Source organism: Camelus ferus, chromosome 2, assembly GCF_009834535.1.
Source record: "Camelus ferus isolate YT-003-E chromosome 2, BCGSAC_Cfer_1.0, whole genome shotgun sequence".
NCBI lineage: Eukaryota > Metazoa > Chordata > Mammalia > Artiodactyla > Camelidae > Camelus > Camelus ferus.
This window is the reverse complement of record NC_045697.1, coordinates 38,995,909-39,118,679: the sequence shown is the minus strand read 5'-3', so window position 1 is coordinate 39,118,679 and position 122,771 is coordinate 38,995,909. Positions and strand designations below refer to the sequence as shown.

At 39.4% G+C, this 122,771-nt stretch overlaps 3 protein-coding genes and 1 long non-coding RNA gene across 7 annotated transcripts; 2 read left to right on the top strand and 2 right to left on the bottom strand.

The window, feature by feature from the left end:
- Positions 1-1,723: 1,723 nt before the first annotated feature.
- LOC116669160 lies at positions 1,724-8,709 on the bottom strand. Its single transcript, XR_004326530.1, has 2 exons — positions 8,315-8,709; positions 1,724-2,832 (listed from the first exon to the last, which is right to left on the bottom strand). It is a non-coding gene; the product is annotated as an uncharacterized LOC116669160 (long non-coding RNA).
- A 234-nt stretch (positions 8,710-8,943) lies between these two features.
- Positions 8,944-20,156, top strand: NOA1 (nitric oxide associated 1). The gene is given in 5 exon segments (XM_032498107.1): positions 8,944-9,598; positions 9,601-10,013; positions 10,015-10,243; positions 16,142-16,220; positions 19,432-20,156. Coding segments are annotated over 4 exon segments (927 nt in total). The 5' UTR covers positions 8,944-9,369; the 3' UTR covers positions 16,198-16,220; positions 19,432-20,156.
- Positions 20,157-29,809: 9,653 nt separating this feature from the next.
- REST (RE1 silencing transcription factor) lies at positions 29,810-52,581 on the bottom strand. Of its 4 annotated transcripts, none has more exons than XM_032498064.1 (5): positions 52,219-52,356; positions 51,158-51,294; positions 45,788-46,691; positions 41,236-41,319; positions 29,810-35,391 (listed from the first exon to the last, which is right to left on the bottom strand). In XM_032498064.1, exons 3-5 carry the CDS (start codon positions 46,680-46,682, stop codon positions 33,458-33,460), a joined length of 2,913 nt encoding a protein of 970 aa, XP_032353955.1. In that variant the 5' UTR covers positions 46,683-46,691; positions 51,158-51,294; positions 52,219-52,356; the 3' UTR covers positions 29,810-33,457. The 4 variants fall into 4 exon arrangements, with proteins under 4 accessions (XP_032353955.1, XP_032353964.1, XP_032353984.1 ...); XM_032498073.1 differs by lacking the exon at positions 52,219-52,356 and adding an exon at positions 51,413-51,549; XM_032498093.1 differs by lacking the exon at positions 51,158-51,294 and having other exon boundaries at positions 52,219-52,581.
- A 52,055-nt stretch (positions 52,582-104,636) lies between these two features.
- On the top strand, positions 104,637-112,950 carry SPINK2 (serine peptidase inhibitor Kazal type 2). The gene is made up of 4 exons (XM_032491372.1): positions 104,637-104,874; positions 105,716-105,759; positions 111,767-111,876; positions 112,635-112,950. The coding sequence occupies exons 1-4, from the start codon at positions 104,796-104,798 to the stop codon at positions 112,678-112,680; spliced, it is 279 nt and encodes a 92-aa protein (XP_032347263.1). The 5' UTR covers positions 104,637-104,795; the 3' UTR covers positions 112,681-112,950.
- The last annotated feature ends 9,821 nt before the right edge of the window (positions 112,951-122,771 follow it).

The following is a 122,771-nucleotide window of genomic DNA, read 5'->3' as shown; positions in this document are numbered from 1 at the left end:
GGGTTGAGAAGTAGGCCAAACGAGTGAAGGTGGCCAATTGTATGGTGATGGATAGTAACTAGACTGTGGTGGTGATCACTCTGTTGTATATGCAGATATTAAACTGTATATGATGCTGTATTCCTGAAACATATCATTTTAAAAAGGGATTTTAAAAAAAAATAAAAATAAGAACTCTAACTCGAATGAGAGGGAGGATAATGACATCAATGACTAAAATAAGGAATGTATAAGAATTTCAATTTTAGGTTAAAATTATTCTATTCTGAGTATGTTAAAGGTAAGATGTGAATAAGTCATTCAAGTGAAAGTATTCAGCAAATGACTGATGACAACAAATGGAGCAAGGGTGAGCGATCAGAGCTAGTAGCGTGGATAAAGAAATCACATAGTGAAGCCCTAAGGAAGGATGGAGAATCTAAAAGAGTGTAGATGCATTGTTTATAAGGAATAGACACTTGTTCATGTGAGGGATGGGTAAGGAAATATATAATAAAGATACAAGTAGATATAAGTGCAAAAGGCATCTCTCCCCACACCATCACCCAGGAACAGCTGCATGGCTGGACTTGGTTTTTACTCTTATCTCCCTAGTAACTGACTCCCCCAACCTCACATCAATTTTCTGAGACAACGTGCATAGCCCAAATAATCATCAGCCTCCCAATTTGGCATCATCAGATCACCTCATAGGTTACTGGCCTGTCTATAGAGTGGCTAGCTTTGGGTCAAGGTCCACCCTGATTCAATCAACCATGGCCACCAATATTAGAAATTAGGTCCTATGGTGGAGAATACAAAACACAATCATCCCTGGAAAAGGTACAGCCTCAAGAATGATGGGGGCAATTTCCTTCAGTAGAGACTGTGAGCTAACAAGAAAGAAATTTCTCAAACCATTTAAGTCACCCACTGATATGTAAGAAGAATATGGAAGGCACTGTCTGTAAGATAAACTAGCAATGGTTTTTATGGACCATTTATAATGAAAAATCTTTACAAAACTATGGACAAGTTTCATTCTCCCAGGAAGATGAACCATAGCTACTTGCCCTAAAATCAGTAGAAAGGTAGTACTTCATTAGAATGCTATCCTTTAAACAACTGACTATATGAATAGCTCATATTTATAGTATCTTCTATTGTGCCTGTTGTACAAGAAGTCATTTTACTGAAGTCACTGGTGATATTAAATGGTATCACATTCATATTGTTTGGGAAAGATCACTTGATGTTAATAGTGAAAAAACAAAATGTCACATCACAATAGCCAAAGCAACTATAGTCAATTAAAGTATAAACATCTAGTCATTTATTCTGTAACAAATATTAAGTGCAATGATTGTTCAAATAGAGTATTCTATCCTCAAGCAACCTGTGACATATGTTGAAAATAATTCTCTTTTGGCACAGATCAAATATTCTCTCTCCCTGAATATCACAGAATATAGGGATACCCCACAGAACATCTACTTGGCTATTGTTTCCTAATAAAACTCCTCTTGGTGTTTAATACTGAAACACCATAGAAGATAAAAATGTGTTTAATAGGGAAAATAGATAGGTACTCACATCCCCAAAACTCAACACTTTAACAAAACAGTGTTCAAGAAAGATTCACTTATACTCCAAGTACAATTGGTAGAGAATCTCAGAAGCATGTGTTGTTTGAAAAGGGAGAGAGGGTCATCCAAGAGAATGTGCATCCTGGAGATGGTGGGGCTCAAGGCATCATGTTAATATAAACAAAGCAACTGTCAGTTTCGTAAGAGGGGAAGTTATAGCATTTTATTCCTAACATAGTGGGATGTTAACTTTATTACTCAAAAGTTACTTTTCTTACCTATATGTAAAGCTTCTTATCGAGTTTTATTACAGTTTAATTAACTTCAAATTGGATGGGAATTTGGGTTGAAATACTATAACTTATTGTAACTTAACCTATTGAAAATCATGAGAAGACTAAGGAATCAAATTAACAGCACCATTAATGCAACAAATAACCATCATGTGCTTCCTGATAAAATGCACTGAGAGCAGAAAATTTACTGTTGCCAAAAGCAATCATTTGAATCTAACTATGAGGAAACATCAGACTAACCCAAACTGAGAAGCATTCTAAAAAAGTAACTGGCCTGTATTATTCAAAAACATCAAAGTAAAAAAAAACCAAAAAAAAGAAAAAAAAAACAGAAAAAGACTGAGAAACTGTTGTAGACTATAACTATGTAGATTATAAGAGATAAAAAAATGACATGAAAACTAAATGCAATATGTGATCTCATGGTGGATCCAGGAACAAAGAAATTTTTTTAAATTTTGCTATAAAAAATATCAGTAGGACAATCGGAAGAATTTGGATAAGGTCTTCAAATTAAATAAGATCATTGCATTAATATTAATTTCCTGATTTTGATGACTTAATGATTACATAAAAGAATGTTCTTCTATAAGCAACTTACCCTCAAATGTTTCAGAAAAAAAATATGTAGAGAAAGAAAAAGACAAAACATAGTATAAAGTTAACATTCAGGGAATCTAAGTGAAATGTATACATGAACTCTTTGTGTAACTTTTCCATAGGTCCAAAATACTTCAAATGTTAAAGTTAAATATTTAAATAATTAAGTGAGAAACCAGCTCTCATAGTAGCATACTTATATAGAACTTCTAATTTTCAAGAACAGAATAAGCAGGAAATCCTTGTACATGTTGCAGTGACTTTTAAAGCTTATTCAGTTTGGTCTAAAAAGCTACCTGACTACAATCCAACATGCCTCTTGCCACAAATCTTGGGGATTTCATCATCATCATCCTCATCATACTGCGTATCTGTAAAAACCACAAGTATTATTCTCACTTGCAGTAAAATGCTACTAGTTAACATCTTGTTTCTATGATAGGAAATACCAGAAACAAACTGGCATCTGCTAAATAAAACACAAACATTTTACTCCACTTCTCTAAAATTTCAATTACATTAACTGAATTGTAATGCAATAATATACATAGGTCTATGTCTACATCATATAGGTATTCTCTTAATACACAAAGGGGCCTCATGCCAAGTTCAGTTTAAGTTGTGTGAATTTTAAATATTCCATCTTCTCTAGAATGCTCATTAATAGCTAACTATAATGATAACTAGTAGCAAGCTCATAGTCCTCTGATCAACAGGTTCCTCAGGGACTAGAGTCAGAGATTAGAGTAAGAGGGAAGAGTCACCAAAGTATTCCAATTGCTGGGCAATACATTAAGGAGGGGTGTCTATTACAGGCAACTTTTCATACATGGACAGAGATGACAGTCTGTATTTTCCAAAGATGGCCAGAACCATCTCTTCCAGTTCACATGCTTCCTTATAAGAAAAGTGATCTTGACACTCCTGCTACCAAGATATAGGAGTCTGTTTCCTCCCCTTAAGTCTGGGTGGGTTTTTTCTCGCTTCTGTAATTAAGTGAATACAGCTGAAGCAACACTTCATGACTTTAGAAGCTAGGCCAGGAAATTTAATGCAGTTAGTTCCCCCTTGTTTGCTAAAACACTTACTTCTGGAGCCCTGAGCTACCATTAGGAAGTTCTACTACTGTGAAGGCTACTACTTAGGTGAGGAAGCCCAAACCATACGGAGAGACTGTTTATAGCTGCTCCAGTCAGCAATCCTAGTACTTGAGTCCATCCAGGTCAGGTGCCAGACATGTTAGTAAACACTCCAGATCACCTAGCCCCCAGCTGGCAACACCCAGCCTTTGAGTCTTCCCAGTTCAACCACTGACATCAGGCAGCAGACCAGCCATTCCTACTATGCTGTCCAAATTCCTGACCCACTGAATCCATGAATATATTACATTAACTTTTAAGCAGCCACACTTTGAGGTAGTTACGCAGCAATAGTATCTTAAATAACAGGTCATTTGAAAAATCGGTTTCCACTGGTCTTAAAATTAGTCTCATCTTCTTATAGAAAAGATTAAGTGTGGGGGGTTGGATATAGCTGCGTGGTAGAGTTCTTAGCATGCATGGCATCCTGGGTTCAATTCCCAGTACCTCCACTAAGAAACAAATAAATAAGTAAGCCTAAGCACCGCCCCCAAGAAAAATTTAAAAGTAATTTATTTAAAAATATTAAGTGTGCTGCATTTTTGTCTTTCTATTCTGACCTATATAGTCTATAAAATGTAAGATTTTGATTCAAAATTTTATATCCAAAATAAATTATTCAATAAATACTTCTTGAATGGACTGAAATTACCAATCCCTACACACGAGGGGAGGGGTAAGAAAGACAAAGGTATCTAAAATAGCTCAGTGATTTCTAACTCTGATGACAGACTAGAGGTTAATAACACAGCCACACAGCAGAAGGTGGGAAAAGGAGAGGAAATGATGAAGTCAGCTTTCAATAAAACTGTAGATTATTTATCCCTTTAAATACTTGCAAATGGATACAAATATGAAGGTCAAATAAGGAGTCTAAATTACCAAGAGTTCAGAATTATTAAGTAGTTGGTACAATAAGGAGAGTTAACATAAAGAATGAAGACTGAAGACAGGATATTAGGGAAAACCACTGTTAGTCATGTGCAGGAAAATGAATCTGCGGAGGCTCATTTATTCATTCATCCACTTATCAAATATTTATAGAATGTGATCATTTACTATGTCCCAGGCATTGGAGATGTTACCTTCAACAAGATTAAAAATGGCTGTATCCTCAGGTAGATTATCACCTACTGAGGAGATATGGACAAGATGAAGCCAATTAAAGGAAGAATAAAGTGAATGGACACTTCTAACCAGGACCTAAGGAGGTTGGGAAGACTTCCCAAAAGCTGAGTTATGCAGAGTAAGCCAGGCAAAAGGAGGGAGTGAGTGTGGGAGGGGGAGAGAAAGTATTCCAAACAGAAAACAAATAGTGCAAAACGCTCCACAATGAAAGATATACAAGGAACAAAAGAAAACCAGTCTAGCCAAAGCACAGAGTGTGAAGTTGGAGTGGTAAAAGATTGGGCTTTACCAATAGAGCTTCGAGCAACCATTCTAAGGTTTTAGCAGAATGGTCAGATTTTCATTTCTGAAAGATCACTATTGCCCCAGTGTGGAGAGGGGATCAGAAAGACAAGGAAACTGAAAGCACACAAACCAGTTAAGAGTCTGAGGACGTAATCCAGGCAAGAGATGGTGAACCAGAATTGCGGCAGAGGGGATGGAGAAGTGAATAGATTTTATATTTATGAGACAGAACCCTCAGTGCTTGCTGAGTCATTAGGCATAAGGCAAGAAAAGAGGAATCAAGAATGATGCCCAAGCTTCTGGCTTCAATAAAAGAGGGTGATACCATTCACCAAGATGGAGAACACAGGAGGAAGCAGCTTTGGAAGGGGCAGTGAGTTAAGGAAAATAGTCAACTGTTTGGGCAGTACAATGCTGAGGCACCCAGGAAGACATCTAAGTGAAGTTATCTAGTGGCATTTAGCTATGCAAGACGTCTAGATTGGAAATAAAGCTGTCCCTCGGTATTCATATGGAACTGGTGCGAGGATGCCCAATGGATACCCAAATTGGAGGTCGCTCAAATTCTTACGTAATATAGCATAGTATTTCCATATAACCAACATACATTCTCCCTTATATATTTTTTTTAATTTAAAAAAATTCTTTTCTCCCTTATAGTTTAAGTCATTTCTAGATCACTTACGATAACTAATGCAATGTAAATGCTACATCAGTAGTCGTAAATACAACGTAAATGCTTTTGTACAGGCGTACCTCGGAGATACAGGTTTAGTTCCAGACCACCCTGAGTTACGTGAATTTTTTGGCTTCCCAGAGCACATAAAAGTTATATTTCCACTACACTATAGTCTATTGAGTGTGCACTACACTGTATCTTAAAAAATGTACATACCTTAATTTAAAAATACTTTATTGCTAAAAAATGCTAACCATCATCTGAGCCTTCAGTGACTCACAGTAAAATCAAAGATCACTGATCACAGATCACCATAACAAATAATGAAAAAAGTTTGAAATACTGTGAGAATTACCAAAATGTGAGAGAGACATGAAGTAAACAAATGTTGTTAATAAAATGACATCAGTAGACCTGCTCAACACAGAATTGCCATAAATCTAAACTTGTAAAAAAAAAAAAAAAAAGGCAATACTGTGAAGTACAAAAAAGGGGAGCAAAAAAAAAAAAAAAAAAAAAAACAAGGCATGAACAGTTGTCAGCACAAGGCACATTCAAGTTGTCCTTTCTGGAACTTTCTGGAAATTTTTTCCAAATATTTTCCACCCAAGATTAGTTGAATCTCCACATGCAAAGCCCACAGATACGGAGGGCCAACTGTACTCAGAAGTCATCCACATACAGACTGTAACTGAAGCCATGGAGAATGGATGAAATCAACCCGAGTTAATGTAAACAGCAGAAAAGAATGATAAAGTCATAAAGATAAAAAGAATCAAATGAGACTGATGTGGCAGATGGAACCTGTGAGTTTCCCCAAGGAAGTCATCAACAATGTTGCCTACTACAGGGTTTAGAGAAGGTTTAAAAAAGGTCCATCTGATTTATCAATCGAGAAGTCTCTGATTTCCTAAAATATTGGGGGGGGGGGGGAAACAAAGCATTCAACTTATTTTCTTGAGGAAAAGAGAAATCTATTTCACAGAGAAAGAATCCAGCTGAAAAGGAGTGTTTAAAAACGAATGAGAGGCTATCTAATAATGATATCAAAGGACACAAGCAGGAGTAGAATGGAGACTCAATGCTGGAGCAGACTTGATAAATGAGGTAACATTAACTCCTTTCCCACAGGATTATTATATAGTTAATGATAATATCAATTAGCACAATCACTATGGTGGTCAATTGGCACCATCGAGCAAAATATTAATATTTTCTGTAACATTTGCATATCATTTGACCTGACAATTTTATACCTAGGAACTTATCCTACAGATATACTTGTATTAGACAAAATAACATGTACAAAATTACTCACTACAGCATTGTTTGAATCAGAAAAAGACTGGAAGTAACCCAAATATCAACCAAGAAGATACACTCTAAGTTATGGTATATCCACACAAACTAGCAGCTGTGAAAAAAAATTTACATGCTCTCCATATACTGATATGAAAATCTCCTGGATAGATACAAATATGTAACGCAAAAAATAAAAGTGCAACAAAGTATAAATGTTACTTTTTGTCTGTAAAAAGAGGGAAAACAGAATGCTATTTATACTTGCTTGAAAATGCTTAAAGCACCTGGAAAGATAAGAATCTAAGAACAGTGGTTACCTTCTGTGGAGAGGGCTCACACAGGACAGACGGTGGACAAGAATAAGACCTTACACTTAACATTTTTACATTTTCTAGCTTGTGAGCCATGAGAACCTATTACCTTCTCAGAAACATGAAGCTAAAATTTTTTCAACTTTCTTTCCGAGATAGGAGTTAAGAAAAAGAGAATGTAATGATGCCAGAACATTTCCAGACTCAAGATTAAAATGGGACGGAATTTTACGCAGTGGAGTTTAAGCTTTTGCTTCTATTATCTCCATGAAACAGCTGAGGGAATAAGAAGAAATGTGAGGGGTGGCCACGAGATTGGGAGCTAGAAGAAAACGAAGTCTGAAATAGCTGCGAAGAATGGAAGAGGGAGCATTAAAACATATAAAGAAAATACACTATACATGACTAGGATTCTGTATGTAAAAAGAAAAACAAGATACACTGGCTCTGTTCAGTAAAATACATACTATCTGAGAACTGTGTCACCTTGTGTAAAGAGGAAATGTAAAGGTCATCTTTTAAAACAATTTACTTAGGAATGCCAAACTAGACCAACCCTCTCCCCCGCCTCAACAACTTTATATTATTTGTCCCTGGTTTATTTCCAGAGCCTAGCACAATGCCTTGTACAGGTTGACGCTCAAAAATTCAACAAATCCACTAATTCTGGTTTAAAGGAAAATCGAGGAGTCCTTTGTTTCAGACAAAGTCAAAACAACACAATTTGTCGTACGGTTCTGCACGCTATTTCAGTACGCGGAGTGTCACATTTATCCAGCAGCGAACAGTGGAATAGAGTCACCGTGACGAGAAACATAAATGCTACGATCCCTGTACCCTCCACCCCTCAAAATCCTAGCTTCGTTCCCGGTCTGGAGGATGGGGGACACACGACTGCGGACACTTGTGCGACGGGCTCGGGGAAAGGCCGCAAATCCTCAATTCGTCCAGCTCCTCACGTCTCCCTCCTTAGATGGGTCGCTGCGGAGAGTTCTGAGTGGTCACCTACCCTCGTCCGCGTCATACAGGTTAGAAAACAGTTGACCAGCTCCGAACTCTAGAAATCACAAACAGACAAGCGCTCAAGCGAGTCCGACGACCAGTGTGGCGAAGTAATTTCCGTCTCCGGCGTTCCCAGAATACGCTGCGTCCCACGCGAAGCTCCGCCCTCAAAGACGCCCATATATCGTGTGCGCCTGCGCCAAGGGTGGGCTAAATTCGCGAAGGGTGAGTCGGCACATGCGCAGTTTGTGGGTTGAAGCCTCGTGGGGTTAACCGCGAGGACCACGCCTACACTCTGTGACTCAGATCTAGCCAATGAGTTCTGCCTTTTAATATTGTTGGGGAAATATTAACACCTGAAAAAAAAAAAAGCCAAGAAGATGTATTAATTATAGATTTTAATTGTGGCCATGAAAAAAAGCCAAATAAATATATTAATGGTCATGGTTTTAACCATGGCCATGTGTCTGGGATATTCGATGTTCAATTTTTTTCCAGCTCCAAAAACTAAAAAACGCAAAGCTTTTAAAAGTGTGATTTCTTAACGGCAGGTAGGGTAAGCTGCGGCGCGTTAAAGAAGCCTGAAAGTAAACACACTCTCATTAACTAGTCTAATTGTCTAACCCAGCTCAGTCTCTAAGTCCCTAGTACTTTTACCTCCATGTTAAGTGGATTTCCAGGCCACGGAGCTCTCATCGCGAGAACTCACGACATTAGCTTTAGGAGGAGGAGCGCTAGTGAGCCAACTGACAAATGACTGCTCTCAGGTTGTCCCGAGCTTTCCTCCAGTAATTAACGCGACTCTGGGGCCTCAGTGCGCGTGCGAACAGGTGGCTCCACCCCTTTGCCCGCTTTCGCGTTTCTCATGCTTCCCGAGCATCTCACTCCTAGGCTGTTCTGCAGGGTCCTGCGGCGATCCGCTCTCATAGTAAAGCCCCATGAACTCCCGGAGAAGCTCACGAGAGAAGATGCGCGGACGGCTGCTCCCAGCACCCATCGGATCTGGGTCGTGGGCCTCCCCGTGGCCCGACAGCGACTGGGGGTTACGAAGGAAGGGCTGACATGGAGAAGCATTTTCTGTTCCCCGAGTACGTCCCGGAGCCGGCTCCCGCACTGAGCCTCCAAGACCAGCTGCGGAAGCTGCAGCAGCAGCAGGAGGAGAAGGAGCGACAGATGCAACAGGGCAGGAGGAGCAGGGACAGCAGACGTTAAGTGCACCTGGTCGTGGGGCATCCGGACTCGACGGTGCAGCTCAGCCTCCTGAACTGTTCAGGTTTCGTGGAGGAGCTGCACAGGCAGACCGCGGACTGGAGCGGAAGGTGTGCCAGCGCTGCTGGCGGCTGATTCATCACCGGCGCGCCCTGCGTCTGCAGATGAGCCGCGAGCGGTACCTGGAGCTGGTGAGCGCCGCGCTGCGGCGGGCCGAGCCCTCCCTGGTACTCTACATGGTGGACCTCCTCGATCTGCCGGACAACCTGCTGCCTCACCTGCCCGCGTTGGTGGGCCCCAAGCAGCTGATCGTGCTAGGAAACAAGGTGGACCTCCTGCCCCAGGATACTGCTGGTTACCGGCAACGGCTCCAGGAGCGACTGTGGGACGACTGTGCCCGCGCCGGGATCCTGCCGCCCCCTGGCTACCGAGGGCCACAACACCCGAGCAGGGACCGGCCTCGGGACGCGGCGAATAATGTGAATCCTTCGACCAAAGTCCCGCACAGTGCTCAGGGACATGCGGCTCATCAGCGCCAAGACTGGCTATGGAGTCGAAGAATTGATCTCCGTGCTCCAGCGCTCCTGGCGCTACCGCGGCGCCGCCTGCTTGGTTGGCGCCAACAACGCTAGCAAGACCACTCTCTTCAACACGCTCCTGGAGTCCGATTACTGCATCGCCAAGGGTGCTGAGGCTATCGACAGGGCTACCGATTCCCCTTGGCCTGGTGAGTTTTAGGACTCTCATCCCCTTTGTTTTCTGAGGTGGAAGTCTCATTATGGTTCAGGCACGTAGTACTGTATCCTTCCTTAATGTCCACTAGAGGCTAGCAGAAGTCTTTCCTTTTAAAGGAAAAACTACTTTGGTCACATCTCTCTTTCGTGGCAGTTTAGTGCTTGGAAATTCAGTATTTGTTGTGGTAACTTTCCAATAGAAATAATTGAGTCCTTCTACGTTCCAGTCACTGTTCTGGCTGTATAGATGAACCAGGGGACACAGGAAGTTCCTGCTCTCTTGGAGGTTTCCCTTGTAGCTTTAGTTCTTTGCATGTTTCTCCAGAAAGTCCTTCATTTACTTTCTAAGCCTCTGTCCACCCCTCAGTCTTACCCCTTATGGCTTCAGTTTACTCATAAGAATACTAAACAGATTTAACATTGGAATAATTCACTAAGGCAATGTGATGTGTGGCTTTGTTGAGAAGAAATGTCAACTTTGTGACTTTAAGACACATCTATAGTAATTGTAAAATGGGTTCTTCTATAACCCTGTTTGTCTTTAACAGCTGGCAAAACTAACTACTTCGTTTGTTCCTTTGAAACCAGTCCTTAACTTTGAAAAGCTGTTTTTCCTGTAGCGGACTTTGGTTGAATTATACGCAGAAGTGCTTTAATACCAGTTAGTAGTACGGGGAAAATAGAAAGAAATCAGGCCTACAGATTTGGGATTCAACTCCTAGTTAATTAAGCCTGTGAGCCAGTCTCTGATCCTGTTTCCTAGTCTGTAAAGTAGGAATAATTTTGTAGAGAGCTGTCATGAAAGCTGAGTGAAATAACCACAGTACCCAAGATAGTGTAGCTCCTCCTAAATGTTAAGTTTCCTCTCCTTATTCTCTTTTCTTATACAATGTTTATAACAACGTATTTATTCTTTGCTGCTTCAAGTGCTATATTAAAACCTTCTCAAGTTTCCTATTTGTAATCCAACTCCTTACAGAATGTTTCAAAGGCAAAGAAGGCTTTAACAAGATGCAACTGAAGCGGTAGAATGGCAGGAACAAAATCAACTTACTCTCTTGAAAAAACATGGTTATGTAGTAGGTAAGCGCCTTCTATAGGAAACCTCTTGTTGGGTCTCTGCTAATATTCTGGGCTAGCCAGTTTTGGAGGAAGAAATTACTTAGTCATTTGGGAACATAGAGGTCCTTTAGAGGCAAGGCTGTTTGGAAACCCAGAGTTCATTGTGATGAGAAAATTGATACAGTAGATGCATGGAGAAATTAGGAAAGGAAACATGAATAACTGCTCATCTGGCCACTGTCAGCAGTAGAAATATTTTCACTAAGATACTAGCCATCTCCTTGCAAACCAGTATAGGTCTTTGATCTATTGCAGCTTTAAAGTAGATTGCCCTCCTTTCCTTGGTACCTCTTTTCATCTTCCTTTACTAAAAACAGTTTGATTTCCAACACTACCCACCCCTACATCCCCAACCTGAGCAATGTGCACAGCCAGCCACACACTTAATCATTAAAAGAGTCTGACTCCCACTGCCTTTGGAAATAAAGTATCATTGTAGTCTCATTCCATACTCCATACTTAGTAATTTGTTTGAGGCAAACATAAGAATTATATATCTTGAGTCAAAAGCTTTAAAGGAGAGACTACTAGCTTCAATATAAATTATTCTAGGAAGAATTAAAAGAACATTCTTGTATTCAGAAGGATGAAGCTTCTTTGAGTTTGATACTGATTCACTTGCCTCTGACATGGGAAACCAACTTGTTATGGTTGGAGATAAATCCACCAAACGAGTAGAATTAACCCCACAAGATGGGAAAGATGCCTACTGGTTTTACGACACCCCTGGAATTACAAAAGAAAATTGTGTATGTTTTTGATGTCTTTTAGAAACAATAACTTTCAGTTGCAAGTCTGTCTTAATTGGCAGAAAAGGAGGTATACTTTCATTTTAAACTAAATTCTGATTTCACTAATTAAAACAGCTCAGGGTTCAAGGAAAACCTATATGCCATCAAGTTCTATATGCCATTTGGTAGGCTTTACTGCTGATAACCTACTTATATCTTTGTGGTTTCCTTAGTGAGGGAGACATTTACAGAATCCTAGATTTTGGAGGTTGAAAGAAATCGTATCACTGCATCCAGTCACCTGTTTCATGCTTGAATTCCCTCTGTAACATATCCATCAAGAGGTGCACCCAGCTTGAACTGAAGTAAGGCATGACACATTCAGCTGAAGCAGTGTCACCACACCTTCCAAGGTCACCCCTTTGGTCTCTGACCTGCTCTTTGTGTTGAGCTGAGCAGTCTCCCTGTCACTTGTCTTGTTCCCCAAAGCTGTACAGAACAAATGTAATGCCTCTTTCCTTTGGCAGACTTTGAAGTATTTTAAAGTATAATGTCCTCTCTCTCCTTCATTCTACTCTTTTCTTCTCTTTCACTGGTTCATCCAGCAAAGATGGAATACTTACTGTGCTGATGTAATCCAGACAATTTGTCTTCGTTTCCTGTAGCTCTTCTCTCTGAAAGGCTAGTGATGAACACAGGCCCCTTGTCACAATGATTTCTAATTTGTTTTTGTTCTTAAAGTATGACATAAACAACTAAATTTCTTGTATAAGTGCCTCAGATGAGCCTAATTTGGAATAGGATTAGTTCTACCTATCTTGTTTTTACACATCTTTTTAATCCAATTGCAGAATCTCCTGGGAAACTTTGATTTTATCTTCAATTCAGCCTATATCCTACATGCTCATTAAATCTCACAACCTTTTATTCATTTGCAGTTTGGATCATCATCCAAGTCATCAGTTGAGTCAAGTGTGCATTTAGGACGCAGCCTTACAACAGATCCATTAATCAGCTTCCTCTGAATCTGGTTACTGACCAGGTTCTAATGTACCTAATCGTCTGTGTATGGCTCTGTGAAACAACATTAGATTCTTAAGAATTTTTCCTCCCTTTGCCATCAGAATCACTTATAGTTTCATTCTTCGAATTGTATCCCATCTGGTGTCCCCATATAGGTCTTTTAACCTTCTTTGCCCTCTACAACAATTGTTTGTGTCCAGTCTTTTCTTCTTTAGCAATACAGAACTTCAGAGCAACTGCACTGCTTCCTAGTAATGTTCTATCACTTTAACTTCACCAATTCATTCTTTCCTTTAGACTCAGGTCAGGGATAGCAGTTACTTGGTCATGTGTACTCTCTTGTCAATTAGTCAGAAAGGCAAGAACCCAGCAGTGAGACCTGCAAGGTTTTAGATATAAAAGTTCTTTCAGGCAGTAGGATTCAGTGCCAGTTTATTGATCTATTTATTTGATGCCTTCAACCAGTGTTTCCCAAACTGAACCAAATTATTAGGGTCTCTGGTATAAAAGACTTAAAAGGTTTCTTTACTGCAGGTGGCTTTTAATATGCTTTGTCAAACATAAATACTGAGAAAAACTACTTGCAGCCCCCTTATGTATTTTTTGTGAGCCTCACTGAATATCACACATTTTTTAATCTTTAATTTTAATTAATAAAATAATTTTATTTTCTCGCGAGAAGCAAGTGCTCAAAAGTTTATCTGTTTGTTTGCTTTTACTGTCTCTATTTTTTAATCAGATTTTTATTCCTTAAATCTTAGCAGAATCTTGTACTGCCTAGCTTTCCTTTCTATTTTCTCTAGTCTCTTTAGGAGCTCTTTATCCTTAGAAGCCGCAGGATTCATAACTTTCTCTCTCTCTCTCTCTCTTTTGTGCTGAGTATTTGGGAGAAATAAGGAAACCAAAGACTGGAATTTAGAAAAGGTTCTTCAAGCTCTTTACTTGCTCATAGAAGGGGGTGATCATTTTGCACCTAATGCATGCATACTTGCCACTAGAATAGAATGTAGGACATTGCCTGACTGTTAGCTGAAAACTGCTGCTCCCCAGAAGCCTTTGATGGAGACAACATGTTTTCTAGCTTGCAACTGAATCGTCAGTACTTTCAGTTCACACAAAATTTGACAGAATTTGGGGGATGCTGCTGTCTCACACTCCTATAAAGTTATATTGCCATTATTCAAGATTAAGTTGTAAAACAGAGTAGAGCCATTTGTAAAATGATTCATTTAAGCAGAAAGAATATATGAATTTCATGTGCAGCAAAATCTGAATTATATACTTTGCTTTATTGTGAAATCTGGAATATTTTATCATCACTTTTTATCTTAAAGGTAAATCACAATATATCATATGTTCATTGAAAGTAATTCTTTTAAAAATTTGCCCTTTGCTTTACAGATTTTAAATCATAACAGAAAAAGAAGTAAATATTGTTTTGCCAACACACTCCATTGTTCCAAGAACTTTTGTGCTTAAACCAGGAATGGTTCTATATTTGGGTACCACAGGCCATATAGATTTTCTGCAGGTGAGGAAAGTCTGTACCACTAAAAAATGACTTAGTATTGGGATTTACTTTAAGGAAGCAGATAGATGAACAAAACTGGCAAGATGTTGATAACTAGGTCTTCCCTTTGTAGGGCTGATATACTGTTCTTTTGTGTGTGTGTGTGTGTGTGTGTGTTTGAAAACATCTGTAATAAAAACTTAGGAAAAGGAAATGGGAAAAAAAAGTACTAGGTATTAAAACCTATATTTTCAATAGGAGGTTGAGTGCCCCATACACCTTGGCATTAAGAAAAGATACTTTCTGTCTCCTGTGGTATTGTTTTACATGGAAGTCAGAGGTCACAAGTTTAGGTACAGAGCTTATATGCATTAATTCAATTCTACACTTTTTATATCCCATGCTATGTATACTTTTATGTATTTTTTTTGTTTGGTATTCATTTACATAGCATCATTCAGGGATTTTAGAATATCTGTAGAATTGATTCCTGTTTTGCCAAAGTGAGGAGAAAAAGGAAAATGAAACATGGATATGTCCAACAGCACTGAATGTAATTTGCAGGCCATTGCCTAGAACAACTTCTTGGGTTTGTGTGGGTTTATAATTTGTTGGAAATTTGGCCTTACACACTTAAATCCTGTATGTATTCCCTTAGAGCTCATAGAATGTTAATATTATAAACCTAACTTTATACAGGGACAGTTAAAGTAGACAATATTTCCTTTTCCTTTTTATAACAGAAGCTGTTGTGGTTGTTTTTGTTTTTGTGTTTTTATTAAGTATCAGGAAGCCTATTAAAGGAATCATAGTTCGATGGACAGATGAAATGCACTGCTTCTGCCATATTTTGCCCCCCCCCCCTTTTTTTAGGCATTACTTTTATTACAGCTGCCATATCAGTATTTTTTTAAACACTTTTTTATTGAGTTATAGTCATTTTACAATGCCATATCAGTATTTTAAAAGGGAGTTTGATTTTTTTCAAATTGTACCTTGTAATGTACTAATTTTACAAGTTTTCCATTGTTTAAAATAAGTTCTTTCTTCCTTTCTTAAGGGAAATCAGTCAGCTTGGTTTATAGCTGTGGCTTCAGACTTCCTTCCCGTGCACATTACTTCCTTGGACAAGGCAGATACTCTGTATCAGAAGCGGGCGGGTCATACATTACTCAAGGTGAGAGGACAGGCTTTGACAGTTGCACAGTTAGGTTAACGTCCCCTGTGATAGTCCCACAGCCCTGTTAAGAAAGCCTTTGTTGGACAGAACCAACTTTGTTATACCATCAGCTAGCTCTCCCCTGACCTTGTTCACCTTGAGGATTTTGGCTATAAAGTGAGGTGGACTCTTACAAGAAAAGGGATGTTGGATTGGACTGATCCTGGAATAGTGACAGAGCTGGATTTTCTCTAGGTGACACTATCCAGTATGGTATCCATATGTGGCTATTTAAATAAACTGATTAAAAGTAAATAAAATTTAAAATTCAATTCTTCTGTTGTAGTGGCCACTTTTCAACTGCCCAGCAGCCACGTCATTGGAGAAAGTTGTATTGGATAGTGCTGAGTGAAGAGAAGTTACAGGTATTCTCACAACTTGGGGTGCTGCTGGCATCTAGAGGGGGAAGCCAGAGAGGATGCTGACCATCCTGCAGTGCACAGGACAGCCCCCACAGCCAAGACTTACCAGGTGCAAGACGTCAGAAGTGCCAAAATTGAGCAGCCATCGTTGGGGTGGAAAAGCTCTCCGCCCAGGTTCTTAATCCCAGACACAGAGTTTCGCACCTCTTCTCTCCTGCTCTGCTTGTTCCTAACTTCAGCCCATGAGTAGTGCGTTAAAATTTCTCCAGTCTTAGAAAGACAAGCATCGTATGATTGCATTATATGTATTTTAAAAAAAAAAGATACAAATGAGCTCATTTAGAAACCACAAATAGACTCATAGACAGAGAAAACAAACTATGGTTACCAAAGGGGAAAAGGGCTGGGGGGAGGGACAAATTAGGAATTTGGGATTAACAGATACACACTTACTATATATTAAAATGGATAAACAACAAGGACCTACTGTATAGCACAGGAAACTATATTCAATATCTTGTAATAATCTATAATGGAAAAGAATCCAAAAAGTATATATATATATGTATAACTGAATCACTTTGCTGTACACCTGAAACTGACATATCATAAATAAATAGTTTGTCTGCATAATACTGTAATTGATCTAAAATACAGTTATCTGTTAAATGAAATGTTAACTATTAGTCTCTCTGGTTACTAGGATTTGAGATAGTTTTTATTTTCGTGTATATGAATATTTTCCAAATTTTCCTCAAGAAACATACTGATTATATAATTGGTAGCAATAAACGTTATTTCACATGATTAAAAAAAATCTTCTGTGACCTTTAAAAAAACAAAACAAAACTCAGTGTTCTGCTCATTCCTTCTCTTCACAATCTAGCTTATTCCTGCTCCTCACATCCCATCCTCTGCAGTCTGTGTTTGGCCCTTTCTGTGCCACTGAAATTGTTCTTACTAAGTTCTCCATAGACTGAGTGGGGACTGTTCAGCTCTAACCAGACATGCTGTAGACACTGTTGGCTAGTGTATAACAGTTAAGATCATTGGAACCACTGGGTTCAAATCCCGCTCTGCTCCACCACTTAACAAAGCTGTGTGACTTTAGGCAAGTTTCCTTCACCTCTGTCCCTTGTACCTATGTCACAAGGTTGTGGAGAAGATTAAGTTCCAGGGCACTGTTGTAACTGCTATGTAAGTATCTCGGATGATGATGATGGGACGTATTTACTGCAAAAATAGCAGGTGCATCCAGTGCAGAGGTGATTTACCATTAACTAATGCTCATGCAACCAAAAATAAGTCAACATGCAAAATATACACACACCCTTCAATGAGGATAAAATCAACCTGACTTGAGGAGTAAATGCTGCTTTCTCTCTGGATTTCCTAAGGAAGCCAGAGTGAAATTAAAACTCTTTTGAAATAACTGCCCTAAAGTTAATACTCCAGAGACATGCAGGAGTTGCAGAGTAGTGAGCATATAAATGTAAGGAGCAATAAAGGATCTGTCCATTTTTCTACACTAAAAGACCTTAGTTCTGTTAGATTTGTTTTCTTTTTGGGTAAAACAATAACATACAAGTTGAAATGCAGATTGAGATTTCTAGGAAAGGAAACAGCCTTAATTTGTTTGGCTCTCATAAAAATGAACACTGTGGTGGTCTACCCTCATGCATCTATGTAGTTTTCAAAATGGACATCCCTGATACTTCTCAAAACAAGAATCCCAGGCTTCTCTCCCTCCCAGTGTAAGCACAAATGGTTTCTTGGGCTGCTCTGAAACTCATTCTTGCCTCCTAGTTTTCTTACCCATCTCCTAAGTCCAAGTCTGTCCTGCCTCCTAATATCCCTGAATCCAGCCTTGCACTTTAAGCAAGCTGCTTACACTAGGCTGTTTTTGATCCTTATTTTCTCAGCTTCCAGTTTTTACTGCCCTCCTCCTACCCTACCCCACTAGAGCTGTGGTTCTCAACCAGGGTTGACTCTTAGCCCAAGGGGCCATCTGGCAAAGCCTGGAGACACTTTTGGTTTCATAATTTAAGGGATGCTGAGCAGAAGCTCCTAAAATTTGTGCAATGCACAGGACAGCCTCCCCCTGACAAAGAATTATTCAGCCAAAAATGTCAACAGTATTGAGGTTGAGAAGCCCTGAACTAGGGAGATTTTTCCAAAATACGAAACAAGTCACAGTATTCTTTTTTTATCCTTACTTCTTTCCTACTTAAAATTCCTTGGTAGCTCCACAGTACTGAGAGAAGTCTCATAACTAATACACGTGTGCACACACACCCCCACAAATTAAACTACAGTTCCCTGAACTCATCTTCTTTTCAGTCTTGGTGTCTGTACATGATTCTAACCCAGAATACCTTTCCACTGAGTAACTTCAACCTGTTTTTCAAAATACTGCTCTTCATCAATGTTTTCCTTGACTGAAACACTTATTACTTCTTCCTCCACAACCATAGTATTTAATAGATGTCTCATTGCATTTTGTACCTTGTAATTTGTTTACATGTTATTTCCAGCTTCTGATCTACTTGGGAGCAGAAGCCATATTGTAACATCTGTCTTGGTGTCCTTACTGTAAAACAGAGAGATCTGTTAATAAATAGGTAAATTATTATCCAGTTACTTCCAATCCATGGAAACACCTGTAAATAGAAACTGAATCTTATCCATTATACATGGACCCTTGACTTGTAATGAGGTGGGGATTAATCTCAGTCCAGCCAGGCCCTTAAGAGCTAAGGTATTTGAAAGGGTGTTGCCTTAATTGCCCAATATTATGTCTGTAGAGCTGTAAAAATAGCTAATAAAGGAAGATTCTGTTATCTGGAAGTTACCACCAGATGGATGCCCACATGGGGGGGCCTTGACACTGGGAGTGTTTGGGGTTTTTTGTTTTTTGATTTTGATTTTGAGAGGGGAGGAGGTAATTAGGTTTCTTTTCTTTCTTTTTTTTTTTTAACTATAGGTACTGGGGATTGAACCCAGGACCTCATGCATGCATGCTAAGCACACGTATTACCACTGAGCTGTATCCTCCCACTGGGAGTGTTTGAAATGTTTAAATGTTAAACAGTTTAATGTTTAAAAAGATTTTATTCTTGGTACCTTCCCAGAATTATCTTATCAGTGCTTTACTTAGAGTTATGAGGTGTTTAATGTGAACTTCCAAATATCTTCATTTTCTCCTCATGGAAAGAATGGCAGGATTTCCTCCTCTTGTTGCTGAAGACATTACATTAGACGAAGGACCTGGGGAATCTGAAGCAGTGGCTGATACCAAGTTCTCCTCTGCAGGTAATTTTACACCAAGCACTTTTTAAAAGGAAAATAAAGTAGCCTTACTAACTTATAGTACATTTTTATACAAATGTACCTTAAATGACATAGCAGAGTATTTTAAGAAATACATAGTAGTTTATTCATAAGATGCAAGCTACTCTGAAAATAAATTTGTACCTTTTCACAAATGCATTGTATGTTTTAAAAAAAAAAATGAGTGAAAGACAACAGCAGCCTCCTTTGGGTCTCCATTCTGAGCTGTGTTTGGTGTTTTTGGTAAGGTGGTTGCAAACAGCATTTGTGCTCTGCCCTGTGCCTGCATAGGCTGGGTCACAGTAACGCCTCAGTTTAAAGACAGACTGCACCTCTGAGGCTATACACCTCAAGGAACAGTACTGACGGTCCGGCCCCCGCTCTTACCACATATCGTCAACATCACAGGAGAGTGCATCCCAAGAAGCACGGCCTATAAAACCAAGAAGCCTCCTTCCCTTGTGTACAATCTGCAGAAAAAGAAAAGAAGATAAATATACGAAGCTGACCTTGTTCACATTGAAGATTAACCATATAGAACATACTACGTACGTTGAATTTTGTTAAATATCACCGTAATAAAGCAACCCCCACCTTCCCCTTTTTAAACTACTCTGGATGATGCCTCTCTTTAAAGTACTGAATTTCTAAACACAAGCTGCTTTTTTGTATAGTGCATATATGTGTTTGTCTGTGACCCAAATACACCTAGCAGAACTCTAAAAAGGAGTTCTGCTACATTCGGATTTCTCCCGCTACTTTTTTTTTTTTTTTTTACTATTATTATTTTTTAATAGACTTTATTCTTTTAGATCAGTTTCAGGTTCACAACAAAATTGAGCAGAAAATACAGAGTTTGCACATAGCGAACCCCATCCACACATATATACTCCCCTACCCTCAACATCCCTCATCAGTGTGGCATACTTGGTACAATTGATGAACCAACATGGGCACGTTATTATCAACCGAAGTCCATAGTTTACATTAGGGTTCACTCTTGATGTACTTCTGCTACTATTTTTAACTGAGACCAGATGGCATTTCTTATTTGGAGTCTAGTTGAGAGAGCAACTTAGCAGTTAGCATATGAAAGAATTGGCAGAAAAGCAGTTTTTCCAAAATACATTGGCTTAAATGAGATAGAATTAAGTGGCTTTGCTTCATGAAGTCACCTCAGGACCCAACAGGGGGAGCACTCCATGGCTTCCATCTCTGGCTCCACGGTGGTTGCTCAAGTTGTCATCTTTTGCAGCAAGTGGAAAGAGGAGAAGAGAATGAAGAGCACACAGCTCCCCTGTTTAAAAGAAGGGGGAAGCTGGAAGTTGCAGACATGACATCATCCATTGGTCAAGAGTTACATGGCCACAAGCCCCACAGGGAAGCTAGGGGAGTGGAGGGAAATGAGGATTTCAGATTTTTATTAAGAAGGGGCGAATAGATGATGGAGAACAATTAGAAGTTTACCTTACATAATCTAAAAGTACCTGAAAATCTTAAGACAAAAAAGGATTCAAGTTACATCTTCCTGAAATCTGAAGTCTATTCTCCAAGTATCAGAACACTAACCATTTTATCAACATTTGCCTGTAAACATGGCATAACGTTACGTCAGTCAGAAAATTGTGCTCTACACTGGAATTTGACACAACATTGTAAAATGATTATAAATCAATAAAAATTGTTAAAAAAAAGTTACATCAGTCACAAATCTTTTCATTTAGATACTCCTAGTTGAGTCAGTGGCACTATACCGTGGTACAATGAACAATTAATGAGTCAAGTCCCAGATCTCATTGTTGAGATAAATGCTTATAAAGTAAACTGGCCTGAAATGCAGATCCAGAAGCAACCTGTAGACTCAGGTTTAGCATGAACTGCTTGACAGTCCCTTGTTCTCTGTCACTGTGTACACTCTGGCCTCACTCAGTCACTCATCTTAGAATAAAGGGTTAATATTTTCATATGCAACTTGTGAAAACTTTGTAGATCTCACTTCCATCATGTTTCAAGGTGAAGACTATTGGTATCTTGGGGAAGGTAGTTCTTTGTGTATAAATTACATGTAAGTTTCTAGTATTCTTCATCCCTAGACACTAAATGCCAGTAGCAACTCTCCTGCCCCATCCCTCATTGCGACAATTGAGACATATCCCTGAAGTTTCCATACCCACCCTCTACAATCGGTGGCCTCCTAAGTAGGGAAAATTCACTGGTAGTTGATATATAGTTGTTTATTTTGGACAGAAATACCATTATTTTTACAAATTAAAATTGTGGCCATTATATTTCTATCTTCTGTTTACTGGAGCTTAGACCTAAATCTTTAGATTAAAATGAAGAAAATAAGGTAAACTTGGCATTTATGGAGAAATTCAGAACCCAAAAACGAATGTTGTCTCTACTCTGATAACTTATTAATATGTATATTAGAAGGCAAATCAGTTCTCCTTCCTTATCTTATCCTTAGGCTTTTTGGCCTCTTGACTAGCAAAAATTCAGTTTTTAAACATTCATAATTTATATTCTTAAAACTCTTTTACCTCTAAAATTTAATGGCTTTGTTTTATAAAGCTTGACTGAAGCATATCTAAAAATGTTCCAAGGTATATTGCTAGGAGTTTCAAATAGTGCAATTTACTAAGTAAGTTTTAGTTTTCCTGGTTATATTAATGTCTTTGGGTTTTAATTTTCTCATCTATAAAATGAGGGAATAACACTAGATATTTCTCAATCCTAATGTTTCATGATTCTCAGCAAAAACAGGCAAGAAAGCCAGGTAAATGGTGGTTACAGTACCTCAGACCGAAGAAGACTCTCTGTGCATAGACAGTGGAGAACCACCACTAGGATCTGCTATTAATTTACTCCACATTGGGCCAACCTAATGCAGCCCAGGATCGGGGCTGGTCTATCCAACTGGTCAACAGTGGATTTTGCAGTAAGAAAGTTTTTTTTTTACTGTGTTGGTTTCTAACCTTAAGTAAGTTTATGGATACTTCTTAATCCATTAATCTTAGTTTGAAGACTGCGCTTGATCCCTATCATTTACACTATGGCAGCAGGAATTACTAAAGTGGAGAAATTAATGGCAATGTGTCAGCACAGCCCCCTCACTGCCACAAAACAGAGGTTGTTTTGAGGGGCTAGAAAACCATTAAGCAAGTTTATAATAGTTTGTTTACTTGGATCTGCACCCTTGTGGTGTTCAGAATGTCACTGCTTTTGTATTCGTGATACATAAAGTAAGATTCATCAAAGGGCTTTTTGACTTCTGTGACATTAAATGCAGTTTTATTCATAAAAGTTCCATCATATCTCTTTCCCTCTCTTTAAAACAGCATTTTCTTCAACATTAGAGACAAAGTGAAGTTTAACATAGATCTTGTATTTTTTATCACTACAAAAGGCGAGCCCTACCAATCATTAGGCCTTATCTGCGTAGTTCCCCAGAGTCTAAATTTGTTTATGTTACTTGTGACACTTCCCATGATAACCAAGAAGTGGAGTACAGATGCAATCATGTGTGCTTGTGTTTCCTGATCATTCAGACACTTCTTGCAAAATGGAGATCAAGGTGAGTTTCCTACAGATGACTAACTTGGAGCTCCAGCTGTGCCAGACATGGCAGAGTGGTTACTGCTCCACTGCATAGGCACCCAGCACTCAAGCTAAGGTGAGCTGTTTTGTAGACCAGCCTCTGATCATTTACCCTGGCTTCCCTCCCACTTGGCTCTGTCTCGTGGAACAATACAATCATTTCCACTCCTTCTCAGACTGTTCCATTTTCTCTTGGCTGCTCTCCTCTTCCCAGGGGGATTGTTTTCTCACAACTGTCAAAGAGTAATGTTTAAACAATAAAAAACAAGACTTCAGACTCATGTGAATTGAACAGATAGCACCTCTACTTGCTCTTAATGTCTCTGTCACGTTGTCTGCCCATTGATATCCTGTAGTGGCTGGGAAACAGCTGAAGATTAATATTCCAACACCATGTAGGAATGATGCCTCACTTTTTCCCTTCATGTCAAAGACCATCAATAGTCTCTCATTTAGTACCAGAGTTTCATGATCTAAACACTCCTAAGTCTAGAGCATACTTAATATACCCATCACTTGGATCTCAGGTTCCTGTTTTTCAGAAGCTTCCTTTCAGTTATTGGATAATTCTCAGAATTTACCTTCTGAGTAATCACCTAGTGGATGAGTTTCTTTGGTCTCAATAGTCTCACTGGTAGGTGCAATAGGTATGATATTAATCACAGACACTGTCAGTATCTCTGATCAGTAGTGTTGGTAAATTTGAGAAAACTGAGGCCACACACTCAAAAAAGACACGCATGTACTAGAGACCACATCATCAGGTGATTTTGAAAGTGAGTGACTGCCAAGATCTCTTCTATGTTTTCAGTAAGCGCCTGGAAAATAGCAGGTAATCATTGCATGAGTGAATGAATTAGAACAAGGGAGGTTTTTGTTTGGTTGGTTTTTACCTTCCCTGAAAAACAGCAGACTTAATTTGCTTAGTAACACTGACACCTTTCTCAAGTTTTTTCCTTTCCTGCCTAAAGGAAAGTATCTCAGGATAATTGTATTTCAGAATATTCATGGCTGCTGTAATCATACGGTAGACCATATACCTTCTTTTTATTCCTTTACTTTCTTATAATAGTAGCTAGCCCTATTTGGCAGGTACAAGGGGCTGGGCACTGTTTTAAGCACTTTACATGTGTTACCTGAATCCTTAGAACAACCCCATGCAGGAGGTACATATGTTACTACTTCTATTTAGAGATGAGGAAGCCAAGGCACAAGTAACTTGCCCAGCATCACGCAACTAATGAGCAACAGAGCTTGATTCAAACAGACACAAGCCCCAGCACCCTGTGGGGCTGTTTAATTATACAGTAAAACTGACCGTTTTTTCTTTTCAATGTACAGTTTTATGAGTTTTAACATACGTATAGGTTCATTGAATAACAACCACAATCACAATGCAAAACGGTTCCACCAACACCCAGGTTTTCAACCACCGCACAATACTTCCTCTGTACACCAGAGCCCCTCCCAAGTCTAAAGGAAGGAACTTTTCAGCCTTACGAGGGAAACGTGTTATTTCAGAAAAGAAAGGCAACCTACTTTGAAGACCTGCAGAGGTAATGACACAATGTCCTTGGAGACACTGTCACTGCCTCTTAGTTCCCTTTCTAGCTTCCTTTGAATCCCCTCATATACAATTCCAGCCTGAGAAGAATATTTCTCAAAGCCAGTATGTACGTGTGTGTGCATGTGTGCGTGTGTCTGATGTGCTACATCCTTGCTGTCTTACTCCAGCAATGCTGCCCAAACCTAAACTAGGGTCCCAGGGTAATTTCCATGCTGTCTTACCATCTTAGGTAGTTTTAAATCAAATAAACCTGCTTTCATGGCCAGCTGGGAGTCTTTTCACATTGCTGGTGAGCTTTGCCAAGTACCACGGACAGATCACAGCATGGGTGGAGATCCTGACCCACAAAATTCTGATTAAGAAAATAGGAAATTACATACACAGTAAATTTGAAATGCAAACATCCAAAGAATTACACCATTAAACTATCTGAAAAAAGCTGTGATTCAAAATCCTGGCCCTATTAAGCGACAGAAAAACTGGAGGTCCCTATTTATTCACAAATCAAATAGCTTCAAAAACCAAATTTGAGACTCGCAGACATAGTAAACAATCTTATGGTTACCAGGGGGAAAAGGGGGTGGGAAGGGATAAATTTGGGGGTTAAATAAAGATTTGCAAATATTAACTACTATATATAGAAATAGATTTTAAAAAAACCAAGTTTCTTCTGTATAGCACAGGGAACTATACTCAGTATCTTATAATAACATTTAGTGAAAAAGTATATAAAAATGAATTGAATATATGTGTATGTATGACTGGGACATTATGCTGTACACCAGAGATTGACACATTGTACCTGACTATACTTCAATTAAAAATATATAAATAAATAAAATAGGGGGAAGAAATTTGGCGTGGACTTGTTTAAATGACTTGCCTTTTCTACTTGTATAGGAGTCCTCTTGTTTCCCGTTCCTTTTTGTATCTTACTTTCACTAAAATGGGATCCTGTTTGCCCAGTTAAAATCTTTTTAGTTATCTCTGTTTTCCTCAGCAATTAACGTCAGGCCTAAAATGATTCCTTAGAAACTCTGGTTAAATATTCAACAGGAAGGAAAATTAGAAAAATGGGTACTACTTTCCCTAAAATATCAGACAGAAGATGTATTTTATTGAAACACTAGCTAAAGAAAGTTATCTTTTTCTGTGCACAAGTAAGGCTATTAGGGAGAGGGAATTCTGAGGAATGTGTTGAAGATTTGTAACATGGGAATGTGGATGAGACTGGTCAACAAAGGAAAACAATGCTTAATGGTCCCATGCACCCACAAACTCCCCTGTTCAGCATGGCTTCAGTCTCTTCTACGTGTAGTTGCTCATTTGTCAATTGGAAATGCTTTTTTTAACTAGATTGAGGGCATAATTAGGTTTGTAGCCACATCTACTGCTGAGTAATTAACCACCCCAAAACTTAGTGGCTTGAGCTTACATTTGCTCCCACCCTTTAGTTTGGCAGTTTGATCTGGGGGTTCTTCTGCTCTATGGGGACATGCATTTGCATACCTCACTCCATGTCAGGAACTTCAGCTGGGATGTTCTTAGAGCTGGGAAACCTGGGTCTGTTTCCCTGGGTCACTCTCACCTATGATCTCCTCCTAAAGTGGGCCAGTTCAGGCTTGTGCACAAGGTGATCGCGCTCAGAAAGAGCATGAGAGTAGACACTGCAAGGCCTCTGGAGAGTGGAGCTCAGAAATCACGCAGTGTCACTCTGCTGCACTGTATTGGTCAAAGAAAGTCGCAACAGCAGCACACATTCAAGCTGACTGCAAAGAATCTGTGGCCACTTTTGTCCACCACAAGGTCTCAGCATGTTCATCACCTTGAGGAAGATGCAGAATAACATGCTATGTGTTCTGACCCATATGAAGAGACTCCACTGTCTATTTATCAAATGAGAAAATTGATGCCGACTTCAATTTATTTCAAGAGTCAAGATACATAGAGCAGCTACATGACTGCAGAAACAAGGGAGCATCAAGCTGTTGAATTTTGATTTTATCATACATCTTTTAGGAATGGTTTGTTCTTAACTGTGTATGTCTTACGCTCACAGATTTAAAATGAGAAAAAACCCATTCAGATGCAAATCTAGGCTATCTCCTCTCCCATCCAAACAACCCTCAAGGAGTACTCAGACTAGCAGAAAGCTACCTCGGGAAGTCAGTTACCTGCATGGTCTTGTTAGAGGAGGTAGTGTGAACACAGGTATGAAGGACCTTAACATCTCTAAATAGCATCCTATCACTCTCCAAGGAGAAAGGAGGTTTTAGACAGAATCCAAACTGACAACACTGAGGCCCTACAAACCCTTCCTTTTCCTGATTCTACAACCAAGGGGAGGGGCGGAGTGACCTGGGATGGAAAAGTCCCTCTCCTCACATTGGCCACCTATCAGCATTTCTCCATCTCTGATGCCAAACAAGCAGACAGAAACCCACATGGGCACGTTTGTTGCTCTTACCACTTCCTGCTGTCTAGAGTGGACAGCCTGTTGCTGTGTGTCTCCACCACTCCTAGTGGATTCTGGGAGACCGGGAGACAGGTACCTGCTGCCAAGGGTCTGCAACTTGAGTGACATTCTAATAAACAGATTAGATGGGATAAATATCAGGGTGTACAATACAGCAGGCTCACAGGGCCCAAGAACCAAGGATGTTTTAAAGTAAATCCAGTTCTTACCTTTACATGATGATACGTTCTGACGTTTTTAAATAGCTACCCACATAATGAATATCACGGTGTATCTAAAAATGCCAGCTTATGCTTTATGTCAGAACCAGGCATCAATGGAATCAGGGAACAACTGTTTTACACTAGTTTTCTTTCACCTCAAAAAGGTAAAATTAATCTGACTACTGGTGGTAAGCTTCTTATGGTCTTCAGTAAATATAAACTAGCTAGATGTTACAATATAGAGGGGGGCCTGTTTAAAGAGTGCCCTCTATATCATGTTAATGTAATTAATACATTAACTTAGGCTGAAATCCCTTTGACCACCATCCTAATTGCTTCTTGTATTTATTACAGCACACATTTCCCCACATAACATTCTTCACTTACTCTGAAAGGCACTGTGATGCAGACCTGCCACTTCCTACTTGTGTGACATCAGGCAATTTGTCTGTAGGAAGCAAAGTGGGAATAACAATCTACTTCTTCGGGATGTTGACAGGATTAAGCGTTAATGTGATGTGCTTAGAAGAGTGCCTGGTACTTACAAAAGGATTACTAACTGAAGGTCCTATGCTTGTTACTGGGCAAACTTGCCTGTCAGTATCTTTAAGCTGTGCTATATTTCATCAGAAAAGTCTCTGTTATTCCATGCAAGTAAAACTCCTGCTGGATTCTCCACACTGGTCCACCAGACATGGCTAATTCCAGCAACCATTACAGCTTATGCTCTAGCAGGGACTTCTGTCTCATTAAATTGTAATCCCCTAATATACCAACATGTGGATAATTAATTCCCCTCAGTAATGTTAGCTGAGTGCCATGGGGCTAATCCCTACCCTATCAATGCTGAATGTTAAATGAACATGTTGTTCATCATTTAAGCAACACTAAATTAAACATCTTGAATATATACATCTTCTATGTCAAAAAAAAAAAAAAAAAAAACCTTCAACATAAAGAGTACAAGACCTGATTACTACAGCAAATCTGAAACAACTTCTATCTTAAGAACACAAGCATAAACATAACTGTAAGGTTATCAGGTATTATGGGTCCCCTGAACCACTCACTTCACATGGTGTCCACTCTCAAAGTAATTCCAGAATGTTAACCAATTTTGGCAATAATTAAAGTGATTAAATCATATATATCCATACAATGAAACATTATGCAATAGTTATAAAGAATGGGAAAGGTCCTAAATACTGACAAAGATCTCCAAATTCTACTCATTGCAGAATGTCAATAATTCCAGTTATGTAAAAAGCATAGAAATCAAGCATTAATACCATACACATAAGGAGGTAAAGAGTTAGTATCAAGCAATTAACAGTAGTTAATTCTCTAGCCATCATTCAAGAGTCCATAAATAACAAATGCTGGAGAGGCTGTGGAGAAAAGGGAACCCTACTACACTGCTGGTGGGAAAGCAGTTTAGTGCAGCCACTGTGGAAAACAGTATGGAGATTCCTCAAAAGACTAGGAATAGACTTACCGTATGACCCAGGAATCCCGCTCCTGGGCATTTATCCAGAAGGAACCCTACTTCAAAAAGACACCTGCACTCCAATGTTCATAGCAGCACTATTTGCAATAGCCAAGAAATGGAAACAGCCTAAATGTCCATTGACAGATGACTGGATAAAGAAGAGGTGGTATATTTATACAATAGAATACAATTCAGCCATAAAAAATGACAACATTACGCCAATTGCAGCAACATGGATGTGACTGAAGAATGTCATTCTAAGTGAAGTAAGCCAGAAAGAGAAAGAAAAATACCGTATCATATGAGATCGCTCATATGTGGAATCTAAAAAAAAAAGAACATGAATACAAGAGAAACAGACTCACAGACATAGAATACAAACTTGTGTTGCCAAGGGGGTGGGGGGTGGGAAGGGATAGATTGGGATTTCAAAATTTGTAGACTGACAGGCATATGTAGAATAGATAAACAAGATTATATTGTATAGCACAGGGAAATATATACAAGATCTTGTGGTAGCTCACAGTGAAAAAAAAATGTGACAATGAATATATGTATGTTCATGTATAACTGAAAAATTGTGCTCTACACTGGAATTTGGCACAACATTGTAAAATGACTATGACTATAACTCAATAAAAAAAAAAAGTTTTAAAAAAATGTTAAAGGGAACTGTGATTGGGAAGGAATTACTATAGGTTGCTTCTTCCCTACCTCCACCCTCACCTTCCAGGAAGATTATAGGAAGACAGGTTTTGGACTACTACCTACTGGATTGCTACCCCAAACAAGGATTACCACAACCTTTCTATCTACTGTGGGTTATCTAGGGTAAAAGACTTCAAAAATTAACACACCTGAAATTCCAGCCAAATAAACTTGATGTCCTGGATACGTGATGTACCAATAATAAACAAAGGCATAAAATGCTTTTTAACACTTTATTTCAACATAACTATACTTATAATACACTCATACTGGTTAATAGAATGCAATTTAACTTATCCTACACAATTTGGACCAAAAACTTGGTACATGGTTTGCTTTAAAAAAAAAAAAAACCGATCTGCAATCTGGTTTATTTTTCATCTATTATAAATGTATAACTCCATCAAATGCTGCTAAAGCAAACAGCAAGAACCTTGAGAAATTAACCTTTGGTTTGTCTCTGAAACATAACATGTATTGCACTGTAGAAGCTTATAAAACTGGTGCAACAAAACATTATAACGTTTCAATGCCAGCTTACAAAGTTCAATAAACTAATGGATGCTGAGGAGTGGGAAGAGCCTATGTATATATACGAAAATGTAAAATCTATCCAATCTAGTTAATATTGCATGTAGATCACAAATCTACACAAACCAAGATTCAGATAATTTCTTAAATCTGAATAACACTATCAGTCCAGTTTATCTGCTGAGGTCAACAAGGTAACTGCACAATAGCTGTTTTCCTGATATGTGCAAAAAAAGAAAATGAAGTTCCTTCCAGCTTTTCAGTCAAGAACTGAAACTACAGGAAAGGTATTACTTCCATTGTCAACATTCATGGGGTGATACGTGATGACTTAAGCTTAAATCTGAATTAGCATTCATATGCAAAATAGTCCCCAGAGTTAAAGACCACTTGACTTTAGAAGTGACTCTATAAAGTAAAATGGCCCTTCTTGGAAGACTAGAGTAAAACACTGAACCATAGTTGTAAAAAAACCGTAACAAAAAATGCAGCCCTATGTGAATTACACCTCAATTTACCAAAAAAAAAAAAGAAAAGAAAAAGAAAAAAAAAAAGCAGTCCCATAGAAGCAGCCCTGAAAAGAGGAAAAATATAACTTAAAATATCTTGAAAAACCAATGTGAATACAGGTTCAGAAGACAGTTAAAATTGATATTTTTATATGGCTACCTAGGATGAGGCTTATAATGTATTCTAAGTATTTCAACTTTCTCTCTAGTACTAATCATTAATTTACAAATAACGTGTTTAGTTTTTATTCCTTTATCAAAAGGGAAAATTCTAGCTTCAATCCTATCCAGAAGGGGAAACTGAAAAAACAAAAAGATTCAAACAGTCCCATGCAAATACCACATTTTTCAAATGAACTCCCAACTAGACCAGAAGTTCGTATTACTAACATAATTTTCACTGAAACAATTTTTAATAAGTACAAATACATGGCATTAAGGTTCAGAACCTAATATAGGCCTGACAATCAAATCCTTATTTTCTGGAATCAAGGACTCAAGTCCACTCAATTTCCAGTAACAATATTTTCACGGATCACTTTAATAAAGGGTTGTAATTTCCTTCATACTTCTGCTTTGGGCATTCTAGTCTTAAAATCTAGATAAGAAAATTGGTCCAATTCCTCAGAAATCAAATCTTTTTCTTTTAAAGTATCAACAAATCCACAAAAACCTATTCCCCAAACTGATCTCCAATCTATAATTTGTACTTAGCATGAATCTTTTCATATATACTGTAAAAAGTAACTTACACAAAATGTACCCATGAACATTAAAACTAGTTGTTAGAAAGATTTAACTAGACTTATAATTTAAGATTTAAAACATAAATATTTGCAGCTTGATTTTATGTTGACAATGATTGTCGGAGCTGAGAATTCACCCAGAGTTCAACATCATTTACAAATCTCCATCATGCACACAAAACACACAAGCAAAATACAACTTACTCCTCATGTCTTGAGGGAATCTTCCGCTTCTTTAAATCTTTGGCCTCCCAATTCCAAATTCAAATGCCTTTTAGCTTAAACTTCAAACTTTCAGATTTTTAACAAGTTTTCCACCCACACTTCAATACTTTTCCTACTTTCATGTTGCATTGCCAAACTCTGAATCCTGCCTCAGAGATCACCAGACAAAAGAAAATAAATGAAATACAGAGTGGTTATTTCAGAATACAACATGGGAGGATCTAAACTGTTCAAGGTTCCCTACTGGGATCATACTTTATTGGATTACAATGAATAACTGCTATCAACAAGAAAAATTCTTTGTTAGACTCCTTCATAGTCTTTGATGACTGGCTAAAGAACCTACCAACAAAGCCTGGGAGTACATATTCCTCCATACAAAGTGTCCCCATAGGAACACCAGAACAGCTGCAATTCACTGAGGCCTCACCTGGAAAAAAGGCGGTCACAGGAACAGCCAGGACACCCACAAGTAGGTGGAGATCCCTGAGAAGTGTGATTTTTAATCTGGACTGTACTTAAGTTTCACCAGCCTTTTTCATTGTATTCATAGGAAGTTGCAGCTGGTCTACCAGCACTCACACTACCTTTCTTATCCTAGGTTTTCCATATAATTGCTATGGCTTTGGAATCTCACAAACATATTCTGTATAACCTGAAAGAGTAATTACGTCTCCTAATTCCAGGTTTGTATTTCCAAATATCATTTACAGTTCTTTATTCAGCTGAGTAGACAAATAAACACCAACCATCTGTGAAAAAAGATTTTCCTCAAGGATATAACCTAACAACTGTACATGTAGGAAGCAGCTATACTAAAACAGGCCAAAATTTTTTACTGATGGTTGGTATTTGGGATAAAAATCCATTCCACATAGAGCCTAGTGGTTCATTTATTGTAAAGTTCAAACAGCTGTGAATTCACAACATCCACTTAAAATAAATAACTTACATGAAATGCAGATTCTGGCATAGATGTGAATATCAGAATCAATGAATTGAACCTGCATGTTTCATTTGCTCACAAATTTGCACACACTAATAATCTGGAAAAAAAGAAAGTTGCAGCAAAGAAAAACAAAACAAAACATAACAAAAAACCTGCCCTTTTGCAAACAAGATTAAAAGCATCCCTCCAAAGAGGAAAAAAAATACAGGCAAATACATGTATAAAGTACTACTGTTCAACACAAATGCTATTTCTACAAAAAATGTAACTGCATAGATTTTTTAAATGTGCAACGTATTAAGCCATTAAAGCACCAAAATTAAAAAACACACCAAAATCAATGTTTTTTATGATGATTAACATATACACAAATAAGTACATTTGATCAAAACTCAAGAAGTAAATACCTGGACTGATACAATGTCCATTGTTGGGAGAATTTCTCTTCAATTTAAATGTCTCTTCTCATCACTAAAACAATTTTAAAGTGCTAACTTTATATAAAGCAGGCAAATACTCAAATTGCTTGAGTATGCCAATTTTTATAGAGCTAAACAAGGAACTAAGAATAAACAAAGTGAAAGAGGAAGACAGACATGGGAAAAAAACTGAGAAGTTGTATCTGGGCAAAGCAATAGAATATGTAGTATCACCTGGGCCTTACTGGTTCAATTAAATGCATAAGCTAACAGATTTAGGTATCTGCTGGTTTAGCACACTAACTCCCTTGGATTTACTAAAATTTACATATCAGTAGGTATACGGAGTCCTAAGAGTGCCATTTAAAACTCAAGACTGAACACTTATTAAAGCAATTTTAAAAACAAAAAGTTGTCTGCAACTACAAATGAAGATAAAATGTCATAGACCTTACAAATTAAGAACTGAAGCTTTCTCCAAAGTTTAACTACTCCTGCCCTTGAGCTGCCTTTTCAAGGAAGTACACATTAACCAAATGACGATTGAGGTGTTTGCTGTAATCTTTCTCCTTTCTAAAAGACCGATCACAGAAGATACAAACAAAATCTCCCTCAGTCACCTTGACTGCGGAGGCTTCCTTTGCATTCTTTCTACTAGCTTCTTGTGGAAGTTGCCGAGCCCCATTCAATCCAGAATCATCACTATCCTCTGACAAGTTGTCACTTAGGTCACTTCCGTCGTGACTGTGGATGCCTTCGTCTTCATCCATTTCCTGAGACTCATTTACTGCCATGGTGACAGGAGGTGATGCCACAGCAGTTTTGGACACTGCTTCATGTTTCTCCAGTGGAATAGGAAGAAGCGGTGGTGGAACTGGCTCTTCAACTGCCAAGTCTCTGCCAGAGGGATTCTCTGTTTTGTTCTCCTCAGTATCCACTTCCATTTCACAAAGCACAGTGTCAGCTTGATGTCCACCATCTAAAGTTTCACCCTCTGGCAAATTCAAGTTTTGTTCAGAGGATGAAATAGGGGCAGATTCCTTGGTAACAGCAGCAAGACCAACTAGACTCTTATCTGCCTCTTCTGCTTCCACTTTTTGAAGAGGGGCTTCTTTATCTCCTTCGTCTGCAGTGAATAATTTTTGGTCTTTTGTCTCCTCTTCCTTTACGTTTTCCTTTGGCAGAGGTGGTGACGGTGCTAAGAGATCCTGTGTACCGGCGCTTTCCTTTAGAAGCGGCCTATCTGCAACAGGCACTAAGCCAACTTCAATAAGGACCTGCTCTTTCTGTGCTACTTCACCCTGCATGTTGGACTTTTCCTTATTATCTTTTCGAGGAGACCTTTTGGGGATCAGCTCCGTGGGAGGAGGCGGCTCCATCTCAACAAGCCCCTTCTGAACAACCTCGACCTCAGCAGGCCCCATGGTTAGAGGAGGCTCCATGTGCACAGGCCCCTTCTGAACAAACTCGACCTCAGCAGGCCCCACGGGGGGAGTTGCTTCCGTCTGAACAGGCCGCCCCTGAGCAGATGCCGTGGGAGGCAGAGGCTCTGTCTGCGCAGGCCCCACCTGTGCAGGCTCCACCTGAGAAGGCCTCCTCTGAACAGTCTCCCTCTGAGCAGGCTTGCTGCTTTTTTTACATGGTTTATTTTTCAGAGTCTTCTTCTTCGTACCTTTTTTCATGTAAATATTTTGTTTTTTATTCTCATCTACTTTGCTGTCACCCTTTGGCACTTCCTGACTATTTTTGGATTTGCTTTCTGCCTTCTTTTTCTTTTTTGTCACAGGTTCCTCATCATTAACAGGATCTTGCAAGGAATGGGCTTCAGCTTCCATCTTCCTTTTGCTTTTCTTGGTTTTAAAGGTTTTTTCTGAGTTATTTCCTGTATGCACATCTACTTCTTTAGTTTCCGCGGCTGATTTGCGAGTTCTGGTAGCCACTTGGGTTGAGGCACTACTGCAAGGCTTTTTCTCTTTTGAAACATTATCTTTTTTCTCCACTTTTACAGACCTCTCATTTTTCTTCCCAGACACATCCCCCTTTACTTTCGTCTGCTCTGTTTCTGTTTTCTCATCAGTAATTTTGTTATCAGGCAAGTCAGCCTCTCGCTTTTTGGTTTTCTTCAGTTTCACTTTTGAGACATCCATTGTTTTATCAGGGCAAGTAGGATGCTTAGATTTGAAGTGATACTGCAGATTGCACTTCTTGGAAGCTGCATAGTCGCATACAGGGCAATTGAACTGCCGTGGATTCACATGTAGCTCTACGTGTTTTTTGAAATTACTTCTATCTGCTGTTTTGTAGTCACAGTGTGGGCAGTTAAGAGGTTTAGGCCCATTGTGAACCTGTCTTGCATGGCGGGTTACTTCGTGTTGATTAGAGGCCACATAACTGCACTGGTCACACTTAAATGGCTTCTCACCTGAAAGTAAACAAGAGATGTCACAGAAGACATACATGAAGAAATGAATTCAAGATCTAGTCAATTATACTTACAAGGAATTGGATACATGTTAAAAAAACAAACAAAAAACATAAAAACTATTTCTTGAAGACTTTGTCATGCAATTTACATTCACCATATTTATTTGTATATCTTTTCCCTATCCCTTGACATTGATTCTCACACCAAATGGAGGAATAATTATCTCAGTTAATCCTCATCTTCTAAAAAGGTCATCAAGCTAGGGCTCTTGAGTACTAGTAAAGAACACAGATTCATCAAGAAGTACACAACAATTATTGCCAAAGTTACTTGGGCTCCCCATATTAATTTTGGGGCAAGGACATTCAAAGAGAGAAGATAATTTTTAATTTTTTATGTTTAGCTAAAACAAATGTATAATGGAATAAAATATAAAATTTCCATACATTTAAGATAAACCTTGAGACTACAAAAGAAGTATCTTACATTCTAGGCTACACTCCCTTAGCTTCCATGTCAGAATTTTAAAACAATCCTTTGACCTCAAGGAGCAAATGGGAGCAAATGACTTTCTCTCTAAATTTAACTCTTTTGTCCATTGTGGCAAGAGCTGAGTCAAGTTTCACTCAGCAGACTTTTCCAGTGACAGAGTCGCTATTTTACAACAAACATAGACAAATCAGAAATCTGCTCTTGATTTTTTCCCCACCTTCTTCTAAAGAATGGGCAAAGAAACTAGGTAAATGAAAAGGGGCACACAAATAGATATGGTATGTAAAATAAGCAAAGAAAGTCATAATCACAGGTACATACAAGACCAGAAGCCCCCCACCCCCAAATTAAAGGCATAAAATTAACTCATTCTACCTGAATACATACCCATCTAGATCATACTCTAGTAAATATTACCAAAAGGTATCCATACCCCACTGGTCCAACGGAATGCATAGCAGAAAAATGGAAATTGACATTTATGAAAAAGTCATCTCTCAAACATTCTCATATTCATATCAAATCTTATTTTTTTCATAAAGCAATAATACTCAGACATTAAGTAAAACCATGTAGATAGTAAGCTTTACATGATTAGAAGATATCTGATAATAAAATACTCAATCACAGAAACAAAAATTTACCCAGGTATGACAGACTGAATATGAAGCTAACCGGACAACTCTTCTGCATTTGTCCACTAACAGATTCACAGAGGTTTCTAACAACATGCTATTATTACTCTATACTTGGCCCTACCTTGTCCTCTCCATTGAATGATTTCAGTGGAGACAAACATTTGCTTAACATAGACACAGAATGGGGAAAATATATGTGGAACAGATGTTAAGAACTTGTTCTACAGTAAGGATTTCTGGGGCGGCGGGGGGCAAATATGGGCTCTGCAACTTACTATGAGATCTTCAGCAAACTACTGAAAACTCCTTTATAAGGCTCGATTTCCTCATCTGTGAAACAATGTTAGGTGTTGTGGGCTATAATCTAATCCACATACAGCACTTAGCACAGAGTGGATAGCCAAGCAGTCACTATGCATTACCTGTAAATCATCACTTTTGGAATGAGCTGGTAATTTTCAATATGAGTAAACAAAATGGAAGATTTCATGTGTTTATCCTGCTTTACCAAATAAACCCTACCTCCGAGTAAGTAAATAGCTAGTGAATGGATTTTACATCTTTAGGAAAACATTTGCTCTCATAAAAAAAAAATTATAATGAAAATGTTGCCATTTTAAAAGCCCCAATGAATAATGGTATTTATAGAGCCCGCATCAAGCAAGGTACAAGCCTCCACCTATGAAATGCTCAGGGAATCGGAATTTGCAGGACTCTTTTAAACTATGATGGCATCATTTACTTGCTCCATTCATCCTGCCTCCATTTTTGTTTTATTGCCATTAAATCTTTCTTGTATTAAAAGATCTAGTCATCAAAAGTTTAGTTTATTAGTATCTAGCTGATTATAAATTTTTTTGCCCTGTACCAATAGTTTTAACTTAATTCTCTTTTCCAATTCTAGTAATATTTACCTGTTTTTCATCTTTATAAATGTGTCGGATGTCTATTTTATTCTTTCCAAATTAATGTATAGATGTCAGGCAAATTCAAAAGGAAAAATATTTTTACAAGCTTTACACATTCTTATTAAGAATAGCTCAGAAAAAATAGCAAGGGAACGTTTTAATTAAAGAGTAAGAGGGGCATATAATTGATTACTACTCAGCACTAAACACAAAGTTCTGATAATGCAGCATGGGATGAATCTCAAAAATATTTTACAGAAGAACATAATGTTTTTTGATGGAAGTCAGAGTATCAGGTGAGGGGAGCCTGGCAGTACTGTCAAGGAAGGGTAAGGAGGGAACTTTTTGAGGGTGGTAGAAACGTTTCATGTCTTCACCTAGGCAGTAGTCAAACAGGAAAAAAAACACATAAAAGTCACCGACCTATATACTTAATGTGTGCATTTTCATGTGTGTAGATTAAGCCACAATAAAATACTGCTTAAAAATTATTTCAAAATTCACAAGAAGATTCTCAAACCATGTTTCAAGTGGCCCAGCTTTTAAAATAGTGTCTCCATAATAATCATCAAATATTTGGTGACAGGAAAATAAATTTTTTTTGCTGAAAAAAAAAATCTTTTCTTTCCTTCTTAAAAAGAACAGTCAATGGAGGTGGAACTTGGCAAGCTGTTAATTCCCCTTAACGAATATCCATTTTGCTCATAATGGGAAAATATCCAAAATGAACTCCTATGCTACCTAATCGGGGGAATTATCCACACCCAGTGTGTTATCTACAAAAATATCAGAATGGCAAGTACAAACTGCATGTATTTCATCCAGGATGAAATGGTAGCATATCCTGAGAATATGAAAGGAAGAGCTGTGGATTACGTCAGGATCTCTAGACTATCCAAGTAAGATACCTTAAAACCATTATGTACGAACACCAATAAAATGCAGAGTAAGACTGGGACATTGCGCTGTACACCAGAAACTGACATGTTGTAACTAACTACTTCAATTAAAAAAAAAAATAAGTAAAATAAAACGCAGAGTAACACCTACTTTGGTGGGAGAAGACCTACTCTAACGGAAGTGCTCCAAGGAAATAACCAATGTAGTTTTGATTCATAAACCAATTTCTTTGTCATTTTAGCTAATCTCTTCCAGAAATAAGAGACTAACCACACACTTCTCTCCCCTAAAATACATTCACATGAACAGGAAACTCAATTCCTAATGTGACCTGTAAAGATCACAGGGAAGGCACCCAAGATATTCACTCCATGCAACCCAGTCAGAAAGATTACTTACCCAATTTGACCTCACTTAGCCTCAGTTGACTTGTACATGTCATCAGCAACTTATACTAAAATTATTAAAACACAATATTGGCTAGAAATAATTCGGCACACTCACACACAAAACAGACTGGCCGTGCTTGCTTCCTCTTTGTGACTCACAAATTACTAGCATCCAATAAAAGACAAAGGCTCTGCTCTCTGTACTTTGCGATTCCAATTTCATTATGCTGTAGCTTCCTGAGCCATTTTCTGAGCCACAATGTCCTTTTAACACTGCTGATGACTGAAAATGAGGGTTGGGGAGTCCGAAGCCAAACCCTAACTCTTCTAACTTGGAGGAATGACAACCTTAGATAAAGCATTTATCTTCTCCAAGCTGCAGTTCTAATCTATAAACCAGGATTTAAGTATTCTAGTGGTACTAAGATTAGAAAAAACAAGTCCCAATTTTTCAGTACCCAGCATGCATACGATAAATACTACTATACATTATTAACACTTTTTAAATACTTACTACTTGAATACTGTACTGTAACAGCAACTACTAAAAATCACCTTTAAAATATAGCAAAGGAAGTTCAAGAGTAGGAAACACGCAGGCAATAATTACTGACTGGTGTGAAACACCATAGATAAACATTTATACAGTGACTAAAGTATTAGCAATTCAATTAAAAAGACACAAGTCTGTTGTCATTCTGATCCAGCGACACTAATAATAGGTCAATCAGAGATGACTTCAAGTGAGACATGTTATTAACTACAATACAAGTATTTAGATTTAATTTCCAGTGTACAAGGACACATAATACAAGGTACAGGGACAGAGAAAAAATGAAATGATGCCATGAGAAAGCAAGTAAGACAAATCCAGAAGAGGGGACATTCGGACAGGAAAATGGCATTTCTTCAATGCCTTAGTTTCCCCTTCTGTAAAATGAGGAAAGTAGAACTTATACACCATAAGATAGCTATGAAAACAAAAATGAGATAACTCATGAAAAGCACTTAAATATTTTTTTATTTAAGAGCTAGAGCATGACTATTAGTAGGACATGATGTCTACCCTCAACAAAGCATCCATGTTACCCGCAGGAAAAGCAAGCAGGAAGCACCCAAAAGTAATACTAAAATCAGGTTTCCAGTTAAGTGATGCAATTCAATAGCTTTGGAGATTAAAAAGGAACACTCAACTTATATAACATGATAGGCATGTAAGGTCAAGAAAGGCCAGCAAGCATGCTGGGTCCCCTCACTGCTGCTCAATTTAGAATCCATACTGTAATCAAGTCTTACTCAACCAGTGACATAAAAATATCCACATCCAATAGAAATAAAATGCGAGCAACATACGTAACTTTAATTTGCCTAACGGTCACATTACAAAGATAAAAACAAAAACAGGTAACATTAATTTTACTACTTACTTAACCAAATATATTCAGTATCAGTATTCAGTAATTAATATTTAAAATATTTTGCATAATTTTCTTGATACTGTTTAAATTACGGTATATATTTTATACATCTCAATTCAAACCAGCCACCTTTTACAAGCCCAACAACCACATGTGGCTCCTGGCTATCTAATGAAACAATAGAACTGTTAACTTCAGATAACTGGTAATTGTTAACTTGAGGGGATTGGGTCTAGACAGACTTTGGTAAACAGCAAGATTTTTGCATACTTTCTCCACAGGGGTCTATACTGTAAATCCAGGAGACTACTCTGATCAGATGTGCCTCTTCACCAAGGGTCAGTGAGGCCAAAATGAAATAATTATCCATTCAAGACTATCTATGCTGCCTATGGCTTTTTACCTTTGCCACTCTACATATTTTGATAGAGGACCAGTTCTGCTTGGTGATCATGATAATTTCAGTCACTGGAGTGGATGAATCTCCCACTTATAGTCCTGCATTTTATCTATTATAGGTTAATAAACTGGGATCCTGGAATATCTATCATTCTTCAAAGTTTGGCTTTTGTAAATCAGTACTCAGAAGCCCTATCAACTCTCAAGACAACAAACCCAAATTTAAGGACCTGAGCAACTAAGAAGGAATCCCTGGAACCAGAACCACACACTATGAAACTTGGCGTTATACTGTGTTTGGGGGCATTGTGGGTTGGGGGGTGGAGAAGAGTCTGGCAGGAGTATGAGGAGGTAGAGGTTATTTTAAAAGGATAAGCCAGCCTTGGTCTATGATAGCTGTTCAACTTTTATTACGGTTGTGGAACTTGGTAAGATCTGGTAACAATTAAGGACCCTCCTCCCTTCTGGGTGCACACATACATTTACATTCAGTGTTAGAAATTCCACCTATGGACTTCTCGGTTAGGAATCTCCATTTAAATACAACTTCCACACTAGTAAATCCCTAATTTTTAACTCTGATTTCAATATTATATTAAAAATAAACCATAAATAAGGACCCAGTTCCAAGTCTAGAAGAACTTTCTTATAATGGTAGTTTACTAAAAATGACAGAAAAGTTTCATTTCTTACCAACCTGAATGAGTACGCATATGTCTGGTTAGGTGAGTCTTCTGAGAACTAGAGTAAGGACAAAGTTCACATTTATATGGGCGTTCGCCTGTAAAAATATAATAACTAGTGTTCATATATAATAAGGCAGATGCAATTCTCACTAACAATATACACATCATTCAGTACTGAACATTTTTTCACAAGAATTTTCCCCCCTATTCCTGGAAAAATGACCAATTTTTATCATGTATTAGAAAGGTAAGCAATTTAATTCAGAATACACATAACTAGTTATTTCAGCTTTGCTGACAAAAAAAAAATCATTGACTTTCTGAATCCACACAGCCCTTTTAATTTTCACAGTAATGCCATGTTACTTACATTAAATATTAAGAACTGAAAAATTATCTTGATCAGGTATCAAGGAACTTTTTAAAAAATTAGAATTACTCTTAAAAAACAAAAACAAGCAAAAAGAAACTACTCAAATTCTACTCAAATTTTCTGATGCTATGGCTTGGATAATTTTTTTTGATCCTTGAAATGATACATCTCCACTGGAAACTGTTAGCTTAAAGCAAGAATATTTTTGAGTGGGGAGCCTGTTGTTTTAAGCTAAAAGTTTCAAGTGGTAGATAAAAGGTTTATGAAATAGTCAAGTCAGTGTTAAAGCAAATTATAATCATAAAGCCACAGGAAGGGACTGAGAGCAACTGAAGACAGGAGGCCAGTGATTTATTACTAAAGAATTTAAAACTCAAAAGCAGGAAAGGTGTATTTTTTGGACATGGGTTGTCACCACAAAACATTGAAAAAAATAGTCTGATAATTTGCTTTCATCTGTTCTTTGGCCACAAGATAGTAAGTATGACCTTGGGCAAGCTTCCTTATCTGTAAAAGTAATAATAGCACCTTCACTTCCTAGAATTGTGAAATTTTAAATCAAGATAATACGTGCAGAACACTTAACACAGTGTCTGGCACATAAAACCCTCAATAAATGTTACCATTTTGTCTATATATGAGTTGTAGTAATAGATGTGTCTTTAAAAAGGGGCAAGGAAAAAGACAGCGTGGAAAAACAAAAGCATGTGTTGATGAGTGTGAAATATGTTCCAAGACACTATTCAGCTGTTATTAGCCAGTAGTTACTGATAAGCTGTAAACAGAATGCCTACTTTGTTTGAATGCCTACTTTGACCCGGAAGAATTTTAAGACAGCTTAAAAAATGTTGAAAGTAAAAGAAAAAAGTTAAAAATATTTTTGTAAAGAAGATACACAAATGGCCAATAAGCACACAAAAAGATGCACAATATTATTAGCCATAAGGGAAATGCAAATCAAAACCACAGACACATGAAGACTTCACACCCAAGGATGATTACAACCAAAATGACAAATGTTTACAAGTATTTGTTATGATATGGAGAATTTGGAACCCTTGTACAGTACTGGTGGGATAGTAAAATAGTGCAACCACTTTGGGAAAAAGTGTCAGTTCCTCAAATGATTAAACATAATTACTATATGGCCTAGCAATTCCATTCCTACATGTATATTTACCCAAGAGAAATAGAAACATGTGACTAAACAAAACCTTGTATGTGAATGGTCACAGCGGTATTAGTCGTAACAGCCAAAAAGTAGAAATGATCCAAATATCTATTAACTGATAAACAGATGAACAAAATGTTACTTATCCATGTAAGAGCATATTATTTGGCAATAAAAGGAAAACAAGTACTATATACATGACATGGATGAATCCTGAAACATTATACTAAGTGAAAGAAGATAGTTACCAAGGACCACATATTATATGATTCCATTTATATGAAATGACCAGAATAGGCCAATCCACAGTTAATTATATGGTATGTAAATTGCTATCAATTAAGTTATTACTTAAGAAAGTTAATGGAAGGAAAAAAAATAGCATTACAGATTAACATGAAGGATCAACTAAGGATAATTTACTTTTAAATTCTTTATAACAAAATAGATTGCTTCTATTTGTGCAATTCACCAAAATAGGCATAAATACTCTAGAAAAACTAGTAATTTTTCAATCACACATACAAAAATGTCACTTTTTAAAGCAGAAATTCTGAACTGGTTAACTATCAAAACCACAAAATAAAAAATCTCTTGATTGAAGACTCAAATGAAAATCCTCAGACTCCACCAAGATAATGACCCATAAAAAGTGATTTGGAACTTTCAATCTTAGTTGCATGTGACCTTGGGCAAATCACTTTAGGCGGAGGTTCTCTCATGAACACTTACCCTGTTTTTTTCACTAAATTGTTCTGAAGATAAGCATAGAGAAGAAATGACCTAACCCTGAGTACTCAATCAAGAACATAAGAAACCTACTAAGTGAATCTTACAGTAGGCTACCACCTAAGTGAGAAATGAGAAACATGTGATTTCCAATGATGATCATTTACCTCTGCTCTACAGCATTCAATGAATTTATTTTTCCATAAATACAATTTTCAGAACTGTGCAATTAACAGCAGTGACCCTCTCAGAATTTACTAATCAAAATATTATCCTTCTATTTATACACCAGCAAATTGTTTAAAAAAAAAAAACACTTTATACTGTATAGCATAGGGAACCATATTCATTATCTTATAGTAACTTATGGTTAAAAAGAATATGAAAATGAATGTATGTATGTTATGTTCCTATATGACTGAAGCATTGTGCTGCACACCAGAAATTGACATAACATTGTAAACTGACTATACTTCAATAAAAATATATTTTTAAAAAAACACAAGGTAATACCAGGAGGTGAAAGTTTTCTAAAAAGTATTAAACCAAGTAAGTTTAATGCTAAAACATGTAATGAGATATATAAAACCAATGTTAGCTATGTAAGTCATAACCTTACTGTGGAAACCTTAAATTAATGTAGAGCAAAAGTAATGGATGATGAAGTATATAAAATAAGCCATTAAAATTAGTCACCTAGACTGTAATTAAATTAAAATAAACCACTATCACAAAAAAAATTAAGAAATGGCAAAAAGTAAGAGTTCCTGTTTAAAAAAATTTTTTTACATAAAAAATTGAAATTACACACCAAAACTGAAATTTCTCCAATTCTCTCCATTTTCCTTTTTTTCTTCTAAAAAAAGTCCTTAAATCAAATAATTTAGATTTATTGTTGAAAATATTTTTAGGTTTTTGGAAAATTTTTTAAATTGTTCAGTGACTCAATAATTTTGAAATCATCAAAATATAACTGACCCCCCCCCAAATCAAAATTTAATGAGGCAAAGGAAATGGGATGGCTGGTAATATTCTTTATGTTGACTTGCATGGTGATTATGAACACAAATATTTGTAGTAATTCATCATTGTCAAGTTATACCTCAATCAAAAAAATTCATGAGGGTGTACACACAAAAGTCATGCACTTGACCTTATGTCATAGTTACCATCTTAAAGCTCTACAGATAACAGCCAATTCTAAATTAGTTCCCGAGGTTTTAAAAAAACTGTTAAAAGAATATAAAGTACTTATGGCTAAAGTATATATGGTATCTGGGATATTGCAGGTAAGCTTAGTTAAATCTAGCAGTTTGTTTAACTAAAACTGTTAAGGGATTAATGGTCTAGATTCCCAACTTTCATTTCCTATGTCATGCAGTTTTGACATGTTTGAATTTTTTTTACTTTTGAAATAAAATGGTTTTAAAGCCTGGAGACAATTAATCACAGGCTATAACAAATTGCAAAGAGAATGCAAATTCTTTTACTTGACTAGATTTTAAAGCTCTAAATTACACAGAAGCCATCTGCTGGGGCTTAGAATCCTGCTGAAAATGTCTTTCTTGTAATGGAATTTCATCTACAAGTTTTATTATTTATGTCTACCATGTAAATCAACATCAATTCCCCTTCTCACTATGATCCACTTAGCCTGGGGTTCAGTCCCACAGAGTGATTAACTCCTGCAAAAGGGATCTGATGTAAACAGCATCCCACAGCCCCTTTTCACTTGTGATGCAAAGAATACAGTACCACATTACCCTATCCATTTCGCTCAGACCAGTAATCAGTCCTCAAAAGTACCAATTCATAACAGGAAAAAGTAATGTAAATAAGAAAATTAACTATAAATAGCTACAAATGTTTCTTTTAAATAAGGAGACTCCTGAATTGTAAAGATTTGAAAGTCAATTTAAAAGGAAATAATAAAGGGCTGATGGGAAGAAAAGGGAATGACCACTGATAGGGGTTCCTTCTTGGGGTGAGAATGTCCTAAAACTGATTGGGGTGTTGGCTGTATAATTCTGTGACTATACTAAAACCAATGCGTTCCAATTTTAAATGGATGAATTCTGAGGTAGTGGAGTACATCTTAATAAAGCTATTATGTTTAAAAAATGAATTGCCAAATGTGACAAAATACAGATAACTTAAGTATAGGTGATGGGTACCTGTGGGTGCAGTAGGGCATTCTGTTTACTTCTGAGGTGTTTGAAATTTCTCACATTTTTGAGACTGTTCCATTTTTTGGATAGAGAACACTTATAAAGGAGAAAGGTCCGCTTACCCGTATGAGTTCGAACATGCTGAACATAGTTGTTTTTTCTGTCTGAAAAATAGTTGCATTTTCCACATGTGTATACTTTCCTTGGAAAATGGTTTCTCAAGTGTTTCCTCCAGTGATATTCGCTTACTGTGGTGTACGTGCAAATGATGCACTTGTAGACTCGCTCATTATCCCCGGCTCTGGTGTGGTGTTTCAGGTGAGCGGTATAGTGATCATATCGATTGGTATTGTAGCCGCAGCGGTCACAGCGGATGGGGCCCTTGGAGAAATCTCCCTCTTCTGCAGTGGAAGAGCCGGATTCCCTGGCTTTTGCTTGCTTCTCTGCACTTTCTTCCACAAAAAATTTCTTGGCACTATGAACTCGGATGTGATGCACAAACTGTTCTTCAGATTCTGCTTCATATTGGCATGGTTTACAGCGAAAGGGTTTGGTCTTCAAGTTCTTGCATTTGTCCTCTGCTACAGGTGTTTCTGAAGGAAGATCTTCATTTGAGCTGTACGTTTCTGGGGCAGCTGATACCTCAAACACAGGCTGTGGTTCCACAACACTGAGTTCCAAACTCTCCAGTTCCATGTTTTCCAGTCCACTGTGTTCACCTTTCGCTTCAGGAGACTCCTCAAGTCCTTCTCCATCACTATCTGAAAAATTGTTATCCCCAACAGGCATCAATTCTGCCATCTGTCTTTCTTCGCCAACCAGGTAATCACAGCAGCTGCCATTTACTTCTCCAGTTAGGGCCACATTTGCCAACATGATGAGCTGAGGTGCAGCCAGTTCTGCTCTGGAGAGATCAGGCAAGTCGTACATGTCATTAGACAAGGCCATGCCAATGCTACCACTGCCGGGGAACAGCCCTCCTCCTCCGGAAGACTGTCCCATTACCTGGGTGGCCATAACTGTGTTCTGTATTCAAAACAAAACAAAAAAACACAAAAGCACCACTTTAAATTACAACTTTTACTGGTCTAAAACCAAAACATCACTGTAATTCTTTGTAACTTAAATACATTTTCAGATATACTCTTTAAACTCAATCAGCTTCATTACTGAAAATAAGCCTTTAAAATATATTTTAATTCCAAATTCTCTTTACTGTAGTCACTGAAAAAAATTCTACAACCCCTAAGAAAAATTCTTTCAATTGTCTGACATAACTCTTCCAGGTCTACTACAGGTGTGCCTTCCCTCAAGCACTTCTAATTTTTCTGGTAGAAAAATGTCACCTTCATTTTTAGTGTTAATTTAAATTATATTTTAAATTCCATACATGAATTCCATACATGCTATCCTCCCAACTCCTGCTTCAACAGTTTACTGGTCTGAATCAGAAAGGTGAAAAATCCAAGTCAACTCTGCATTTTATTAAGTACAGTCTGGAAAGTAGAACCCTGTAATAATTGGTCAATAGTTTAAACCTCATATGAACTCAATTAACCACAAAAGAATAAACTAGAGCTGATCCTTGAACAACAAAGGGTTTAGGGCACTGACTTCCTGGTTTAGTCCAAAATCTGAGAATAACTTTTTTCGGTTTTTATTTTTATTTTTTGGTTGGGGGTGGTAATTAGGTTTATTTACTTATTTTTAGAGGAGGTACTGGGGATTGAACTCATGACCCTGTGACTGCTAAGCATGCACTCTACCACTTTAGCTATATCCTTCCCACTTTGAGGATAACTTTTGACTCCACAAAAACTTAACTACCAATAGCCTACTGCTGACCAGAAGCCTTACCAATAACACAGCGGATTAACACATATTTTGCATGTTATATGTATTCTTACAACAAAGTAAGCTTAAGAAAATCATAAGAGAAAACACATTTACAGTACTATATTTAATGATACCATAAGTTTGTGTACAAGATGAATCATCAGTATCTACATCCATATTGTCTTCTATGATACAAAATACTGTAGATGTCAAAAAAAAGTACAAATACTAGATACCAAAAAAAAAGACAATGTGAAAAAGAAATTCATATTTATTTAGAGGTATAACAATTTATGCACTGATGTGAGCAGCAATATGATTGCTTCCTGGTAGCCTAGCATACATGCAAATGAATGAATCATTTTTAACATTTTTATGGCATACAGTATTACAGCCATATTCATAATACAGTGTTGTAAACACCGTTACACTAAAAAAAAAAAACTTACCTATGATGGCAGACTGATAAACAGATGACCAATTAAGAAAAAAGCATACTGTACAGTAATGTAATTATTTGAAAACAAAGTTATAAAACAGTAGGAAAACAAACTGTCAACTTTATATTAAATACCAATCATTTTATACCTATGTAAGGATAGGCTATCCACTTCAATACAAGTCTTGCAAACCTTGTTCTACACAATGAACACTCAGGAGATAAAGATGATGACAAAAACATTTCAGGGCTCTAGCCATAGTTACTAGATTTTCACAACACACACACACACACCAAGCAAGTGTATTAACTGTACAGCATGATGATTATTTGCTACTCATTACGTAGAAGTGGGTCATCATAAAGGTCTGTATCCTAGTGGTCTTCATTCACATGGAGGCTGAGGAGGAGGAAGAGGCTGGTCTTGCAGTCTCAGGGGTGGAAGAGGTGGATGGGAAGGCAGGAGAAGCAGGCATACTTGTATGACTTGACAAAAATACATCCTAATTTCTGCCTAACTTTTTTGCCTTAGCATTCCTCCCAAAGCGTTTCTACAGTGGTACTAATTCTTCTTCTACCATTTGCTTTAGTTTCAGTGCCCATATCATAGAAGAGTCCACGTTATAGGTCAAAAACAATCTTGAATAATCGGAACCCTTCTGCCAGAATATCAATTTGTTTTCTGGTACTGCTTCTTCTACATCTTATTCTTCAAAGTCTGGCACTGGTTGGAAAAGTACTCATCTCCATCAAGGCATCTTAATTCCTCTGACGTATTTATTAGCTGCTGAATTTTCTCTGGATCCCTATCCCTATGTTGAAACACTTCACTTTTTTTTTTTTTTTTTTTTGCCGTATCTAGAATCTTTTTCCCATTTCTTTGATTGGCTCTGTCATAAATCATGTGAAGTCATACACAGTATCTGGAAGGTTTTCTATGGCAGGAATTTATTTTTTCAGGCTTAATGACGTTCACAGCTTTTTCTATAACAATGGCATCCTCAATGGTGCAATCCTTCCAGAATTTCATGATGTTCTATCTGGGTTCCATTCCATAGCACTGACAATCTTTCCACAGAATACTATGTGTAATGAGCCTCTTTAAAATGCTTAACATCCCCTGAGATCTACAGGCTGAATTAAAGACAGTGTGTTTGGGGGCAAGCAGACCATTCTGACAGCTTCAGTGTCAAACTCACAGGGTTCTGTATGGCCAGGGGTACTGCCCAAATCAAAATACTTTAAAAGGCAGTCCCTTACTGGCAATTTATTTCTTGACTTCAGAGACTAAGCATTGATGCAACCAATCCAGAAAAAAGGGTTCTCGTTGTTCAAGCCTTCTTACTGTAGCACAACCAAAAGACTGGCAGCTGGTGTTTATCTTTTCTCTTCAAGGCTTGGGGGCTAGCAGCTTTACAGATAAGTGCAGTCCTGATCATAAACCCCACTATAGTTGCACAAAACATTGAGTCAGCCTATCCTTTCCTGCCTTAAATCCTCGTGCTTGCTTCTCTTATTAATAAATATTCTTTGTGGCACTTTTTTCCCAGAATAGGGCACTTCTGTCTGCATGAAAAACCTGTTGAGGCTGATATTATTTCTCAATGATATTCTTCATGGTTTTTCTCAAATCATTTTACAGTCCATACATATGCCTTTCTTACAGCAATCCTGCACCCACATAAAAGCTACATTTTAATACAAGATAAAAAGTAATTTCCCAAAATGTGCAAGGTTTTCAGGCCTGCTGGCATAGCTGCAGTGATGACTTCACGAATTTTCTTTTTTTTTTTAAACATTGGTCCTTAGGGTGGAATCTTTTATCCTGAAGTAGTGGGCAACTTCAAGTGCAGACATCAACCTCTGCGTACATTATCAAGCAATTCAACTTTTTCTTAGTCGTAACTACTCTTTCTTTGGGAGCACTTCCAGCATTACTAGTGTCACTATGAGTCCTTGGTGTTATCCAAGGTTTTCAGTATTGCACTGAACAGGTTCACAATTTACTGGAGAGTCTGCTCACAAGGAAATGATTAGCATCACCCCATGTTTTAAGTAGTTACTTACAACCCTTGAGCTCACTGAATTATTAACAGGAAGTGGCCGCAAAATTATTACAATAGTACAGTACGAACTATAGTTAATTTTATGGCGTTATGAGTTAATATTGCATCTTTACATTTGTTTACATTTCTCTAGATTAGAAATGATGCCATGAGTAGTGTGTTTGGGTAAGTTTTGATCAATTTTAACTTTTTATTAGATTTGTATGTATTTAATGGTAGTAAATGATACAAATATTCCAGTACCTACATATACTTTATGCACTCATGATGCACCTTTTTCTTTTTGATATTTCTAGGCTATGTGTATTGTCTGTAAATTTTTTCAAAATGTTGCATATCTCCAAGAAATTTTCCAATATATTTATTGAAAAAAAAAATCTACAAATAGACCCATGCAGATCAAATTCCTCTTGTTCAAGGATCCACTGTGCTTTGAAAACTTAAGTTTCTGTTTTTTTAACGACAATCTCTTTAAAATAAACAAAAATTATGGACTTTTTTCCTTTGAAAAGGTTAAGTTTGTATTCAAAACCTCACACATGAAAGTAAAGAAACTTTCAAACCCTATAATAAAGTAACTGGTCAACTCATCTTCACAATCAGCAACTTTCTTGCATTGTGCTTGACTTGGCCCAACTGCCTAGTGGAGCCATTACAAGATCACCCTGAAAACATGTTGGACTTTTTAATAGACTGCCTTAACCATGTTACTTTCCAATCTAAAAGGTGTTATTCTCAAATTAGGTCTTCTCTTGCAAATTGGAAAAAGCAAAATAATTGATAAGGACTAAAAAAATTACGTTAAACCCAAAAAAGTAATCCGTTTCACCGACTGTACAAACCCAAACCGGTTGAGTTTCACGTACCAACGAAAGTTGGAATCAAATGCCATCACACAAAGCAAAAGCTGTTCAAGTGCTTAACAGCCAGGCTACTCGGTAACTTACCCAAACATCGACTTTTTTCATACTCCCCAAACCCTAACTACCAACTCTAAAGGAATTTGCACGTTGGTCAGGAAGATCGTCCAAGCACAGCCCGGAAACCCAACGTGCTGCACGAATTCCTGCGTGCTGCTGCCACCAGCGCCTGCCTCGGCGGCGGCATTCCGGACTGAAATAGGCATTCGGCCATTTTCTCAAAATACGTACCAAACACAAAGCAGCTCTCTGCAAACTCGGGCGCTCTCGCTTCCTCTCGGCTCGGCCCACTCACTGCCACACACCGACACCCCAACTCGCCGAGTTCCCCAACTCTCGTCCTGAAGCTTTTCCTGGGCTCCCCAACACTAAAGAAGGCAAGATAGGCAAACTCGGGGAGCCGCTGGGCCGGACCCAGTCTTCCCCAGTTCAGGCTGCCCCCTCCCGGCCCAAGAGCCCGAGTCCAGGAAGAGGGAGAAAAGTTACCGCGTCGCGCCGTCCCGGCTCCTCACCGGCGCTGGGCTCGCCCTCAGCAGAGGGCCGGGGAGCCTCCGCGGGCGCCCTCCCAGGGCGCCGGGCCCCGAGAGCCGGAGGGGGCCCCAAGCGCGCCGGCCGCCCCCCGCGCCCCGGAAGTTTGCGGGCTCACTCCCCAACGGCGCCCCGGGGGACGCGCGCCCGGGCCCCGCCGTCCCAGCCCGCGAGGTGGCCCGGCGCCGAGGACCCGGCCGGCCGGGCGGCCGGAGCGCAGAAACCGCTGTCCAGCCCCATTGGCGGAACCGCCCGGGCCCCGGGCTGACTCAACCCGCCCGGCCGCACTCAACGGCGCCTTCCGGCGAAAGGGAGAGGCCGGAGGGAGGGGGACGGGAGGGCAGCCGGCAGGCGAGGGGCTGCGGCGGGACCCGGAGCCGGAGGACGACGAGAGGAAGTTTCAGGACTAGGGCCCCAAGCTGCTCCGCTCCTCGCCACAGGACCCAACTCCGAGGGACGCCCGGGCCCGCGCGGAGGCGGCGGCCAGGCCTCAGCTGGGGAGGGGGTCCTGGCGCCGAGCCGCTCTCCACGGACGCCCCCGGCCCAGCCCCCGGGCCGCGGCTGTGTAACCCGATCCCGCGCGGTTGCTCGCCCCCGCCTGCCCGGGCCGCCGCCGCCGGAGCCATAGTATCTGCAAATCAGCCCTGGACAGCGCCTCGCTCCGCGTCCTTCCGCGCCCTCCCCCTCCCCCTCCCGCCGCCGCCCGGACGGCCCTCCCGTCCTCTCCCCTCCCCGCCACCGTCCTCAGACCGCGTCGCGCTTACCGGCCTTCCCTGACGAGGAGGGAGTGACGACCCGGCGTCGCAGCTCCTACACCGACTACTTTTCTTTGTTGCTGGAGTTTCGGGGGAGGGGAGAGGGAGGGTGGAAAAGTTGGACGCTGGGGCCGTCGAGGCCCGCGAAGACGCAGGAGTGGGGCTGCACAGAGTATTGAGGCCACCGGTTCTCGCCTGGCCGTCGCCGCCTCCGCCACCGCCGGGGTCTGGGGTCAGGGGCCTCGACGGCGCTTGCTGGGTCGCTGCGCCGCGAGCTCGCGGGAGCCACACATTCCAACACAGGAGGCTACGCCGCGCACCCGGCCCGCGCCGCCGCCGCAGCCGCCGCCGCCGCCGCCGCCCGCGGGACCCGCCCCCTCGCCGGCGCGCGCGCCTGGCCCGCCCCGCCCCGCCCCTGAGAGAAGGGGGTTGCTTTGGGCCCCGGCTGGGCTCGGGGCGCGCTTAGGCGGGGCTGCGCGTAATTCGCCCGGCCCCCTCACCTTAGCTCTTAGGTCAAAAAAGAGGCGAGCCCCGCTCCCTTTCTTCATTTCCTTCGTAAACAAACAACAAAAAAAGTTATCCTCCAGCCCTGGCTGAATGCATGAGAATAGACCTGTTAAAAGAAAAATGTACAGGCTTTGACGTCCTCTTTAGAAGCATTGTTATCCGCCCTTTTCAAGTCTAAAGCACTCGAAAATACCCTTCAGAATCTCTTCAAGTCTCCACTATAGCCACCCTTAACTAATTAGGCTTCGTTTTAAAGGTCTACGATTTAAAAATAGGTATACCTTCCAAATTTTAAACAGTAAGCTAGAAAAAGGCAAGCAGTTCCTGAGTTGTCAGAAAATGTTTCGGGAAGATCTGGGACTAAAGTTGAAAGAATGAGGAAAGAAGGGACAAGTACCTAGACGTGGCAGGTAGCAGGTCAATGCTTAGCCTTCAAAGCACGATTTCAGTGTAGCATTTACCCTCAGATTACAGAGGATAAAGAGAGTGGTGAGGACGTAGAGGCTGCTTCGTGAGCAAGTCTCCGAGAGTACCCTGCCTCCATATATTTATAAAGTAGGGTGACCATGCATGTTACCTGGCACATAGTATGTTGAGAGAAAGTAGTCTCATGCACTCCTTCCCTTCTGTTTACACCAGAAACGTCTTATTAGTCTGCCTTTGATAACCTTAAATCACAGCTGTCCTCAGAAAATGAATGGCTCCCTTTAAACCTCTTTGTATGCCATTCAAGGCCCTGACTAACCAGATCTGGAGAAGCTGGACTATCACTAGTATTATAATAAAGGCAGCAGCAAGTGCCAGGAGAATTCAGAGTAGGGAGATAGTTTCTAACTAAGTGGATCTAGAAAATTCTCACAGTAGGTGATTATCCAGTCTAGCCTTGGGGAATTAGGAGAATTTCAACAGGTGGAAAACTGAGAACGGAACATTATACAAGGTGAAAACAGCAAGCCTCAAAACTCATCTATTGAGACTTCCCTAATTCATCCTCCAGCCCCTTCAGTTCCTTCTCTTTCAACTTCCTTCACTTGTCTAGCTTATGAGAAAGCTTCCAGACGCCTTACTTTCTTGGTCTCTTCTTCAGTAAACCTGTTTTCCTAAACCTAGACAATATATTATTAATTTTCCAGTGTCAAATTCAAGATGGAATGAAAGCCCTAATATGTTTAACTACCAAAGGTATTAATATTTAATACTAAATGCAAGCCCTCCCTATGAATCAAACTTTTCATCAAGATAAAGAGGAAACGAAAGAAATGCAGAAAGGAAGGAAAAAGGAAAGAAAAAGAACATAGAAGAGAGGGAAAGAAAAAAAAATGAAAGAGAAGAATGGAGGAGGGAAGGAAAGAAAGAGAGAAGGAAGGAAAAAAGGGAGAAAAAACTTTTGTAGACCTGGTGCAAACTTTTCTACATTTTTTTTCAAACTTATTATTTCATTTTTTTAAACTAAAACCTAATTTGAGGTTGCATGGCTTTTTAGATGCTGTAGCCCAGAGAACAATTCTGGTCTCAAAGACAATCTCGAAGATATAGACGTTCTTTCCTTTTTTCTTGTACAAAAAGGCAAAAATGAAATGTCTCTTTTTAAACTTACTAGATAAATGTCCTTCAACTCCTCAGTCTGACTGCTTACTGGAAATGTTTTATTAATTGCAAATTTATTCCCACATATTGTGATGCAAATAAAAGAATGGAAAATCGGCAGCTGCATTCATTTAAAATTAGCAGAGGCCCTTGTTCAAGAGATGGCATATTCAGAGTGACCCAAATTATCATGACATGAAGGCCACAGGTCAAATTCAAGGCCAAGTTACAAATCAGTAGAAATTGTCCTTGAGGGAAGCTGTTGCTGTGAACTTGAATTCTTAATTGTTTATCAAGAGGCCATACTTTTCTGCATCCAAAATTTAAGATCTTCTGCAAGATAAAGGTGTTAAAATGTGAATGAGTGTTTGTTTTCTTATTTTGAGAATATGGATTATTTCCAACAAATTTAATTAATCATTTAAAAATTTTTAATTATCATATGTTCTTAGTAATATTTTTCTCTAGAGATTTATTTCACAAGTTTGGTTAAATACTGTTTTTTAAGCTTCTATGTGCTTTTTATTCCTAATCATGTTTCATTTTTCTCTCTAGAAAAGAGCTTAGTTTTACTTAACCCACATTAATGTCACACTGAAGTTCAATAATCTGCTTGAAATGTTATATCTTACCCAACGTTTGTGTTGATTAAAAATTAGGGTACAGTATCTCCATCCTGACGCTATTGGGTTTCAGGTTCACTCTTAACTGTCACTGGAGTGAGATGACTTTGGTCTGTCAGGGACTTATGTTTCAGGCATTTCTCCCATGTTCCTTACGTTACATTTCCAGTAGTACCTGTTACTGCTTGCACCTCCAGGGATCTCTTCCTGATATAACCAATCCTGTACAATTGAACTCTGACTCTAAAATTCTTGTTCTCTGAGTCAGGACAGTTTCTATTTCTCATTTAGTTAACAGTGAACTTACAACATAATTTAAAATAGTGCTTTCTGCTATCTACAACCTTATTCTGAAACTTTTGGTGAAGGTAAAGAAAGAAGTGGTGATAGACTAGAAAGCGCACTGGCCAGGTAGGCTAGAAAACTGTTTCTCCTTCCCTCTGTTGCTTTGAGAAATCACTTGAGTTTTGTCTGAAAAATGAAGAGGTTAGACCAGTGATACTTCAAATTCTCAGCAGCTTAGAAATCTAGAGTGCATTTTATTCTGTTAAAGCTTGAATCTTGCACAGGTATTGCCTACAAGTTGTATATCTTTTAGTTCAATATATCTGGGAACCCCAGGATCTTCTCTGTAGCTTCTTTTTTTTTAATATTATTTATTTATTACTTAATTTTTTTTTTATTTTGGTGGGGAGGTAATTAGGTTTATTTATTTTTAGAGAAGGTACTGGGGATTGAACCCAGGACCTCATGCATGCTAAGCATGTGCTCTACCACTTGAGCTATACCCTTTCCCCCTCTGTAGCTTCTTTTGCCCTCTGTGGGGAGACCCACCAGTAGGCCTTGAGCCCCACTGGCTTCAAGACTGATAATGTCTGAAGACAGGGATTTAAGACCCTGGTCCAGTTCTGTTGATGGCACCTTTGTCTACCCTGCTGCCAGTTGGGCCCTGAGCTTTTGCTCTGGTTCAGGAAATGGAACACAGTGTCTGCAGCTTAAGCCACAGAGGTGCTCCCTAAATGCTGAGAGAAGGGAGGGAGGCGAGCCAGGGAGCCCCAGAATGAGCTGGGCTTCCTCCTGCCTTCTCGCAGAGCCCAGACCACATTCTGAACCACTTTCCCCTTGTTCCTTTTCCCTTCACCTCACTGGCCTCCTTGAACCCTGGCTACTCTCCCAGCTCAGGTCCCTTGTTCTGCTTTCTATTCCTTTTCTGAAAGACTATCCTGTACCTCTCTGTTCACGCTGCTCATCTCCTCCTCTCCTCAGTTCAGAGGTCACCTTCTCAGAGGCCACACTCTTTTGAATTTCAGCCCCTCCCCTTTGCATCCAATTCTGTTGTCCTTCCCTGCTTTGTTTTTCTTGCTACCATTTATCCCTAACAAACATGCCGTGCATTTTATTTATTTACCCTTTTATTGTTTACCTTTCTTACTAGAACCAAGCTCTGGAAGGGCAGAGAATTTGATCTTTATTTCCAGTGTCTATAACATGGTAGTTGCTCAACATATGTGTGTTAATTCATAGGATCCTAGCTTGGTATCAGAGTCTCTCAGAGTGGGGTCCTCCATACCCTCATCGGTATCCCAGTTCAGTCCCCATCAGACTTTTCTCATGATCAGTGCTGGTCTGCCTCTTTGAATGGCCCCTAAAATATCTCCTTTTCAATAAGTATTCACTGAATGGATAAATAAATACTCGTAGATCACTGGTCTCTGTGCGCTGCCTTCCTGTTGAAAATCTCACTTCCTGCTCTTCTGCATATTATATTCCTAACACACTCCTAGTTCCACACACCAATCTCTCCTTGGATTTTCCTTGGTGGAATTTAACAGTCTGTCTGGGCCTTAGGGGTCTGTCCATTTGCCCCTGTTTACATACAAGCCACACCCCCTCTCCCTGCACAGCCCATCATCTGCATTGCCCTGCCCCTCCCTTGTATTCCATCTCTCTGCTCTGGCCTTCCCTGTTGTCCTTCTTCCTAGAATTTCCCTCACTATGGTGTGCAGCCCACAAAATGTCACAACTGAAGAAGATCTCAGGGGTCCAAGGTCTTGCTTTATAGATGAAAGAAGACAGGCCTGCAAGCATTTGGCTTGTCCAGGTTTGTACAACTAGTTAGGGCATAGCTGGAAAGAGAACCCAGGGGCTCAGATTTCCAACCTGTCTGCTGCTCTTTCCACATCTCTCAAATTCTCCAGTCTTCCTCTGTTCTTGCCTGGTCCCAGCAGCATCCCTTTCTGAAAATATCTTTTATTTCCCTGGGCCTGAAGACCTACTTTGGTCAGTGGCTATACAGACAGGGTATTTGAGGTAAGAAGTCCCTTCAGATTCACGTTTTACTTACTCTTAAGAATTTTTTAATGTTAAGATTAATTACCTTCTGGCTAGGTGAGACGTTATTGAATTCCATCACTTTTTAAAATACTGAAGACCCAGGATTGACATTTTAACCTACAAAACTCATCACAGTTTAGGTGAAAGGGGACTTGACTCAAAAGATAACTTCCGGTAGCCTTTGTCTTCCTCCAGGAAAGAGGCAAAATCTTTCTAGTCTGTGTTCCCAAAGTGCCGTGGGAAGGGTACTTGTGTACATACTTTCTTTTCCGTGTCTGACTGTGAGGACCTGGAGATAAGGAACCATGTTATATTCTCCACATGATCTTATTCCTGACACAGTCAACAAAATTAAACATGCAACAAAGTGTATCAACCCAACTAAAGCTAAAACCAGGCACTGTTTTTATCAATCAATCAATGAACTGTATATTTTCCATATTTGTCTTCAAATTATCACTGAGCCTTCCAGACTGGCTAAAACAGTGGACAATATGAAGTGCTAATGAGGATGCTGAGCAAACTGGAACGTCATATATTGTTGATGGAAATGCAAACTGAGACAGCCATTTTGGAAACAGCCTTGAAGTTTCCTATAGAGACACTTAATACATTATCTAGATACACCATTCCAGGAATTAGCTGAACAGAATCAAACATTTATGCCATGTAAAGACCCTGTAGGAAAGTGTCCAAAAATTGGGAATAATCCAAAAGTCTATGTGGCAAATGGATAAACAAATTTTAATATACTCACACAATAGAATAAAGTGTCAGGGAGTTAAGACTTTTCCTGTACTCTCTTTAGTGATTGGGATCTTTTGAATTCAACTGACAAAAACAAATTAGCAAAAGATAATATTTAATCACCATATTTTTGTTGAAGTATGTAGATTGTGCACAGAAAAATGTGATTCAAAGAGAAGTTAGAATCTGGGGCTTATATATCATTTTAACAAAGGGAAGAGGAAGGAGAAAAAGACACTAATGGGAAAACAAATCATTTCTCAATAAGAGAAGGGGAAGGAGAAAGGGCACTCTTGGGAAAACAAATGAGTTTTTGGGAAGGTAATTGGGCCTCTGGAGGACAGACAGGAGATGTGATAGTTTTGTGACCATGTCTGTTTAGATGTGTGGAGACTTCATCACCCATGATAAGAGTCAGTCATCCCTGGTGGATCCCAGGGAAGGGGATTTATGACAACTGAAGTCTTTATAGTTCTCCTTTTAGGAAAATGAGATTTCAGGAACTCAAATGCCTTCTGCTAAAGATAATTTTTATGCCACAGTGAGTATGTATGACTGACCCCTGAAGTATTAAAAAGGAACTAGTTACTGATACATGTAACTACATAGATGGATCTCAAAAGCATTATGCTAAGTGAGACAAGCCAGGTACAAGGCCACTTACCTTAAGATTCCAATTAAATAGCATTCTGGGAAAGACAAGCTAAGAGGTACAAATGAGACCATTAGTTGCCAGGGGCTGGTGGTTGTGGGAAGTGGATTGACTATAAAAGGGCATAAGGAAATTTTGGGGGTGATGTGAAAGATCTATATCTTGGCTGTTGTGATAGCTACACAATTGCGTAAATTTCTCAAAATTCATAGACATGAACCACTTAAAATGGCAAATTACACTAAATACAAATTATATTTCAATAAACTTGAAACCTGAAAAATATAATTATAAACAATAGAAATTCATTTCATTTTCTTTGTGGCAGTATTTTGGTTATTTGCATTATTTTGGAATGTTCAAAATCACTTCACAAAATGTTATTTCTGAGAATGTTGGTTTTCCTCCTGATAGAGTCTCTACCAATTTATATTTAAAAAGTCACTTCCTATCCTTAAAACTGTTTTATTCAACAGGTGTTTATCAAACACCTTCTCTGTTTAAGGCATAAAGGTGGTGAGAGAGTGGAGGGCAAGTAAAGAAGTATAAAATAGGTTTTAAATTTCATCAGCTTGCAATCTAATTAGGGAAATAAAATTTACCCTACTTTAGTAAAAGTACAAACAGTAAGCGCTTTAAGAGTTTGGAGGAGAAAAGGCTTCTAGCTAGGTAAAGCTTCAAGGAAGAGGTAGAGTATGTATTTCAGGAAACCAAGCAGCCCATGGGTACAACTTACAAGGAAAGAGTTGAATGTCTAGGTATCAGTTACCTTAATCCCTAATGTGTCATCCCAAGAGGCAGGAAGGCTGCTCCTCTGCTGAAAGATGAAGAGGCAGGAGAAGGGATGCAGGAAAGTCAAGTAAAGCAGATTGGCCAACCAGCTGGGGTTGGAGCATATCAGGACTGAAGATGAAGTGCTTTGCATCCATCTAGAACAGACACCCTTTTAAGTATGGGCTTGGCTTTCTCCAGTGATGTCTTACATAAGTAGTGATGAAGTCTTTCTGAAAAATGAAACCAGAGCATTACAATCCAATTACAATTGTTGGGGGAGGGAATAGCTCAGTGGTGGAGCTCATGCTTAGTATGCATAAGGTCCTGGGTGAAAGAAAGAAAGAAAGAAAGAAAGAAAGAAAGAAAGAAACAAACAAACAAACAAACAAACAAACAAACAAAGAAACAAAGAAAGGAGGAAGGAAGGAAAGAAGGAAGAAAGGGAGGAAGGAAGGGAGGAAGGAAAGAAAAGGAGGAAGGAAGGAAGGAAAGAAAAGAAAGAAAGAAAGAAAGACAGAAAGAAAGAAAGAGAGAAAGAAAGAAAGAAAAAGGAAGGAAGGAAGGAAGATGGCCATGACAATGTAAAAATATGTGAGCATGTGGAAGAAAATATGTTTAGAAAATAATGCTAGAACATTGACATAAAGAGTGTCTCAGGATCCTATCAAGAAAATGTACCCATTTCTAAGTATTTAAAACAGGAAATCTGAGGCAAGGGATTCTTTGCAGAGGTGATGGGATTATTTAGAAGCCAAAAGGGCATCCAAAGAGTTAAGAGACACACAACAGAAGTTGGAATCACCATGGCCTGTTTAGTAGAACGTGGAGCCATGGAGGAGCCAGAGTGAAGGGGACATTACTGTCCTTGCTAAGATGCTTCCCAGGACAGAGGGAGAAATAAATACCTGAATTCCTTCCTGACCACTCCAGTGTCATGCCAGTACTTCCCATTAGCCAACCCAGCCAGCTGCTGGCTTACCAGAAGCCTAGGAAATAAAGCTGGCAAAGGCCAGGTGCCTTCAGATGCAGAAGAGCACAGGAGATTAGGGACTAGATCTGAGGCCACAACGAGAACTTTTGAAAATGTTTTTTTGCTGGTGTTCCATTGCTTTTTTCAGTTCTAGTAGAGGAAAACTGTACAGTAAATAAATTAATAATCCTCTTAAGAAATCTCTAAACAGTCTCATACATTGTAGGTTTCAGTGTAAATTGGTATCACCTCTTGGGAGGGTAATTTGCCTAGATTCTTGAAGACTTCATTGTGCATACCCTTTGTCCCAGCAATTCCACTTCTACAAATTTACTCTACAGAAATATTTGCAAAAATCCTTAAAGATATATATATATCCATAGATAGATAGATAGATAGATAGATAGATAGATAGATAGATAGATGTCAATGGTAATTGCAGCAATATTTGCAATTGGGAAAAACTGGAAACAGTCCAAATGTCCATCAATAGGAACTGGTTTTGAATATAGTCATAGACATTTAGTTTCTAAAAGTAACAAAATAGTACTGTATATAATAAGATATCTAAGGCACATTGTGCAACTTTTAAAAAGCAGGTTTCAGTACAGATCACATAGTATGAGCCAGCTTTCAATTTTTTAAAGGGTATATATTGGTATGAAAAAATATCTGGAATAATATTTCAGACTATTTACATGATTTGGTAAGTGAGATGACAGGAGACTTCTGCTTTCAAGTAATAATTTTGAATTTTTCAAGTAATAAATTTGAATTTTTTATTATAATGAGTATAATTATTTGATAACCTGTAACACACATGGTCAATCCAGCAAATGCCTTAAATATCATATTTAAACTAAGTAACAGCACTATGCCAGTTAGCTTAGGTCAGAGTTTCTCAACCTTAGCACTGACATTTTTGGCTGGACAGTTCTTCATTGTGGGGGCACTGTTCTTGCATTCCAGAATGTTAGCAGCATCCTGGTTTCTACGTTCTCGATACTAGAAGCACCCTGTCCCTCCCAACTGTGACTCCAGACGTTGCAGATGTCTCCTAGTGATATGGTTGACTTGTACAGCAACCCAGTAAAATTTGAATTTCAGATAAACAGCAAATAATTCTTGATAAGTATGTTGCATGCAATATTTGTATGCTGTATTCAGTATTTTTATTTGCCTCTTCTGGCAACCCTACCTAGCAAGCAAATTGTTCTGGTTGAGACCCACTGGTGTTAGGTGTGACACTGCTTCATTGCTTTGACTTTTCTGAAGAGAAATCTTCATACAGAAAACTCTGCTTCTTTGCCCTCTCTTACTATGAAATAGGCACAGCCAGTGGGCTGATTGGGAGCCTGTAAAAAGCCAAGTCGCTTTCCTGTTCCATCTCTGGTACTGTCTGCCACCAAACAAGCAGTAGTATCTTGCAAAAATTTCCTCATCCAGACTAAGCCCCACAGTATTTTTCTTTTTCTTTTTTAATTCTTTTTTAGGTGGGAGGTAATTCGATTCATCTGTTTATTACTTTTGATAGAGGTACTGGGGATTGAACCCAGGACCTCGTGCATGCTGGGCATACACTTTACCACTGAGCTATACCTTCCCCCCACAGTATTTTTCTTTTTTGTTGTTGTTGGTTTTTTTTGGAGGGGGAGGTAATTAGATTTATTTATTTACTTACTTATTTAAGGGAGGAAGGTATACATCAGTGATAGAGTGCGTGGTTAGCACACACGAGATCTTTGGTTCAATCCCCAGAACCTCCATTAAAAATCAATAAATCAATAAATCTAATTACCTACCCCTCTCCTCAAAAAACACACTCACAAAAAATGTACTTATTTAATGGAGGTACTGGGGATTAAACTCAGGACCTCTTGCATGCTAAGCACATACTCTGTCACTGAGCTATACCCTCTCTGCCTCAGCAGTATTTTTCTGCAGTCAAATGCTCTACCCCTGAGCTATACCCCCTCAACAGTATTTTTCTGAATGAGTTCCCGGACCAAATAGTTTTGTGTAGGAAGTATAAAGCATGTCTTTCTGTTCTGGTATGATCATTTCTAAGCCTGATCAGCCATCCCCACAAAATTTATGCTCCAAGCTTTGAAAAAGGAATTATAAGATAAATTGACAAAAGTCTAATGAAAAGACTATAAGCACATTATGTCAACTTAATTCATACATTAAATGTCTTTATATATATATTTTTAATCTATAGGCTAAATTTTCTCACTTCCCAAGAAATCCTGAGTATGCAGAACAATTACTAAGAAATCATAGCTGATAAATTAGTTACCTATAGTCAAGTATTTTTAAGAGAAAAAATATTAAATTGCTACTCTTTTTATAATTTATCTAATACACATATATATATGTGAGTGCCTGTGAAGATGATTGGTAGGATGTGAGGTAAGGCCTTGAAAAGCAAAAGTACCTGATGCCCAGGAGACCTCGGCAGGTCTCGCCCAGAATTTCTTAGGAGTGACATAGATTGTTTACATATGCTGGGGAAAAAAGAAGAAAAAAACCTAAAATTGATTTTGGAAGATTACTATTTTGACCATATTGTCATCTCGTTCGTTGTAAAATAATTTCAATAATTGGATGGAGGGTGGGAAATACTTTAATTTTCTACTTTATGTGCTCCCAAATTGTTCTGAATCTTCTCAAAAGGATGTGTACTTTTATAATTTAGAAAATAAGAATTTTTAAAGTAAAAAAAAAATAATCATAGACCATTTTACAACGCTATGTTTGGGGGACTGAAAATTGTTACAACTTTTTTGGAGAATGGGTTGGCCCTGCCAAAATAAACACACACACAGAGAAAGCTTTTGACCCAACATAACTGTCCACAGGACATAGTGATATATAAAAGGGTTCAGTCTAGTGTGATTAGTAAAGCTAGTGGTCAAAATATTAACCAGGATGATTTTATGGAATGGGCTTACAGGAGAGTACTTTCACTTTCTATAATATGCATTTCTATATTATGCTGCTTATAATGTTATATTTAAATGATATGGCTCAAATTTGCTTATGAACTGCTTCATTCACTCAACAATTATTTGGTACTTACAATGTGTCAGACTTACTCCTTTGAATCTTCCCTCATTAATGTAAGATTAGGGTGAAAAAATGATTTTTAAAAGGAGAGAAAATATGGAGATGACTAATTGAATGTTTTCTGGGACGAAGGAATCAATGTGATGCAGAAAGACTGGGTAAGAAGACAAAATAGAGGGCGCTGTTTGAAGAGTTCCTTGATCACTGTCCTCAGGAAGGTCTGCCACATCAGCCACTTTGGAAGTGAAACTAATAGCTAAAGCTAATTCCTTTAACTGAAGGTCAATAGGATTACTTCCCCATTTACCCACCTTCCATATAATTGTTTTAGTGAATATAAACTGTTATCTCTGCTTTCTACATTTGGAATCTATTGAATGAATAATAATCCCTGACTTAAATAATACAAACCCAGAACTTCAAGTTTATTTTTAACATGTAGTATAAATCATAAATAGACAACTATGTGGTCACCCTTGGTGGTTTTTGCAGACAGCTGTAATAATATTGATAACTCAATTTCAAGGAAGAGTTAAAAAAATAACGTTCAGTGACCAGGGAATGTAGGACCAACGCAGTCTCATTTTGTTCTCACAACAACCCCTTCATAAGAAATATTGATAAAGATAATTGGCATATGGGGACCCATAAAATGGAGACCACCCAGCAGCCCGGCCCAGGTAACAAATCTAAACCTAAGCCAGCCTGCATGTGCAGGAAATGCCTCACTGTTGAGGAACCCTAACACACACCAATCACAATCTTCCAACTCAGCTTTAGCTAGCTCACCTTACCCTGGAAAACAGGACCTGCTAGGCTTGTAAAGAAAACCCCCAACCTCTCAGCCAGTCATGCCCTTTTTCTTGTTGCCTATTCTAAGCTCTGTAAAAAAAAAAAAAACTCACTTTTGCCCAAAATCCCTCAGGAAGAGTGATTTTCTGCTTGTGAGGCACTGTATTTCCCAATCCATGGATTGTTTTCCTTTGAATAGAGCACAAACTCATTGTTAGCTCGCATTATTTTTGTCATTTGATCTTATGGACTCCCATTTTACAGAAGATTCGAAGAGACCTTACGTGTCTTGCCCCAGGCAAATGCCATGGTGTCCGGCAATCTGGCATTATCTCTGACTCTGGCATTATCTCTGACTCTGGCAATCAGCCCAAATACCATTCAGCTGAGTCTACCAGGCTGGGACCCAGAGGGTGCCATGTGAGTATGGGAGCCTCGGGAAGCTCTGGAATGGTTTCCATTGCTACACTCAAGGCCTTGAATTTGTACCTATGCCCCAACAGTTTTAAAGCACTGCTTCTTATAAAACTGCTTATTATAACATTTTCAAACATACAAAGTAGAGACAATAGTGTAATTAAGTTCTTATAACAATAATTTAGTAAAGCACTGCTTTTTTTTAAAGTTCACAAACTTGCTGAGGCATATGAGGTGGTCCATGAAAAAAGGCAGAACAAGAAAAACGCACACTTGATTTGTAGTTCCAGCTCTGCTATGAATAAGCTGTGTAGCATTGAATAATACATGGTGCCACCCTGGGACTTGGTTTCCTTGTTGTCTGAGATATAAAATCTGGAACCTGGAAGGGATCTGTGGGAACTTTCCAGGCCTTATATCCTATACTTTGGTTCTAAAATTCCATCACTCAGTCTATCTACACCCATTAAGCCACTAGTACCTCTTGCCTTAGCTGATGTCCCTTTACCTATTCCTGCTTCGTTACATTCCATTCTTCATCCAGAAGCCTTAAAAAGTCAACTATAAAAATGTAAATAAGATCACCTGATCACATCGTTCCTCTGCTAAAATCCCCTCAGTGCCTTCACATTTCTTTTAGAGCCATGTTTGAGCTGCTTAACAAGTCCTGTAAGGTGCTTCCTGACCTGGGCTGCTACCTCTCCTCCCACCAGCTCCACCACACTGGCCATTTCCTGTCGCAGAAGACCTCCACGTGCTGTTCCAACCACCTGGAGGATCCTTCTGGGCCTCAGCACCGACCCCTGTCCCAACACAGACACACTCTGCTTGGGCAAATTGTTCTCATTCCTCAGGGATCTGCTTAAATGTCACATCCTCCAGGAAGCCTTCACCTGAACTGTTAAGTCCTGCTAAGCCAATAGGTGCTCGTTAGCACCTAGTACTTGGATTTTGTGGCTCCAAACACTATTTTAAATAAGTAGCTACTTGTGTATTTATTTAACAACTGATTTCCCTTAGCAGACTACAAATTCCATGTCAGTTTTACTGTTTTAGTCACCTTGTAATTGCAGCACCTAGCACAGTGCCTGGTAGAGAATGGGCATTCAAATAAATATTTCTGGGCAAATAACTGGTTCCTGACAGGCTTTAGGGATAAAAAGAAGCTCATGATTTAATGGGAGGGGAGAATTTGATGCAAATATTATAATGCATTTCTATAGTGCTAGAATGAGTGAATAAATATGGGGCAGTCAACAAAGTCTTTTTAAGGAGCACCTAACCCAGCCTGGGTCAAGATAGGCTTACTGAGGGAGACAGTGACTTCTTGGAGGAAATCCATTCAAGCAGCTTCCCACAGAGTTGTACATATGGGGAGCAATACAGTGAGGGAGGGAGGGAAATTCAGTTCTCAGTGACCTTTTAGAATATTCGGTTGCTGACCTTTCTATTTGATATTCCCTGAGACTAACTTGGCCTGCGGTCACGTGTCATCTGTCTTTTCCTCCTCATAGAATGGGTGGTGAGCAGAACAACTATCGGTGAGCTCTAAATTGGGCTGGCTTAATAAGGAATAGGAACTGGGTAAGCCATTCTTTTTTTAAAGCAGGAAGTGGAAATTATAATTAAGGAGGTAGACTTCTCAATTTAAGCTGCAAAATGTCAGCAAAATCTTTTTTTTCCCCCCCAGAATAACCGCTTATTATTTGTCAGCAAGTGCAGGTTATCTTGAAATGGAAGTCCAAATAAAATGGGTCATTCACACCTAGAGAGAAGTTTTAATCTAATCATTGGCTATCATTTTATGATAATGCAACAATTTAGTTTTATTTTATTAGTTTCTATAAATATAGATTTAAATATTAAAGTACTATATACTTTATAAATATTAGACTCTAATTTTTTGTTATTTGCAATTAAACAAACTGGTAGAAAATGTCAAATATTTGGAGAAATGTACAATATGAAAGCTAAAATCTCACATATTACTCAAGAATAAATACTGTCAATAGTTGCATATGTGAGATTTTTTTCTTTTTTATATACAATATACATATAAACATATATTTTTAAACTAAAATTATTTCATTCTTTCCTGAAACTTTTTAAAAATATCTTAAACCTGTTATTATATGCAGAGTTGTCTAATAATTCTTTTTAATAACTTCCCAGTATTCCATTTAAAATTTTACAGCATTCCAAAAAACAAAAATAAATATTTTCATTCTGAAATTGTCTTCATTGTATTGCTTTTACTCAGTTGTGTCTCCTAGGAATATTCTGGCAAAATTTGCTCAGATATAAAACCTACCAAATATGGTTATATATAAAAAGACCTAATTGAATTTCTTGGAGGTAGTCTCCTCAAAGTAGGATTCTAGGAGGGTAGAAGGTTAGAAAAAGTCAGTGTGGAAGAAATAAAGAGGATGTTTCACAAACCTGCTTAGGAATATAATGAAAACAAATTTCCCATTTACAAGAGGGAGGTCTTTAATGGAGATAAGGGTTTGACAGAATAGATCAACTAAGAACATTGGTTTGTAAATGTTTGTAAATATCCCTTCAAAATGAACTTTAAGATTCCTTTGGGCCCAGGTTTAATCTGGAGAGGAAATTTTTTTGCCCCTTTAATCACTGTAATAAAAACCTGTTGCAAGAAAAATCACATTTTCTTTTCAGATTGACATTATTTTTACTGAAATTTCTTTAGTGTCTAGGGGCTTCTTTAAGTGTTTCTGGAGTTTGGAATTTTGTCTCTGCAAGGAGAAATAATAGAGGGTTTAAAGAAGGAGCAGGAGAATGACCAGGTCTGATTCTGTTTGCAGGTCACTTTGGCTGATGTGAGGAAATGGATTATCAAAAGAGTAGCAGCTTAAGTGAAGTTTCGTAAATAATGTATGAAGGTCAAGTCGTTCCTTGCTCAAAAGCCTTCATCTCAGGGTAAAACTAAAGGCTCTTCAGTACTCAGTTCCTTTCCCTATCTTCTTCCCTCTAGCACATGCCACAAATTGTGGGGCCTTCACTAGGACAGGGGTTTTATTATTTTGTTCTTAGCTATAGGGCCAGTGCTCAGCAGAGCTTCACATGGCCATGCTGACACTACTGGTTACTGAGTGAACAGTTCTTTGGTTTTAGGATAAATTTGAAAATTCTTAACCCAGTATCCAAGGCCTATCTGGGGCCTGCTGTCACAGCCTAATCTTATTGAGGTAGAGAATAACCTCTGTTTTGTTGGAGGTTTCCAGGGACACCATGACCTGGCCCACGGGGATGGCTGCAAGAACAAAGAATGCCTGCAGCAAGAAGATTGCAACAATCAACCACACCCTCTCCCTTGTTTTTTTCTGTAAAAGGAGCCGGTATTCTGACTAGAGCAGGATGGTTCTCCAAGACATTAGTCTGCCGTCCTCTTGGTCTGCTAGCTTTCCGAATAAATTTGCTATTCCTTGCCCCAACACCTCATCTCCAGATTTATTGGCCTGTCCTGGGGCGAGCAGAATGAGTTTGGACTGAGTCTGGACTCGGCAACATTATCATCTTTGCCCCAGGCTCTTAAATGTGGCAAAGCTGAGCTTGCTTTAACTTTCTCAGTCTTAGAATTCCCTTTGCCTCTCCTTTTCAAACTTGAAACCTTTTCTCACTACCTTTAGAGACTCTAAAAACAAACATCTAGTATTTTGTGTGTGTGTGTATGTGTGGTTTCTCTGGGATGTTTATTTATTTTTTTTAAATTTTTAATAGACTTTATTCTTTGAGAGCAGTTTCGGGTTCACAACAGAATTGAGCAGAAAATACAGAGTTCCCACACAGCCCTCCCCACCCACACACGTATCTCCCCTACCTTCAGCATCCCTCTTCAGTGTGGCATATTTGGTACAATCGATGAACCAACACGGGCACATTATTATCAACCAAAGTCCATAGTTTACCTTAGGGTTCACTCTTGATGTACATTCTATGGGTTTTGACAATTGCATAATGACATGTAGACACCACTATAGTATCATACAGAATAATTTCATTGCCCTAAAAATCCCTTGTACTCCATCTATTCATTCCTCTGTCCCTCTCCCCAAATCCCCGGAAACCACAACCTTTTTATTGTTTCTGTAGCTGTGCTTTTTCCAGAATGTCATTTGGTTGGAATCATACAGTTTGTAGCCTTTTCAGACTGGCTTCTTTCATTTAGTAATATGTCTTTTAAGTTTCTTCTATGACTTTCATGGCTTGATAAATCTTTTTTGTTTTACTGCACATATATTTTAAAATTTACGTGTATGTACTGTTCATTGTTTCTAAGAATGTTTAGAGCTTTAGCACTTTAAACTTACATAGTTATCAAAGGAACAGAGCCAGCCACAAAGTAAGAATTAACTCAAAAAGATACATACACCCTGCTATTAACAGCAATATTGTTTATAATTGCCCAGATATGGAAGCATCCTAAGTGTACATCAATAGTTGAGTAGGTAATGGAGATGCAGCATTTTATATATATATATAATGGAATACAACTCACCCAAAAAAAGGATATTTTGCCATTTGTGGCCCTTCATTCACTTTTTTTTTTCACTTCAAAAACCAGAATTTTATGACTGGCAGAGACATTTCCATTAAATCAAAAATAACAAAATACCTAGAAATAAACTTAACCAAAGAGGTTACCAATACTCTGAAAACCGAAGTGATACAAAGAAATGGAAAGATTTCTTGCACTCTTGGATTGGAAGAATCAACACTCAAAATGGCCACACTACCCAAAGCAGTCCACAGATCCAACACAATCCCCATCAAAATACTCGCAACATTCCTCAAAAACTAGAGCAAACAATTCCAAAATTTATAAGTAACCACAAAAGACCCTGAACAGCCAAAGCAATCTTTTGTAGATCTCTTTTTTTCTCTCTCTCTTTTCTTTTTGTTCTCTTTTCTTATGGTTTGATGACTGGAGAAGTTCCTTTAACATTTGTTGTAAAGCTGATTTGGTGGTGCTGAAATCTTTCAGCTTTTATCTGTGAAGCTTTTGATTTCTCCATCAAGTCTGAAGGAGAGCCTTGCTGGAACAAGTATTCTTGGCTGTAAGTTTCCCCCTTGCATCATTTTAAATATATCTTGCCACTCCCTTCTGGTCTGTAGAGTTTCTGCTGAAAAATCAGCCAATAACCTTATGGGAGTTCCCTTGTACGCTATCCATTGCTTTTCTTTTGCTAATTTTAATATTTTCTCCTTATCCTTAATTGTCAACTTGATGACTATTTGCCTTGGTGTGTTCCTCTTTGGGTTGACTCTGTGTGGTACTCTCTGCACTTCCAGGACTCGGGTGATTGTTTCCTTTCCCAAGGTGGGCAAGTTTTCGGTTATTATCTCTCTAAAAATTTTCTCAGGTCCTTTCTCTCTCTCTTCTCTTTCTGGGACCCCCTATAATGCGATTAGAGCACTTCATGTTGTCCCAGAGTTCTCTTAAACTATCCTCATTCCTTTTTTCTGTTCTGAAGTAGTGATTTCCACTAATCTGTCTTCTAGCTCACTGATCTGTTCTTTTGCTTCATTTAGTCTATCTTTGTTCCTTCTAGTGTATTGTTCATTTCAGTGATTTTATTCTTCAACTCTGTTTGGGTATTCTTTATATTTTCCAACTGTTTACTAAAAACTTCACTCTGTGCATCTCTACTCCTCTTGAGTTCTCTGAACATCTTGGCCATCATTACTTTAAACTGTTTCTCAGATAAATTACCTATCTCCTCGTCACTTATTTCTTCTTCAAGGATTTTATCTTGTGCCTTGGCCTGGGAGATACTCCTTTGTGGCCTCATACTGTCTTTCTATGAGTTTGTGGATTCTTTCCACGGGCTTTGGGATTATTGTTTTCTTATTTCTACTATCTGTCCCTGGTAGATGAGGCTGGACTAGGGGCTTATCCAGGTTTCCTGGCAGGAGGAGCCAGTGCCTGCCCACTGCTGGGTGAAGCATGGTCCTGGACCTCTGGTGGGTAGGGCCATGTCTAGAGGCCTCTGTGGCTTAAGAAGTCTGATAATGGATGTGGCTGTGTTCCCACCCTGTATATTGTTTGGCCTGAGGCTTCTCTACAGGCTGTTGGGTGGGACTAGATCTTGGTGCTAATGATCCAATCAAGTTGTCAGCTTCCAGGAAAACTCATGTAGATTAACACTCCCGGAATGTCTGCCACCAGTTTATGTCCCCTGAGTGAGCCGCAGCCATCCCCCATGTCCCCAGGAGACCCTCCAAATCCAGCAGGCAGGTCTGGCCCAGGTTCCTGTGAAATCACTGCCTCTGCCCTTGGACCTGGCGCACATGAGTTTCCGTGTAGGCTTCTCAAGTGAATGGAATCTCCATTTATCCCAGTCCTATGAGACTCCCAGAGTCAAGTATCCCTGGCCTTCAAAACCAGATGTCCTGGGGTCTCCTTCTTTTCCCAATGCCAGAAACTGAGCTGGGGAGACTGACGTGGGGCTTAGAGCTCTCACTCCTGTGGGAGGGCCTCTGTGACTTAACAAATCTTCAGCTTGTGGGTCACCCATCCGGAAGGTATGGGGCCCAATTATATCACAAGCATGCCCCTCCTACCTTCCTGCTGTGGTTCCCTCTTTATGTTTCCAGTTGCAGAAGATCTCTTTTGCTAGGTTCCAGTCTTTTTTCGATGGTTGTTTAGCATTCAGTTTCATTGTAGTCATAAGGAGAGGCGAGCTCATGGTCTTACTACCCCACCATCTTGACTGGAACTCAGCATCCAGTGTTTTACCTTCTCAGTGTTTATCATAAATAATTTTTGTTTTATTTACAGTGAAAACATTTACAATTTTTGAGACTTTATTTTTAGAACAGTTTTAGATTTACAGAAAAATTGAGCAGATAGTACAATATCCCATATACTTTCAGCCCAATGTAGTTTCCCCTATTATTATATTAAAATAGCACATTTGTTATAATTAATGAATCAATATGCAATTGTTACTTTTGATACATTAATATTAACTAAATTCCATAGTTTTTTCAGATTTCTGTAGTTTTTGCCTAATGTCCTTTCTCTGTTCCAGAGTCCCATCCAGGAGTATGTTTCATTGTTATGTCTCTAGGCGATGACAGTTCCTCAAACTTTCTTTATTTTTCATAACCTTGACAGTTTTGAGGATTCCTAGTCAGGTATATTGTCAGATGTTACCTTTAAGTAAACTATTTATTTACGTGCAATCTATTAATAGTAATTTAATTATCTTCATGCAATTAGTATTAGCCTTTCTCAGTACACTATAATCTCCACGAAGTTTGGGCCATCTCTGACTTACTCATATCTGTATCTCAGGAGTTAATATACAGCAGATACTGAATATAAATTGCTGATTGAATACATGATTTGCTTAGGAAACAATTCCTATAGGACGTTATCACTGGAAATTCCCTTTCTTAGGAATTCTTCTCAAGGTAAGGTTAAGTGTGGCCTCCTTAGTGTATCAGTACATATCCTGTTCCTTCTAGATGAATTTTAGATTTCTTCTTCCAATTAACTTTTCCATGTTATTTTACTTTACGATAAGTCTTCTTTTTATCAACATCTTTAGCTTTCATTTTCACCTATATATGGCCTTATTACAGTTAATCCTTACTGAGCATTGTTGAGCATATCCAAGGAGCTGTAACTTCAGCAAATGTATTAAGAAAGAAAACCTCCTTTTGAGATGCTTGCCTGAGGAAACTGGACATGTACATAAAGGTAAATAACACTAAATAAAACATTGGGTAAACTGGTAACTGAATGATATAAACTTGAGTTATTTGCCAGGTTTGGGGGAAGAGAAAACTCAGTAAGACTCAAGAGAGTAGGCTTTGACAAAAATCCAAAAATGAGGCTCAATCTTCAGAGTTCTAAGAGCATGGTCCTGGTAATGGATATTCCGTTGTCTGCCCTGAAAATCTCCATAGCACCCCTTCTAAATAAGAGGTATATATGAGCTTTGAAATCAAAATCCCAGCTCTGTCCATTTGTTATAAACTGTGTGCTCAAGAATAAAGTGTGTAAAACCTACAGCCAGCATAGTACTCAACGGTGAAAAACTCAAAAGCTTCCCACTAAAATCTGGGATAAGACATGGATGCCCACTATCACCACTCCTATTCAACATAGTCCTGGAAGTCCCAGCCACAGCAATCAGGCAAGAGAAAGAAATAAAAGGGATCCAAATTGGAAAAGAAGAGGTAAAAGTGTCACTATATGCTGACGACATGTTACTATATATATAAAACCCTAAAAGGTCCACACAAAAGGTACTAGAGCTGATTGAAGAATTCAGCAAGGTAGCAGGTTACAAAATTAACGTTCAAAAATCAGTTGCATTTCTTTACACTAATGATGAATCAACAGAAAAAGAAAGTAAAGAAACAATCCCCTTTAAAATAGCACCCAAAGTAATAAAATATCTGGGAATAAATCTAACCAAGGAGGTGAAAGAATTATACACAGAAAACTATAAACCATTGATGAAGGAAATTAAAGAAGACTTTAAAAAATGGAAAGATATTCCATGCTCTTGGATTGGAAGAATCAATATTGTTAAAATGGTCACACTGCCCACGGCAATCTACAGATTTAATGCAATCCCTATCAAATTACCCAGGACATATTTCACAGAACTAGAACAAATCATAATAAGATTTATATGGAACCATCAAAGACCTAGAATTGCCAAAGCATTACTGAAGAGAAAGAAAGAGGCTGGAGGAATAACTCTCCCAGACTTCAGGCAATACTATAGAGCTACAGTCATCAAGACAGCATGGTATTGGTACAAAAACAGACATATAGACCAATGGAAAAGAATAGAGAGCCCAGAAATGAACCCACAAACTTTTGGTCAACTAATCTTCGACAAAGGAGGCAAGACTATACAATGGAATAAAGACAGTCTCTTCAGCAAATGATGTTGGGAAAACTGGACAGCAGCATGTAAAACAATGAAGCTAGAACACTCCCTTACACCATACACAAAAATCAACACAAAATGGATCAAAGACTTAAACATAAGACAAGATACAATAAACCTCCTAGAGGAAAATATAGGCAAAACATTATCTGACATACATTTCAAAAATTTTCTCCTAGAAGAAATAAAAGCAAGAATAAACAAATGGGACCTAATGAAACTTACAAGCTTCTGCACAGCAAAGGAAACCAGAAGTAAAACAAGAAGACAACCTACGGAATGGGAGAAAATTTTTGCAAATGAAACCAACAAAGGCTTGATCTCCAGAATATATAAGCAGCTCATACAACTCAATAAGAAAAAAATAAACAACCCAATCCAAAAATGGGCAGAAGACCTAAACAAGCAATTCTCCAAGGAAGACATACAAATGATCAAAAGGCACATGAAAAAATGCTCAATATCACTAATTATCAGAGAAATGCAAATCAAAACTACAATGAGGTATCACCTCACACCAGTCAGAATGGCCGTCATTCAAAATCCACAAATGACAAATGCTGGAGAGGCTGTGGAGAAAGGGGAACCCTCCTACACTGCTGGTGGGAATGCAGTTTGGTGCAGCCACTATGGAAAACAGTGTGGAAATTCCTCAAAAGACTAGGAATAGACTTACCATATGACCCAGGAATCCCACTCCTGGGCTTGTATCCAGAAGGAACCCTACTTCAGGATGACACCTGCACCCCAATGTTCATAGCAGCACTATTTACAATAGCCAAAACATGGAAACAGCCTAAATGTCCATCAACAGGTGACTGGATAAAGAAGAGGTTGTATATTTATACAATGGAATACTACTCAGCCATAAAAACCAACATAATGCCATTTGCAGCAACATGGATGCTCCTGGAGAATGTCATTCTAAGTGAAGTAAGCCAGAAAGAGAAAGAAAAATACCATATGAGATCGCTCATATGTGGAATCTAAAAAACAAAAACAAAAACAAACAAACAAACAAAAACAAAGCGTAAATACAGGACAGAAATAGACTCATAGACAGAGAATACAGACTTGTGGTTGCCAGGGGGGTGGAGGGTGGGAAGGGATAGACTGGGATTTCAAAATTGTAGAATAGATAAACAAGATTACACTGTATAGCACAGAGAAATATACACAAAATGTTATGATAACTCACAGAGAAAAAAATGTGACAATGAGTGTGTATATGTCCATGAATGACTGAAAAATTGTGCTGAACACTGGAATTTGACACAACATTGTAAAATGATTATAAATCAATAAAAAATGTTAAAAAAAAAGAATAAATTGTGTAAATATTCTGCATGTGTTAAGAAAAATTATCCCAAGGATGATTCAATTCTCTAAGGAAATGACAACTTTTGCTGTGCTACTTGATATTGTTTAGGCCCAGGCTCTGTGAAGGTACTTGTTAGCTTGTAGATTTTTGTTTGGTAGAGAGGCAACTGATTCCTCTCCAGCAGAAAGATACCACAAAGGGCTATTTAGAGTCTTTTTTTCCCTGTAGGACATTAATTAGCTGTGTCTCTCACCTAGCAAATTTATTTAGCGTGTCTTTCCTGGTCTCTATTTATCAAATGTTCTTTGAAACAGCTTTATCATCTGCTGGTTCCTTTACTGATAAGTTAGACAAATCTTTCAGGCACACACATACACACACATTTCTGTGGGAGCCATATTTTAACTTTGGATCAAGATTTATGGTTTTCTTTCACGGCCAGAGATTTGATTTTTAATTTTTTTTAACCTAATTTTTTCTTTGGGGGGGGGGGAATTAGGTGTATTATTTATTTAGAGGAGATACTGGGGATTGAACCCAGGACCTTGTGCTTGCTAGGCATGCACTCTATCACTTGAGCCATATCCTACACCCCCATATTTTAACTTTGAACAACCAACTAAAAATATCATTTTCCTTACCCCTGAGTTTCTTCTTTGTAGTCAGTGTCATGTGGGAAAAGACCTTTTCTCTGGCAAAAGATTGGCCCAGTTGCCACAGCTTATGGGGCTTATTTTTTTCTGCTTATACATGACAATGAAGTTTAGTTTTGAACATATGAAGTTGAAAATGCCCATGGTACATCCCAGTGGAGATGTTAAAGAAGCTCTAAGCTTAGAGTTCAGGGGAGAGGCCTGGGCTGACGGTGTAAGTTTAGGAGGCATTTGTATCAACAAGAAGATATTTAAAGTCATGAGAATAGACGGGGATGGGAAAAGGAGTGGAGGAAAGAATGAGAGAAGAAATAAAGACAGACACAGAATAGTTGACATGATACAATCTCAAATTGGAACTCCAATATTTAGAGACCCATGGAGGAGAAGTAGCAAAGGAGACTGGAGAGGGAACAGATACATCAGAGAACAAAACAGTATAGTGTCAAAGAAACCAGAAGCCTAGGTCAAAAGCCTGCTGAGAGGCTATGTCTAAGGAGTAGAATGTATATATTAGATATGGCAGCATGGAAGATAGCCATGACTTTGAAAAGGTCACTTTGGGTAGAGTGATGAGGACAGACAACTGGCTGGCTTTGTATGGGTTGAAGGCTGAACAGAAGCTGAAGATGTGAAGGCAGCACAAGTAGAAAACTTGTACTTTGTAGCTATATTTGTACCTGAGACTTCTGGGAGAAGAGATTAAGACTACAAGCATTTATTACATTCTTAGCATGATTCAGATGATTTAACCCAAGTGAAATCCAACAAAAACAGATACCCGCTACCACACTGTGCTATGTTATAGAACTACTGACAGAATACTTGGGAAGCTTCCACTCAAGTAGAATGTGGGTTCTAGAGCCTGACTGCCTGGGTTACTATCCCAGCTCTTTCACTAACTAGCCCAATGACCTTGGGCGATTACTACAACTCTGAGCCTCAGTTTCTTTATCTGTAACATGGGGGTGGATAGCAGCACCTACTTCATAAGGCTGTTGTAGAGATAAAAAGTGTTAGAATATGCCTACACAAAGTAAGTGCTCAATAAAGATTACCTTTATTATTACTTTTTCCAAGGAGGTATTTTAGGTGAGAAAATAGTTTAAACGATTTCTAAATGCAAGGTATTAAGTGTCATGATCAAAGCATGCATTAGGGTTATGAGAGCCCAGAGGAATTGCTTGGCCCAGTAAGGGCTCAGGAAACCTCCCCACTGGGGTGACTCAGATGCAGGAAAATGGATGTGGGACGTGAGGAGGGCCGTGCCCCAGGTCTTTGTGGAGCCCCTGGGCTGTGCCCCACCAGGTATGGGTCCTTGGCTTCATGCAGGAAAGAATTCAAGTGTGAGGCACAGTTGAGTAAAGGTAGATTTATTTAGAGAGATACATACTGCATAGAGTGTAAGACAAGAGAAAGGCAAGGAAAAAGGTGTGGGAATTGGGTGCTCAAGTTAAAGTAAAAGTAGGTACACACTTCATAGACAGAGTGTGGGCCATCTCTGAAGAGGAGGGAGCGAAAAAGGGCTGCCAGGTGTGCTGTTGCCAGTTTTTATGGGCTCAGTAGCTTCACATGCCTACACATGGGACCATTCCAGATACCCTGGGGAGGGGGCTGGGATTGCCAGGAATTTGGCCACCACCCACTCTTTGACCTTTTGTGGTTAGCCTTGGGACTGTCCTGGCACCTGTGGGCATGTTATTGATCACACTAATATGTTACAATGAGCATATAATGAAGCTCAAGTTCCACTAGAAGTCAAACCTCCCATCATCGCAATCCTCGAGGCCAACTGGGAGTTGAACCTTCCACCATTTTGGTGTTAACTGCTGTCATTCCTTAAAAAGCTGTGCCCTGCCCTCTTCCATCCTGTCTCAACTCGATCTCTGTCTGGACTATACAGTTTTTTCTCATGATGACCCTATGAGGATACACTGCAAAGATACCGAAGCTTAAAAAGAATCAGAAAAGATGTTGCAGTTTGTTATGGACAGGAAGCTTCTTTACAGAATTTTTCTTGTATTCTACAAAATTGTGAAGACCTGGGAGTTTGTAGCTTTGAGATCATATATATCTTGAGCAAAGACTGTATCTCTTAGCCTGTGCTTATGAAATTTCTCAACTTCCACTTAACTGTCAGGAGGTAGGGAGATAGTCGGGGAGAGATAAAGATTTTGCTAGGGCTTTGCTGCCATTATCTGACTATTTTCCCCAGCAGAGGCTTGTGTGTTGTTAATATAAACTCCTATTTAGTAAGAAAGGAGTGATAGTAAACCAATCTAATCAAGTTCCTCCTCATTAAAAGCCCATGGAAGGGAGGGTATGGCTCAGTGGTAGAGCTGCTGCTTAACATGCATGAGGCCCTGGGTTCAATCCCCAGTACCTCCATTTAAAAACATATAAAAATCTAAAATATATATATATATATAAAATAAATAAATTTAAATTAACCTAACATTATTCCCCTCAAAACAAACAAACAAAAAATCAATGTTCCTTCATGGTAAAGCCCTCAGTAAGTCCTGGTTTAAGATAGTTTCTATTTGTATTCTTTTCATTCTTAAATTTCCCCTTATGAAAAGCCTTCCATTTAGTTCTTGCTTTTGAGACCTGGTCCCACTGAGTTTTAAGAATTCTGTGATCTGAAGTTTCACACAGAGTGTAGTACATCAATCAGCAACACAGTCATCACCTGAGAGCTTAGTAAAAATGCAGAATCTGAAGCCCAACCCAGACCTACTGAATCAGAAATTTTATTTTGACAAGCTGTCAGTGTACATTAAAACTTAAGAAGCACTGTTATGAAAGAGATAAAAGGAACTTAGGAAAACTTCAGGAATCCAAGAGCTTTTTTCTCAGAAGTAGAGAAAATCAAAACTACTATGGAAATGTTTTCCAAAATTGTTTTTTTCAAAATCAGATTTGACATTTGGTATATTCATTCAAGTGGCTTGCTACAGAGTTTAAGGTCCTTTTTAAGTACTCAACTCTTTTCAGAGAACTGAACATTCACATTGACAAGAAGGTCTTAAAAATGTGACAATGAATATATGTATATTCATGTATAATTGAAAAATTGTGCTCTACATTGGAATTTGACACAACATTGTAAAATGACTATAACTCAATAAAAAATGTTTCAAAAATTTTTTTAAAAAAGAGGAAATTTGTAGGGGAGAGACAAAGAACAAATTCTTCCTCACAGCCCTCAAAAGGAACCAACCTGCTGTCATCTTGCTTGCAGGCTTCTGGCCTCCAAAACTGTGAGACAATAAATTTCTGTTGTTTAAACCAAAAAAAAAAAGGTCTTAAATAATGACAATGGAAAGGACACATTCTTTATTTTAAACTCAGCCCTCAGACAAAGTCATCTCTAAGAATATGAGTCAAACAGAAGAAGTGAAATGGCTTCTATTGCCATATCTTCTTTTTTCCTTCCAGAATCAATAGTAGACACTTTAAAAACTCTTTTTCTATTTCTAAAAAACTCATCTTTCACTGCTTGTAGACGACCAAGTGTCCTCTATGACAATTTATTCTTATACTATTCCACACAGTCAAGAGTTTGACAATTTAAATTTCCTTTCTGTGAACTTCTTGGTTTCAAGGAATTCTTTGTAACCACTTCTACCTACAACTCTATTTTTCAGGCTTGCAAGTACATTTTAGTATCATTTATCAGGAACAGTTTGTCAATTTTAAATAATATTGGGACTGGGCTCATAAAGACATTGAGAAGTTCATGATGATGAGTATAATTTATCTTACTTGAGTATTTTTGTTTTTGCTTTATTTTCCCCACCCTTAACAGAGGCACTGGGGATTGAACCCAGGACCCTGTGCATGGCAAGCACTCAGTCTACCACTAAGCTATGCTCCCCTATCCCCCTACTTGGGCATATTTGAAATGTGACTAATTATGAAGGCAGCAGGAGCCCCAAGTAAAACTTTATCCAGTGTGGCTGGCCTTTTTTGCATACCTTTCCAGGAAGTGGCCAACAGTGGAAAGCTGGAAAGTTAGGATTTGAAAAAGGAGCTTCTGACTGTGACCAAATGCAAATGCAAGTACGTGTGCCTGATGCAGTGAGGCCAAATGAAACAAAATGTGGCCAAGCAAGGAGAATGAGGGCTTGTGCCTCAAACCCCAAACTCCCTGATGGGTTTTCTGGGAGAAGTTTTTATGGGCAAAATTTGGAGTGAGGGCTACAGGGTCTATGACTTTCTTCTCATTGGTTGGTGGCAAGGTAACAGGGCCGTGCTCCAACCTGAAGTTGCCATCTTCCACATGGGGGAGGGGTGGTCCTTAGTTCCTGCAGAAGAGCTCAAAGATACTGTTATGTATATTCCTTGAGGAGGAACAAGGACCCTGCCCCAAGGACACAGGATTGTTTCTTGACTGCTCCTCCTTTGTTCCTGCATTCCCTTCCTTTCCTGATAAGCAACTCTTTGAATCCACCCTTTGGAATTCAGGGAAGGTCTAGGAGGCTGAATGAAGCGTATTTCCTATCAATAGAAACAGAAGACATGGAAAGGACTTGAATCCTGGAGGGCCACACAGGGTCCTGGCTCTGTTTCATGGTTCTTAACTAACCGTTGAGGTGTGATGGGCTGAGGATCAGGACACATACTAAATTGTTAAAAAGTTCATAATGAGGTACTTTCAATAGTCTTAAAGTTTCAGGTGTTTCCCCCAAATCAGGATGCATTAAAGGGGAGTATTTTGCTCCAATATAATTAAACTAATGTATTGGATTATACTATTTTATGCTCATCTCCATGAAGCCCTGTCCTGGTGTCATTTACTGAGCGTACTGCTCCAAATAAGCCAGTAATCTTGACTCCCATTCCCTACTCTCTCAAAGCTCCTAGTAGTAGAAAGAATGTGAATTTTAGAGTCAAGAGATCCAAGTTTATACCCTAAGAGAGCCCCATTTTTCTCATATGAAAAGGAAAGTGATAATACCTCTTACATACGGTAGGAATAAGACCGATCTGTTCAGCCAGTAGCCCATACTCATTACTCAGCAAATGTTAGTTCCTTTCTCTCTCTGGCAGCTCATAAAATATCTTGATCCTTCAAGAAAGATTGCTGGGTGCAGAAGGCAGAAATGGAAGACAGCCCCTAGGGCACTGTCATCACACTAGCCAGGACCCTCTCTTTTCTCTGTCTGTCCTCAGAATTCCCCAGCTGCAGGCTTGCAATATTAAGAGTCACTTTGCCTGTAACAGAGGCAGCTTGGGGATCCAATGGAGATCTGAGATGGAACTGCTGCCCAAAATCTTGTGACAATGGGCATACACTGTAGAGAAGAAAATCATGTATTTCAAGTGTGAGCAAACCCCTGGGATTTCCCTTAGTTCTCAGTGTGCCTTCAGCAGCGTCTGCAGCCTCTGGCTCCGTGGATACTTTCATTGAGGCAATAGTCTCCATTGTCACGAGCAGCCTCCCAGGGTAATTGTCAGTGACAAGGGTTAGGAGAGGGAGAAAAGCCACAGAACAGACATCAAAGGCAATTATAGCAAACCCCAGGTTGCTGTGAATGGAAGCAATCACTCAGAATGTCATTTTGGAAATAAATTCCCTGGATAGATTAAACATTTTGATAGTCACCAAAGTAAAAATGTGACCCCAGAGCTTTCTATGAAAAAGATGTTTTGACCAAAAACATACCAGCATCTGCTTCCTAGGGTTGAGTATTTCCTGATTTGCAAATGCACTCCTTCCTGGTACCTCAAAACCTATTTGGTTACGTTTCCAAAGTAGTCACATCTGTTTTACATTCGACAGTAAGTTCGTATATTCCTTCCTGCCAGTTTGCAACAGTTATGCAGCACCTACTAAGCGCAAAGCATTGCTCCAGGTAACATAAAAATTTGACCATAGATATGGGCAAGGGAGCACATTAATGCAAACCAGAGATCTTAGATTACTTATCACCTTGTCCATTACTTTTGTCAGTATGGCTCCAGGCCATCAGGAAAAATACCTCTCTATGTGGCCATTAAATCTGATAGATGTTTTGAAGGTCCCAGAGAATTAAGGTCCATTTTTCTTGTTCTTAATATTAGGAAATAGATCCCTAGTTCAAATGGTCTCTTTCTCTCTCTCTCTCTTTTTTTTTTTTTCAGTATTTTATATCCTTATATTTTAGTGTACTTCTCAACTTTCTCATTCTGGTAATACAGCTACATATCCTTAAAATTGAGATCTCTGTGCCTTATTATTTTGCAACTCCCATTTTTTTTTAACAATATACAGTTGACTCTTGAACCTTGCAGGTTATTGGCACTGACCCTCTATGCAGTCAAAATCCATTTATAACTTTACAGATGATTCTCTGTATCTATGTTTCCACATTAATGTATTCGAACAATCACAGAGTGTGTAGTACTGTAGTACATGTTCATTGAAAAATCCACATATAAGTGAACCCATGTTGTTTAAACTCACATTGTTCAAGGGTCAACCGTACTCTGAAGATCTTTTCATATCAATAAATATCTAAATTTGTATTTTTTCTTCATATCACATATCACTAGCTCAAATCAAACATTCTATTATGTTACTTATCCATCTTCTCCTTATTTCTATTGATTGTCATGTTCTCCCACCATAATGCATGTGGAGAACTTGCTGGATGCTCCCATGTCTGAAATAATGCCGGGCACATAGTGGGACTTTTACAGACCTTTGTTAAATGAATGATTGAATGAATAACAAAAATTTTATTTTAAATGATAAGATTAATACTATATTAAATTTTTACTATTTTACTTTTCTGAATTTGTAGTTTACTCTAAAAATAACATAGAAGATACATTCTTAAAAAGCATTAAAAATTTGAGTAATATAAAAATTGGGGAAAAATTATTTTAATACTTCAGGGGTATGGCTTAAAAAAACGTAAACAATCTCCAAATATAAATTTGGAAAAGTCGAGAATTTGATCTTAAATAAGCTGTTCTCAAAAGTTAACTGGAACAACTTGAAATCTAACTTTTTTTTTTTTTTTTTCCAGAAAATTGTGGGGCCAACTGGTGTAGTTCAAAGTCCAATGACCCCCATTCCTGTGCTGTTAGATATCTGCCTGCGATTCCTCAGAAGATAAAAGTACATTCTTTACTGGATAGCCTTGGGTAATGCCTAATCTTACAATAACTCAGGCTGGTTTGTTTCAGCCCACCTCATCAGAGTCATAAACCCCACCACCCTTTGAGGACCCGAAACTTTCCTCACCTACAGCCAATCAAAGAGCTGTGTGCAAGGTGATCGCACAGCCCCCTATCCACTGTGTTCACCAACTCCTCCCCCTGGTTAAAGGCCTCAGCAACTACCCCCCAGTGCCCACACAGACACCTCCCATCTGTGTGGCCCACTGTGGTCTACAGCAGCCTATCTATTAAACTTTTCTTTGTCTTTTAAACTTTTCTTTGTCTTTGGTAAATTCTTTTACTGCCTGCGACACTGGGCTGCCTTGTTCCCCAACAGAAATCATGGTAAATCTTCCCATGACTGAAATTCAAGGAACATTGAACACCTGAAATGACCAGAGGAATCACTGACTGAAGTATGGATGGATGAAAAAATTTGAGTATCACAGCTATATGCTCCATTCCATATTCACTCGCTCCTGCTGACTGCTTGCCTGAAGACATGAACTTCATTGTGCCTGTCTCACAACACTTCTTTGAGTACAGATATTGTGGAAACACGGAACTTGCAGGCTGCAAGGGGCTGAAGTTCTTGCTTCTTAAGAATGTGTTTATAGATCTCTCTAAATGAGAAACAGAGAATGGTATTCTTCTTTGTTCCTTTCCTGGAACAAATGAAGCTCAGAGTAGCATGCAAAAATCAGAGAGAAAATGGGACTCCACCACAATAATAAGAGCTCTGGATTATTCTGTGTTTGTTGATTATCATTAATGATATCTATGTATGGCTTCACAAAACAACAAATAAGAAAAAAGTCCTTCGGAGAGAAGAAAATTTCCCTTTGTAGTAACAAAGGTTTACTGTGGGTATTCCCAAGGTGCTGTGAGGAATTAAAAGACGTCCATGACCAGGTCGCTGCCCTAGGTTCCTGTCTTTGTAGTTTGGGGGAAGATAAGCCTAAAAATCAGGGACAGTATAAAATGAAAATATGGGGCTCCTTGTTAAAATATTTTTGCAAATTTCAAGACAATGACTGCAGAGCATTAAATCAAGCACAAGGCTCTTCTAATTGTGGGGCCCCATGTGATTGCACAGCTCACACATCCATGAAGCTGCCCCTGAAGAAAACAACAAATTATTCCATATGGAAAATAGTACAGAGGTTCCTCAAAAAATTAGAATTGAACTACCATATGATTCCACATCCACTTCTGAGTATTTATATGACAGAAACAAAAACACTCAAAAAAATATATGCATGTCCACTGCAGCATTATTTACAATATCCAAAACATGGAAACAACCTAAATATTCATCAGTGGAGTAATGGTCACTTATCCATAAAAGGAATGAAATCTTGCCATTAGCAACATCATTGTTGGACCTTGAGGGCGTTATGCTAAATGAGATAAATCAGGTAGAAAAAGAGTAATACTGTGTGATCTCATTTATATGTGGAACCTAAAACAAAAATAAAAACAAAAAATAAAAATATAAACTCATAAAAAATAATAAATCATTAAGACAAAATATAATGAAATAAACACTTGAGAAATATACAAGGTACTGATGGGGAAAAAAAAGGAAGAAACCATGAGGTATCCATGCTATAGAAAAGGGGCTGAAAGATGGTACACAAAAATGCCAACACCTCCTCTAAGGGAAGTGATGTGGGGCTGAGGAGCGTAGGGAGTTGATAGAGGGGGCTTTTCTTGTTCGATCTCTGTACTTCTGTATTATCTGAACCTTTTATAGTGAGTTTGTATTTTACATTTGTAATTCAAATAAGTGATTTACCAAAGAATCTTGGCTACTGTTGTTAATGTTTATCATATGATATACTCTGATGTTACTATTCTATTCCATTAAAAAAAATATTGGCCCTCTGAACCAGCACTTCACAAAAGAAGATATTCAAATAGTCAATAAACAAACGAAAATGTTCTCAACTTCATTAGTCATCAGAGAAATATAAATTTAAACCACAATGCAATGCCACTGTCTACCCAGTCAAATGGCTAAACTGAGAAAAACAATGCCAATCTTCAGCAAGGATATGGAGCAACTGGAACTCTCGTACATTATTTATGGGAGTATAAATTGACACAAGCTAAAAACAACTATTTAGCATTATCTACCAAAGCTCAGCATACATGTACACTTTGACCCGGTAGTTGAGCTCCAAGATACATACCTAACAGAAATGTATAGACGGTCATGAAAAATGACCAAAAATGGTCACAGAAGTAGATTGTATTTTCCAAAGATGGCTGTGACAATCTCACTTGTAGCATGTTTTCCTATAATATAGCCTAGAGATTCTTCCCTAGGAGAGATAGAATCGGTCTCCTCCCTTTGAACCCAGGCAAGCTTGTGACTCATTTGGAACAAGAAAATGTTGTGTAAGCGATGCCATGTGACTTCCAAAGTTAAGTCAGTGGAGGGTAGAAGGACATGCCACCCCATAATGTACCACTTTGACATTAGTATTCTTTGAACTGAAGGCAATTGAGAAAAAAGCACATATCAGGAAAGCTCTCTGCCTTCCTCCTACTTGCCTAAATACAGGAGATAAATCTATGACGGTGTCTCCTGTCTCTCCTCTCTGCCAGGCAGAACAGAAGTTAATCACCAGAGATAACCATAGACCTATCAGGCCCAGCCCTTACCTCCCCATATATTATTTTACCACAATTTTCTGTCCTAAAAACTTGTGGTCCTTTTCTTTTGTCTTGTTACTTCTCTAAAAATTTTTGTTCTTTTGTTAAGATGCTCTAGAAGCCCATGTTCTAACTGCCCTTTGTGATACTCATCACTGAGGATTCCCATATATACTTCGATGCACATGTTAATAAACTTGTGTTTTTCTCTGTTAATCTGGCTTTTTGTCAGTCTAATTTACAGGGCTTAGGTTCAAATGAACCTAAGATGAGTAGAGGCAAAAGAGTTTTTCCTCCTTTACATTAGAAAAAGCCCTCAGCTTCTTCTTTCTTCCGGGGGCACTCATGCTTGGCATTCTGAGCTACCATGTAAGAAGTCCAGCTGCCCTGAGGCCACCATGCTGTGAGGAAGCCAAACGACCAGGAGAGTCCACATATAGGTGACCCAATTGGCAGTGCTCAGTCTTAGAGTCCTCTTGGCCCAGGTGCCAGATGTGTGCTGATGCCACTTGTCATCTCACCCTCAACCACTGAGTCTTTTCAGCTGAGGCCCCAGACCTCACTGCAGCAAACATAAACCATTCCCACAATGCCCTTTCCAAACTCCTGGCTCATAGCATCTGTGAGCATGATAAAGTGGGCATTCTTTTTTTGTGGGGGGAGCAGAGGGGAGGTAATTAGGTATTTTTGCTTTTGTTTTTTTTTAACTGTTGAACCCAGGACCTCGTGCATGCATACACTTTACCACTGAGATGTACCCACCCAACTAAATAATATGTTGCAGTTATTCATGTAATGGAATATTCTATGGCAGTGAGAACTAATTGATACACAAAACAACATGGATGGATTTTACAAATACAATGCTGAGCAAAAGAAGCCAAATACAAAAGAATACATACCATATGATTTTATTTATATGAAATTCCAAAAGGACAAAACTTATATCTAGTGCTGGAAACCAGGGTAATGGTTAGCTCTGGAGGGAGGTAGTGACTGGGAGGGTGTGTAAGGAGGGTTTCTGAGATGCTAGCAATGTTCTGTTTCTTCGTGTCAGTCTGGCTGCACAGTTGTGGCTATTCTGTAAAAATCTGAGCTCAACTTTTGATGTATGCACTTTTCTGCTTTTAGGTTACACTTCAATAACATTTTTAAAGATGCCAACCATGACCCAGAGATTGATTTCCCAACCCACAGATTGCAATTTACAGTTCTATGTGAATGGTACCTGATGGGGCTGTGTAGGACAGTGGCTGGTGGTGATCTTGCCTCAGACAGCTGGATGGGTATCTCAGGTCAGCTGTTTGTGTAAAAGCGTCCTTAACATAAAGCTTCCTGCATACTAGAACCAACTGCTGGCTGCCTCCAACTCAAAGGCTCTGGGGAAGACTATTCTTTCCCTTCAGATCAATTGGAATGTGCCGGTAAAAGGGCAGAAATATCTTAGTGTTTAAGATCATAGACTTTGGGTGGGGGGAGGGTATAGCTCAGTGGTAGAGTGAGGCATGAATGAGGTCCTGGATTCAAGCTCCAGTAACTCCATTAAAAAAAAAAGAAGAAGAACATGGACTTGGGTATTTGATAGATGGGCTTTGAATGGTGTGCAGCAGGTTAACTTGACCTTTATAAAAACATTTCTTTAGCACTTACTCTGTGCTAGCATTTTACATGTACAATCTCATCTATTAAAAGAACAAACCTGTGAAGTAACTTAGTTACTAGGACTTTCCATTTATGAAGCTGAGGAAATTAAAAACTGGAGAAATTAGATAACCTGCTGGAGTTCCCAGTGTTTATAAATGTCTAAGGATGGAGCCTGACATATGACTGTATTTTTTTGAGTTGCCTGAATACATGGACAAACTTCAGATTGAAGGACTGGAAGGTATGACACTAGTCAGCCAAAAATGGAAAGAGAAGTTTACAGATGATGCTAAAGAGTCTTGACCAAGGGCAAAGTCAGGTTAGGAGTACGTAAATCCGGGGTTTGAGTTTCATCTCTCTGACTGATCTTTGGCTAAGCTGAATGATTTTAGTTTTTCTTTTCATATGGTGGTTATGTTTGTTTTTCTTCTACAGATGACTGCTTTCAGAGAAATGATTGAGTTCTTCGTCTCTTTAGATCTTTGTATTAGCTTCTTTGTATCATTCAGGTCTCTGGTCAAATGCCACCTCCTCAGAAAGCCCTTTGCTAACTACCTTGTCTAAAATATCCTCCCTGTCACTCTCACTTTATTCCTTCTTAGTTTTCTTTTTTTTTTTTTTTTTAATTTTTTATTTATTTTTAATGGGGGTACTGGGAACTGAACTCAGGACCTCATGCATGATAAGCATGCGCTCTACCACTGAGTTATATCTACCCCCTCCTTAGTTTTCTTCTAAGCAATTTTCAGTGCTGGAAACCATTTTATTTACTTGTTTATTGCCTGTCTCCTCCATTATAATGTGAGCTTCATGAGGGCAAAGATTTATCTGCTTTATTCATCTAAATCCCCAGTGCCTAGAACAGTGCCTGGAAGGAATGTCCTAGATGATCAATTAGTACTAGGGAAGGGAGAAAGAGAGGAAGGCAGGGGGGAAGCAGGGAGGAAGGAAAAAAGGAGACTGGTATACAGACATTTGAGGACTTTGAATTGGCTTTTTGTGTTTAAGCCTGTATTGGTAATACTAGCTCCTATAAGAGATATCTTCCCCCACCCCCCAAATCTCAGTAGCTCATCACAAAAACCTTATTTCTCATTCACAAAATCATCTAATGCAGATGTTCCTGGTTAGGGGGTTTTCCTCCAAGTAGTGATTCAGGGATCCAGGCTCCTTCCACATTCAAAATGTGGCTCCCAAGATTGCCCTGGGAGCCATCTCCCTCCCTGTCAGCTGGGAGGGTTCAAGGGCATGGAGGACAACACAGAGGAGATTTAATGGGCCAGACCTGGAAGTGCTATGTATCACTTTTGACCACATGCCACTTGGCACAGCTAAGTGTAAGGGAGGTTTGGAAATACAGTGTAAGTGTGTGCCCAGGAGAACAGAACACATCTGGTGAACAGCTAAACAATCCTTGCCACTGTGGTTGAGTGAGGTGGTCCCTGTTACACATCTATAAATAAAGAGTTCAGAGTAAAATCATTCATTACTGTATATTTGTGTTTTAAAAGTCTAGAAACCATTTGTTTCAGAGAATTTCCAAAGTCTCCCTCTATGATAAAACCATTACCTTTTCTTGAGAGCTGCCTTTTATATTCTCCAGGGAGAGGAAAGAAGAGAAACCTGAACTTGATTTTTGCAAAAATTTCATTTGTATCTAAATTGTTTCACAAGACTGTGACATGTTTACATATAAACTATATTTTTGACTAGATTACAAAACCTGCCACAGTTGCCCCCAAAGGCATGGATTTCCTAACAGGGTGGCTGTCAACACTGCAAAATGTATCTCTGAGGGTTTGAAATCTTACCACCTAGGAAGGAATAGATGTTTTGAAATTTCTAAATTTTAAGTGAGGCCCAGTTAAAGCTTGGTGTTTCCACTCAGATTACCTTATCACAATTTTTTCCCCCTAATTTAATACTAGTCAAGACTATAAGCTCCAGAAGAATGAGTTTCTGTCCATTGTCAGAGGGGTAGCAAGGTGATAACAGGAAAAACTAACATTTACTGAGGCTTATTTGTCAGGACTGTGCTAGGCACTGTGCCCATGAACTTGACTTCCCTTTTTTTTTTTTTTTTTTTTAACATTTTTTATTGATTTATAATCATTTTACAATGTTGTGTCAAATTCCAGTGTTCAGCACAATTTTTCAGTCATTCATGGACATACACACACTCATTGGAACTTGACTTCCTTTAATCCTCGTATCAACACACCAAGGAAGGTAGTGTGATCCCAGTTTGATCAGTGAGGACACTTTGTCCCTCATCTGTTGTTCAGAGCAGCAAAGGACAAAGCTTGGATGTGAGCTGAGGTGTATCTGGCACCAAAGCCCACACTCCTGACCAGAGCAGACTAGGAAAGAGAATGAAAGTGAAGAACTTGGGAAATGGGCTAGAGACCAACACTGAGGAGTCTTGGAATTTGATTCCTCAGTCTTTTCTTTTCTAAGAAGTCCCTGCAGGTGATTCATGCCTTTGTCTGTTAGTTGCTAGCACTGTAGAAAGACTGAAGTTACATGTACGATTAGAGCTTCAGATCCTAGTACCAGCTCTCTGATGTTTCTGGTCACTTAATGAAATCACCTTGCAGGGAGTTTGTCCAAACCAGCTATCTGTGGGAGCAATCAAGTTCCAACCCCGATTTGACTGGGAAGATTTGGCTACCCTGATCATACCTCTCTGGGAAAAATGAAACTGACAGATTAAGGGAGCAATGCGAAGAATAAATTTGGCACCCAATTTAAGACTGGAAAATAATTTTCCTTCTTATTCAGGCACGGAAACTGCCTTAAGGACGGTAAAAGCCGGCAGGAGAGTCCAGCTGAAAGCCCTTTTCCCTCTTCGCCTCTGCCAGGGCTCAGGTCTGTGAAACAGATGAACTATTTGCTACCTTCCTGAGTTTGTACTCAGTTGCTTATAGCAGACCTAGAAATACGTACATCATCAAAGTAAAAACTTAAGCCAAATAGTAAGATTTCAGAGTGGGAGAAACAGTAGACTTTACAAGAATTAAACTAAAATTCCAGCCACATCTAGTAAGTCTTTGAACCATAAAGATTATATTTTGCAATATTAAATATATCATTTTTGGAAAACCCATTCCTTTAGAATCTTTTGGGGTTAACACTATTTTCAGATTTCTTTTTCACAGCCATTGCATGTAGTATAAAGGAGATAAAGGAAAAACTGTGCTAAAATGTATTTCCTCTAAATTGGTGTGGTCTCTGTGGAATATTGCTGAAGGATATATTATCAACATTTATCAAAATTACAATACAAAATTATAAACCCTCTGACTCAGAAATTTTACATCCAGGAATTTACATTATAGACATACTTGTACTGATATATGTACATGGTTATTCTGCACCATAGTTTATATAAAGGCAAAAGAATGGAGACAAGCTAAACATCAACAGAGGACTAACTGAATAAATCACAGTGCCTGTATATAGTGGAACAGTATGTAGCCATTGGAATGAATAAAGAAGCTAATATTTAATGTACTGATGTTTAATGATCTCCAGGATATATAGCTAAATGACAAAAGCCAGGTGTAGAACAGTGTGGGAAGTACAGACAAAAGGCAACTTGTATGGGCGGGGGGTGGGGGAGATGTACATGATTTTGCTTTATATGCAGAAACTATCTCTAGGACACAGAGAAACTTGTAATGTTGATTACTTCAAAGAGCTGAGTAGCTGGTAAGAAAGACTTTTCACTGTATGCTCTCTGTATCTTTTGAGTTCGGGACTATGTTAACAATTTAAAAGGATATTTACTTATTGAAGTATAGTTGATTTACAATGTTGTGTTAGTTTCTGGTGTACAAGAAGGTGATTGGAGATGACTGTGTCTGTCCTTGCCTGACACCTTGATTGGTGCCTTGTGATGGATGGTGAAGCAGAGGGCTCAGTGTTCTGACCCACAGACACTGTGAGATGATAGATGTATGCTGTTTTAAGTCACCGAATTTTAGGGTAATTTACTAGCAATAATTAGCTATAGATAACTAATAAATAAGATACATTTAAATAATAAATTAGTCATTGAAGTTTAAAAATTTAAAACAGGATAACCTAAGGAATACAAATACAAATATTAAGATCAAATACAAATATTAACAAATTAGAGAATTAAAAAGTGGTAGAACTAGTAAATCCAAGAACTGATTCTTTTAAAAGCAATAAACAACTAATTAACCTAAAAAATAAAAAAGAAAGCATAACACACAAAATAAGAAATGAGAAAGGAGAAATAAAGACAGATTTTTTTAAAATTAAGTGCTTGGTTCAACTATATGCATTTAAAAATCTTTAAAAGAAAATATTTCACATTTGATTCCCTTCTTTTTCCTATGAGGAAATGAGCTGATATAAATTTGTGATTTAAATTTGGGCTCTTGTCTTTATTCTGACCATTCCCTGTAATTCAGGATAAAACTGGGAAAGTCTTACAGAGCAGTATTTTTCAACCTGCATGTCACAACATATTGCATGGGTCATGAAATCCGTGTAGTGGATTTGACTAGAATTTTTAAATGACATATAATAGAATATGAAAATATGAGGGCATTGTGCATAGTGGGGGTGAGTATTTCTTTCATAAAACTTGTACTTCAGTTGTGTGTGTGTGTGTGTGTGTGTGTGTGTGTGTGTGTGTGCACATTAGCTACTGTGTAAAATTTATTTCTCTTTGTTCACATCAAGAGTTTGAAAGCGACTAGTGCACAGGACTCAAGGGATATGGAAAGTAATTCTGTACACACAGAAGGCTCCTGAGAGCATCTGTAATTGTGAACCCTAACACTGAAACAGAAAGGTACAACTTTTCTCCATTAAAATGTATGTCACAGCCTACAGGCTTCAAACTCTGACTCATTTTTTCCAGGGGTTAACTTCCCTCTCACTACCTGCTGCATAATATCATTGATGATTTCCATCTGTTCTAATGATCCTGTATCCCATGGCAACTCTTCAAATTCTTCAGTTTTATCCATTTTAAGATGATGCTTGCCTGTTTTTCATATTGAGAATTTATTCATTTCTTGCTACATGGTGGATTCCTGATCTTTGACTATGTTATTTTTCCTTTAGTTTTAAGCTATAATTTTTTTTTTCCATATTGAATCTGCTTAACATATAGAAAGACAAAAAAAGTTGAAGATCAAGCCTTTTCACCAGTCCTCTGGGTTGCCCTTGCCTCTTACTTTAATTCCTTCTTTCTGCTCTTCTCTACTCTCTTCCAAAATATTGCACTGAGGAGGTATTTACACTCCTCTCTATCTCAGCCTTCACTCTGGGGGAAGCTGGCTGCTGGTCTAAGTAGCCCTATGGAGAAGCCTGCATGGCCAGGAACGGGTGACTCTAACAGTCAGCAAAGACCAGAGGCCTGACAACAGCCACATGAGTGAGCTTGGAAGTGGATCCTCACCTGGTTGAGCCTTGAGATGACAATGCTCCTGGCTGACAACGTAATTGCTTCCTTGTAAGAGATCCTGAGCCAAAAGACCCAGCAACACCATATCCAAGTTCCTGTCCCAGAGAAACTGAGATGTTTGTTGTTTTAAGTTGCTATGACTTAGGGTAATTTGTTACACAGCAAAGATAACTAACACAGGGGCAAGTTATCCATTATTTGAGCTTTGGTTGAAGGCATGGCTTAGCCTCCATCATGGGTGTTGAAAGGAGCCAGACATGATCTGTCCTCAATTCCTCATGAGTATGGGCATATGTGGTCATATGTGGGCGCAGCCTATCCAGAAACGGCCTGGGATCTAGTGACTTAAAGATGTAGGGATAGTTGAGAAATGATTCTTCACAGTGGCTGCCCTGAGTGTCCTACAGCAGAGGTACCAATGACAGCTTCTTGATTAGACTGTTTCTGCAAGGAAAATTGAGGACCAGAGACTAAGATTCCCATCTATAAAAGGGAGATAATAACAGGTCCTATAATTCAGGGTTGTTGTGAGAATTACTTGGATTCAAATACAGAAAGTACTTAGGCTAGCACCTGGCATACAGTAAGTGCTTTTTTAGTGTTGACTTTTATTGTAGAAAGGTTATCTAAAATGGGGAGATGTTGATATTGAAGACAGATTCAATAGATGAGTTCTGAGTAGTAACACAGAGTCCTCCTTCACCACTGCCAAGTCACTCAGTCTCCCACACATAGGCGAGACTTCAGATGCCCAGTGTAGTTAGCTTCTTCAGGGTTGAGCTGCTGACACAACCTCATTTAGGAGTGGGTTCAGAGCATCCCCAGGTTTTCCCTGTGGGCTATCCCAAGTAGTGAACACTTCCTGAGGGCTGACTGTGTGACTGGCACTAGTCTACCAGCTTTTATGCATTAGCTCATTCCAGGAAACTTATGGGGCACAGAGAGATCAAGTAACTTACCCAAGGTCACACAGCTAGTGAGTAGCAGAGCTTTGGTTCTGGGCACTCTGGCTCCAGATTGTGCTCCTCAACACTGTTTCCCTGCGTTTCAGGTGAAGAGGTTCAGTCCTAACAACCTCAGTGGGGGCTCAACTCAAGAACCCAGTAACTACCTCAGTGGGGGCTCAACTCAAGAACCCAGTAACTACCTCAAATGCTGGTCACTGTCATATGCTGATTAACCCCTAGTCATATCAATGTCCTTAAGTCCAGAACCTGTGACTGTTACCTTATATGGCAAAAGGGACTTTGCCACTCTGCCTTCTGAGTGAGACAGAACGCACTCCGTCTATGGAGTATGGATCTACTAAGCACCCAACTCCCCACCTCGTGACCTTTCTCTTGCCTTCTGAAACGTCCTGAATTCTGTCTATGCAGGATGTATCTCTCTGGATAAATCTACAGTTACTCAACTGTGGCTCATTCTTGAATTCTTTCCTGCACAAAGCCAAGGACCCACACTTGGTGGGGTACGTCCCAGGGACTCAACTGAGACCTGGGACATGACCATCCTCTTGCCCCACATTCATTTTCCTGTATCACCTGCAACAATAGCACCTACCATACAGTAATGTTTACACGTTATCTCCAACTGCTCCTTGGGAATAGGACTGCCCGCTTTATACATCTTGGAGTTGTTAGCACCTTACAAAAATCTCCAGCATGCAGTAAGTCTTCATAACTATTTTCTGAATTAAGGAGTGTGAGTGGATGTGTTACAAAGTAACCACAGGAGTGAAGAAAAAGTCATTCATGAGGACTAGGGGTGCCTTTTGGAGAATATTGAATGTCAGACACACTTCATAGAAGGACCAAGGCTTCGCAGAGCTTCTACATGCTGGCAAACTGGAGCCAGGGTTTTGGAGACGAAGGTGAGCTTTGAAGGCGGGGAGGAGACTGAAGGAAGAAAGCTTACCCGGGTGAGGCAGAGCTTCAGGCAGGAAAGTTTCAAGAAAGCAAAGGCATTTAAAGCCACCTTGGTGAGGTCCAGGGGCCTTAATTATTAAGGTGTCAGAAAACTATTGAAAGGTTTCTTCGATGTATTGGACAGGTCATTACAGAAAGTAGAACATCACTGTCTAGAGACGTCTTAAAAGAGCCCCTTCTAAACATACCACCTCTGCCTGCGTAAATATCCATCCTGGAAGGAAGGAAAGAACTGGAACGGGTCTTCCTTTATTTGACCTGGGCTGCTTTAAAATGGCTGAGACTGCCCTGAGGAGGAAGACGGACCCACAGTGCCAGCAGAGGAGGGCTGGCCCAGGGCTATACGGTAGTTGACACCCCAGGAAACCGACATACCGGAGGCGTCCCTGAATCTCTAATGAGCTCCATGATTCTGTGCTCTGATAGGCCCTCTTAAATCATGAAGCAAAAAAAGCATCTTCATTGTGTGTCTAAAGCTAGTTTACTCCCTGGGGCTGGTTCTTTGATTGCTGTGCTTCCGAATATTTGCATAAGAATGAGACACAATGGCTCAATGGTTACACAAACCCCAGGTGGGCCGATTTCTGGATAGACTTGGAGGAGAATTGACCTTTAACTCTTCTGGGAATCTCTGGAGCAAGTTAAAGGACTACAAAACTTATTCCGAAGATGGGCTGGGTCAAGACTGATACAGGTTTTTCTTTTAATTGTTTTTAGGCCAAGGAGATAAGGGAGGATGAAATTTCTCTTTGGGTCCAGCATCCCCTCTCCCCTTCACTGTGACCCTGCACATGGCCACTTTACTCCACACCCGCTACGTGCTCCCACTCAAAGGTCAGCCCCCTTCCTCCAGTTGCCACCAAACATAGATTTTTCCAAATGTAGACTTTTCCAAGGGGCCAGAGTTTTTTGCTTGTTCCTGGTCTATGGTTATATCCTGATCCCAGCTCTCTTCCCTGCGTCTATATCGTAAAGTCTTCACCAACCCCATGAGTGTCACCTCACATGACATTTCTTCAAGCACGTTGTGTTGTCACCAAGGTCACTGCAGTGGGTGTGTTAGAGCAGGCAGATACTTAGATATGAGCAGAGAAAGGAGGACACAGATCAAATGGCAGGAATTGGGCAGAAAGGAGGGGCACAAGCCAAATGCAGGAAACCACACATCATGTAAGCACCAGGGGTCCCTGGGCAGAGAAAGAAAAGCAGGAAACTTGGGGCTGATAAGGGATCACACCTTTTGGGTGGCCTGGAAACAAAGAAAGGTGAGAAAAGGCAGGAATTTCCAGTGTCCAAATGTAACCTTTTGCTCATTATACCCTCATTTCAATAAAATTAACCTTGCAGATCAGAAGTACCCACCATACACCGACGCCATGACACTTCCAATCCAGACTAAGTAAGGAAAAAAATCCCTCTTTCCTTTGGGAAGGTGGAGTTGGGATGCTAATCAGGGAATATGACCCCAAACCCTTTCCTCCTCAATGAATATTCTGCCCATTCATTTTTACACCCTATGTAACTAACTTGCCAAAGAAACACAGGGCAGCCGCTCACCTGAGCCTGCCCACTCTCCCCTTGAGAGTGTACTGCCCATCTTTTAATAAATCCTTACCTTACTTTTTTTAACCTCTAAGTCTTGTCTCTGAGTTCTTTCTGGGATGGGACAAGAACCTGGAATACCGGTTGCATCCACCAGCAACAGGTGCTATGAGTGAGGTTGTGAATTTTTAGCCTAAAAATGAACCCCTTCCATGATGGAGAAATAAAGAATGCTTAAAGGTAGTTGCAAGGGGAATTGGGGACCATACACATCTTTCCTGAATTGGGCCTCATGTAAAAATGATTGCTCATCACTAATCCATGCTGGCTGCACTGCCTTCTCAAGGTCTCTATGTACTCAAGACTGTGACACTGAAGGAGGATTAATAAAATGGCCACACTTAGGCTAACAGATTGCTTATTCTTTAATTTTTGCTTTAGTTTTTTTTTGGGGGGGGAGGTAATTAGGTTTATTTACTTATTTCAGCTGAGGTACTTGGGACTGAACCCAGGACCTCCTGCATACTAAGCACACACTCTACCACTCAGCTATAGCCTCCCCCAGATTGCTTATTCTTATGCTTGCCCTTAGAACGGTCAACAAACCTGACCAACAGGTTGCTCCCCACAGCTCCAGGCCCGTTGTTAAAACTAAAGCTGTTGATCTTACTGTTTCTACTTTATTCCAGTAATTGAAAGGAATAATCATGCTTGGTCTTTGAGTCATTCTCCAAGGAGAAGGTCACAGGGCTGTAACCTTACAAAATAACCTGAATTACCAAGAAGACCACACCTTGGGTGTTCTTGTAAGATAAAGAGATGGAAACAGTGACAACCACTAGTCTTTACAGAACTGGTCGCCTGGAGGCATCATGATGCCACTCTAAGTCTTCTGATGAGAAAACGATTCTGTTGATTGTTATTGAAGACTTGGTGTTTGAGCTATGGTTATATGACCATTCTAACTCCCTCCCCAAGGTGGGTTCACAGTTTTGAAGGCACTAGCCTGCTGTGAGTCCCCTTTGCCCGGCAAAGCAATAAAATTGCCTTTTTCCTTCTAAGCTCCAAGACCTTGTCTCTGGGTTATTCGACTCATCAAGGACAGGGGCCAACAAGACCTTTGAAGCTTGAGGCTCTGTCACATTTATTCCTGGAGTGGCCACACAGCTGACATTCAGTAAACATGTTTGTTTATTTAGGAGAGAAGCTGTCTGTGTTCTGTGGGCGGACATCATCACATTCCTGCCTTTTTGCATGAATCTTAGACTCAGGCCTCATCCCTGCAAAACCAAACCAGTGTCCCCATAATCCACCCATTTTCTCTCACTTGCCCTTAACCGCGGCCTTGGCTACTGTTTTTTCTCTTTCTCCGAAAAGAGAGAGTGACTAGGTCCTCTTCTCCTACTCCCCAACATTGTAAAATCCCCAGCATTGTAAAAGCAGTTTCCTTTACTCACAGAAACTGTCCCAGCTGCATTCAGCAGGGGCCTTTTCGTTGAGAAACCAGCTGGGCCCCATTTTGTCCCTTCGCATGCGTGGCTGCTGATTCTGTCGCCTTGTCATGCTTCCATCCTGGCCTCCCCAACAACACACTGTGCCTCCGGGTCCCCAAGGACCCTCAGGCCACTTCTCCCCTTCCCCATATCAGATCCTCCCTTTAGCCCCCAAACATAAGTGCTGCTGAGGTTCTAACTGCTGCTCTCCCCCCACCTCCCTCCCGTCTAGAACCTGCTCCTAAACAGGCTCCACCTGCACCAGCAGCACTGGCCTCACTGAGAGCCTGTTAGAAATGCAGAACCTTAGATCCTACCCTGCACTTCCTGCATCAGAATCTGCATTTTTATTAAGATCCCCAAGTGACTCATCTGCACATTAAAGTTGAAGAGGTGCTGGTCTACAGCAGCACCATACAACAGGAATACAGTGTGGCCCACACGTGTAATTTGAAATTTCTAGTAGCCACGTTAAAAACGTGACAAGAAACAAGTGAAATTCATTGTCATCATATTGTTCCTTTAACGCAATGTAAATCCAGACTCTTACAATTTCAGCGTGTAACCCATATGAAAATTACTGAAATAGTTTACGCTCCTTTTTTTGTAGTGAGTTTTTGAAATTCAGTGTATATCTTACCCTTCCAGCACACTTCACCACAGCCTCATTTCAAGTGTTCAGCAGCCACGCAGCTAGCGGCTACAGTATTAGACAGCGTAGCTCTGGAGTTTGGCAAGTAGATTAAGGTTCAAATGAACAAAATCTGTGTTTGAACCTCACTTCAGCACAGATCAGCTTTGTGATCTTGAGCAAATTACCCTTCTCTGGATTCCTTTCCACATGATGTGAACAGAGTAAGAGTAACCAATTCACAGGGTTGATGCAGATTACAGTGTCTGTAAAAGTATACAGTTAGCCCTTTATAAATGGTGACTATTAATACTCTCCTGTATTTTCTGGGCTTTATCTAATTATATGCAAAATTTGCCTTCTTAATAAGCAACCCATTAACTACCATTATTATTATTTGTAGAAAATTTTCTTACAACTTAATAGTTATTAAAAGACTGTTTTAGTGCTTCTCCGCATGGTTTTTAGCAATTGATTCAGATATAAACAGTTTAAATCCTTGCTTCCACAGTTAGATGATGGCATACACTCTGGAGCCAGGTTGCCTGGCTTCACGTCCAAGCTCTGTCACTTACCAGCGGTGCCTCAGTGTCCTCATCCAAAATAGGGCTAAGAACAGCCTCTATCTATGGAGTTGTAAAGATTAAAGGAATGAATAAATAGAAATTCCTTACACCAGTACCCGACCCATACTAGGCATTATGCAGGTAATAATAATGAACAAATCAATGATAACAAGTATCAAAAGTTTGGGGATATTAGAAATGCCTGTGTTAAAGTGTTAAACAGAACACAGAATGGTTCTTACAGTATGATCACAACTATATTAAAATCAAACTTGTAGAATTATGGTTAGGAGTAAGATGCCAAATGTTAATTTTGATTTTGTTTGGGAGAGAATTTTGAGTGATTTTCTTTTCCTTTTTGCTTTCCTAACTATGTATTAATTTTGTAATGAGGGAAACCAAATTAACTTTATTTTTAAAATTGCTCACTGGTTGAGAGCATGGGGTGTGGAATAATGCTCCCTGGGTCCCCCTGAGAGCACTGTGGTAAGTGAAATAAGTCAGACAGAGAAAGACAAATACTGGATGGTCTCACTTACCTGTGGAATCTGAAAAAAAAGCCAAACTCCTAGAAATAGAGACTAGAATGGGGATTTCCAGAGGCTGTGTGGGTAGAAGAAATGGGGAGTTGTTGGTCAAAGGATACAAACTTCCATTTACAAGATGAGCGAGTTCTGGGGATCTATTTATAACTCGGTGACTATAATGAACAGTGTATCATATACTTGAAGGTTGCCAAGAGAGTAGGTTTTAAATGTTCTCATCATACACACACAATCTTGTAGTTATGTGAGGTGATGGATGTGTTAGCTCACTTTATTGTGGTAATCATTGCACATTATATATGTGTATCAAATCATCATATTGCACACTTAAACTTGCACAATGTTATATCTCAGTAAAGCTGGAAAACAAAATAAGAAATGAGGAAGAAAAGATTCACTTCACAGATTACAGAGAAGCAAATTTTAATTTTATTTTAATTAAGTCAAATATTAAAACAAAACCCCAAATTCCCTGGGCTCTATTCTGGCTATGCTGTTCACTAGCTGATGGCCTTGGATAAGTTAATTAACTCCTCTTTGCCTTGATTTCCTCATCTATGAAATGAAAATAATAATTTTACTTAACTCACAAGAGTTGTTGTTGAGAATTAAATTATATAATACTTGTAAAGGTCTTAGGAAAATGCCTGGCACATAGAATGCTGGTGATAATGAAGACGAAATAGGGGAAGGAGGAGGAGGGGGACGAGAAGAAGGCCTGTGTTAGTTATGTGTGCCTCCCCTTGGTTTGAATCCTGATTAGCTGTTGGAGTTAGGGCGTGTTTCTCAAGTTCTCTGAGCCTTAGCTTCCTTGTCTGTAAATGAAATAACAACACAGACAATATGCATGGGTCAGAAAGATTGATACTGGGAATAAATAAGATCATTCATGTATAGTGCCTGGACCACAGTAAGCTCAATAATGTTAAGTATTTCTTAAAAATTAAAACAAATTGGAATAACAATGTCTACTTCATAGGTTGCTGTGAAGATAAAATGCACTTGGAAAACTTAAGTACCATAAAAATGTCAACTCATTTCCACTAGATGGCAGCAGACGTCACCAAGTACAGTTTAGCCTAATTAAACACAGAGCTGAGGAAGAACACTAATACAAGACAGTTTTCCTGCAATTCCTTACTTCTGTGATTATACGGGAATGTGGTTGGACGGTATATATTATTTCAAAGGCGTGATCTACCTGCTTAGGCTTAGGAATATTTTTGTTTGATGTAGATTGTGAAAAAGGATTGTTTTTATTAGAGAGTCTGTTCTAGAGCCACATTCATCTTCTCCCTCAGTTCCCGTCTTCAACTCTGGACATTCCCACATACACCTATGCTCTGGCCTAGCCCCTTGTTACTCAAGTGTGTAGTCCATGGACCACCAGCAGCAGCCTCACCTGGGAACTTGTAGAAATGCAGAATCTTGGCCTTGCCCTAGACTTACTGAATCTCAGTGATTCACAAGTATATCAAAGTCTGAGAAACACAGCTTTAGCCACAATGAACCTCTTAGAATTCTCTGAAGGAGTCATGAAAACTTTGCACCTGCTGGTCTTCCCAAACCAGAAACAACCCCTTCCCCATCTGACAGGCAAACTGGTCGTTTATTTACTCTTCCTATTTAACTTATTAGGGAGGCAAACAGCAGGTTGCTAAACTCAGTTCAAGGAGGATAGATGAAACTTGTAAAAAGTCTATAGAAAAAAGAATGTTCTGACAAAGCTGAAAATTAAATACAATGCTCTTTTAAGTCAACAGATCAATAAAACAATAACCTTTGGAATAATATTTTCTACCTGACAAAGACATTTGCAACTTATCATCTACAAGTTAAGATCCAACTATACAGAATCTAAGCCCTATCAGTAATAAATAATATGCCAAATAAGATAACATCCTCTAGCAAACTACTATATATAAATTAAACAAGTCCTACTGTATAGCACAGGAACTATATTCAACATCCTATAATAAACTATAATGGAAAAGAATATAAAAAATTATATATATATAAATTATATATATATATGTAAAACTGAATCACTTTGCTGTATACCAGAAACTAACACAGCACTGTAAATCAACTATACGTCAATTAAAAACAAGAAAAAAAGATGACATCCTCTCAAACCTGATGACCTCCTTGCAGGCTTCTTAGACAATCCTCTAGTTTGGCTTTGCAGAAGCACATAGTGATATTTTGCTTTATTTCCAAGTTTTGGATGATTTTATTTAAAAGTTTAAATTTGATGACAAGAGACAACAGAAATACACGTGGCAACTTAGAAACTTGACTTGATAGAGTAGGATTCCCATTATGTTAGTGTCAGTGGAGGAAGTGAGTATCTACACCACGGAGCTGAATGGAAAGGAAAACAAGATTGAATTAGGCTTGAGTTTTATATCTTCCGGACCTTTTTAGCCCCACTACACTAACTATAAAATGGAGATAACATTTATTTCATTTGGCAATTAATCTCCAATATTTTGGTCCTGGAGTCCAAGATCAAATTTTCATACTCTTAAAAATTATTGAAGATCCTAAAGATTGTCTTCTGTCATGTCTATCAATGTTTAATAATATTTGAAATTAAAACTAAGAAATTTAGAAAATATTACCTCATTTAAAGTAATAATAATAAAACTCATTACTTTTTAACATTATGGTAACAAGTAATGAATTTTATTATCATTATTATTATTATTATTTATAACAAAATTTTTGTGAAAAATACTATATTTTCCAAAACCCCACAAAAGTTTGGTTTTGATTCAGAGGCCCCAGTTAAAGTTTTCCACAGTGTCTTTGGTGCTTCTGTAACTTTCATTTAGGTTAGATCAATAACATGCTGGCCCAAAATGGGCCTAGGGGTGACAGTATATATTTTTGGTTTTTGTATGGCCTGATTAACTATACCAATTAAATTTTTAAAAATTCTCTGATCCATAGGTTCTTTTTTATTTAAAAAATTATTTATTTGCTCATTTATTTATGTATTAATCTACAATATTATGTTAGTTTCAGGTGTACAACATAGTGATTCCATATTTGTATAGATTATACTCCATTTAAAGTTATTATAAAACATTGGCTATATTCCCTTTGCTGTACAATATATCCTTGTATCTTAATTTATTTTATATGTAGTAGTTTGTACCTCTTAATCCTCTTATCTTGCCCTCTCCCCATTCCTCCTCCACTGTAACCACTAATTTGTTCTCTATACCTAAGTCTGTTTCTGTTTTGTTTTATTTATTCATTAGTTTTATTTTTTAGATTTTTAGGTTTTTAAAAATTTTTTATTGAAGTGTAGTTGATTGGATTTTTAGTTTTTTGATGAACCCCCATACTATTTTCTGTATGGCTGAACTAGTTTACATTTCCACTAGTAGTGTACAAATGTTCCCTTTTCTCCACATCATCGCCAAAGTTTGTTATTTGTGGACTTTTTGAAGATAGCCATTCTAACAAGTGTGAGGTGATATCTCATTGTGGTTTTGATTTGCATTTCCCTGATGATTAGTGATGCTGAGTAGCTTTGTTGGCCAACAGAATCTAAGCCCAATCAGTAAGAAATAATAAGCCTGTTGGCCATGTGTGTCTTTAGAAAAATGTCTTTTTAGGTCTTCTGCCCATTTTTGAATTGGAATGCTTATTTTTTTGATATTGAGTTGTATGAGCTGTTTATATTTTTGGTACTAACCTCTTATCGGACGTAGGATCTATTGGTCTTGTATAATCAATTAGGAGTAGGTTACGCATTGATTGTGATAATTATTTGTTTTTTGTTGCCGTTTTAATTGGGCTATTTATCACGGTAATATTACTAGAATGTAAGCTCTTTGAGGGCAGGGTTTTTAGTATGTTTTGTTCACTGTTAAATATGGTTTTATGGACAGTGCACATATAGCATTTTGTAAATATTTGTGAAATGGATGAATGGATAAAATAAATGCAACATCATATCTTCTGGGTAGTGGGGACAGTTTCATTCAAAGATGTTTATCTCAAAAATTTTTTTTCCTATAATTTCCAAATTGTGAAACCGCAGAGTCTCCAAAAAAAAAAAAAAAGCTCTAAAAACAACTTTGTGTGAAGAATGATAAATACTTGAGAATTCTCTCCAAAGAAGTACAATTTAAATTTATTGATGATTAGTTTTTTTAAACATTCTGAGAACCAGGTGTGTAGTGAGTTAGCAAAAATATTTTTTGATAAATTCTCAGTTTTGATCACTATGTCTCTGTTTTCTCCCTCCTTCATAGGCTGCTTCTCCACGTCTGTGAAAGTTCTGCACATAGTAGTGCCGCAGGGCTCTGATCTTGGACCTCTGTCATACTCTCCCCCTGGGCATTGGGGTCCATGGTTTTCAATACCTTTGATATGCTGATGACTTCTGCATTTACATCTCCAGCTCCAAATTTGTAATTTCAACTACTTTGTCTACACATCCACTTGGATGTCTAATGTGCCTCCTCTGCAAATGTTCTTTATCACAGAAGTGGCATCAACACACATCCAGCTGTTCAGGATAAAAATCTCAGGAAGCATCCTTGGTTCTTCTCATCACTCCAATTGGTTCCACCTCCAAAATAAATCCTGAATCTGACCACTTCTCACCAGTCCCCTGCTACACACTAATTTAAGGCACCATCTGCTCTTGCCTGGATTACTGCAAAAGCCACCTAATTTGTCTCCCTGCCTCCACTCTTACCTATCTCCTGTCCATTCTTCATCCAATGTCTTAAAATGTAAGTCAGGTCAGGGGCAGTCCATTACTTAAAGTCCTCCACTGGCTTCCCACTGCAACCAGAACAAATCCAAAGCCCTTATCATGACCTACATCATCACGCACACTCTTGGCCTTGTGATTCCATCGCCCTCACCTTTCCCCCTCCTTCACCCAGGGCTTCAGCTGAACACACTGAACTGGCTCCTGCCTCCAGATCTCTGCTCTTGCTTTTCTGTGAGCCTGAAATGTTTGTCACCAAGGTCTTCACCAGGCTTCCCTCTCATCCTTCAGCTTTCAGGTTAAATGTCACCTCTGAAGGGCCTTTTCTGATCTTCCAATGGAAGTCTTTCCCTGCCCCCACCATTCTCTAGCACTTAATTTTAGGAAGTATTGTATTCACTTGTTTTGGAGTTCCCTGTGTCACCCCGTCCCTAGCACCTACACTAGAAAGCTTCTTGAGAGCAGTGACCTCCTTTGCTGAGTTCAGCCCCAAAACATTTCCTGGGACAGAGCAGACGCTCAGAAACTGAGGTTGACTGACAGAGCCATCCAGGGCTCTTACAAGGTTCTTGTTCGCTGCAGGGAGAGATGGTCCCCATAATCGTTTACTCCCGTCCTCCACGGGGCGAGGAGCTGAGGTCTAGCAACCACCTCTCCTCTAGCTTCCTGTCCCTCCTTCCTCCCTTCTGCCGCCCCGCCCCCCATCCTTTCCTGCTCCTCCCCCTCCTCCTACCTGCCTGGTTCATCTCCCCTCCGCCCCATCCTCCCTCCGCTTACCGCCCCTCCCTCGCCCCACCCTGTCGCGTGTCCGAACCAAGGGCGCCCTCCGTGTCGCGCGGGCGCCGAAGAGCTCGGTGACCGATGGCCGGCCGCGGAAGGAGGATGGGGCTCGCGGCGCTGCGTTTGGTGCCGTTGCTCCTGGTCTGGTGGGACTCGGCAGGTAATGCTCCCCATTCGGCCGGCTGCCCTAGGACCGGCCGGCCGAGGAGTAACCAAAATGGGGATCTCGCCGCAGCTGCCGCTCCCCGGAACCGGGCCTTGGCGTCGCTCGGCCGCACTCGTTACTGGCGGTTCCGGGCCGGCCCTGCGGTCCTCGAGGGACTCGAAGTTGGGAGTGTGGAGGGATGGCATTGTGCAGCCAGCAGCCCTCTTTAATTCTTGCTTGGGCTTCGTTCCCAGCATCTTCTTAGTGACACCTTGCTGTCTGCTCATTCTCCCCTCAAGCGGATTTTCTGGCGCCCACGATCCGGAGTTGGGTGTTTATGGACCCAGGAGCCGTACAGACCTCGGCAGGAGATGTACAGGAATCAGGAACTGTGAATGCTAAGCGTGCCAGGCACTCTGGGGCTCATGAAAAAGGGGCTTTTTAGTCCAGCCAGACTTGCCACCCATGTAAACTGTAGTTAAAATGGTTAACACCTAATGTTAAGCTTTCATGTTTATCACTCTGAGCCGCAGAGGAAAAGAATATCGTGAATTAAGAGTTACTTCTCTGATTTTTGTTCCGCAGCTGTAAAGTCCTTCCCCAAGTAATCCTGTTAGGGTGGTCAGTTACGGAACCAGTACCAATGATTTCTGTGGGCCTGCTAGGAGGGGTGTCAGAACACAACTGAATATCCTTTTTTGGAGGGGGTGGGGAGGATGGCTTGAAAGAAGCTTGGTATCTGAGGGAAAGGGAGAAGGTGTGGCCTGTATAAATCACCAGCCGGATTTTTAAAATTCCTTATGAACAAGAATTAACTTTAATCTCATCCTTTAAAATGTCTGTTTCCTTCTTGCAGCCTCTCTGAACACTCAGTTTGGTGAAACTTCAGAATACAGAACGGTAAGTAGGAAACCACTTGTATTGTTTCTACTAACACAGTGAAGCCCACAACAGTTTGGGCTGGAGGCTGGTTTTCAGGTCTGACCTGCCACTTTTGAAACCACTGAGTGCTTCTCTAGCAACCAGATTCGCAGGCAGGGCTTTGGACACAGATCACAATGTAAATTTTGGTTGAAAATTAGGTCAGGCCTTGAAGGCCCCAGGGCTTTGTTTCCTTCAATATTTCCTTTAATGATTCAGAAGGTCCTAGGCCTAAAGATTATACTTTGTACTAGACATTTGATATATATTATCAAATTAAATTCTGTGGAACTAAAGGAAGACCAGCCAAATGAGAACAAGCAAAAGCTAGTTATAGAGCTAGATGGAACTAGTGAGTCAGCCAAGCCGCCTGCATTTGGGCTGAGATTCAAAGGCAGAGGAGCGGGAAAGCTTTACAATGGGGAAAAGGGAAGACTTCAGGTGTGCCCTGATTGAGGCTGTTGGCATGGGGAAGCTGCAGGTTGGTTAACTAGACGCAGGCATGCTATGTGATTGGTTGGGAGTGCGTATTTGGTTTTCTCTGATTGGTTGGAAGTTGGAAGTGGGGACAAAATTTAGGGAAGCTAATAGTTATTACTCAAGCCCTGGCCATTTTGGGCTGATTGTTACAGAGGTTATTGTGTGGCTTCCTGGACTTCACTTGAGGTAGCCATCTGACTCCTGCCACGTCCGACTTATAGCAGGTGGCTTCCTGGGCTGGTCATTCTAAATAATGAGTTGGTTTCCTGGGTGGGCTGCTGCAGGTTGTGGGTCAGAGTTCTATTTAAATATCTGGCCTGGCACTGTTCATTTTATATTCAGTCTCTCAATTCTCACGATGACCTTGTAAGATAGACAGATACTATTATTATACCTATAAGGATTTGACCTCAGTGGGTTAGGTAACTTTGAATATTCAATTCAGTGTAGACCTTTTCCAGGAAGCCTTCCCATCCTGTTTTCTTCCTCCAAAGCAGACATAAACACATTTTCTCTGTGCTTCCATTCAACTTATACAGCATCATCAAAATCACCATGTTAGTGTAGGGGAGGAAAAAAATCTTTCCTCTACCTTTCTAAGTTCTCAGCTGGGCCTGCATAACATAGGACAGATTAACAAGAGAAAAACAAACAGCCATTTATTAATAAGTGCTTGATGCATACATATGGGAGCACTCAGAGATGAGTAACTCAAAGAGGTGGCTTAGAATTCTGGCAAATATAGCATCTTTAACAAAGAGCACCTACAGTCAACTTATCTTTGACAAAGGAGGCAAGAATATACAATGGAGAAAAAGTCTCTTCAGCAAGTGGTGTTGGGAAAACTGGACAGCAGCATGTAAATCAGTCAAGTTAGAACACTCCCTCACACCATACACAAAAATAAACTCAAAATAACTTAAAGACTTAAATATAAGACAAGACACTATAAACCTCCTAAAAGAAAACATAGGCAAATCATTCTCTGACATAAATCTTAGCAATATTCTCCTAAGACAGTCTACCCAGGCAATAGAAATAAAGGCAAAAATAAACAAATGGGATCTAGTTAAACTTACAAGCTTTTTCACAGCAAAGGAAACCATAAGCAAAACAAAATGACAACCTACGAAATGGGAAAAAAATATTTGCAAATGATGCGACTGACAAAGGCTTAATCTCCAGAATATATAAACAGCTCATACAACTTAATAACAACCCCCCCCAGACAATCCAATCCGAAAATGGGCAGAAGACCTAAACAAGCAATTCTCCAATGGAAGACATATAAATGCCCAACAGGCACATGAAAAAAATGCTCAGTATCACTGATTATCAGAGAAATGCAAATCAAAACTACAATGAGGTGTCACCTCACACCAGTCAGAATGGCCATCATTCAAAAGTCCATGGATGATAAATGCTGGAGAGGGTGTGGAGAAAAGGGAACCCTCCTACACTACAGTGGGAATGTAGTATGGTGCAGCCATTATGGAAAATAGTATGGAGATTCCCCAAAAAGTTAAAAATAGACTTACCATATGATCCAGCAATCCCACTCCTGGGCATATATCCAGAGGGAACTCTAATTTGAAAAGACACACGCACCCCAATGTTCACAGCAACACTATATACAATAGCCAAGACATGGAAGCAACCTAAATGTCCACCAACAGATGACTGGATAAAGAAGCTGTGGTATATTTATACAAGAGAATACTACCCAGTAATGAAAAAGAATAAAATAATGCCATCTGCAGCAACATGGATGGATCTGGAGATCATCATCCTAAGTGAAGTAAGCCAGAAAGAGAAAAATGCCGTGTGATACCACTCATATGTGGAATCTAAAAAAAGAAAAAAAGAGGACACTAATGAAGTCTACAAAAATAGAAACAGACTTGTAGACATAGTAAACAATCTTATGGTTACTGGGGGAAAGGGGGTGGGAAGGGATAAATTTGGGAGTTTGAGATTTGCAAATGTTAACCACTATATATAAAAATAGATAAACAAATTTCCTCTGTATAGCACAGGGAACTATATTCAATATCTTGTAATAACTTTTAATGGAAAATATGAAAACAAATATATGTATATATATGCATGACTGGGACATAATGCTGTATACTAGAAACTGACACATTGTAATTGACTATACTTCAATAAAAAAAAAAGAGCAATACATTTGTAGAAAAATGACTGGACAAAGGAAAATGATTTTAGGCTTCCAAGGGTGGCCAACAGTGGGAAGATAATATATAGGAGGAAACTAATGGAGTATGATTTGTTTGCAGATTTCTCAGGTGCCATCTCTGGGCTGATAAGAGTCCAGAGTCATTTCCAGTAAAGGAGAATTTATATCCTGCCTTTAAACAGAAAAAGAAGCGATTAATCTGCTTCTTAACTGCCTTTAGCTCAGAATAATTTTTATGACATAGAGCCATATTTTCAGGGTGACATATACTGGTTTCCTTCAACGGTAAATACTTGTATACCATTTACTGTGTGCCAAGCACCATTCTAAATGCTTTATGTAGAATAACTCGTTTAATCTTTTAGAGCACTGTGAGGTAGTTACCATTGCTATCCCCTTGGTCAAAGTCGCATGGCAATGTGACCAGTAGGGGTTCATCCCAGGCATTCTGACCCCAGACCTGGTGCTCCTTACTAGCCCAGCATAGCACTGAATTGTAACTGCCCGTCTCCTCCTGGGCTATATACTCCTCAGTGTCATGGATGATGTCTTACTTGTTGTTTGCTGCCCAGTCTCCAGCACTTCATGGGTGCTCAATAATACTTTTGGTCATATGACTCAGTTTTCTTGAGTTTGAGTTTCTTTCAGAAAATGGGAATAATAACAGTAGAAACTCTATCAGCCACCCTCCATTTACGCAAGCTCACATACAACCTTCCCCTGTCTCTCTGAACAGTTCCTACAGCAGATCAATTACTCACTGGTTGTAGATGGACTACTGTCTTGTATGACTCCTCTCCTGGATGCCAGTAGAATGTATTTCTCATCAGTGGAGTTACGTTCTTACCAAGACTCATGTGTGTGTTCACAAGCCTGTTACGTGAGCCTCCACTCTTATTTTAATAAAAAATGTAGACAGCATAAACATGAGTGTGAAGAAATAAAGCAGTTTATATAAGAACTGTGTTGGATGCTTTTGAAAGACTTGCTAAAGGAGGAATTACTAAAAAAAAAATTGCTGTTGAATTAGGTGTAGGTAAAACAACTGTAAATAATTGGGAAAAGATTTTTTAGAATTGTATATTTCCTTGGTATGCCAGTGTCTTAAAAGTCTCACCATATTTTTAAATAGGGAGTTTTACTCCCCAGAAGACATTCAGATTGTCATTCTGGTTGTCATGACTGGGGAGCTGTTACTGGCATCTAGTGGATAAAGAACAGAGATGCTACTAAACATCCTACAATGCACAGGACAGCCTCACACAGCAAAGAATTACCTCGTCCAAAATATGAATGGGGTCGAGAAATCCCATTTTAAAGAAGCCAAAACAGGAAATCACAGGTGATTTATTCTGAGTATGATTTTTGCAGTGATAGCACACAGAACTCTAACTAGTTGAAACATTCAAAGGAAAGGTCTTGTGTCTTGTGTCAGTTAGGATTAAATTCAGCTGCAAGTAACAACAACTCAGAATAACAGCTAACAGCACTGCTCATCCTAGAATGTGGCCTTCATCCTCCTGGTCTGTAAGATAAAGGTGAGAACTCCAGGCACCCAGCAGCAAGACGGAGGAATGGACAAAGAAGGATAAAAACTGGAGGAAGCAGAGGACAGGCACCAACTTTCTTTTAAAGGAGGTTCCCAGAAGCTACTGCACAATAATTCCACCTATATCCCATTGGTCAGTCCTTAATCACATGGTCACACCTAGCTGCAAGAAAGGGTATCTTATAGTAGGTAGCATTCCAGCTGGCCACGTGCCCTGTCACTGTCTTACATCAAAAGATTGGCAATTTTTGTTTTCATTTCTATGTTTCAAGATAAAATGTTTAGGGTATATATTATTTTTTATTATTGTTTCCTTGCTTTAATTCACCTTTTCAATGAAATGACCAGTTACCGCTTGTCTCAGTCTCACTGGGATAAGAGGGCCTCTACTCCCCTGTGAGAGCAGCCCTGGAAGGCAGCATCTCAGTGAGCCTGGGGCAGCCAGAGCACATCAGGCTCCTAAGTGGAGCACAGAGGACTGAACGGTGGGTAGAAAGGGGCAAAAAAAAAAAAAGTTCCTTCAGAGTTTGGCCCATGGCCAGCCCTGCTCAGGTCTCTGTGAATCCAGATAATATCAATGGAAAGGTATATTTCATTTATTCAGAGTGCTAAACAGGGTGACTTACTCAGAAGTGAGAAAAGGTGATCACTATTTACTAAAACAAAACAGAAATACAGCAGGCCCTGTATTTCACCTTTTGTTACAGTGGGACTCTGCACACGATGGTCTGCTCACTGTGACCAGTTCTAGTCTTGGCCCTGCTGGAGACTGTGGTCCTGAGCAAGATGTATGACCCCTCTGGCCTCAATCCCATCAAATCTGAGGGTTGAGTTCCATGACCCAGTATCAGTTTCTTAGGGCTGCCGTATTACTACAAACTGGATGGTTTAAACCATAGAAATTGGATTATCTCCCAGTTCCTGAGGCTAGAAGTCTAAACTCAAGGTGTGGCAGGGTTGGTTCCTTCCAAGAGGTGCGAGGGACAATCTATTCCATCCCTCTCTCCTTCTCTCTGGTAGCCTCAGGCAATCCTTGGCTTGTAGATCACGTTCTCTCTGTGCATTCACATGATCTTCCCTCTGCGCATGACTCTGTGTCCAGATTTTCCCTTTTATAAGGACACTAGTCATACTGGATTAGGGCCCACCCTACTAACCTCATTTTAACTCAATTATCTATATAAAGACCCTCTTTCCTAATAAGGTCACGTTCTGAGGCACTGGGGGTTAGGACTTTAGCATATCTGTGGGGCAGACACAATGAAGCATATGACAACCCTTGAAGTCCAGTTCTGAACCTACTGCTTTCTTGAGCACTGCTGCTTAGATGCCAGTATCTTAAAAGTCCCGACAAGAAGACTAGATTCTCCAGTGCGTCTGGGCATTATGCCAGGGACTGAGGTGGCAGGCGGCAGGATATTCACGTGGAGATGGTAGTGACGAGCAAATTTTGAAGCTGGAGGATAGTCAAGTAGGTACGGTGGCATGTCCTGGACTTTCATTTGAAAATCAGCCAGACTGAACCTTCCTCTGAGGTCCTTTTCTTACAAGCATGTATTGATCCATTGCTTCAACATTGCACAGATTTTTACATTAGAAAAAACCTTTTTTTTTTTTTTTTTTGCGGAGAATAGAAACCTTTCTGTAGGATGTTTCTAGGAAATCCAGGAATACTTGGGTCTTTGTCCTCCCCTGAGCTATTTTGTGATGAGAATGTCTCAGGTTATTCTCCAATTTCTGTTTCCCTTTCTCTTTTCCAGCCAAATTGCTATCAGTATAAATTACCAGGATGTCCCAGAGACTTTAGCCCCGTGTGTGGAAGCGACATGTCCACTTACCCCAATGAGTGTACTCTGTGCATGAAAATCAGGTAACATAATTTTACAGTATAAATTAGCCAAGTTTTCTTCAATTCTTTTCTTGCATTTCGATTCCTTAGGAAGCTGTGACTCTTTTTTTGGACATAAGAATCAAATGTGACATAGTAGTTCTGTTTTCATACTGACACTTAAAAGGACACAGAATCCTTCAGTGTATTTTCTAGGTCAGTGTTAGAGAATGAGGTATGTGATTAATCAGATAATTAAGTGATGTTACTCTCCAGGGATGTGCTGTTTCCCCAAATGAAGACTATATTTAGTAGTCAAATTCTGCGGAACGGTAAATGTTCTTTTAAATTCAGAGGGCATATACAGGTGACCCACACACCCTGCACTACTGTTTGGAAAACAGGTCTTAATAAGTCTCCCTGGTAGAATGCTCAGTACAAGTGTATTACACCTGATGCCCTCCCACGTAACACACCTGACCAGCTCAGATGGCCATGACTCCTCCTCCAGGTGAGCTGCTTTGTATTTCAGGGCTCCGTTCTCTGACCTCGGTGAGTTACTAGGTCCTCTCTGAGTGATTCTTCGGGGGTAACTCCCTGTGCCCTGGGGTGATGGAACACATAGTAGAGTTGGGCTTTCGCCCTCATTGTTTCCTAGATTCAGCTTTAAAAATGATTAAGTTAGCGTCACCCTGGAAGAATCTAATGTATAATGCCGTGGGTCTTTCTAATACAAATAGTGGGATGGTTTCAAGATGGTTGGGAATAAATGTCTTTTTAATGGTTTCTTCAATTTGCAGGGAAGATGGTCATGATATAAAAATAATCCGAAGTGGACCATGCTGATGGAGCAGTTTACAGAAGACCACCTTTGTCCGCACACTAGATCAACTTCATTTTCCCTTTTTTTCTTTTCCTATGTTTCTTTGTGTGAAATTTGTTAACCCACATTTTCTGAGATGAAGTGTGGAAGAGAGCTATGGGCAGTGGCTGATAATTAAAACAAACAAAAAAATCTTTGTTTCTTGCCTTTTTTCCCTTGAGTTAAGCTCATTGCCCAGATAACTTATGTGTTACTTTATTTATCTGGAATAAAATCAGCAGTGTAACCAGTTACCACTGTTCTCTACTGAATACCTATTCCCACTCAGTAGACTCACGTGGCTCCTTTCCTGTGAGGCAAAGATGAATTTCACTAAGGGAGGAGTGGAGTCACTGTTGAGAGGGCAAAGTTTATTCTTCTTCTGCATTTCCCTGAATCTTGGATATTTAATGTATGTGTAGCTGGTATGGTGTTCTGCACAGGGCAAATAACTGTGAAATACTTGGAGCTGACTTTAGCCGGAGCTGGTAAAGTCAAAGAATCATGAGAGTAAAATATTCCATATCTCCTTTGAATACAGTTTTCCTTCAGGGTTAATGCAAGAATTTACCTTTTTCCTCCTTTTAGAGCAGTGGTTCTCAACCCTGGGTGATTTTTCCCCAGGGGACACCTGGGCGTACGTCTGGAGTCTAGAGGCATTTTTGGTGTGAAAATGGTGCCACTGATGACATCCAGCAGGTAGAAGACAGCGACTGCTGCCAGACATCCTACGGCGCACAGGACAGCTCCCAGCAACCAAGCATTTCCAGTCAGTAGTGCTGAGGTTAAGTCACCCAGTTTTAGAGTTTGATACAACATAAAGAATAAACACAGCAATAACAAAAGTGACCAAAGGTTAATTTAGAAACACAATGCTTTCCAGGTAGAGGATTTTAGGTTAAGTCCTGCATTTAAGTGCATTCTGGCGCTAGGAAACTGTGAAACATAAGGCAAGAGGTGGCTGGGAGAGTGTTAAGTGAAAAGAATGGCTTTGGGGGTTGAGCGAAACCTGAGTTTGAGTTCTGATTCCAACACTTGTGCTTCCATTTTCTTATGTGGAAAATGGGGATAATGCTCAACTCATGGAACTGCCCTGAGGAAACTGCTTAGCACAGAGCTTGGCACATAGAAACCCTGAAATTCTATTCTATTACTTCAAATACTTCTCTTAGAGAGAAAGCAACTGAAGCCCACAGAGGCAGATCAACCTGCCCAAGGTTATGGAACACAGTTGAAACAGTCAGGACTAGCAGCCTGGTCTCCACATTCCCAGACCTCTGCTCTCACGTGGAACAGAGGCAATGATGTGGGAAGTTGTATAACATAAATGTGCCACAACTATATTTTGTCTTGTAATCATTTTTGGCTTAAAGGTTTTATAGAAGTCGTATATGCTTTTTGGAAAATTAAAAAATACACAAAAGTATATTAAAAGAGAAAGTCTTGATGCTCAACATTGCTAATTATTAAAGAACTCCAAATCAAAACCACAATGAACTCCTCCTGTAACGCCCAGATCTAAGCCATTATTTCTACATTCTCCACAGCTGGGGGGAAGCAACACATTTACACAACATTTAGAAATTTGACCAATCACATTTGAAAGCAGTCGCCACTGGCTGGGTCTTTAAGACTGCCAAACTACCCAAACTCCCGCAGGCCATCTCTAGAGCAAGGAGTTTTATTTTTCTGTCTTGAAAGTGAGATAACATTCAATTTAATGTGTCTAATAGCTGCATTCACTACAGTATGCTTAATCCATAGAATTGAAATTACAGGCAAAAGTTACGAGAGTCTATGATCTCAAGTGCTATCCTTTATGCTTCATATTTTTAAGACAAAAAAGCAACTGTTTTTTAGTATTCTAGCAAGTTCAAAAATCAGTTTTCTTCTTGTGGGATAAGAGATCATGTTTACATGACATTTATGATAAAATTAGATTTCATACTTCTGTGGCTGTTTTTTTTTTTTTCCTGTCCCCAAGTGAAATTAGTTTTCCTTTAACGGAGAAAGAAAAAAAAAATTAGGGAGGAAATAGATCAAAAATTAACAAAATTAAATAATTTTATGCAATTTTTTCTTCAAGGAGGATACTACTTTTGCAATTATAATAAAATACGCCTTTAAAAATTCATCTTTTTAAAGAAGGAAGAAAGATAATTTAAAAAGCCATGAGATGAATGGAAATCTTATTTGAACAAACAAATCAAAGAGCCAGAAACAGTGCATCAGTAATCTTTTACGGACTTCTGCCAAAGGTTCTCCCTGTCCTGGAATAATTCTTGGCGGGCGCTGAGACACAAGGGGGCAGTGGCTCCCTGGGAAATGCCGCATTCCGCTCAGCCTGAACCCAGCTCAACGGTTTCTCTAGTACACTGCCACTGCCCTGGGAGAGTCACGTTTCACTCACAAACTGCTTCTCAAAGGCTCTTGTGCTTTGATTCTTTGAAAACACCACTTCTATGAATAACACTGAATGAATGATCCAACTGAAGCTCACATGGGGTCAAGGACCCAGGCGAAATGACGACAAATAGAAACAGTTTTACCCCTGGAGTAGGGGTTAGGCAAACACTCTCAGATTGTGGCTGGAAAAGCTGGAATTTGAAAGGCTACTAGAAAAGGGTTCAAGCTTAGCTGACCTGAGCAAAAAGCTCTGACGCAACCAGCCTCAGAGGACACCACTCCTCTGTGATGGGCAGGTTTATGAAGAAGCTTCCAACCTTCCTTCTCCAGTTTTACTGCCTCCCTGTTCCCCTCTGGTTCATTGTCTTTCATCCTGACTAAAATTTCTGCTCTGGTGAGCACATTCATTAATTCAGAAAATCCATAATATCCAATATTTGCTTGGCCATTTACAGTTTCCAAAGTCTTTCATACTTTATCAAGCACTTCCATGTAGGTTTTTCACCCACAACGTGAAATGTTTTGACATTTGACTTCCACTTTAATGCGCGTCATTACTGGAAATGAGACTCCATCAGAGTGACCAAAGCTAATATAAAAAATCAGTGAAAGATTGGGGACCACGTGCCAAGGACATCGCATTGGCCTGGCCACACGGACCAAGCTGCAGGTTAAAGGGCGTGACATGGACAGAATGGAAGTGTTGAATCTGGGTTATGGAGCTCAGGACTGAATTCCTCTCTGAAGAGGAAGGGCAAAGTGCCACTGCAGAGCATTTACCGCTCAAAGACTTTCAGCGGCAACCATGCACAAGAAATTGGCAGTGAATACTTGTGAGATAGATGACTCTGATTTGCAATGTGCTACAATAGTCTTTGGAGGTGTGAAGAAGCCCTTGGTTTGCCATAGGGTGATTTATTAGGAAAACTTGTCCTCCTAAACTGTGTATTTCCATAGGCAGCAACAAGTCTAAGCCATGCAGAAGGATGTCACAGAAGAAGCATCTGCTACATAGTTTTTAGGGCTGTGTGGTTCTGTATACTAAATCAGTGCACATATATTTGAATTTTTTTGTTTTACTTTTTGTGATCCATGTTATAATTTTTGTGACAGAAAATAGCATTGTCCTAATAGGAAATCAAGGTTCATTCATGATGGCTTCTCTTTTGATTGTCAACCAGGAAGGATTTGGTTGTGAGGTGGGGGTGTTATTTCTCTAGGTTACGGTTTAGGAGAAAATCAGAAAAGGTTAAGTCACCTTGTCATGGTCACCTAAAGAGCACAGCAGATCTTCTGACTCTAAATCTGGGATTTAAAAAATATTTTATTTATTTATTATTGTACTATTTAATTATTTTACTTGGGGGGAGGAAAATTAGGTTTATTATTTTTAGAGGAGGTACTGGGAATTGAACCCCAGACCTCAGGCATGCTAAGCATATGCTCTACCACTTGAGCTGTACCCTCTTTCCCCTACCTCCTGCTCCTTTTTTTAAAAATCATTGTGCTCTGAAAATATCTAACTCTGTTAAGGAAATCCTTTCACCAGACCACCTGTGTTTCACCTCTCTGCAGTGGATTTGGTGGCTATTGTTCTGCATTTTGGAACATAAAGAAGATAGGCATCAAAAAATTTAGTGTTTTCAGTGCTGCTGACTGAGGAGCTTCTTACTTAGACTCTGTCAGGGAAAAAAGTTGGTTTCTAAGTAGGTGGCAGCACTTGGCTGGTTTATTGTTTGTTGAGCACCAAGGGTATGCTTGATCCAGCAGGAAAACAACACATGGTACCATCAGTGCCTTCTCTGAGCCCACACTCTCAGGCTTATTGGCTGATATCACAGACAGAGAATAAGATAAGCAACAGACCAATGGGTGTAAAAAAAAGTCTTGGAAAGTTGTTGTTGTTGTTAAATAAAAGCCATATTAGCAGCAAAGTAAGTCAAAGCACCCTGGACACAATTTATACATTTAATTGCAATTTAGAGTTAATATTAGGTCCATAAGATGGTAGTTTGTAAAGTTAGGATTAGCAACTTCCCTGCACACCACTTTCAACCTGATTCTCTTCTGAAACAGATCTTCCTTTCACTTTCTTCTGCTCTCTTTCTATGGTCTTCCCAAAATATATACCCACTGGCCTTCTACAAATGTCTGAACCTCCATTTATCATCAGGCTTTCCATACACTGCTGTCTTTCACCTTCTTCTTTTAATGTGCAAATATCCCATAGAAAGGTAATATATTAAATTCTTCACACAGGGAAGGCAAATTCTAGGCAAGGCTCCCAGCACACTCCCAGTCCCCGGCAGATGTTACTAATCACAGGGCTCCTTCTCATGGAGTCTGGAGTTAGAATCCTCAACACAGTGCTGCTGGCAGACTATCCAGGCTAATCAAAGTTGGCACAGGAGTTGAAGCCCATTTGGCACCCCTGTGGTAGCAGTGTAAACCGAATGAGTTGCTGATTCAATATTTGCCTGGTGGGTTCTAGGAGCAGGGAAACTGTGGATAATGAGGGCATGAGAGAAGCTATTAAGGTCAAGCTTGTTGTACATCACAGTTTCACCCCAGGCTCTTGGCCCAACACGACTTTAATGGCAGAAATAAATTAGGGTGTCTGATCTACAAAATAATACTTTTAGGAACCTTGACAACAGTGGAATATTTTCAGGCCTTCCAAAATGGATACCTATCCGTCTCCAAACAGCCCACACAGATATTCCTCTATCCCTACGCCAAGTGAAGCCGCACAGAGTGAGCCTGAAGTTGTTAAACGGAAAAATGTTGAGCAGCTACTGCCAAGGGGAGTTTGATGGTGTCACGCAGAAAAAAGCAATGAGGTCAATGTCTCCTGCACGCTGGGGGAGACTTGCCAGGTGCTGTGGTGTTGCTTAAAAAACTACCTTGAATTTGTTCTCTTCCTACCAAAAGTCAGTCTCCATGACCCTGGTAACTATAAGCAGAGCAAAAATCATACAGAGAGAAGTCTCTTTCAGAGAGCGGCAGCTGCAGCTGGCACATGACAGAAAGCACCTCAAAAGTGAAGGAAGCCCTTAGTTAATAACAAGAAAAGCAGTGAAGACTGTGAAGGTGCATTTGATTCTGTTCTTGGTCTGACATTTGACCTATTGCAGAGAGACAAAATTTTCGGTGGCTAGCATAAAAGTCTTAATTGTTCCTTCCAAAACAGGCTGATGTAGCCACAGAAGAGTACTAACGAAAAATACAGACTTAGTTAACAGAAAATTGAGGGTGGGTTGGGTTTATACGGGACCAAGGTAGAAGAAATATTTACACTAGCTTCACCTAACTAAGGTTTTGTTTATTCTTTAGTGATAAGTAGTCATATTTTATAGTATAGAAGTATCATATTTTTAAAACATATTTTACAGTATTTGTGTTTTTTCTGAGAATGACACACACATATATGGGTGTGTCATTCTCAGACACACCCATATATGTGTATTTTTAAAAATATTTTGCTTTATTCCTGAAAGTACTTAAAGCACCTGGATTTGCATATATCTATATGTGTTTTTGGATGGATGAATGGATAGATAGACGGATGGATGGATGTATATGTCTGACAGATCATTTAGGTCAGGTCAGTCAAAGCAACACTGTCCTGTACAAGACCTCTATGAAGTTTAGACAAGTCAGTCCTGACTACTAGAGAATATTCTGCGAGCTTTTTAACCATTTTGCCACACTCAGGGATATAGACTCACATAGATGTCCAAACACACTCTTCACTTGGCATGGGGTCCAGAGACCCTGTGGGAAAGAAGTGGAACCCACTAGAGTTGCAGTTCAGACGTGTAGAAACTGAACGTATGGACTGTGACCCTCGGGGAAAAGACTGAAAGGAGAGAAAGCAGGACCTTCTAGTAGAGCCAGCTAGACTGAGCATCGGGGCTTGACACTGTCCCAAGGAAGCAGTGTTTTAGGGGTGGCTGGTCTCAACCTTAGCTTCCAGCTCCTTCAGAGATAGCACGTGTTCTTGGGAAGAGGAGATCATGGTACAAAGGAAAGAAAAGAAAGAATCATGTTACCAAGCGCCACCAGCTCTGTCTTGGGAACCCTCTTCCCCTTGGTGGGGTGGCATGAAGTAATACAGTCCATTGAAACAGAAGGAAGGATTTTGCTGCAGGCTCTGATTAAAGGTGATTCAAACACCCCCTCAACCCCATGGGGATTTTTGAAACTTGGGTCACACTTGTCACATGAGTGTATATATGTTTGTTCAAGTTACTGATTCAACAATTCTGTGTTTGGGTCACTTCAAAGACCAGTTCATTTGTTCTCCAATTATCTCTCTTTTTTATAGAATAAAGAATAAAGTTACAAAGAAATCAAATTTAGTTATTGTAGTCTGTGATTCTTAAACTCCGACCTGCATCACAATCATCTGGAGGGCATATTAAAACAAAGGTTGCTGGACCTCACTACCAGAATTTCTGATTCTGTAGGTCTAGGATGGGCTCAAGAATCTGTGTTTCTAGTTAGTTCCTTGGAGATGCTGATGCTGCTAGTTAGGGACCACACTTTCAGAATCACTGGTGCAGATAATCTTCTGGACCTGGGAGTCCTTAGCTGAAAATATTCTGGAGATCAGATTATAACATGAGACAGTAGCCCCTTTTACAAGACAGTATCTTAACAAAGTGCATTCCTGGCCAACCAGACCTTCTAATATTTTCCAAGGGTTTTACATCTAATAATAACAGATCTAAGAAGTCTCCTTCTTATATCCTCCCTCAAATCCTTTGTTTGACTCAAACCCTTCCAAAATCATTTTTAAACAATATTTTCAGGACTGTCCCAGCTTTAAAATTGATCACAGTGAATAAGAACCAAGAACACTTGATATTTCTCCAATATCTGGTACTTGAAGCTTAGGGCAACTCATTCCTGGCACTATGAGTTTTTGGACCAAGAATATCAGTTTGAACATAGAATCAGAGTAAATGAAATTCATAATCTTATGGAAACTGCCACAGTGTCTGACCCCCAAATCTACATGCATTTTCTGATGCATGGTTTAAACACATTTTGAAAATATGGCAGAATGTTCAAAATTAGAACTCTTAACAATATCCTGGACGTATGATTGTCTTACATATGAGAGCTGTTCATTTACTCATTCTTTAATATATGTTCATTGAGTCTTATGCCAGGAATGAGGCTAGGTGCTGTGGATACAACAATAAATAAGGACTAGAAAGGATTGTGTCATGGTTGAAGCACATCCTGGAGCCATCTTGCCTGGATTCAAATCCCAACTTGGTTACTAATTAGCTTGATAACAACTACTTAACCACTTAATGCCTCAGTTTTCTCATCTATAAAATGGAAATAAAAATTGCAACTGTCTGATAAGAGAGATATGAGAATGAAGAGTTAATATTTGTAAAAACAGAGAACACTATCTGTTATATTATTTATATGTGTTTTATAAATATTGTCATAAATACACCTGTCCACATCTTTTAGAAGCTCACAGTACTGGGACATAAAGAAGCAAACATAATACAATGTAATAAATGCTAGAATGAAGATATGCGTGAAGTGCTGGACTTTCTTGCTGCAAGACGGAATACGGTAAACTCTCCAGGGTCTGGACTGCCTGTGCTTAGCACATATCGCTTCCCCCTGAGGAACCACACTGGAGGAAATCCAGCAAGTTTTTTAATCTTCCTTTAATGGCTGCTGCTATGAAAACAACCACCCATATACTAACATACAATTACCACAAATCGTTTTCAAAAACTCTTCCTATAAAATTTAAATGATAGTGAAACTCATTTAGGAGACCACCTGCTTCAACTTCATAGGGGGCAGGAGCAATTTGTGTGAAAATAGGATTGGGCAACTATTCCACAGTTTCTGCAGTTGAAACCCTGGGTGGAGCACCAGGTGAATTTGATGTGGCAATAACTCGTAGAAGCAGAGTAGCCAACTTATTCTAGTTTGCACGAGAATTTCCTAGTTTTAAAACTGAAGATCCCGCTTCCCAGGACCGGCCCATCTCGGTCAAGAGTTTAAAATCATTGCAACCATTTTGATAGGAAATGGTATCTTTAAAAAGAAAATATAAAATTAATATAGTATGTCAATTATATCTCAATCAAAACATAAATTAAAACCTGACTGTTGTAAAAGCACTGTCTCAGGCTTTATACAAAAAAAGAAAGAAAAGAAGGGAAAATATAATTACTGGGTCTGTGGGATTGAAGATAACTGGTTAGTACAGTAGAAATCAACGGATATTTACTGACCTTCTATTGGAGGGACACACACATAATCCCCAGCTCTTGATAGGCTACAATTTCATCTGTGAAGTAGGAAATTAACCAGTATAAAAATTAAATAAAAATACGTTTACATATCAGATAATAACAGAATTAATCTTATAAAATGGCTAACGGCCAATCATTCGTCCATTTTAGAATTGCTATGGAAACGGAGTTCAGAGGAAAGGAAGAGCCCTCACTGGCCTGGAGCTTTAATGAAAAGCTGGCACAAAGTGGTTCCCTTTACAGTGGTTCACAAGAACCGGTGGGGCTTCGATAGGCAGCGATGCCGGGAGGCGCCATTACGGGTGGCGGGCACAGCACAGGCGAACCCCAGGAGTGGGAGCCGCATGAGGCAAATCCAGGGGCAGGGAAGCCGCACTTACACAGGAGGTGGAGGAGGGAAGGAGACGAGCAATGAGATGAAGTCAGCGTTCCCACGAAGCTCTGCAGTAGCCACATTCTCTTAAGCTTAGGGCGGAAGACCGTTTGTCACAAGACCACTCTCTTTCCCTTGAGTGAAGAAATACTATCTTTCCCCTAAACCTTTCTATTTTCTACTACAGGATTTCCAAAGGCTTTCTATGTTCAAATTCTAAATATAATGGATACGGCAGCTCTTCATTTTGGTTACGCAGTGCTGGGTGACAAACCTCCCTAAAGCCTCCTGTGGGCTCCCTCAAACAGCCTGATGGTCTCAGGGTAATTGACCTTCCTCCTTGGTGGCTGGCTGCCCCCAGAGCATGGAGTGCAGAGTGTGGGAGCAGAAGCTTCCAGGCCTTCTTACATTCCAGGCCCCAGTCTGGCTCAGTGTCACTTCTGCCTCATTCTTTTGGTTAAAGCAGGTCACAGGGCCATGGAGATTCAGGGAGAGGGGACTACACAGAGTGTGAAGCCCAGGAGGCCCGGCTCCTCTGGGGTCACCATGCCACAGTCCTCCTCCGCGGGCTTCTACTGCAAGGCTCTGCCATCAGATATCTCGTTCACAGCACAGAGGTTTCACTTAACATTCCATTTTATGAACCTCTGCTCAGAGAAGAAGGCAGCCAGCCATCTGCCCCCAGGGAGGACAGAACCTAAACAGGATGTCAGGTCTACTGAGTCCTAAAAGGGACAGCTGTGTAAAGACTGAACCAGGCCCTGAAACTGGGTGGGGGCCCAAGCCCAGGACAGAGTATCTGGAAAGGGAATCCAGTGTTTGGATTTGAGATATGAGGTCTGGTCAGTAGCCCGCATCCTTCCTGGAGGAGCACCATGGGGTTCTTGTTCACATCTGCAGGGAAAGGTACTGCAAGCTGAGAGTTTGCCTTAGTCATCCACAGGGCGCTGGCGGCTGCACTGCTGGACGATTGAGAGCTCCCTGAGTGAAGTCAGAC

Bases quoted from the DNA above. Each gene is read 5' to 3' on its own strand.
- SPINK2 (XM_032491372.1), top strand. From the start codon at position 104,796: ATGGCCGGCCGCGGAAGGAGGATGGGGCTCGCGGCGCTGCGTTTGGTG. The intron at 105,760-111,766 runs GTAAGTAGGAAA...TCTCTTTTCCAG, and splicing joins AAACTTCAGAATACAGAACG to CCAAATTGCTATCAGTATAA. The intron at 111,877-112,634 runs GTAACATAATTT...TTCAATTTGCAG, and splicing joins ACTCTGTGCATGAAAATCAG to GGAAGATGGTCATGATATAA.
- REST (XM_032498093.1), bottom strand. From the start codon at position 46,682: ATGGCCACCCAGGTAATGGGACAGTCTTCCGGAGGAGGAGGGCTGTTC. The intron at 41,320-45,787 runs GTAAGCGGACCT...ATATTTTTACAG, and splicing joins GCATGTTCGAACTCATACGG to GCGAACGCCCATATAAATGT. The intron at 35,392-41,235 runs GTTGGTAAGAAA...GTTTACTTTCAG, and splicing joins ACATATGCGTACTCATTCAG to GTGAGAAGCCATTTAAGTGT.